Source organism: Alosa alosa, chromosome 10, assembly GCF_017589495.1.
Source record: "Alosa alosa isolate M-15738 ecotype Scorff River chromosome 10, AALO_Geno_1.1, whole genome shotgun sequence".
NCBI lineage: Eukaryota > Metazoa > Chordata > Actinopteri > Clupeiformes > Clupeidae > Alosa > Alosa alosa.
In genome coordinates this window covers 14,449,197-14,556,626 of record NC_063198.1, presented here as the reverse complement: position 1 = coordinate 14,556,626, position 107,430 = coordinate 14,449,197, and the positions used below count along the sequence as shown (strand labels likewise).

Sequence of the window (107,430 nt, the reverse complement as noted above, 5' to 3'; positions counted from 1 at the left end):
GATCAAGAGTTATTGCTTGGAGATGACTCTAATGGGCCACGCAGTCACATTGTGTGCGGCGTGTTCCTGTTTGGGTAAAGGAGGGGGGAACAGTCAATGCTTTTCAAGAATGAATGATGTGGGGGTTAAGTCTAACAGTACACGTGTACAGCAATTAGTCTACAACTGACAGTAATTCTAAATAAGTATCTTGTAGATGTATTTTACAGGACACAGATGGATAAATGCATTGATGGAGTATTTTTGGAAGCTTTCAACACCAACTGTCGCAGCAGGTACAATTTATTATGTGCCAGAAACAGAGTATAATATACTGTATTATGTATTCCTATTGGAAGAACATCTTCTGTGCACCCTCTGGTTACACCTTCAGCTCCCCATATAAATATTCTTCAGCCTTTTATATTAGTTGAATGCTGTCCAAAAATGCAACGCCTTTTTGGACCAGTTAATCAAATCATGCAGTCATCCCAGGTTTTGGTGTGCCACTTTATGCAGTACATTTTTGCCTTGGCCCGAACACCTCTTAAGAAAGTTCTGAGTCTCTTTGTGTGAGCTCCATCTCTATTAGCTGGGTCTTGTAATTAAAAGGCAGAGGAGAAAATATTCCATTAAGAAGGCATGCGCGTTGCGCCTCTGCATTCCCGCTTCACAGATCTAAAAGGGTCAATTACAAGATGCACACAGCGAGCGATAGCCGACTCGCCATTAGCAGACTGGCACCATCTGCCTTATTGCAGGGTGCACACATGGGTCGTCATAAATTCTCTCTTTTTTTAGAGGAGTTACAATGCTGAGCTTGCTCTCGGTGCCATAAAACGTTGTTGTGAAAAATGGTGAGTACACAGGAAACGAAACGTGCTGGCCGAAAATTGGCAGCACACCTAGCATATTGACTTGACAAATAGGAGAATGTTAAAAGGCAAAGGTTTTTTGTTCCGCATTTGTTCAAGGTGTAAGTGCAGTATTGTTACACACATGCAGCTTCAAAATAAAGGGCCACAGCAATATTTGTTTTTCTAAATTTAGTGAACTGTACTGTATATCCAAAGTAATAATGGCTGGCAGAGGCACATGGCATTTTAGTACTCCGAAAGACAGAAAATTGCAAACCACCAAATGACAGAAAAGAGTATGCAATATCTCCTTTTCAGTATCAATGCTGTTATTTGAGATGTCTGCTTCTCTTAAAAAACAGCCTAATCCATTGTTCCAAATGCAAGTCGCAACTCAGGGAACTAGGGGAGTTTGAACAGAAAATAACACAAGCGTGCACACCGCCGACTTTCCCCACTGAGCTAGAACATCAGGCACAGCAAGGTCGATCCACTGTTTGTTCATCAATGTGGGAGATCCTGGGAAGGGCTAGGCGTGAATACTGAGGAGCATGGCGCTCTGATCTAAGGCAATATTCAGGTCTCAATCGCGCTCTCCCTCGGGATCCACACAGCAATGCTCCAGCCCAACTTAATTCATCCGATGCCGCCCACCTCGCTAAAGAGTTTAAAATAGGGAGAATTAGGGGATCGATACTGCGATTAGCAAAAGCCTTGTAGCCATTGTGTGTTGTTGGCAATCTATTGTATCAGTGCCAAAGCTCTTGGATATCACAAGTACATGGCTAAATGAGAGGGAGCAGGACTTGGAGGATCTTAACAATCCCTGCCATTAAAGACTCCACATTGGTGTATTTCCAAGTCAGGTTAACTGTAATTGAAGTGTTTCTGAGACGCATGTTGCATAGCTAACACAGGAGGGGGGAGCGCGACCAACTCAGCTTTTCCAGACCTGTTGTGGAGGTTGTGTGGCTTACGGGTGGAGAGGAGAGAGGCCAGGTGTAAAGTGGGACTGCTTTATCTCTGGGATTAATATACCACTGGTCATCACCACCACCATCATCATCATCATCATCATCGTTGTCGTCGTCATCATCGCCGTCATCTAGTTTTTGGAGGTCATCCAAACAAAATGCCATGCTGCCCTCATCTTCATTTCCTGTGTGGCAAAAAAATGCTGTTAATCCTACAGCCTTTTTTTAAGAGCTTTAAAACAAAAGTCTCATGTAAATTGTTTTCCACTTTTCTAGAAGCTTTTTCTCTCATAATTATGGATGTTTTGACAAAATGGCACAAGCTAAAAATTCACTTGTCAGCCGTGACGTTGCCATCATCATATTCAAAGTGGCTGAGAATGTGTTTGGAACTCTCTTACCCTGTTATTAATGTAACTGTTGCTGCCAGTCTTTCCTTTTAAAGGTCAGTGACACATGTGCTAGTTTGACAACATAATAGCCACAGTGGGAGTGCCATAGTGTCAGCTTTAAAACCCCAAAAATACATACCATGCTGATTTTGGATAATGCATAGATTTAAGTATAATCCAGAAGACCCATTCTGAGTATTAAAGACCCCTTCCCTCTCAAATAAAGTTAGGAAGTGGAGCACAAAAAAGGAAAAAGAGGAAAAACAAACCAACAAACATTTAAGAGAGGTTAATCCCCTTTTAAGTCATATACCCCAGCTTTCAACATCCAACTCTCTCTCCCTCTCTTTCTCTCCCCTCCCTCTCCCTCTTTTTCTCTTTATCTCTCTCTCTTTCTCTCTCTTTCTCCCTCCACCCTCTCTTCTTCTCTCTCTTTGTCTCTCTCTCTCTGTCTCTCTCTCTCTTGCCTCACCTTCTCTCTCTCACACACACTTCTAACTCACTTAGACACTGCTCGCCATGACTGGCTGCTGAAATTCATTACGGCGTTCCATTACACGGCCGTGCAGCCGAGCTGGACGGGGATGAGAGGCCAATCAATACAGTCAGTATCTGCCGCTTCTAATCTCTGTCGCCTGTGTCAGGGCAGCTATCTGTAATAGATCTCTGGGATTATAGAAATTCTTAAGACACTGCGCTGCGCTCGAGGGCCAGTCAGGCTAGGGGCATTGAGCACACGGAGCACCCATCCGGCGTGAGGGGAATGCTAGCGGGAGTTAGTGGGGAGCCGAGGGAGGGGAGGCTAGGAGAGAGGGGATAAGCGCCAGGGCAGGAGAGCGCAAGCCCATGTAATTTCTCTAATCCTCGTGGCATTTATACTTTCACCGACAGATAATGAAAATGAAAAATAAAATGAAAAACTTCCCAGCTGCAGGTTTTAATCTGTTGCATGCTTAACTTTTTTTCTCTCCCTCTCCTCTCCTTGGTCTTCCTCTCTCTCTCTCTCTCTCTCTCTCTCTCTCTCTCTCTCTCTCTCGCTTCACACCCAGGCAATTTTGCGCTGACTCAGCGAAGGTGTGGTGGGTCGTCTCCTTTTGAACAACAGTCACAGAAGGGCATCAGCAAACATCATATCACTGCCACTCGCAAGCTTACAGAATGCTTCCTATTTTTTGTAACTGATGAAAAAGCTGTTGGGGCTTTTTGTTTGTTTTTGCTTTGGTGATGTGTGATGGTCTTAGATCATGTCTGACCGGCAACGACCAGCTCTGCACGACACTGCAAACATCATCCCCTGCCACGAACAAACAAATAAAGGATAAGCTGGAAATAGCTAAACAAACAGACAGACAGCACTTCATGATCCACTCAGTATGCGTCAGACACAATCAAAAACTTTCCATGAAGCGTGAGGAAAGTGAGGGTGATTTTCAACAACACTGTCTGCCTCCGTGAAGAAGAGGGGCGTGGGGGGGGGCAGCTCTTTTTCAATTGGAATTCTGAGAAAACTGATTTGTCAACATAAGGGGAAAAGAGGGGTGAGGAAGAGTTTGTTGAGTTGAGTTCACATTAGAGATTAGAGAGTGCAAATCTGGATTTTGGGCACAACATCACACTGGTGTCAGATTAGATGAGAGGCCGGCTCAGCAATGCCTGTGAAAATCAACACACAGACCACACACACACACACACTGAGGAGTGGACCCACTGGCCTCAGACTAAACACCGAAATCACACCGATAATGTGAATCCTCTCACACACACACACACACACACACACACACACACACACACACACAAACACACACACGCACACATACACACACACACACACACACACACACACACACACACACACACACACACACACACACACACACACACACACACACACACACTCAGCCTCAACTGAGCAACTATGTAGCTTGCTTAGCCAACTAACAAGTAACAGAAGCACACGGTCAAATAGCCAAAAACCAACTGTGAGTGATATGCAGCTGAAAACAGGCACAGTGTTGAAAGAGGCACAGAGTGAAACCCACCGCAATGGCCCACTCCATCTTGCTCTGTTGACACGAGGACTCGGACTATCTGGAACAAAAGTGGCAGAGTGGCAGTGGACGGGTATACTGCAGTTTACAATGGCAAGCCCCTCAAAAGCTCACACCAGGCCTCTCAAGGGTGTTCAAGAAAAAAAGCTCTTTTGAATCCTAATCATAATGTGCAGCTGAGACAGCACAGTGCTCCTCGAGATCCACCAGCCACTCATGTCACATAATGGGCCCTTGGGGTGGGAGGAAACTTGAAAGTGCGGCACAACCAAGTGTACCCGTGCCACAGAGCTATCATCAACATGAAAGCAGGTAAACAAGAGTGAATGGGGTGAGCAATATGTAAAATGGATTCAAATTCATCAAAGCTTAGTCATGGTCCTATAGCCAATGTGCTCATCAAAATAACACTCTCCTGGTCAGCATAATGTATCTATAACCATTAGGAGTCCATGTTCTAGTGTATAAAAGAGGTAATGTCCTCAATTCTCTGATAAGACTTTTACAAACAGGCACCAAGGCACTACACAGAAGAAAGCCCTTGTCCCACATACCCATCGGCACGGTCTAATGTTGCTCTCACAGGCAAAAAAGCCAATTCAGGACCACGGACAGCGCAGACGCGTCAAACTTCAGCTGTGGGCATCAAAAGGAGTTTGGGTGGATTTACCCAATCAAGCATGGCAGGCCTCTCCTAAGCAGCTTCTGAGCTGCTGTACCTCTAGGCCCTGAAGGACACCCCTGGGCTCTCCTTTTCTATCCCTGTCGTCCAGCCCTGCACGCCTGCCCTCAGCCGAGAACAAAGGCAGAGGTAGACGACATATGCAAACAAAAATCTCTGTGCTTCACACTGCATCTATACACTGTCTGTCATTGTGGAGTGTTATCTGGCGCAGTATATGAACTACTTGTCATACTGGTTTCACACAAAGTCAACAATGCAATGCTCCACTCATTTAGTTAGTGAAGAGGAAAATGGTGTTCATTCATTCATTCATTCATTCATTCATTCATTTATTTATTAATTCATGATATATTTGAATTGCTAAATCAATGTACATAAAAACAAACACACAAGGTAAATAGAAGCTCAATAAAATACCTAAATGGAATGGAGTGTCAGCTATACCAGTGTGATAAAGCACATTGTGTTGCATTCATCTTCATATGAACACAGGATAAAGCACAGACAGAACTACTTGGTACTCCTGACAGCGACATTGAGATGACAGAATCTCCGCCCACTCTATGCCACTACCCCCCACCCCCAGTGCAAAGTGTGCACCACAAGAAGCATGTCCAATCAGAAATAATTTACTTGGGAGAGAGGCTTAGCTTACACATGTTTGCCGAGGCAAACCAAATGACAAGTTTAAACCAATTAGTGCAGAAATAAGTTTGAGCATGCCTGTGCCTTCGTTAATTACGAAATGAAGATGGGCCAAATTAGCATCCCCTTTAATTGGACAGTGTCACTCAGAGAGAGAGAGAGAGACTGAAATTCTGAATATTCATCGGGTGGTCTGTTTCACGAAGCACAGTAGCAGGAACAAAGAGAGAAATCCACCACTGTGACCTGAAGACACAACCAATGTAACCAACAATTCATCCAAACAAGTGACGAGTGGTACACGTGGAATATGCCTCAGTAGAAGCAAATAAATAAATAAATAAATGAAAAAATAATATATTAATAAATGAAACAAAATTAGAGGCAATTAAAATGTGGCGGACTTCGCACAAGTGCAGATTACGAGGGGTCCATCTCTTTGAGAGGGAGATTAGTCAGAAGCCGAATTGCAGTGGGCTGCATGCAACACAAAGCCCTTCACTTCTTTCCCGTCTCTGACACCAGGCAAACCTGTCCCTTTTTCCTAAAGCACATTCCAATTAACCTCAGCCCGCGTCGAGGTCATACGGCAGGCGGAGAATGCAACAGTCCAAAAAGTCATTTCCCTCATTCGGCTCCACGCAGGAGTACGTCTCTGACAACCACCACTCCCTTTAATGTTCATGTGGTGAAAGAGGTTTGTGGTCTCCCTCTTGCTGAGGGGAGATTTATGCACATATATATCCCCAAGCCACTAAAAGAATTATAGATTGAGAGAGGGGGAAATACTTTAAACAAGCAGGCAAATTGCTTCTTGTGTGTTTGCAGTTATAAGCCTCATAATAGGCAAAGTTTTTTTTCACAATTATTATTGTAGAATAACCTTCCTACCCTCCATCATACACATGCAGTCTTTGATCAAAAAGAGTTTGGTGGGGGGAAAAAAGTTGGGGCGTTTTTTGTATATAGAGGTGATTTAATTTCTGTCATTCAAATTAATCCCAGTGGCGGTGCCCTTTCCACCTGTAAATCAGAACTGCTTATGTCTAAAACGAAGCCTGGAGCCACTGAAATTGAAGCGGTTGGCAAACAGCCCAAGGTCAACCCTCAAATGTCTCATTGGCCCCTGAATAACATCAAAGCAAGGGAGGGATGAGGATGTATTCACAGATCCATCACTTTTTATGACAAGCACAAGGACTCTACACACAGCACCTTTTGCTTACAAAAACAGCCCGGTGCTACCGTTGTTCATATTTGGGATTTGCTCCTGTTTTAGATGCCATTTTCAGAGACAGTATTTGATGAAATACTGCCGAGAAGGCACACTGCCATCCCGCATTTGCCTTCTGTGAGGACATGTCATAATCCTGCACCTCACTCATGCTTTTATCTCTGACACAGTCAGTGAGGAGTACCGGCCAAGCTCAGCTTTCCCAGACACAAGGGCTCAACTCACCAACCAAATCAGCAAAGTGGCAGCATGGTTCTCCGTGTATCCGTATCACACGGAACCGTCTATGATGCAGCTGGGGTTTTTGTTTGTTTGTTTGTTTGTTTGTTTGTTTGTTTGGGGTTGTTTAAATAATCGCCACACATCCGACTCGTTGGCACGTGCGTCAGATGGAGGCAGGGAGGACTCCCCGGCTTGGAGGCTGCGCCCTTCAGCTAAACCAACCTCGGCGACTGGCTAATTGTTCACCGATCGTTAGCAGATGTTGTTGACACGCCGATGCCCCCATGACAGGGCCCTGACAGGGCACCAGTCCAGGGCAGACAGACGAGAACAATGCGGAGGAGAAAAGGGTCTGACAGAGGACTCCCCCCTGCCCGCCCCGCGCCACCCACCCCTCGCTTCAGCCCCTGTCCTCACCCTACCCCCTCTGCCCTCCTGCATCCAGTTGCCCGTGGCTCTTTTGCTGTCGTGGCACAATGTGACTATCTGTGCCTGTGCAGCTGTCGAAATTCATTTTCTACGGCTGCCGGGTGCCCAGGGTGCAGAACAGAGTTCTTTCAGTTTATTTTTGGTGGGTTGGTGGGGGGGGGGTTCTCTCCTCCAGAGGATCTGCGATCCACGAGCAGTGGGCTGTGACAAAATTAGGGGGTCTTGTGTGTGTCGTCTCTTGTTACGTCCTACACACCGTTGTGGTACGCCAGTCGGACAGCTCTTGGCCCAAGTAACACATTGTTTCGATGAGTCAACCGCATGAAAACGAAATGTTTCTTTTTTTACATGGAGGTTGTGGAGAGGGACAGAAGAATGGCAGAACTCCTTTAACCTTTCCCAAATGCTTTCCACAGCTCTCACCAGCCAAGGGTTCCTTTCCTTAGTATTCACCATTGACACTTTGTGTTTGACTTTCATTTCCTTCTTTGTGTTAGAGGTGGTGAAAGTTATGATGACAACTTTGTTTTTTATTTTCTTCCATATCCAATGTACACATGGATATGTATACATGACTGAATATAAATGTATAGGAATGCAGGGGCAAGTCATTATTATAATGTAAGACTGTATAAATATTGCAGTTGGTAGGCCTATAGCATTTTCATTCAGCGTTCTTGGAAAGATGGAGACTCCAGAGAGAGATGCCACACTTGTTGTTTATACAGTTATTACAATTAAATGACACGGAGCCGTGTGTGCCGAAGACAAATTGACCAAGGTGAAGCGTTCTTTTTCCCCCCCTAACTTTTCAATCCTGTCTTACTCTCTCCTTTTGCTGGCGTTCAATGAAATAATCACCTAATGACATCCTGTCAGCCATAGACCACATTAATCTTGGCATAAACAGTGGTATCGACAGAGCCATTTTTAATGAAAGGCAGCAAAAAGGAAGTGAGGTGGCAGTAATTGTTCTAATTTGGAGGGGGATCGATGGGTTTGGCGGTGCACAAATCACATAGCCACCAAGGCATACAGAAAGCAGGGTGTCAGGGTCGCAGAGAGTCATGGTGTAAACAGTCAACATGCATGATACTTCTAGGTGTCAACTTCCTTCTTGTCTCAGACTTTTATAATAATTCCGTGGAAATGCATGGATTCCAGTTGCTGCTACTGGAAGAAACTAGAATCCATGCATTTCCACAGAATTATTTTTGGAATTTGATCCCTTATCATACCTGTTCATTCGTACTCGTCGCTCGACTTATCGTGACTAAATTCAAGATGGCGGCGAACGGTAAACTTCCTGAAGGTACTGTCTGTATAAATTGTCTTTTTCAAAGTTCTCAATGTCTCGTTTTAAATGTCAGGGCCCTCGTAAGTCTACCAATGAAGTGTGGAGCTACTTTGAGCCTCGTAAATGGTGTAAAACAATTATTTATTTGTATGGCTAGGCCGATGCCTGAGACACCCCATTTGAAAACCCGTTGGTAGCATCGGCTAACTAGCGCCAGATTTCGGAGTGCAGGGGACAAGCCGAGATGAGCTATGAGACATACGTTCACATAGAATGTCTTAGTGTGGTTCAGTTTTGAGAAAACTGAACCACACTAAGACATTCTGTAATATGTTACAATTGTGATGCTGAAGAAAGTAAAGAATTATCATGTTTATGGAAATGGCAGGTAGGCTATTTGAAGTATGGCCCAATTTTCTGTTAAACATAAGTTCAGAAATACAGTGCTGCTTGGAAGTTTGTGAACCCTCAGACATGGTCAGTTGTTTTTACAAAAAAAAAAATAACCTCATTTAATGCACATCCAAACCACAATTTGTAAAGCTGACCTTCCAAATAATAGACAGACACAAAATAATGTTATATTTTCATTATATATTCAACAAAAGTGGTTTAGTTCACACAAACTCAAAACATTTGCAAGTACTAGATGTTGGGTTTCGAACTGTGCATTAAAACAAGTTGGATAGGTTGGATAGCCCCTCTCCTCTTTAGCTCAGATGAGTCCATGATGTTACCTCAGTCCATTTTAAACAAGCTCAGGCCCAGATAAGACGGTGGTATTTCTGTATGCAATTTTGGCTGTTGCATGGTAACACTAGCATTTCTGAATTGAGTATCAAACTGTGCTCATAGACAATGGTTATCAGAGGTTTTCCTGAGTCCATACAATGATTTTCTTACAGGTTTGGTTTTAATTCAGTGCCATCTGAGGTCCAAAAGACCACGGCCATCTGATATTGTTTTTCAGCTCTATCCCTTGTTTGCAAAGATTTCTCTGGATTCTCTGAATATTTTCATGATATTATGTGCTGTACATGATGAACTCTCCAAATACTTCACAATTTCAGAAGCATTAAAATTGTTTCATCATTGGTTCACACAGGTTTACACAGTGTTATGAATACCTCTACATCTTTACTTCTAAGAGACTCTGCCTCTCTGGGATGTTCTTTTTCATACCCAATCGTGTTGCCAGTTACCCTAATTAGTTGTGAAACATTCCTCTTTTTGTTTTCTTTATCGTTACACAACCAGCATTCTGTTGCCCCCCATCCAAACTTTTTTTAAAACGTGTTGCTGGTATCAAATTCAAAATGAATATACATTTTCCATGAAAAATTCAAATTTGTTATTTTCATCATTTGATATGTTGTCTCTGTCCTTTTTGCAACTAACTTATCAAGCAATTACATTCAATTATTACATTCTGTTTTTATTTGCATTTTACACAATGTCACAACTTTTTCTGATTTTGGGTTGTATAACGATTTGGATTGTGACCAGATAATTCTATGTTGGCCTCTGAAAGTTGAATTGGGCAGTTTTGTTCTTTTTTGAGAGCAGAGGCTACATGTAGACACATGTAGATGTATTCCAGATGCTGCCAACAAGGTCTGTAACTCTCTAGTCTAGAGGTGATGTGTGGATTGGCTTTTACTCAATTTAGGCCTTTTCATACAGAGATCACGCTAAATTTGCGGGAAGAGGGGACGTCTTTTTGCCGTCTTTTTGTGTCTGAAAGCGAGTTGAAAATTTGCCGGCCTGCTGATCTGTTCACATGATGCGGCATTTTGAGGAGCCAGGAGGCAGGATCAGCTATAGTAAATTAAATTGTGACGTGCAACAGGGGGCGTGTAGAGTGATAGTCGTAGCAGGCCTTATGTGCGTGGGCCTTTAGATACAGCAGGTGTGTGATTTCAAAAACCATGGCGGGAGAACCGACTGCACTTTGGTCAGCTTGCATTTGCTTTGCTGATGCTGTTAGAATGTTAAATTCTTGCAATAGATGTCTTCAGACAATAAAACGTAATTTGGAAGGGAAATTGAAGATAAGAGTTGCCCCTTGCGTTGGCCGTACAATGTACTGTGCGTACAATTTATTCATGAAATAATTCAATATTACAACAATTATTAATAGCTTGTGTACTGTCTTAATTGAAACATGCTTCGCGCACAAATTATAGCCTAGGGCAAAGAGAATGGACATCTCAACATAAGGATACATTAGAAGATGATGATTAGTGTAAACTTTGTCACACAACGTAATAAGCAGTTCTTTAAAAACGCAACGTTCCATTCAGTCAAATCATTCAAGCGTAGGCCAGGCCTAGTGCTCTTCATGAAAAGAAAACAGAAGCTTAATATGTTCCAGGTGTTTAACAGTAGGCCTAGGCGCACTGTTAGCAGTTATGCCGAAGGCAGTGAGATTATTAGGCATTGCATCCTGTCACTGAACATCGCAGTTCGGGTTGATAAGATTCAGTTAATGCGAGTATGGATCGTCTCAAAGTTTGGGACAACCAAACAGCAGTGTAGGCAAAGCAAATCCTAATTGTTAGGTTACCATAGCTGTCTTTTCTCTAGGCCTGGGCCTATCGGAAATCGCGACATAAGCACATTGGTTTCTGTTTTATTTTCTTTCTTGTTCGCGTGTTGGGTAGTAAAGCGATAATGCATTTAAAGCAGTAGGCTACATCATGTGAGACAGAGCCGATATGGCCAGAACTGCTGCTCTGTAAAGGTATTTCTGTCCCACCCAAATTTGCTGAACTACTTGCGAAGTAGCCTATTCATCACAGACATCACATGTATCACACAAAAGAGCTTTTTCTCAGCCTTTAAACGATGTTAGTGGTTAGTTGTTGTGGTAAACGGTTCGCGAGAAAAGTAACTTTAATTTAATCATATTTTTTGCGCCCGTCTCCCTACCCATTTATCTTGGTGGAATACTTCGCGAACTTTCCCTCAACACATGACAAACCATATATCAGAATAAACAGCAGACCTTACCGAACATAAAGGTGTAGCCTAAAGCATTCCCCTGCACAGTTAGCCATTCCAGAGTAAGCCGGTTTTAAATTTGCAGCAATGTCTTTATGCATATCTCCAACTTTGCAGTTCCTAATGTGTTTAAATTGTTCAATAAGTCTACATGATTTTATAACAGGCCAAATACAAAATAAATGTTACAAATATCGCCTAGATATCTGTAAGCATTACAATCAGAGGATATACATATAGGGCAGACAGACGCTCATGAGTTCATGCAATTGTTTTATCGCTGGATTTTAGGATAGCCTATTATGGATTGCATTCCAAGCTACAGTCAACTCTAGCAGGCATTGAATGACTGGAGACTTTGTGAATTTATAGATTGACATAATGTGCTGTCTCTGCTATTGCTGCTTTTGAACAGTTAGATTTATTTGCAATCTCCTGTGGTGGGCTGGACATAGCATTGAAATGCCCGCCCAGATTCCCCTTTCCGCCTTGACCCATTCACACTGGTGGCGGAACGAAAAAACTCGGCAAAATGTCTAGGGGGCTTGGTAGTAAATTTGGCGAGACACTTTGTCCCGCCGTTCCGCCTCGGTCTATGTGAAAGGGACAGTCGTTCCGCGATTCTGGTACATAAAATCGCGGCAATTTTGCCAGTGTGAAAGGGCCTTTTATTATCTTTTTGGTGCATCTTTGTCATACTTTTGATGGGCATCATCTTCTAGGAAATGTTGCTGTGATGTTGAATACCCTCCATTTGCAAACAATTTGTCCTACAGTGGATAAATGGAGCTGGAATCTTTTAGAGAGGGTAGCTTTCCCCAGACCGATGGGCTGTCATTACTCTCTTCCTCATGTCCTCAGATATCTATTTTCCTCTTGGCATTGTTGATCCCTGTGGGTATACCTTGGCACTACAGTGGTTTGGTGAAATTCCTCTCTCTTTTAATCATGGCTGCTCAAACCCTTTCCGAAGATTAGTATGCGTAATTGATTATTTCAGCACCCAAATATGTTTTACATTATTTTACATGCATTAATTCCATGGTTCATAATTTTTTGGCTTCTCATGCAATCCCCTCTAAACAAGTCCATGCATTTGAAAAATATACACACCTGACAGTTCATATTTAAAAACTGGTGATGATCAAATAAGAAAATCATGAAAACGCCAAACTGTTCAAAGGGTTCACATACTTTCACATACTGACCTGGTTGAGCATATTTAGCAGAAGAAATACTTTGGATATGCATCCAACCATGTAACAGCCTACCAACAAATCATAATAACTGATGTAGTTGTAAAACCTAACTACTAAAGTTTTCCGTCAACCAGATTTTGTCCACTCCAACACATTTTCCATAGATCTGCTATAAAAGTGCTTAACCAGTCTTGCTTAAATGATGTTAACCCAAATAATAAACACTACAAATATTGTATGCAAATATTTAACCTTATTCTGATGAAGAAACAACATATTTTTCAGGTCCACACGTCCACTCTAACCCACATTTAACATTGGAAGTATACATTTCTAGGAAGTGTCAATGACCAGGTGCCTTAATTTTTGAATGTAGATTAAACGGATGTAGAACAACAACAAAAAAACAACAACATGAACAACAACAAAAAAACATACATGTCAAGAAAGTTAAATTGTCAGGCCTTGTGAAAAAAAGTGCTTACCCTAATTGTGAAACTACCTATGTTGAACAGGCAGGAAGTTTGGTTGATGGCTTTGGATGGCATTGAGTCATAGTCTAGAAAAGCTTGGATAGATCTTGGATAGGTTGATGCATTGAAGAAATCATAATCATAATGTCAACATAATGGGGTGGGGGGGGGGGGCATTGTCTGTTCTATATCTGTTTTGTGGGGTGGCTTGTGGACTCCTTGTTTCATGTGGTTCTTTACATATTTAAGTTTTAATCCCTTGGCAAACACATTGCAAATTCTGCAAAGCACATATGGTGTTTCATGAAAAAATATTTTAATAAATACAAAGTTACAAAGCACTTCAAGCCCCATTGCAGCAAAACAATTTGATGTCACTTGGTAATCCACACACAGGTGCTCACAAAAGCCCAATTAGACTAAAGTGAGTCTTATAGATTTATTCAAGTTAGTTTAAAATCAAACCAGAGTAAATATGCTTACCAGGACCACTAGAATGCCATGAGATATATTGAAAGTTGATATATAAATTCATTCACATTTAATATGCTCTAGAAATGCAATGAGAAGCTAAACTTGCTTTGGGCCTGTGTTTCAGTCTGCCTTAATCATGGTTTTTATCCGATGTGACATCGCACTCTGAAAGGTGTGAGGTATATATCTCAAGGGACCTGGAAAGCAATCAGTAGCTAATATGCTGACCTAGCTTTAATTAGCCAGCTATCAAACATGAAGTCAGTGTTGCGCTAGTATCTCTCCTTCCTGAATCAATTACTACACATCTTTGGGGCTGCGGCCCCAAAAGACTCAGGGTTGGAATGATGCATTTGGCTTACCCGTATGGCGATTTAAAACATGGATGCTCAGTTCCTGTGAGCTCTGTAACTAGATACCCTCGCCACATGGGGCCAAGCCTGGGGGGGGGGGGGGGGGGGGTTGTCACATCCAGAGAGATAAACATAAACTCGGAGCTATCAAGGGGCACTTGACGGTGTGATGAGAGAGAATTAGTTGGTTTAAGAGTGCCCGTGGTACACAAGTTAACACCTCGGCAGCACATCTGTCAGCCATCTGTAGTGGGATGAGCTGATTGGATGAGTTTGTCTGTCATCACTGCAGAGTTTAATGAGGTGTTTTTGAAGCCACGGTCAACTAAACTGACTGTGCCCTCCCTAACATGCTGACATCCCAAGCCATCGTTAGTAATGTGCAGGTGCAGTGACAATAATTGTATGTGTGTTAGAGGAGGTATGTATTGAATCTGTTCAAAGGTGCATTGGTGTGAGTGGTGTGAGTGCAGGACAAAATAGGAGTCAATTGTTTAAACAGAAGGGAAAAACAACAATTCTCTCTGTTGTGTGTTTGGTAAGGAATACTGGAGAATGTGTTCACCTCGAATCTCAAAGTTTTTTGCCTTTAATTGATAGATTTTAATTTGTATCACTGTTATTTATTTGTAACCCGCCTCACTGTGTGCTGAGTGTGTTTTACTAATTCACGGATTGGGATAAATGCAGAGACCAAATTTCTCTCACGGGATCAAAAGAGTATATATCCTATACTATTTGTCCAGCAAAAACAGTGAGTATGTTATTGGATGCTCTTTGCTTTCAATCAAGGCTCGTTGTTGACTCGATTGTTGAGGTTGATCTGCGCTGACCGGCTAATGGTCGAAATAACAAGAAAACAAACAGCTACAAGACAAGCGGGCAGAGGACATGGCAATGCTCAATTAAACCTGACACACACAGACACAAACACACACACAAACAACAACAAAAACAACAAAAATGGACTCGCTCAGTAGAGGCACTGGAGCGAGGGTCAGACTTTGAATGTGAGGGGAGTATTGGAGCGCTGTCCTGATGCAAAGGTAAGCCCAGGAGGTAGGGGAATGATGGTTGATTAAGGCCCTGACAGCGGTCCACTCCTTCTCCACTCAGAAGTCCTGCGAGTAACTCCCCTGGAAGCAAAGCTGCATACCAAGCAGAGAGTCAAAGTCACAGGGGGAAGGAGAGGCTTGGCCACCCAACAGCTTGCGAAAGAGAGGGAGAAGAAAGAAAGAAAGAAAGAAAGAAAGAAAGAAAGAAAGAAAGAAAAAGGTGGATTCCCACTGTTTGCAAGCACACACAGATTAGTGCCTTGGTGGTATTAAAAGTGAGCAGTTCTCTTTACCAGAGCCAAGTGGTACTTATCAGTTTTGGAGTGTGAACATGGGAATAATTACAGTAAAATGTGTTTTTAAAATGCGTTTTTTTACTGTTTGTAGGTAAGACTGTCAGGAACATTAAAGAATATCTTTCCAGCAACACCATCACAAAGTGTTGGAGGTGTGATATGTGTTTTGAAACCTACTGCATCCATGAGTTACCACAGTTCATCTTTTCACTCATAAACAAAGCTTTTTTAAAAGAATAATTTCCATATTAACACAGTCTCACCCATGTCTGCAAACACTGCCTGGGTCAACATTTGGTTGCCATGTCACTGGCCTTATTAGTATCTCTCCCAGCTCTGAAAACACTTGAGAGCACAGAGGCGGTAGATCGGCTCGAGGCTAATAGAACAAGGAACCACTGAAAATACACAATACAAGATTTCATTAACCCCTGTCTGCCCTACAATTAAACTCCTAAATTGTGCAGTTGCACCCCCACTCGTATGACGGCGGTGCATGGTCAATGTCACTGACAATGACTAACGCGTGGATTAGGACGATTTGGGGTTCGTTTTCAACTCCTTTTTTTCACTGAGGAGACGGTGTTAATTGAGGCAGTCTTTTTAATTGTAATCCTTTCTGCTTTATGGACGTCTTTTAGACAAAAAGCATTGCTTCCTCACTTACGGCTTACACACAGTTTAACTGTGAGGTGCTCCAGGAGAGCCCCATACTGTCTATATTCACTCTGTTTTACTTAAAGGGGCTCATTAGCCAAAAGCAAGGGAATGAGAAGTCACGCTGAAATAGTCCATTATTGATGACTAATCCCGACACAGTGCTATGGATTACACCTCCATTCTACAGTGTCTCAGGGTCTTTTTGAACATAACACTATGATACTTCAAAGTGACTGTAATCCATCATTAACTCCAACTGCCCTTTTAGGTAACAGCAAGACGATAGCAGATGGGGGGGGGTGCACATATGAGAAGGGACTATGCAGAGCGTCCAGAGAACGTCGGGGTTAAAACCAGAAACTATCGTCAAACGGCCATACCTTAAAACCTCTGATGTACCTGCGTATATGTACTACATGCACATATGCCATGGCAACAAAAAGAAGCAACAACCACTAAGCTGTATAAAATATTCAAACAGTTCCCATCCCTCCATCAATAGTCGAGCAAGCTGCCATGATAAATGTGGCTTGTAGGAGCCCTGCACTATACTGCGCTTCACAGGTCATGCACACATAAAAGCCATACATTATAGCCATACATCAGAATACATTTGAAAGGGTTTCAAAGCCATACTGTAGCATCATCAGTCTCATCATGACATCAATATATGTGCGCATACTATGTATAAATGTGTGTTCCATACAGGTTCCCCCGACACTATTAATAAATAAGCCAGGTAGCCAGTATCTCCCCATTTATCTACTATCGTAAGTCAATATAAATAAATATAAATATTGGCGTACATATTAGTCATAGGACCCAAGATGCACAAAAATGGGTATATGAAATACTTCTGACAGAGCTAGATTATGATCTTAGATCCTACTGTGTCATTTGAAGTTCAGTTCCATAGCCCTTTTGAACCCACTGCATACCAAAACCCCAAAGGTTTCATTAAAGCAGCAAACCTCAGGAGGCTATATAATCTCATGGCAATCATGGGATATTTATTCAACTCTCTGTGCCATACAGCCAACAGATAACATGTGATGGCAAGACATAGGTCAACCATCCACTGCTCTAATCTTTGCCCCTAACTACATCATGATGGACTGCCATCATAATTGTAGGATAAGGGATGTCACTGAGTATTTTGTACGCTTTTGAAAAAGTATTAAAATGTGATTATGCCAGTATTTGACCATTCTCGGGTGAAAAACAATGAGTTATCCAGTTTCAAAAGAGAAATGTAGGATTATCACCAGTGCATTGTTGAGGCCAAGAAAAAAATGCACCCAACTGCACATTTTAGTGTTTGTGTTTCGTGATGTAAACAACAAATTATTCCACTCAAGTCTTTTAATTGGACAAGAAGCTCTCGCTGTGACTGTTATCACATCCTCAAACAACCTCTAGATTGGAAGCGCGTGTTGTTGTTATTCTCACACTTGTCTGCATGATGGGTTTGTGAGAATGTCCATGTGGGCTCAGCCATCTGGGAGAGTGTGTGGAATTTCTCTGTTTACTCTCTCTCTCTCTCTCTTTCTCTCATGCCCTGCTATTTCCCATACTCTTCATGCCACAGACTTACGTTAGCCCAAGCACAGCTTCACTGTCTTTCTTTGTCCACGCGAGTTACTCTGCTATTTGTTGCTCCGGTCTTCTCATCCAGCCGTTACTCACCCTTAATTTTGTCAACACTCCTTGGTGCTGCAAAGCATTAGTGTGTATGTGTGTGTGTGTGTGTGTGTGTGTGTGCGTGTGTACCCGTCCATCTCCAAGTCCTGCGCTCAATCTGTGGCACTTAAGTGATCTTCTTCTCCCCATTAAGCACAATGACAGTGATTCATCGTTATGAAAATTACCCGTTCTCGCTCCTCAAACTCGGGCTACGCCTCAGTGTCCCCATAATCTACTGTCCTTGGGTTAAGAAATGAAACGGTGGGGGAGCAATTGGAACCGGCAAAAGTTGCATGCAAAATCATTCCAGGCACAGAAGCGGGCAGAAAGGCCCTATCTCTGCCCTTCTTGCCCCCCAAACTCACTGGAGTGATTGAGGAATACCTTTAAGAGGGAGCTGACGTGATCGATGATGCAGTGCACCCTAGAGGATATTACAATTTTTCTTTACTCCTGACCGCTCCCGAAAAACGCACACCATGAACACAACAGAGTGGCATCCGTCTAGGTTTGCTTGTTTTTACGCATCCTGACACCACAGTTTTCTGTTCCACTTTTTTCCCCCAGCTGAGAACCCGAGAGTTCGCATTCGGGTTTAGACGCTGACAAGGCTACATTCATCATGTAATAAACTAATGCAAGCTGCTGCAAAACAGTACTAAATGGAAGCCGTCACTGCATCCCCCAGATTGGAAAAGAGCTGCTGTTGTGTGAACCTACGCATGACTGCCAGCAATTTGGATTGCAAATCCTGGTAATGTTTTACTATTAGGCAGTTATCTGTTCAGCAGAGGGATTGTGTGTGTGTGTGTGTGTGTGTGTGTGTGTGTAACATTTCAGAGTGCGGTTTAAAACAAACTAACACTGAAAGCATCTAAGTATTATACACAAATGCACTTTCAGCAGTCGGGGGGGAAGTAGATCTATTTCATTTATGCTTTTTCTCTATATGGAGGCATACATGGAAGAGGACCCGTGTCTGATAGAGCCAAATCAGATAGAAGGTGAAAAAATGAGAACACATCCTATCTGACAAAAGATCATGAGCAAACACACAAGGTTATCACTGGGTTTTTTCCATCTTCAACTTGGTGTTTTTTAATCTCTAAAAGCTTTGATCATCGCTCCCATTGAAAGGAGGATACACTCCTGCCACCTATTGATCTGAATGAAAAACACACCAAAACAAATGCTCCTCATCTGTTTAAAATATAATATTTTTTTTATTAACCAAGTCATGAAAAATCTACATTGTTTGGTTCACATGGAGTTCCAGTGTATTTGGACAGGAGTACAGTTCGTAATTCATAATATATCATTATAATCATTTTCAGGTAGTTTTCCAGCATGAAATAAAATATATTTAAAATCTTTATTTAAAGGTAAAATCACTGTGCATTCATTTTACAGATATCAAATCATTCTACATTCATAGCCCTGCATAATAAGTATTAATGCATGTCACAATTCATACTGAGATCACACTAATATGGAAAAATGTTGAAATTGAAAACAATAAAAGCAGTTTTTAAAAAACACACATGAATTAATGATATTTCACAAGCTGACAAAGTGATGAAATCACTCACAGGTCATCAAGGCGGAAGTTTAACAAGTTTGCAGCGTCAGACCACGCAGCATGTCGAGCGCCATCCATCTCAGATGCTACCTCGTTACCAGCTGTAAGGTTATGGTTGGCACCCCCGATCACGGCATTGCAATCTGGGCACCTCCGACTTTCCATGGCTCCCCCGCAGTCTCCAATAGCATAGACATGACCGTTAGGACACTTATACCAGTGGCCTTGGGGCAGACCCATAGCTTTGACGATCATCACCCTCTCCTGATCGTCGATGCCCAGCCCGCTACGGGGCAGCTTGGCGTCCAGGTCAGCCAGCGCCTGCTTGACCCGATGCTCATCCACCTCCGTGAACGGGCGTGTGTCTTCCAGCACCTGCCTGAGGGCGTCCACCTCCTCGTTCACCCGGACACCCAGCATCATCAGACTGGTCTTCCCACAGCGGCTATTGAGCTCGGCCAGGTAGGAGAGCCTCTGCAGCTCGCGCTCCAGATCCCAGACCTGCTGCTCGGAGAAGCGCTGACCGTGGCCCTCCAGGAACCGCAGGCACTGGCCCAGACGCACGGAGAAGACTTCGGCCGGCACGCCGGACATGCGCTCTTTCTGGGTCTTCAGCAGCTTCCCCAGGCGCTCCAGGAACATGATGAGGTTCTCCTGGTGGCACAGTTCCCGCAGGGAGAGGATGGACTTGTCCAGCTTGTCTCGGACCTGCCCATACTCCGCCTGGAGGAAGTCTCTCAGGTTGTCCTGCTCTCTCAGGAGGGTTTTGAGGGCGTTCTGCTTCTTCTTAATGTCATTTGGATTCCCGTTGATCTTCTCCTTGACCTGCTCGATTTGGGCCAGGCTGCGGTTGATGTGAGCCCCGTAGCGCAGGTTCCTGCGAATGGGCGCGCGGCACTTGGGGCACTCCTTCAGCTTGATGACCAGCTGGTCCAAGCCGGCCTTCTGGTCCTCGTCCTGGGCCATGTAGGTGTCCATGGAGGACACCTCGAACAGGTGCTTGCAGTGCTCCAGCTGGACGGGCGAAGCCGGGCTCGGGTCCGCATCGTGCGAAGATCTCGACACCCGTCAGCGGTGGCACACGCGGCACTTGCTGGGGCACGGGTCGCCGCAAAGGCCGATGCAAGGGTGGCCGCAGGGCAGGCGCTTATCGCAGGGCTCGTCGCAGGGCTCTCGGTCACAAGGCTCGTGGCAGAGCTTGCCACAGCGGCGGTGCGGGCAACTCCACGTACAGGGCTCAGCACAAGGGGCGCAAGGCTGCCCGCATGACCTGCGGCAGGCGCTGTGAATGCAGCGGTTCTGGCAGGGCCGGCTGCAGGGCGGGCAGTCGCGCGTGCACGGCTCGTGGCACTGGTGCGAGCACACCAGCACGTGCTGGCACTTCTTGTTGCACGGACGGTGGAGGCGCCCGCGCTTGCACCCATGGCAGGTGCCCGGGCACGGGTGGCCGCATTTGAGCGTGGTGCCGCACTTGGTCTGGCAGGGCGGCTCCTCTGGCTCTCTCACCTGATAACAGTGCACTTTCTGGGTGTGACCGCACTTGAGCGTCATGGTGACCTTCACCATACAGCGGTCCGTGCACGGCTCCCCGCATTTGGCGTCACACACGTGACCACACTTAAGGGCTTTCTCGCAGGGCACCTGGCAGACGAAGTGGCAGGCGTCTTCATGGCAGGGCACCATCTGCTCGTGCTGGCAGCGCGGGATCACCTTCTTGACGGGCAGGCTGCACTTGCCGCACTTCTGGTGGCAGAGGCGTGGGCAGCGGTGGCCGAGCTCGCACAGCACCCGCGGGCATTCCTTGACGCAGAGGAACTCCTTGTGCTCGGCGTCGTACGGGTGGCAGGCGCGCGTGCACACGTGGCCGCACGCCAGCCGGAACTCGCACGGCTGGCTACAGCCGCCCTCGGGCACGCTGGCGAAGTCGGCCGCCGACGCCACCGCCGTGCTGCGCTCCGGGTGGTTCTGGCAGCTCAGCGCCAGCGCCCGCCCCACCTGCCCGTGCTCGCGCAGCGTGTGCAGGATGGCGCTCCACAGCTTGACCCGGCTCAACATGCCCATGTCGCCCAGGCAGTACAGGCCCCGCTTGGCACGCGACAGCGCCACGCACACGCGGTTGGGGATCTGCAGGAAACCCACGCGCCCCTCACGGTTGCTCCGCACCAACGACAGGATGACAATGTCGTTCTCCTCGCCCTGGTACTTGTCCACCACATGCACTTTGACCCCGGCGAACTCCTTGGAGGGCATGAGTTTGCGCAGGCAGTAGAGCTGGCCTGTGTACGTGGTGAGGATGGTGATCTGCGAGGGCTGGTATCCCTGGTGGAGCAGGTAGCGGCACAGCGCCACCACAAAAGTGGCCTCGTGCATGTTCTGGTGGCTGCGGCCATCCTTGATCTCCTCTTCTGGCGCCTGATGCTCCACGAAGAACAGGTTGGTAAGCACCCCCTGCCAAAGTAATGAAGAGAGATGAAGAGCAATAAAGAAAGGATATATCCAGCAAAGACGTTACGTTCACAGTCCATTTCTGCATTGCAGACAGCTGTGTGATACTGAAAATGTCATTCATAAATCATGTGGTATTTAAGACGTCATATACAATCCCACTTCAACATCAGCAGACAGTTTACGGCACAAACCTTAACATTCTCATAATCCAGCACAGAGGGGTGGTTCTCAAGCTCCGAGTATATATGGGGAGTGAGCAGACGGGCGATTTCAGGACGCATTCGGTGCTGGATGAGACACAAATACAAACACAGACGGGTTACCAAATCCGTTAATCCGCATAAAAATATGAAACCTGGAGATATTGTGAAGTGTTTTTTTTTTATTTGCAGGAGAGGAAATTCCATTTCAGTGGCAGCAAACTCAAATGAAAACTGGCCCCCGAAGCTTTTGGGTCCAATCTCTCTTGCAGTAGTGTGCATATATATAACATATAGCGTGTGAAAAGTCTAGAAGGGTGAAAATGTGTGTGAGTGACCCTTCAACCTCACAGACCTGGTAGTTGAGGCGGACGTAAGGGAAGTCTACGGTCACAAGGCGCTCGAACATGGACACCTCCAGGTTGAAGTTTCTGGCCAGTTCATAAACCGTGGCACTGGGTCTAAGCTGTTAAGACAACAAGGCACGCACGCACGCACACACACACACACACACACACACACACACACATCCCAGAAAGTAATTTCAGATGTCAAATACTGATGACCAAGCAGTTATCTTTCCTCCTGGAAATCCAATGCGTTTCCATTTCAGTGTTAAGCGGATGTGTGTGATGAGATTTGATGACAATCAAGCCATGTCGGGTTTAGTTAAATAACATCCTTAACAATTAAAATGGTCTTCTGCCTCAAGAGAAAAAGCAGAGGTGTGTTCATGTAATGTGTGTGTGTGTGTGTGTGTGTGTGTGTGTGTGTGTGTGTGTGTGTGTGAGAACATTTGCCAGCCTCAGTGTGTGTCTATGTCTATATCTGTATCTGTGTGTGTGTGTGTGTGTGTGTGTGTGTGTGTGTGTGTGTGTGTGAGAACATTTGCCAGCCTCAGTGTGTGTCTATGTCTATATCTGTATCTGTGTGTGTGTGTGTGTGTGCGTGTGTGGAGCTGCAGGTGCTGTACCTGCTGGTGGTCCCCAATGAGGATGAGGTGCTGACAGGCCCTGCTGAGCGTGGTGATGGTGTGGGCCTCCAGCACCTCGGCCGCCTCCTCCACGATCACCAGGCGGGGGCGCACTTCCTGCAGGGCCTGCCTGTACTTGGCTGCCCCGGTCGTGGTCATGCCGATGACCTTGGCGTCGCGCAGCACGCACAGGTCCTCCCGCATGCGGATCTCGGCCAGCCGCTCGGCCGCGTCCTGGTACACTTGCTCGGTCTGCAGGACCCGCGTGCGCTGCTCCGTCTGGAACCGGTAGATCCACAGGCTGACGGAGAGAAGAGGATCTGATTCAGCTTGATTTGATTAATTTAATTAGATAATACAGTAGTGTAATTGATATTGTATCAAGGTGATTTCCAGAGTCCAGAAGTCCAGAAGCCGGAACCACCCCCAGAGTAAGCACCCAAGCAATGGTGGCAATGAAACACTCCGGAACAAAGAACACGGAAACCCTGATCAAGACCCAGCTTAAAAGGGTGCCACTATTGCCCCATTGAATGGGTCAAAAAGACATGACACAACCTGACATTAATTTTTAATTTCACTTTGAATTCTTTCCAGATGGAATCTTGATTTTGAATCCTTTGATCTTAAAGCCTTTGTTCATTTGCATTGCCTCCCCATGCATTGAATACAGTCGGGCCAGCATGAGTATCCTGTCCAACACTGCCATCTAACAGGTGGTGTGGCCACTGCAAGCGCTTGACGAGAGTCAGGGGGCTTACCGGTACAGCTTCCACTTCTCTTTTGGCGGAAGAGTCCAGATGTTGGTCACTCTCGCCTCCTCGGCTTCGGTCATGGCCGAGCTCTTCTTCAGCTCGGCGCGCATCGTCTGCTTCAACTTCCTCTTCTGCTGCTTTTGCATCTGGACCCCAGCGCACGCACACACACACACACACACACACACACACACACACACACACACACACACACAAAACAGACTCATTTCCAACACTAAAGCACTCCATTAGTTAATTAATGCAGCCTCAGTGAGCAGAGGAGTGATGGGTAATTATCACCCCCACCCACCCCCTCCGCTGCTACTCCGTTGCCTAATTACCTCCCACTCTTCCCCGGCTTGGCTCTGGCCTGGAGGCTGCTGCTCCTCCTCTGCCCGGGCCCTGCCCACGTTCATGGCCAGCATCAGATGAGCCAGCTCCTCCACGTTCTCCTCGTCCTTCCTCTTCTTGCGCTCTCGCTCCTGGTCGCGGTCCTGGTCTCGATGGATGGCGTCGTCCAGGACACGCTCTGCCTGGATCAGATCGGCCTCCTCGTCCACCTCGATCAGGTCAACGTCCATCGGCTCCACGCCATCCTCCTCCTCGTCTGGACGGACGGATGGAGGGAGAGAAGCAGAGAGAGGGGAGATGGGGAGTGAAGGGGACAATGGTGATTTATAGCTAGCTCTGTGGGGGTCTGGGATGTCTGATCCCATTTACAGCTAATGATGATGGTGACGATGGTGGTTATTATGGCGGCGATTGTCACAGTGGTGTAAATCACAGATGAAAAATGAGTAAGTATTTCAAAACGGGCTGCTCACGGCGCTCACCGTGGTTCCCGTTGGGCCGGTACTGGAAATGGGTGGATCCGAAGCCCAACCACTCCAGGATCATGGATTGCCGTTCGCCGACACTCTGGAACCCATCTGCAAGCTGAAGGTAAACATCTCATGAAATCCACAGCGCCGCTAATCAGAAGCGGTTTCGGGGAGGACTATCTGAATGCATCTTGGCTTATCATCAGGCAATTTCACACCAATCAATCTCACGACGCCCACTACCCATCACCCTGTGACCTCCACCCCACCGCCAGCCCCATACACATGGCTCTCGAGGAAACTTTGAAATCCGTTTGGTACTTCCTGAGATCGACTCTCATACAACATGCAATGCTGCATGGGGCCTGTCAGCTGTGTGTTTTTCTGCACTACCTCAAGGTGAGAAATTCACAGGGCTGCTTAAATTTTAATCAAGCCACAGTTAAGGAAAATAAATAATAAAATAATTGAAACACATACAAATACAGACACACAGACACACACACACACACACACACAAATAAATAAAGCCCACAAGAAGAACAGGAAGGACAAAAATAAATCTGTTGTGAATTAAACAGGTGGAGAGTCTTGTGAGAGTCCTTGCCAGTTTTTTTTTGTTCAATAAATTTGCCAATTAGCACCTGTTTGGATAAAGAAGCAATGAGTAGAATCCGAAAGTTCATTACAGTGCGTTTCAGCAAAAAAAAATGCACACAGGCCTTTTTGTTTTTCTGAATCTAAAATGTTCCAACTCTGTCTAATCACTTCAAAACCACACCAACGCACAAAAACTATAAGAAGAAGAAGACAAAAAAAAAAACTGTTGAGGCGACAGCATGACTCACCGGCTGCACACACAGGCTGTCCCAGTGCACTTCGGAGATGTACCTTTCCAGGAACTGCTCGTGGATGACTCCACGCAGACTGCACTCCAGCTGGGCGGCCTGCCTTTTAATCAGCTGCTCGGCTTCCGCCAGCTCCTTATGGATCTGAGGGAGAGCCCCATGCCGACAGATTAATAAGAGATAAGAAAGACTGGCATGAAAAAAGAGAGAGAGGAAGAGGGAGAGGGAGATGGAGAGAGCTTTTTTGATTCACTGACTGAAGCTCGGAGAGACAGGGGGCCCTAGTGTCTCAGAGGCATCAGAGCTCTGGGATCTTCATAAACGGCAAAGAGAGAGTGATCAAATTTAAGCTCCCTCATCTCATCATCATTTAGCGATGATCATGGTCCGACTTTCAGAAAAAAAAAAGGCATCAGAGTCCAGCAAGGACAGACAGAGGCTTCAGAGGACACAGCACTAAAAGGGTGCAAGCATTAATGAGCCAAAAAATATATGAACTCAATTTAGTGGACTCGGTTTGAGTCTCTCAAGATCTCTCTCAAGATATGTGATCAGCAGGATGGACATCTGTGTGGGGGTGTCCACTGTGTTGACGTGTGAGGTTGGGGGTGGATGGGGGTCTCCTGGTGCTCACCTCAAAGTAGGCACGGCGGAGATGCTGGGGAAGTTCACGGCGAAATTGCGGTGAGCGAGTCAGCTCCCTGAGGGCGAAGCGCTTAAGCACCTCGCTGTTGCTTCGCCCTCCGACCCGCACAATGCCCTTTTCCAAAAACTTGTGAATTCCTGAAGTGCAGAGAGAGAGAGAGAGAGAGAGAGAGAGAGAGAGAGAGAGAGAGAGAGAGAGAGAGGGAGAGAGAGAGAGAGAGGCAATGGTCACTGGAAGAGAAAGGCTAATGATAAATGTGAAGGTCAACAACCAAGGCTTGTCCACCGAGCCCAAACAGATCCCACTTCAACACTGCTGCCATTCATTTCAATGCCTCCATGTTTTTTCAACCAACACATCTTGCAGAAAATAATTCAACTTTTAAAGCAGCACGAGGCATTGTGCACAGTAGCTGTTCTACAGCAGCCCCAGATAACCAGAGAACAGTGGCATTCGTTATCATAAATTAATCTTTCACTGCCACAGATCAAAGAGGGTCACCTACCTTCCAGGAACTGGTCCAGTGCATGATTAGTGTAGCACACTACCAGCATGGGAGAGCCATAGCCCCAGGCTCCATGATTATCCAGAAGGGCGTGGGCAATTTTCAGTCCAACATGAGTCTTTCCTGGAGGAGCAGGGGAGAAAACATTCCTCCTCAGCAAGAACACTGATTCAGCAACATTGAGGCCAAGCATATTTTCTACAATGTAGTCAAATCTAACGATTATGCAGCAGCACCAATCTGGATCACAGGTCAACTCGGGTCTCAATATTTATACTATTACACTAAAATTGTACATCATTTTTATTCATATTTGTTTGCATTTTCTTGCTTATTTTTGTTCATTTCTGTGGTAGCTTGTTTATCTGTGTCACCTGTGCCTGGTGGTCCCTGTATGATGGCCAGCTCCTTGGTGAGGGCCAGTTTGAGGGCTCTGATCTGGCTTTCGTCCAGCCCCAACTGCTCCTCACTGGGCCACGCGTCAGCGGTCAGGGGGTTGAAAGGTTGCACACTGTCCTTAAAGCCCTCAGCTGCGATGCTGGACAGATTGTACTGCCTTGGCTCCGTACGAAGATAGGCAGGGGGATGTATATCTGGGTTGCATTCTACAATATACCTGCAATGATGTTTACATAAGTAACTATTTGTATTCCATACTGTGCAGAGTTCAGGATATCTATATAGAATAACATACAGATATGCAGATTGATAAGACACATATAAATCAATTTGTATTCTTTTCTATGTTTTAGAGACAAACCTCTGGAAGGGAAGGTCTTCCACCAGTTGCTCTTGAAGGCCCTCTAAGACATAACGATAGGCCTCAAAGTATGCTGTGGTCTCCACCATCAGGAAAGAGTCGGAGGGCCGCACTCGGGCCAGTGCTGGGCGGCTGTCCCGAGAGAAGCTGAGAAGGACCTGCCCCTGCTGGAGGTCCTCCACCTTCCGGTCAGTCACCGTGGCAAATAGGAAGGTATCAAAGTTGTCCATAGACAGGCAGACGAGAGAGCCGTAGATCAGCCGCTTGGAATTCTGCCAGCGGACAAACTACAAAGAGCCAGCAGACCAGCAGGAAGTATATATTAATAAAAATGCATTAGCTCAAAGCAAAACTCCAGACACCTGAGAAACCACACAATTCACAAGACTCACTGGGGAATTTTTACTTCAGTCAGGCAAAAAAAAAATACTGAAATAATGAAGTGATTTTCATCTTTTGAAGTAGCTTTCAAAACAGTTTTGTGAACTGATGTAACAGCTTGCTGTCCTTAAATGTCCATCTCGTGTACTCACTTGAAGAGGACGCGGGTCAAACTGCACTTTGTAGGCAACGCCTGTGGAAGTGCACAGTGGGACGACCAGCCGGGTGTCAAAGTAGATCCGGATGTCATCAAAACGCCTCTTTTTCATGGGCGTGCCATCCAGGGACTGGTCAGCCTGCGTCTGGAGCAGCTGCCGGATGCCCTCGCGCAGGGGCCGCACAAAGTCCTCCCGCAGCAGACGGAAGTGTGTGTCCAGGTAGACGTGACCACTAGGGTAGCGCTGCGACGTGATGTTGGGCCTCAGAAAGGGCTTCTCATCCTGGTGGAACTCCTCGGGCGTGGGGTAGATGGTCATGGTGCGGAAGTCCTCCTCCCCCGGAGGTGCGTCCTCGTCGGCCGCCAGGAAGGAGTAGTTGTCCGAGCGCAGCGTGCCTTCGCGGGCCTTCTGCTGCTGGTGACCCACCAGCTCTTGGACCTTGTCCAGGCTCTCCTCGGTCTCATCCAGAATGTCCAGACCCGAGGCTCGCAGCTGGTTGATGGCCGGCTTCAGGAGCAGCACCAGGGTGGACACCACGCCGACCGAACTGGCGGGGTAGATGCTGAACACGTTGTTTAGCAGACTTATGATGGTGTCCAAATTCTGCGGGTATCTTTCTCGCCGAGCTGGGAGGTGGTCTGACATCATTCCAGTCACATAATGTGGCAGTATCGTGCGCATAAACCCGGAATCTTTTATCACTCTGGCCAAGTGCTGGACAGTCTTGCGGTCATGTTTAGACTGGAAGGCTTTGCATAAAATCTCGCAAAGCAGCTGGACCAGATCATGACCCATTGTTCTCTCCTCCAGCAGAACCTGTAGACCACTGTTGGTGGACAGTGTAATGGCAACCTCAGAAGCCTCCTTTTCCATAAGTTCCTCCAAATATTTTAAACCTATTTTTCGCACCGGAGGTGTGCCGTCTCTCCCAGTGCCCCTGCCCGCCCCTGCCCCTCGGCCTCTGACGCCATTTCTCCCTCCTCTTCCTCTCTGGGCCTCATCACCCCCACCTCCTCTCTGAGCCTGACCCTCGGCCCTCCTGTTCTCCTGATGGTCGTCTCTGTTGAATATGGCATCTCTCATGGGCCCTCCTCCACGCCCTCTTGCTGCTCCCCTTCCTGCCCCACCTCTTCCTCTGCCACGTCCTCCACCTCTTCCAGCTCCACCACCTCGTCTTTCCCAATTTGGTGCACCATTGGCCTGTCTATTTCCAAGCTCTGCAACCGACAAAGACAAAAAATTAATAGAGAATCCCCCCCGCAGATTTATTATATTAAATGAGTTATGCAAAACGAAGAGCATATGAGGTCGAAATGTTTGGGATGGTTGATATTACCTCCTCTTTGCCCAGCGTTTGGTCTTGGTCTTGCCCTTTCCCCTCTGTTTCGGTTCTCCATTTTCTATCCGTACGTCCTCTAAGGATGTGCTTTTTGTAGCCTAGAGTTTCAACTATGGACAGATGATGGAGTACAATCTTGTAGGGTTACTTCCCAAAAATATGTTTGCTAATACATTTAAAAAGGTTAGGATCCTACCTTCTTCATAGTCCAGTCAGATATCTCATGTATTATTTAACTAATTATCACAAGCAAACAGCTCATGGTCATCATGTTTATGTAGATTTGTTTCAACTAGTATTAGAAAATTGTTATGCAATCCTAGTCAGACTCCTTACAGTTGCAAAACACATCTGTACTCTTTACAGTTTTTCTCAATCGCTTTGGTGCTTTTCTCACATCACTATTAACATTTACACAGCAGTCAGTGCATTTCTCAAAACAATTAGTGCAAACTGCAAATCCGAGTGGATAACCTGCAAAAGCACGTCACTTGCTCACAATGGATAGTCCATTCCTCAAAAGCAAGTATTTATGTCAATGAAACTGCCTGTGTCATCAAAATGAGAAGTCTTGACACCATCGCTTAAGAACAAGATAGTCAAATGGCTTTGTCATGTTTTCATTACGACAATTAGCTCTCAGTGTTTTCCCATGCAAAAAAAGTCAGAACTCGGTGACACTACCTGAAAATGCTCAAGACAGCATTATACAGTACTTGTATAGCCATTTGAAAACTACAGTAAAGTTAAAAATTGCTGTAGTTAGGGGAGTGAGTAAGACACTGAATATGTACGTTTCAAAGTTTTACTGTATATGCTATTTGCAATTCTACAGCATTGTGACAGAATTTGATAACTAGTTCACCAATTTTGTATGTAATGACTCAAGCAATGAAATGAAGACTATTAGTTTTATTGGGAACGACTATTCAGCATCCCTAGTTCATTTTGACTGACATGACAAAGCAACTGATACATGTTCAAAAGCAGTTGCAGTTTGTTCAGAGGAAGGAGAAATTGCTACTATGATGTGCACAAATGACTAAATGTTGTGGAGGTTGAACTAATAGTTATGAGAATTTTCATTCTGATCTGAGAAAAGCACCAAAGCAACTGAGGAAAAACTGTAAATTGTTACTCCGAAAACTACAATGTTACTTTTTAGATAGATAAAATCCGCCACCTGGTGGACGCTCTGAAATAATAATAAAAAAAACTCGGCCTAGTTTCATTTCCAAGCAACTGATGATTCATCACGAAACCACAACAAGGTTAATCATCTCTTAATGATTATTCAACACTAATCTGATGTATATTATAATGTATGTTGTAAGTAATGCCATTTTCGAAATTCGAATAATCCACAACTGAACGAGTCATGAAAGGACTAATAACTAGCCATTGGGGTTTGTTGTTGTAGCACTGCTAGGCTAAACTATACAATTGTTCAAAATGTGACAGCCCTAACATCTAATATTTGGTCTCACACCCTAGCGATGATACAGGACATTTTGCCGGTGTATGTAAGTACTTAAAAATAAATGGTTGCCATTATACTACTTCCTGATCCATGCTCTTTCAACGATGTTAATATCCCATAGTACGTAACTGCATGATCTACTAGAAACACAATGAATTTCATGTTACGCTACTACTTCAGTCTTACCTTTTTGTTTGGTTGCTTGTTGGCTTGCTTCTCATGACCGAACCGGCTGTGTCAAGTCGGGACGTCCTCTGACTTAAACACTGACTCTAGATGCGTTTGTTTGACATCCTTATTGCTTGGTTTCGTTTTTGATTCAGTGTTTCAGTGTGGTGTCATCAGAAAGGAAACCATGTATCATATAACAATCATGTAGATGAAGATTGTTTAATTATAGAGGAAGTACACCCAAGTGTTTTATTTTTTTAAGTGAGCACAAAAAAACGTTCACTTACATAATCTGTTACTGTTCTTGTTTATTTACATGCCTTTTTGACTAATAGTACACTCTGGTCTGTCAAAAAATACACTGAACAATTGCATTACAGGCAAAGAGCGACGGGTAACTGGGTTGTCAACCATATAAATACGGTTTTATGCATCATACAAGTCATAATAATGGTGGTATCATCATCATTGTATATTCACAAAGTGAGGAAAAATGTTTTTGTTATTGCAATAAAAAAAAAAAAAAAAAAAAAAAAAAAAAACTGTTAACCACAAATGTGTCAAGTCTTGTCCACTTTCAGTTTCCATTTTGTTCTCTTCCACTTTGACTAGAAGAATAGCTCTACTTTCTCTTGTATCTACAGGCAAGAAAAAAAGAAAGACAACCATATGAGATGTGTTTTTCTGATACAAATGTACATCAAGAACAAGTAAGTAGAAGTACAAGGATTCAAGGACGTTTATTGTCACATGCATATAGTTACTGGAAGTAAGAAACGCAGTGAAATTATGTCTGGTGTCAGCCTATTTGTGCATTTATTGGGGGTAAAAGTGCAGTAGAAGAGGGGTTTAGTACATTAAGTAGCAAGGGCTGCATAAGAAAGGTGGGGGAGGATTGGGATTGGGGGGGGGGGCACCAACAAGGAGCACCCAAGAGCAACAGGGGCAAGGAAAAACTCCCTTAGCAAGGAAGAAGCCTTGGGCAGATTCACGGCTCAAGGGGCTAACCCAACTGCCAGGGGTCTTGGTGTGTGTGTTGGGGGGGACACAAGTAGTCCTTTTATAAGCAGAACAATTATAATCACCTGGTTTTGGATTTGAAACTTCCCCCTTTCTTTGTGGAGAGTCCCAGTCTCTTTTTGTCTTCAAACGATGGCCTGGTTGAAAAATAAATAAATAAATTTAAAAAAGAACAGGAACACAATCTGTCCACACATGAGCTAATCCTGTCTAAGATGACAGGACCATTCAATTCATAATGTCTTTCTACTTTACAGGGAGGCTACGCTGTGTGCGTAATTGAAGCACTCCGTTCATGGAGCGTCTGTTGCAACAATTCCCTTCCACTATAGTCAGTGGAACCGACTACACCAGGCGTGATGGTGGCACATACGTTCGAAAAAATTAGCCCAGTCTCTTTTTATGGTACGCAAACGGAGTGCTTCAGTTGCAGACCCGGCGTAGCCCTGGCCTTAAAGATGATACACTGGGGCAACTTTTTGACCAATGTTGCTGGGAAACCACATAACCATAATCCATTGAATACTGCATTATTCTGATTGAATGATCATGACTATTTCTCTATTGATGATTAAAGTTCTCCAGAAAATAAATTGTTGCCCAATATCCACTGGAACATGCTAGAACCACAATAATGTGGAACACTGCCCAGCAACATTGCTCAAAAGGTTTCCTCATGTATCATCAGCTTTAGACATTTGATTTACACAGAAAATAAATTACATGGTAACATCACATCAATGTAGTGCAGAAACCTGTAGAAACTTACCCAGCTCTGTACTGCTTCAGTGCCTTTTTGCTTGTGTTGGTTAGCTCCTTATCAAACACTGACTTCATTCCAGGTTTTCCACCACCCTTCTTTTTTGCTGGAGTTAACATAGAAGAAATATAACCTCACTAACAGCAATCGTCAATCTCTCAGATCACTCAGAGTGCAATTAAATAGTAGAGTGGTTTCAACATTCCACAAGTAAACAGGGACTGATCCTATTTTTTACAGAAGAAAAATATCTGTTGTGCATGCCTACATAATGTTAGCAGTTTCATACTTTGGCATCAGGTAAGATACTGCTGAGGGAAGATCCCCTTGCATTTACGTCCAACAATCTCATTCACCGGACTACTGGCCCATGAGGCAAGTAAAACCGTAGCTGACTACTTTGAGCAGTGTCATCAGAACTGGCCAGTACTGGAAATTCTGCTTTGTCACACACACAAACACACACACGCTCATCAGGTGTACCTTTCTGGACAGGTTCGTCTTCTGGACAGGCACGGGCTCGCTTGGGTCTGCGGTCCCGTTTGGCAGCCCTCTCTGCGTACATCTGGGACTTCAGCATCTCAAACTGAGCCCGGTCCTCTGCCTGGGAGAGGCCAACATAGGACGAAAGTGACATCAAATATGACTTGAATTCAATATTTCAAGGCTATTTCCTTAATATAACACCAACTTCACTGTTTTTGCTAAAGTTTCAATGATAACACTGCCTAGTGCCATCCAGTGCTGGCAGCCACAGTGTTGAAAACAAACTCAAAGGCCACGTTGACATTCTTTACCGTCATTTCTTTCTTCTTGCCATCTTTCAGGAACTGCACCCGTTTCTTCTTCCCCCTCAGGGCCAAGTCGAACTCCTGCAGAGCTTTCGTCACTGAGCAAGAAAAGAGATGAGCGAGTTCAGGCTGTGCTGTGCCACACGGGAAATAAAATGGGTCACCCTGACTGTTCCGAGACACTAGGCCGAGCATAAAAGTAGAGCTACTGCGCAGGCATGAAGAGGAAATGCCAGCTCCACCGCTGTATGAGCTCATTAGCAATAGCCTTGCTCATCACTCATTCATGTTGGGTCGCACTACATGACAGCACAAAGGCTACACTTTTTCCCTTTACATCAAACAGCTTTTTGAGGCTATACTTCCACTTTTGAGGGGAAAAAAGAGCAGGGTTCTAAGTTTAACAACATCCGCGGGCTTACATTTCTGCCCCCTCTCTGTGCCTGAATACTCACTGCGATCCTGCTTCCTCTCCTGGTTGGTCTGGAACCAACTTCTGGGCATATCCTTCTCATCAGCACTCTGCGTCAGCTTCTTCTGGGCCGAGCTGATCTAGGGACACACAAAACCACCAAAGCTCAGAAACCAAAACCCAAAGGCAACAGATACCGTACATCATGGTGGTATTGTTTTTGTTGGTCAGCCGTCTGACCAGGCAGGTCGGGGCGTTACCTGTGCCTCTGAGTGGGACATCTCTCGTTCCTCCTTCTCCAGACGCATAACGGCGTACACATCCTTCTCCAGCTTGTCAATCAGATCCCTGAACTTCAGGATCACCTCTGGGAGCAGGCAGGACATTTTATTAATGCATCCCGATAACTCGTGTTCATAGCCAGCAAAGAGATAGTGACCCATTTTGGGCCTGCTCTTGTAACGTTTTAAGTCTTGATGTTGACAGGTAAAAATCTTAAGAGTTCATGTAAAACATGAACATACTGCAGCAACTTTTCTTGCCAAGAAACAGTGCATTACCATGTCATCACAGCAGACCATTCAGCTTGAAAACTGCTAGAAATGCTAAGACGTGGTGATGACTCATAAAAAAAAAAAAAAAGTGCTACAGAATGCGTGGTTTACCTTGAGGAAGTACGCGGGCCTTGACGGCCGTTTTGGCCTTCTTGACGATGTCCTTCAGCATCTTCCTCTCGGTTTCGCCCACCAGGGACACGGAGCGGCCCACTTTGCCCGCTCGCGCCGTCCGGCCCACTCTGTGCACGTAGTGCTTGACCGTGTTGGGCATTGTGAAATTTATGACCTATGGAGAGAAGGACAAGACTGGTTGGATGAAGCATGTGTCAAAGGCTTAGAGAGATTACGACATGGATGTCCAAGAAATGTTTAGATCATTTCTAGAGGGGGGGAAATTGATGGGAACACGGTCAAATTGGTTCATTAGCTTCCTGAAATCACACATTTTAAAATGACCTTGGAGAAAAACGTTCAAGCACTTTTCCCCAGTTCCCGGTAAAATAGTATGTTCTATACGTAAGAACATGGCTCGCCAACACTCTTTTCCTTCCCATTTTGTGAAGAAAATTAGAATATCTCATGTTAAGAATGATTTCTTTGTTTGGGGCAGAGAAAATTACTGTAACATGTAAAGAGAGCCTCGCTGTTTTATTTAAAGGAAATTTTTACAAGAATTCCTAATGTTATCTGCTTACAAATGGCCTCTTTTAGGTAATCCTTTATAAGCATAAAATGCTCTCATTTACTCATCTATCTGACAGAACACCATGGCTCTATTACATAACGCATAAGGTTAAGTGGACATTTCCAAATAACTTACTGTTTTGACACCATCAATGTCCAGACCTCTGGCGGCTACATCTGTGGCCACAAGGATATCAATCTGCTCATCTTTAAACCGTCTGCAGACAACAATAATACTACCGTTATTACGTCCCTTAGGTGTGAATACAACCACGCATGTTACACTGAGATCCAAGCTACTTCATGAGACGGTACCTGAGACTCTCCAATCTCTGGGCCTGAGAGAGGTTGCCGTGGAGCTCGCCCACCTTAAGGCCCATCAGGCCCAGCAGGATGTGCATGCGGTGGGCCTGCTTCTTGGTCTGCGTGAAGAGCATCACATGGTCTTGGAAGGTCCTGGTCAGCAGGGCTACACATGCCGTTGGAATGACAAAGTAGCAGTTAGCATCTCTGATGGCCATCATTCATGTGTACAAGTCTTGAGAAATTAGTCCCTTTAGAAATTACCACTTCACATGTAACAGGCAACAACATACAAAAATCCTATAGCTGCACAGTTTAAAGGAAAATCATTGAATATTGGATAGAGTTGGATTAAATGAACCGTACCAGAAATCAAGTTATACTTTAATAGCATCCAATTCATGGGCATTGTTGTAGTCAGAACATTAAACCATGCTGAATCAAATATGCTATTGTAAGGCTCTCAAGCTCTATGTGAATGTGGGGACACTACTGTTCACGGATACGGGTAAGTGCCTAAGTACAAATTAAACAAACAGCTAAATTCATGTGCTCTGACAGAACCAAATGTGGTTTCAAGTCTATGGCAATTAGAAGCTTTACAGGCCTGTTTTCTTCCCAGAGAGATGCAGTTAAATGTTACAGGTGTCCCATAAAGGTTAATCTGATCTTAATAAAGCTTTATTACAATAGTGAAGAGAACTAGATGAACAGAAAAACTGAGACAAAGAAATCTGCACAGGGGCCAAAGATGAGAGGATCACTGAAATGCCTAAAATGTGCATTGGGAATAGTAACTCTTATTGAAATTTTACCCAACAGACTAATCACATGCCATTACGTACTTTTGGTGAATAATTTTGCTAAATGTTTTTCATTCTGTAATTGCTGGACGACACAGCAGCATTTCTATGAACTATTCAATTGCAAAGCAATGTTTCTATAGTTGTTTCTATAATGCTATTATGTTTTGCAAAGACAAAGCTATACAGAAACATTATTTAGAGATAAAATTAGACAACAGTAAGTTGAGTCATGCAACCTGCTGTTAGTATAAGCCAGTACAGCGGTTTTGAAGGATATATATATATTGAAGGATAGATGTATATCTGGAAAAAATTAAGAGACCACTACACAATTTTCTGATGTCATCCTACGGTTGCTGAGTGACATTCAAATGAGTTGACGGTCATCAAAATGAAGAGACCACTGCAAATTTGAATGTGACCATCAACTCATTCGAATGTCACTCAGCAACCGCAGGATGACATCAAAAAATGTGCAGTGGTCTTTCATTTTTTTCCGGAGCTGTGTGTGTGTGTGTGTGTGTGTGTGTGTGTGTCTCTGTTGACAATATCTACATTATTTGAGTTGTTTGACTGTATTTCGGCATGAGGGATTTTACTAAGGTGGGCAGTTGAAACTTAGGTAATTCCATACATTTGCATAACAACCTACGGTAAAACACACTGCTACTATAACTGTCAGCTGGTTCTAGGTATGTCTCTGGTTGCATTTGTTCCCGCACAGATGTAGATGGGAGTATGCATACGCATTAGAGCGTCCTGCTGCCAGGTATATATCCAGAGACTTCTGCAGAACCAGCAGCATCAGTAATCGTTACGGACAGAAACACCATAAGGACAGTCATTTTAGCGATAGAACATCTCTGAGGATGATGGGGGGCTGGGCACTTAATGGAAGAGTGAGGGGTAAAGAACTTCGGGTTCCAGCAGTATAATTCCTTAATTTAGGATTAGCACAACTGCTCCTTGTGGCGTTGGTTTGAATAATACCTCAGTGGGAGACTGGTGAAATAGTGTCCCGATGGGCGTGCATCAGTCTCACCTGCCACAATGGCCTCCCTGTCACCTTCTCTGACGGGCCGAATCCTCACAAACTCCTGCCTGAGTAGGGTCGCCACGTCCGTGTTACTGTTCACAAAGATCCTCACCGGCTGCTTCAGGGAGACTGTGGCCAGGTCTTTCACCTAGAGAGACACAGTTGAGTGTTAGCAAGTATTCAGCCACAGATGGCTGAAGAATACATGGTGCCAGAATGCCAACAGTCACTCTTCTGAGTCTGAGACAACGAATTCAAATGGGGCATCTGCCGACAGAAGCATTGCTGGCACTTCAATGGTATTTAAATGAGAGCATGTACTCCATGTCATCATGTGAACAACTGCTCGCTGACTGACAGGCCAAATGCAACAGACTGACAGGCTTTCCAAAGACACTCATTTGAAGGCATTAATCCCAGTGATAAGTAAGACATGGATACAAGTCTTCATTACTGTACGTACACACCGCCGCCGAATTGAGCTTCCAAAGAAGCTCTGGTTGCCCTGTCAAGGACGCTTGTCAAAAAAGTATAGGGAAGCTTTGGACGCTTTGGCCGCTCTGACGTGACAGCATTTTACGTTCGATCATGTTCTATCTTAATACTTTATTCTATTCGATTGGTTGCTGGTCGTTGGTCGCTGAACCGCGTCATAGCTCATTACCATAAAGTTGACTGACTTTTAACTTTCTGCTTGACGCTCAAAACACGACGCTGACGGATTTGCCGCTTCTGGCAGCTGAGAGAAGCCGGCTTCCATTGAAAATGCATGACTTCCTGAATCTTCGGCGGCGGTGTGTACGTACAGTTATTGCTTTGTCCAGGCTAGAGGAATGGTGTTTAACACAGAAAGCTAGGAGCAGTGAAAGTTTCACACGAGGGGCAGGGGAGGCAAGGGCATCTTAATACCGAGGTCCCTGGGCTAAAGAGGTTTTTGAGCCCCCACTCCCCAAACCGCAAATATTAATTATGACAAAACGATACCCGACCTGCTTATTTACAAAAATGTGCACTTTTGGTTAATGTAGCTGAACATGCACTGTAGCTTATTGAGCCTATGTAAAACCTGTACATAAACAGGAACAGAAAGCCCTCCTTCATCATGTCAGCCTACCCATGACATCGCTTATCAAATACCACACAAACAACTTTAACAACTTTTGGTGAAAGGAGATGCAAATCACTAATTAATTTCTTTGCGCAACAGCCCATGTTCTGCATTCACTTCAGCGAGATGAGTGAAATAAATGTGTTTAAAGCCGTTTCAATGCCTTAGGCTATTTGCTATGATATTTACCTACTATGGCTTGTTTTCATGGACAGTTACAGGAATCCACGTGGTTCAGTTTGTCAGTCAGTCTCAGCCTCTCCTCTAGACCCGTTTGGATTTATTAGGATTTTGCTACATTATGTTAGCCTGACGGGACATCCTATATCATTGAAATGTATAGTCTGGAATCGACCCATTCACCTCGCTTAATCCAAGGGGCGGGCAGAGAATTGTCTTTCAAACTGCCTAGGCATGCAATAGGCCAGCGCTACGACCATATCCGTATCCGGTCGGCAAAACGGCAAATACATCCTTCTTCGAAAGGAATGACTTAAGTGCATTGTGTTGCTCAACTTTCAAAGAAAAGCACAAGTCCAACTCCTCCAAAGTTGACGCCAACGCCGATTCAAACAACCGCTCTTCGTTCGCCATAGCCACCTTCCTTGGCTTAAGACTCTAACGAAATAGAGCGCTGTGATTGGATGACGTCCACGGCGTCAGCCAATAGAAACTCCTATGGTTTGATACTAGACGTACAGGCTGAGCAAATTAATTTGCCGCCGCTAGGGTGCGTCTAGATTTCTAGGCTAACATTTTGTTACACTTCAGAAAAGAATACGGGGGCTCCACCTGCATTAAGGCGCCGGTGAGTGGCGGACAAATAACTGTTCAATTCAACCAATAAGGGCACGGTAACCGTTTCTGCCTTGTTTCTTTTTTCACCTCCAGGTTTCAAATACACTTTTAATGTAAAAATGACAATGTGCCTACATATGAGCGATATATATAGCTCTGGAAAAAATGAAGAGACCACTGCAAATTTTTCTGATGTCATCCTACGGTTGCTGAGTGACATTGGAATGAGTTGACGGTGATTCAAAATTAAGAGACCACTGCAAATTTGAATATGACCGTCAACTCATTCCAATGTCACTCAGCAACCGTATGACATCAGAAAAATGTGTAGTGGTCTCTTAATTTCTTCCAGAGCTGTATAACAACAATGTGCCTATATATAAATATCTGATATTAATAAACAAATGAGATGTCCCACAAACATGCGTAAAAAGTGTGTACATTTAGCTAACTTGGGCCAATAAGCAATGAGCCCTACAAACCTCTTCATTCATGGTGGCTGAGAAGAGCATGGTCTGTCTCTGGTAAGAGCACATTCTGATGATCTCCTTCATCTGCTCCTCAAAGTACTCATCCAGCATCCTGAAGGGCAATCACAACAAAACACAGAGAGAGAGACACATGAGCCCCTTTGATCTGGATGACATGTCCTGGCCGTCCTATTCTCAGTGCCCGGGGCCTAAATTATTCATCCGGCCGGTGCAAGACGCAGCCTCAGTTGGTGACTCAGCAGCTGGGTGAGAAGTAACAAAAGCCCCACAGATTAAGAGCTCAGCAAAGACGCAGAAAAGAGTTCTCAGGTGCCGTTTTCCAATACGTAGGCTCGCACGCCACTATCTGTCTGACCTGTCAGCTTCGTCCAGGATGAGGATCTCGATCTGGCTGAGCTCAAACGAGGGCGTGTTGTGCAAGTGGTCGATCAAGCGGCCCGGCGTGGCGATGAGGACATCGGGTCCGGCTCGCAGCGCGGCCTCCTGGGACTTCAGATCCAGGCCACCTAGAGCAGAGAGAGTGGGGAACAATAAGCCAAGTCCACTGCTCAAACTTCTAGTGCCTAGACGCAGTGTTTTACACAAGTACAATCAATGAGTGTATTGGAAAGGCAAAATCAAACATCAAAGTCAAAGTTTGTGTACCTTTTCAGACAATTCATTGCCACCTTTAACACTTACGAGAGGCAACTTCTACATCTAGATTTTTAGGAGAAAGTGTGTTCAATAGAACAACCAAAACATCTCTATGGTGAGCAGTATCCAAAGAGGATTATGACGAGAAAAAAAAAGATTGCTGCCAATTAAAATTAAAAAATTCATTGAGATCTCTTGACAGATTATTCAAGATCTTAAAAAGACCTCAACAATATTTCACTGCATTAAGTGAGCCTCGTGTAAGCCTGTAAAATGGCGTCTATAATGATTAGAAGCTGTTAGAAGCTAGCCCAGTCATTTTGGCCATACTCCATAGTCCCTAGACTGGCTGGATGGAGAGTTGCTTACCCACAGCAAGGCAGGTGGAGACATTGGTGAACTGTGCCAACTGGCGTGCCACAGTGTGGACCTGGATGCCCAGCTCTCTGGTTGGCACAAGGACTAGGACACGAGTCACCTGGGTCTGCTTGGGCTTGTACAGGAGTCGCTCCAGAACGGGCAGCATGAATGCTGCGGTCTTACCTGATTTGGGGGGGGGGGGGTTAAATTAGTGTAAATAAACATCACAAGTGTAAATGAATACTGACCACAGAGGAATGATGTCCAAGCATTCAAACCTTCCGTCAAGACTACGGAAGGGGAAAATGGCTACGTGGCTCATTACCTCAGAGTGCAGAATCAGTCTGCTGTCCCAAAGCCTCACAAATTCCATTACAAACATCAAACAATATGCCGACTCCAAAACCCTTCAGATGCTCACTGGATACAAACACTGTACTGACCGCATGTTCAACACCAGCTTGGCAGCTAAGCCCCGGAATGAATTTCTAAATGGAAAGAGACAGAGTTGCTCTTACCAGTGCCAGTGGCAGCACAGGCACAGATGTCCTTCCCCATCAGCCCAATGGGGACACAGGCCTTCTGGATGGGAGTGGGCTGCTTGAAGCCCATAGTTGTGATGGCCTACAGACAAAGAGAGAGAAATTAGAAACACAACTCGCACATCAAAACAGATACCGTTAATAATTGAATGAGTGTGACATCACAAGCGTGTTGCTCATCTTCAGATTGCTCTCACTTAGACAAAGAGAGTCAGATCTTTAACTGATGAATACTGACTAATGTTTGTTTACATTTGTGAGGGCTGAAAATATGTGAACAAAAGTAACAGAAGGCCTAAGCTGGGCAAATGTAAAGTATGTAATATGCTAATTGTTTTGTCCTGCCCTCAGATCTAAAGCATAGTGGCAAGTACATAGTTGCATCTTAAGAGTCAATACATTTCATTTCAAATGATATGAGCTACCTGTGTGGGTTGAATTGGGTCAATTTGTGGCAGAGCAGATACTGTGATCGAGTAAGAAAGCCTACCTTCAGTATTGGTCTGGAGAGGTTCATGTCCTGGAAGGTAAGACTGTCATCATAGTTGGAAGCATCCTCAAAAAATGCTTCGGGGGGCTGTCATCATCAAGGAAATGAGACAATTAGATCACATTGCTTAATAACCTTAACTACATTAGACAACTATTGCAGACCAAAACAACCATACAGTATAACAGTGTCCTATAATACTGAATTACTTCATTAATATCAAATTAGTGGTTGTGGTAAAACCAACGTTTGATACAGCCAAAGACATGAGTGACCAACCTCAGCTCCTGCCTTCTTCTTGCCTTTCTTCTCCCTTAGAGTATCTACATTGAATAAAATCAACATCAATGTTACCACATAATATGGTTATATCAAAAACAATTCTTCTGTATGGAGAAACAGCACTGACAAATATTATAACAGTGCAGATTCAGTGTGTATAAACATCACTGGTCAGGGGGCACAGGTTAATAAGTGTCAAATACACATTATGTTCTGAAAAGCTTATGTAGTTGTGTGCTGAATTCATTGTGGATCTAGACTAGATAGAGAGAGAATATTTCTCACTGTAATATTTTTTTCTAGGGCACAAGAGCATTCGGATAACATCTGAATACTGTGAAAGTAATCACCTGCTTTTTTGAGAACCTCTTCATCTGCTGAGGAGAACTCTTCTTCGTCATCATCTTCTTCATCCCCTGATGCTTCATCATCATCACCACCACCTTCCTTATCCTCATCATCATCATCATCATCATCCTCCTCGCCGCCATCATCATCCTCGCCTGCATCTTCATCATCCTCATCCTCCTCTTCTTTAATATCACCATCTCCATCCTCTGATAGTTTGGTTTTGTCAGAGCTCTGTAATGTTTTTCCCTCCTTCAAAGCTTTTTCCTGAGAAAAGCATGTCAGTTAGTATTTCTCAGTCAAGACGGCATTATTCAGAAGAAAAACAATGAAAGGCTACCCAGAAATAGTGAAAAGATTCACCTCAGTTTTCCTTTTTTTGCGCACTTTTTCAATTTTCTCATCAAGGGTGGTAGGTGCTTTCTGAAAGACGACAGACATGAGCGATCAGGGCAAATGAGTTTAGTGGTCTTAAAACTTAAAACTGAGGAACCAGTCAGTATTACTTCCACCGACATCTTTCTGCTGATGGATCTGCCAGGCAGAAATCTGACACATGTGCCTGCCTGACACAATCATCTATAGCAGTTAAAATGACACAAGAACAAGAAGTAAACTAACCCTCTTTTTTATCTGAGCCATAACGTCTGCCATAGCCCAGTCTTCACTGTACAATCCATCTCGTTCTCCAAACTCGAAGTCGGCACTGAAGACATTGCTACGTCCTTTCAAAGCTTTCTTCTCGCGTCCTAAAACAATAGGCTGTTCCTGGGAAAATACGTAGGATGTTTGCACAGGTTATCAATCACATTGAGCTTAAAAACAATGGCATTTCATGGCGACTTCGTCCTGTTAACCACCTGAAGGGGCCATTTAACATTTTCAAAAACGCCACATTTCATCACATAAACTTTAACGTTACTCACAGTTTCCCCGTCAGATTCCGAATCTGGATCTTCTGGAATCTCATCGTCGTCGTGTATAGTACCAATAAACCCAAAGTCCGATAACATTTTGTGTTTAGGGAACCAACGATAACGTTGGATGTACCAGGTATGGAACTAACGATAGGTTAAATAGCTAACGTTAGCTGTTCCAAGTCTGCTTGGGAATTAACAAATGACGCAGCGTATCTTCAGTGAAATATGCCTTGCCGTTTTAAAATTGTTTGTTACTTTTTTAAAAAAAGCAGCGTAAACCATTTGTAAATCCCGAATAAAAAGGTACCTTCACAACATTTCTGCTGGCACACGTGTGCTACACACTTCGCCGTGTCTTCTGAGACTCTGTATTTTGTCTACTGCCCTCTATCGCTTCGGAGGATTCTGCGAATGCGAGATGCGCCTTTTTGCACTCCCTACTACGAGAAACATTGAATTTGATCAAGTTTCAGAAATATGTTTCAAATGTATTTGAACATAAGCTCAAAATAAGTGGTGCAACAACATAAAAAAACACGCATCTATGTCAAGTAAAATCAATGACGAGACATGATGCTCACTAAAATGTTTACCACGTTGGTTTCACTTAGGAAACGCAGTTGATCGTAGGCTACACTGTTCACCGTTTTGAATAGGCCTAGCTATAACCAGCGGTGTAGCGCTAAAATCAGAGGTGGGTAAACTATGAATTCTGTGATCACGGTAAGGTGGACTGCGTAAAGCGGTATCGGATTTTTTTAAAAAGGTATTCAGAATATGGTTCATGATAGTGGAGGTTATCGTCCAATGTTTATGACCATACCAGTGGTATTAAATGGTATATAGTGTACATATTGTGGATGTGGATAATGTGTGATTTTATGTAAAAAGTTGCAATCTTGATAAACTCTTGATAGTTGGACAGTGATTTTTTTTTTTTTTTTTGATAGGTGGATAAACTGTTTACCTTCCACTACAGCCTTGGCTAGAACACGGCTCCTTTCAGAAACCACTAGCCTGGTTTCACCACTAGATGCTCAAATGTTTAACGGTGTACATGTTTCTGTTGAAAATATTTCAAACATTAATATTCTTCAAGTTTGGTCTTAAGTATGCACACCTGCGCCTGGTGCCATCTGAAGGAAAAGTGTATTACAAATAAGAAGATTCTCATGCAAAAGAGAGCTGAAATAAACCAATTAGAGAATCTGCCGTTTTTACCAAGACCCTATGATAAAAGTTTTTAAATAACTATACAAGGGTTAGAAAAAGAAAAAAAGGTTTTAATCTGGTCAAAAACAGGTCAGACATGTAAACATTAACTCAAAACTAAAATCATGTTGGAAGGCAAAGTACTCGAATCAAAATACTAAGTCATTCTACAGTCCTTTCGTTGCCATTAAAGTCACTGTATAAATCAATTCAGTAGTGTTGCAAAACAAACCTGGAACATTCACAAACCAATTTGTCCTTCAGACACTTTTATTTAAAAAACACAAATTACAAAAAAAAACAAAAAAAAAAACAAATCAAACTATACAACAGTCTTATTCAAGATTCCCATTCTCGGCCAAGTAAAATGGATCATGATGACTTCCCGGTTGAGTTTGCTCAGGGTCTGGGAGGACGCATTCCTGGTGGGGGAGGTCCTAAAGTGAGAAGAGAAAAGGGGGAACTTGAGTTTCAGAAGTCTTGAAAGGTTTTATTTTATTTATTTAAACACCTAAACCATTGCATCACTACACACATCACATTTACACAAACACAGGGGAAATACTCTTATTTTAGAGTTCATCCAAAATTGGCCTTACCCCTCATGCCAGGGGGAGGGGGCCTCATGCCAGGAGGGGGCATGCCCATGGGAGCACCACGGCCTGGAGGCATTCCCATCGGAGGGCCCATGGGTGGGCGCATGCCAGGGGGAGGACCCATCATACCTGTGGACAAAGGACCGTTATCTTTTTACTTCAAGAGTGCCAATTCACTGTCCAGTTCACTAAACAATGAACAGGATATGGAAGACCAAAGCCACATGACAACCTTGCATTTAGGTGAAACGATGGTTAAATAAGACAGTGACGACTAATAGCTCTCCAGCAAACAGCAAAATGCCTACCAGGGGGAGGTGCTCCTCTTCCCATGGGTGGCGGAGGTCCTCCTCGGCCAGGTGGATATTGTGTGGGGGCACCTGCAATGCTGGCACCAGCCGCAGCTGCTGCAACCGTGCCACGACCTTGAGGAGTCATCACCTGAGGTGAAAAATGACATCTTAGGCTGGAAGACAATACAGCTGAAATGGCAAAAGTAAAAGGCTGTATATACATTTTGAAACTGGAGCTCAGTCCTGAGGTTGCATCAAGCAGCTTGCCCTGTTGTGCAGCTACAATGATAACAGGAAGGAGAATGACTTATGCAGCACATAAACCCATGCTTACTTGTTGTGATGGGCCACCAACACCTCGAACTGGACCAGCCAAGCCAGCAGGAGCCTGAGGCATTGGAGCTCCAGCGGGTACTCCACGGCCTGCGGCCCTACCAACACCGGGACCTCCGGCCACACCAGCCAGAGGGACACGAGCAATGCCGGTCTGAAAGAGAACCAGACAAGTTTAACACACAGTAAACAGCATTTAATTAAATCAAGGCTCAACCATTCAAATACTACCAAACACCTACATCTTTGGGAGGGGGTCCTTCCACAGTCATGGAGACCAAATTCTCTCCTCTGAGCAGCACAAGACCCAGTACCCTCTTCTCTTCGCGTTCAGGCTGTTTGGAGTTCTTGGGCCTGAAAACAGAAAAGCAGCGGTTAAGGACTGATGGATGTAAAAATCTTATCACATAGGTGTGGTCCATTTTGTCCCTACTTACTTTATCTTCCTGAATTCGTCGCAGTCGCACAAGATTAGGTTCATGTGTTTGTCGAAAGCCTTGAATGTCCCGATGAATATCCGTCCGTCTTGCAATATACACCGCATTCTATAGTCGATGTGTTGCAACATTTTACTGCTTTTGCCAACCGTCTGAAAACAGAATGCATGAATGTACATAAACATACATAGAATTAAATGATAACGTTAATTTAACGAGGATTTAGGCCTTTTTCAATACCAGCAAAACAAACTCAAAACACATACCTACAAGTAACTAACACCCAACGTAAACGTAACGTTGTAAGGAGGAAGCTTAGCAATTTTGCAGCTGGAAACACCTTTTAGAGAGCTGACTTTACATATCGTTCATGATTACATAGGACCAATATACTCCAACACATTTATTCAGAATCGCTCTTATTCATTCGGAATAGCAAATGTTATGGGGTCTTTGATAGTTTGCATGGTTAGCTTATGTTAGCCAAGCACTCCAACTGCAAAGCACAACTTCTAAGAGAATAAATGAAGCACCGCTAAAGGGTGACGACCAAGTACACCACTCCTGTCCATTTGTAACAATGGTCAAATTCTCAAATTCCATGTAGAGTTAATGCACTTCCTGAGCTAAACTAAAGTTGTAAATGCTTCAGCTAACTACGTTACAGACCCGCGACGTTAGTGTGTCGTAGCTAGCTGTTAGCAATCTAGCTAATTCAAATTCAGAACATAAATCCATTTTCTCCCATAAGTACCATGAAAATACGTTAACTATTTCGCCTAAACATAATCAAATAAGTATAAACATAGATTCTCACCATGGTTGCGATTCTGATGGTCCCGATTTAGATCGGATTACACCAGAGAAATCTAAAAATTGACCCGCGAAGAATATTCCGCCGGGTCCCCCTTTATCGTTGAACAAACGGAAGTGATGGTCCGACAAATTAAGCTCGTCCGGAATATCACAGTAGATACTTTGTTCCATCCTGTTTTCCCGAGACGAGAGATCCTCTACCACCAGTAGGCTAGGCTTTGTAGAACTATTACTGAAAGTATGCTTTGCCTAGGCCTAGTTCTATATGAAAATGCTAAAAAAGTTAAAGCCACTTTGTAAGATTAAATGGGATGAGATGAGATCTGTGTATCCCTGTGAGATGAGTTAGAAGGTCTAAAGCCTGCACAAGAAATGTCTTCATTTTAAATAGAAGCAAATCTTGATTAAACTCCTGCAAATAAGCTGGTCAAGAAATTAATAATAAGCAAAAGATTGCTTTCCATTAACTTAAGGTCTAAATGACAGACACAGGTTTTTGATTTCTGACGTAAATTTCTTCATGTTTCTGCCATTTTTTGTTAGGCCTGTCTATTGGGCAGACATAGGCTACATTTTAGGCTACATGAGCAAGTCTTCAATTAGACAAAGCACCAGAAGTAATGACAAGTTATGTTGGAACAGAAAAACACTAGTGCCAGAGTGATGAAATGGTGTGTATGTATGTGTGAGAGAGAGAGAGAGAGAGTGTGTGTGTGTGTGTGTGTGTTCGCTCCTGATGTGCGCATGTTCATGCGTGTGTTTTTGTTCAGTTTATGAATGTGTGTGTGTGTGTTCAGTTATCCCAAAACTGAAACGAAATTAAAGCTTGCATCTAGTAATGTGTAACATTTGTATAAGATTTTGGTAACGCCATCAATTGAATTAGTTATTATACTAAGGAGAGTATTGAATATCTGTTACATATTCTAGTCTTTTCCAAGTGAGCCCTGGCTAAGAAAGGCAGCACCTATTTTAACGCAAAGTACAATCAATCTGAAAAAACAAACTAACAGTTGCGATGGGTGTCAGAGATGTGGAAAGAAGGTAATTGTAAGATCAATAGTTCCTTGAAAATAAGAACAAATACCCCTGCTCTAGTAATATTTGGTATCTCACTCTATTACCAAGAAACCACAAATATGGTTCAAGTTTATTGCTATTGCATTGTGTGAAGAGTGGAACACAGTGGGCTAGAAACTAGCTGGCATGTATGCTAGTCAGTACCAGACAGTGGGTGAATGGGTTGTACAAATATCATCTATGCTATTACTCCAGGAATAAAATGTCTTGATCAGCATTTGGAACTTGCCTCAGTTTACGTTATATGAATAAAATCTAAAACTGACCATATTGGCTTTGACTCTACAGCCACTGTTACCAGATCTGTGTTTTGAGAGTGTATCAATGGCCAGTATAACATTTACAGCATTACTTTCACATTGAATTATCATAGTCACAGATTCATAAAATATGCATGAGGACCCTAGCACCAACAGCACAGTTCTGAAGATGTCCTGCATTATGCCAGTTTGACAGGTCATACCTTATACATGAAGGATGACGATGCTCAGAATTGGTGGGTGGATGCTCTAGAGCAGTGAAGTTTTTACCTGGGACTACAGCCTGCTGCATGGTGCGGTGTGCCACAAAATGATTCAACAACTGCAGAATAACCGTAGCAGTTTAACCTCCGGTGAGCAATATTTCATTTAAAAATCTGTATAAAAAACACAGGTGTTTGAATTATATATTGTCAAGCTATTGTAAATGTTAAATTAGCCAAATACTGACTGACAGACCTTTTCATACATCTCTGAGCCTTGTACATCCTCAGGCCAGGGTGCTTAGTTGTCAAGTGCTTGTAGTTTTTAAGTTTGAAGAGCAATAATTTGGAGGCTTTCACTACTTTGCTTCAGAGGCAGAGCACTTTATTTGCCCAAGAGAGGTCACAATGCAGCACAACAAAAGGGGGTTAAGGCTTTACTTTGCAATCAGCTGGTGTATAGGCATGAGGCAAAAGTAGACATTTGAAAAACTTAAATGAACTCAAGATCAGCCCTGTAACTGAGCATTGCACAGTGTGCATTGAACTAAAAACATGCAACTTTCACTCCAAAATCAGGGACAACCATTGGCTCTATACAAACAAAAAGGAAAAACAGACATACACTTCCACAAAGCAAAGCTTTCAAGAATTCAAGTGAGTGAAAAAATCAGAACAGCATTTCAACAGCCAGACTTTCCTGACTGTTCGTTTGATGGCAGTGACAGTTAGTGGATTATGCAAGGGAAGTTCATATTGGACATTTGCCTATGGCACATTTCATACATGCAGCAGCAGGCATTCAAGAAAGAAAATGTGTGATTTATTTATGTACATTTGTGAGTAATGGAGGGAGGTAGGACATGGGAGGCCCCAGAGTTGCATGTTTAGCTATGGCCATTGTACCAAGGCTAACGTCAGTTATCCACTTGTGATCTACTGTAAACATCAAAGATGTAAACAGGGCCAATGATTTTCCTAAAAAAATGCATCCATTGTTCAGTAGTGGCTATGCTCTCATTTGGTGGTCTAATCAAGGTGTCTCAAGCAATCTTTAGCCTGTATAATTTTACAGCAAAAACATTGCAGCATTTTATCTCTATTCTCATTTTGCCATCTCCCAAACTTTAAGAAGTGTTTTGATTAGTTTATGTGGTCAAAGAATACACTGACTGTCAGTCAAGTCTTCTAGGGGGCTGCATGCACTAGGTCCTGTTGCCACAGCAACCAGAGGAGAAATCAGTGCAGGTTGTGATGCTCCAGCACTACCGCATTGAGGGGGATGGAGGGATAGCAGTTCCATTCGGGCAGATGGGACCTCAAGACCGCCAGTGACTCACCGACAGCAAGCGACAGAACGGGATAAAAATAATGGAGCGATAAGGTGCAGTTACTTCGGACCTTGACAAAAGACACAAGCATAAGGAAGAGTGTCGACCTACATACGAGAACTAAGGGTGAGTGCACAAAACTGCGGCGAATATTGGCTCGTGCATCGAATATTGGGTCCAGTATATGCTGCAGCCAAAGGGTAATGTGAATTCAGAATTAATTACATTAAATAATCATTAAGTCATGGTCATCATTCTGGCAATTTCGCATTGTTAAAACGCCATCGACTGGTTCCTTAACGGTATAGCTTAGGCTACTGTAAAAAAAAAAAAAAAAAAGCAAAGTGTAGTCTACACTATAGGCTATGTGAACGTTTTAACAAAATTTCATTTTATTCTACTATGATGTCCCTGAGTTTTTCTTTACAACAAATTAGCTGACTGATTTTATTTATTTGGCAATGTGTGTTGCCTCCTAACGCAGCGTCTGATAAAATATTTGTTTGTTTCAGAGCGACCAAATAACGGGCTTAGATATGTTACTGATGCATGAAAGGTGCGACCAACAGGCTTCCCAACATGTAGGATAGGCTACCCGGGGAGTCCATTTTTGATGGCATTCACGCAACCCCCCAGAGACTAGATAAAATCTTTGTCAACAACAACTGCAGTGTAGGGCTAATTGTAGCAGTAACCTGTGGCTGCGTTAAAATGTTCCTTGACTAATGTAGCTTATACGCTCAATCTAACATTTGGGGAAATAGGGTATATGGGAGTACTGAACTTTAGGCTTATTTATTTCTAAATGTTTGTTTTTTTCAACAGCTCTAACCAACAAGAAATCCTTTAGGCCAAATATATGGGACTTAAAACTATAGCCATGGAATTTGAAACCAGCCTCAAAGTCCAGTCTAAACTGAATTCATATGCCTAATGGAAATCCCATGTGTTGGGCTGAAACCTTTGTGCAGTAATGAAGGATTATATCTTCATTTGATAGTAAGATTGATATGATATAGCCTACACTTGACATTTAACCTTGACACAAATTGTGCAACTAAAGAATGCAACCAAAAAAGACTCTATGTCTGGCAATGTTGAGGCTGAGGTTATTTGACAGTTTCAAGATCTGAATTACATGTCAGACTCAGTGTGTTCATTATAGCAATTATATCAATAACTATATCAAATTAATTGTATGGTTGAAAGTCAGAATAGAAATACATGAAAGAAGTAGAAATATGGATAGAATCAGTCATGTATTTTTTTCTTTTACAATTAAATAATTACAGAAAAGTTTAGCTTATGATTCTCCAAGCCACAGCATCAGCCATCTATTACAACATTGCACACATTTGCTAAAAGAAATGCATAAAGTTTGTCCAAGTCCTTTATTTTGTCTAGATCTTTAGTGATGACCTTGTGTGTTTCAAAAGAAGAGGAGTATAAATGCCTCTTTGTATACTCTGAGATAGAATTAGTGTCAACCTGTCCTATAAAGCTTATAGAAATAAGTGACTTCCTCCCAGTGTAGATCGATTGACATAATCCATTATAATGAGTGAAGATGCTCTTTGTACACTTGAATATGACAATGACACTTAATCTTTTAAAACCCTCCATGTAGGAAAATATCAGAATGAATGAAGGGCATATAAGACAGAGTAAGCCTGATTTTTTTCTAAGGATTTTATATTGATTCACACAGGCAAAGCCAGTGTGCAATTACATTAAAGCTCTCAACAAAATCCTTTAAAGCATGCAGTGTAGTCATTCATTAGTCCTTTTGTTATTAGTGATTATTTTGTAATGTGGGGCAACAAGCTTCTTAAACAGCAGGCTTCAATCGGTCCCTATCCCAATGTCAAAAGCAAAAGAAATTAATGGCCCAGAATTCTGTCTGTCATAATATTTTTGCTCTTTCTTTGGTGAACTCGTTTCATATTCTGAGTCTTTGGATATTTCATGTGTGCCTTACATGATAGATCACCTAACACAGCTTCAGTAATTGCTCTCAATGGCCTTCCAGCCCTAGTCCAAAATGGATTGGCCAGTCTTTCGATCAAGACATTATCGTAATTGTGTCAAGAGAGGTTATTGTTTCGGTAAGTCATCTTGAACCATGTATTTCTGCCTGAAATGAATGCTGTGGTGAAATTAATTCCCAGCACTGTGGTGGTAATTGTCTTGTCTGTAGGCTTTATATTTTAAGCCATTAGGAAAATGTGTGGTGACATGAAGTTATACTGGCAATGCTGCAAATCAAATGCTTGCCTGCTTGTAAATAATGAATTAGGTAGCCCGCATGCTACAATCAAGAATCTGTAATCACTTTTTTAATCTACTTGTCTATTCGAGTGAACAAAAAGATTGTATCAGCTCTTGAATCCTAAAATAAAAATCCTCTTGATTCATGAATTGAACTTTAATTTTGAAACTCTATGAATAACAAAATCCAAACATTTTGTCATTTTTGTAGTCAGATGCTCAGATGAATGAAAAGGAAATGAACAAGCTGGCTTGCATTCTGCAAGTAAGGCAGATCATTTTTATCATAATCAGACTGCATATGTGTTGCCCTGCCTCTTTAAAAGAATCACACCTCAGAATAGTCCTTCGCACGAGGAGGTGGCTGATGTCATTTTTGCTTACCACAGGACAGGGACACAGATGGTGTTTGCTTGTTTTTCTGCCATCCAGCTGGCATAACTGTACCTCCACCTCAGTGGCTGAGGCGCCATGCTAGACTGGGTGCTACAGGTGCTCTCTCCGCACACTACATGAAAAGGCCTCAGTAAAACCCCATAATAATAGCCTTTTAGTGCAGAGCATTAATTTACATTCCCCTATGTGTTAGAAAGTACAGATGAATGGTTTGGTTGTTGTTTGGCTGTGGGGATTGAAAAACATCTCTTTTGGCTAGTGGGTCAGTTGGCATGATGGTGCTTCCTGCCAACCTGATGCACATGAGTGGATATCAGCATGGGATTGGGAAGCAAATAAGCTCAAGTGGATGGATGCATTGTTGGGGAATAAAATTGCCATGTTTTCCTTCAAATTACTTCTTAAGTCTTGCTGACCTCATCTAGATAATGTACAGTGGACATTTAAAAAGCAGTTTCATAAATATTTCCATGGCTAGTCAGTTGTCATGCCATGCAGAAATCATGTCATGCGTGTAGGTTTAAGCTATGCTCTTGAAACGACACAAAGCAATGCATTTTTAATAGATAATGTCAGACACCAAACAGGACGAGGACCACAAAAGCGTCACGTTAGAAAGTTTATTTAAGGGTTGGGGGTTACAGGGGTTTCAGGGGTTCCGGGAGTTCCAAGAGTCTGCGTGTGTGTTCCCCAATAGCCGAGCAGCAATGGCAGGAGCTGGATGATCCGGGAAGTCCTGGGGAAACACACACACAACAGCAATTGAAACGGGCAGCAGTACAGTCAAGGGCTAGGCTGTATTCAGAGAAGAGAGACGGAAGGCAGGTCAAGATTACCGGGCTGGAGATCAAAGAAGTAGTCGAGCAGGTCTGGGTTCACAGGCAAAGAGTCAGAGTCGTTTTCCAAGACAGGCAGGTAACTGGTGCGGGTTTGCAGACGATCTGACAAGTGTGGACTGAAAAGCAAGGCTTTAAATACAGGGCATGATGAGTGGTGAATGCAGTGCAGCTGGTAGGTAAACGAGGGTGAGGCAGAGCAGAGCAGGAACAGGTGGAGGTCATCAGACTTCAATCAGCGCGTGTTACCAGGCAGAGAGAGAGCTCATGACAGATAATGAATTAGACACTGGCCTTTCTCACACGCTTTGTCCAGTCCTTCTTCCTACATCAAAAAATGACCCACTGGTGTACCCTCAACCAAATTGTCTCGTCCTATTTATATATCTCCATCCTTCTCATTGAAGGCCCTTGGAGACAGGCTCCAATGTGAGGTGACAGTCACAGTCATCGGGTCTGTGGTGTTCCTCTCCTATCTGAAAATGCTACAATTGTGGATATGCGTGTTGTGTGAGGGCTTGTATGTCTAATCATTGTCTTGAGATTGTCTAAACACATCTTGTGGGAAGGAGTTTGACTTTCTCTCTCTCTCTCTCTCTCTCTCTCTCTCTCTCTCTCTCTCTCTCTCTCTCTCTCTCTCTCTCTCTCTCTCTCTCTCTCTCTCTCTCTCTCTCTCTCTCTCTCTCTCTCTCTCTCTGTGTGTGTAAGAGAGAGGATGTGTTATATAAAGCTTGCTGTGTATCCAGCCCCACAAGCCTGCTATTTATAGACTCAGTTCAAATTCTAACAACCTGCGCTCAGTGAGACAGAGGAAGAAAGACGGAGGAGGAGAGGAGAAGAAAGTGTTGCATAATACTTAAACAGAAAGGCAAAGAATCAGAACTCTTTATTTGTAGTGAATTCCGTGTCACCCCTCACCCGTCATCTGTCTTTTGTTTTGTTTTTCTGTCTGCCGCTATGTGACATTGTGCTTTGATTAATTCCTCTCAATGGAGCATGACTAATTCAGAGTGATAGTGATACACACATCCATTGAGATTGAATGGTATCACCACAGCCGAGCAATATTACATACCGAACCATGTCATCTTGTTGTGTCCAGTGTCTCCAGCTTTATTATCAGCATGGGTGCACACTGCTTGTCTTGTCTTCTGTCAAGAACAAATAATTAGATGGAGGATTTGTTGATGTGTGTGCGCTTTTTACAACCATAAATTCCACAACTCTTTTCTTACATGGAGGACCACAGTTTCCTTGTATGACATTACAGGCAGCTTGTCCCTGAAGGGGCTTTTAAGTGATGGATGGAGAGGACAGAGGTCCAAGGAGAACAGGAAAGGTATTCCAGATTTATGTGGAATTGTGAGATACGCACGCAAAGGGCTCAGACAGATCAAGTGTGCGATGTCCGTTCTTATCATTTTACGAGCAATGCGACTGAAATGAATAACTGAGAAATAGAATATTCTCCTAAAGGTCATTTCAGTGGAAGGAGGATAGATTTCAATGTTTTCTAGGTTTTCAATGAATTTCTAATAATAATTCCATTGCTGCATGTTTCTGTGGTCATCCTAAATGATGTTTTTTTCCCACTGTATTTTCTTTTTCTTTTAGAGAGGATTAATCCCACTCATCCTGAAGGTCTTGGGGTCACAACTCAACCGGACATCTGAATATGAGCTGGACTTTTTTAAGATTGAACACAGGTTTCATTTTAACATGAGATGTAAGCAAACTTATCAACTTAATGTAAAACTTACCAAGTTCATGTCAAGTAAATGCAGCCGTCAATGAAGACTAAATCTGGATACAGCCTTATCAGTGGCTCAGCTACTGATTTCAAAACAATGAGAATTAGAAGTAACAGGTTACCAGCCAATGTGTTATTAAGAAGGCAACCTACCATAGACTGACAGTAATGTTACCTGTGATAGAGTTTCAGATGTTTCTGAATGCTGATTAGGTATTCACTGTCTTCCTGATAAATGTAAATTTAATCGGAACACAGACGCATGCTTCACTGTGCATATTCCTGAATATCAGTATATCAATCAGAATATCAATGTTCATTTCAGGGTATTGTTGACCACTGGCAACATATCAGGGCCTCGTTAGAAAAGTCTTTGAGTGCCATAATTTGTCAAGACTGTCTCCTCCTCTTAAACTGTTGATGTAAATTGTTCAGGCTGTGTTTGTTTTTAAAAGATCATGTCAAGACTTGAAATCTCTCCAAACTAATTGTGCATCAGGGAATAACTTCCAGGGAAACCGTGTGTGAGTTTTTTTTTGGTATTGCCATATTTGTTTGTGGCCTGGTGGCTACATTCCATTAGCTCACCATTAATCCCCCCAATCCTCCCAGCCACCACCCACTGTCTCAGGATGAGCCAAAAGCTGGATCTCGAGGTGGAGAGCCCACAGCCTCTCATCTACACCTTGGAGGAGCTTGAATGCAAGATCTGCTACAACCGCTACGACACCCGCACTCGCAAGCCCAAGGTGCTGAGTTGCACGCACCGCGTCTGTGCCAAATGCCTAAAAAAAATTGTAGAGACTGGCGAGTCCTCCCCAAGCATCATCAGCTGCCCGTTCTGCCGCCACGAGACCCACGTCCCGGACGAGGAGATCTGGCTCCTGAAGGACGACAGCAACATTCTGGCCATCCTCGCCTACCAGGACCAGGCCAGGAAAAGCGGCTCGGTCACTCCCGGCGAGGTGCTCCTCACCCCCAACAGCCTGAGTGGGGGCGGCTGCGGTGGCGGCGGAGGCGGGGGGGACCAGTCGCACAGCTCGTCCGACTGCCTGGTCATCACCATCATGGAGGTGCCGGGCGAGTCACAGTCTTCGGACACCATGAGTATGCTCAACATGGTGCGCCTATACCGCCCGCCCAGCCTGGACTCGTTGCCTTGCCACCTGCCCATCCAGAAGTGCCGTATGTGGACGTCACGCACCATCCCCCGCTTCCTCATCGGTTTCCTCTGCCTGATCTACTTCAGCTCGCTGCCGCTGGGCATCTACCTGCTGATGATCCAGCAGCTCACGCTCGGGGTGATCCTGGTCAGCCTCGTGCCCTCCACGCTGGTCCTGTGTGTCTTCTACGGCTTCTGCCAGTGCCTGTGCCATGAAATCATGGAGGCTATTGCTACATAATGTGAAGAGTCACTCGTCGGGGAGTCGGTGTCTGTCGTAGTGACTCATAGCGAGACCTGTAAAGACTAAGCCAAATCACTGATGCATATCTGCCCCCTTATCCCATCCCCAATGCCCCTCTCCTGTTAATCCAGAGTATACCAGCACTGAACAGAAAATTCTTCATAATCCACTTTGTATGCAGGGCTATTCACAGTGGACTGTGACAGTTGGGATAACCTGTGAAAGGACGACCATGACTAATGGTTTTATATAGAGCTCAACCTGTATCAGACAGCTGTCATTTTTGTGTTTGTAACAGCTCACCACTATGGGCTATAACTGTGAGTGCTCAGCTGTTGTTGAAGAGAACATGGTCTTATCACATACTGGCAGTTAAATGTAGTATATTAAATATTTCCTTGGTAGAATTACTGTCTACTTTTGGTCAAATTACTTTATGGAAATACATATTATAAGGATGTGCTAAAGCATAATCACCTTGTATGCATTTGACGTTTCTAGTTGCCTTTGTAAGGCATGTCTATGCCCAAGTACTTGTACTTTTAATGTTGTGTTAAAAATGTGTACGTCATTGCAAATGGAATGGACAAATAATACCTTCAAACCGCCTAAACTGTTACTAGATATTCAATAAAGAATCAAAACAGTGTGTTAAATTTGCTGATATCACTTTGGTGAACTTAGGCACGTAACGCCATTTCAGTGTTAGACAGATCTCACTAGACACTGAGAGCACAGTGTTCTCAGTGGTATCTGTTCTTATGGAAAATCTCATGTGATTCATTATAAAATCAAAACAAGTGCCATGTTAGGTAACGAGATCAGGGAGTAGGGAAGCGTCGAGGTTGTTCCACAGATATTGTAAGTCAGTGAACGGTCCTTGTGAAGCTGCACACAGCTTCAAGAAATTGAAGCAAAACAATGTGAACCTCCTAAAATATATCTGTCACTCAGTACTTTTCACAGTAACTGCAATACTAACTTTTCCAAACTGGCCTGCGTTGCTCCTGTCTCTTTAGATGTTGCTTCTACAGTCTCTTTTGCTGCCCTCAGATGTCTATCTATGCCCAGCGTGGACCTTGGCTGAGATGCTTAGTCGGTTGACTATCGGCTTTTAGCCTTTTCACTGAGAGGACGCTTTCTGGTGTCGCAGGTGTGAGACTGTACCTTTAGTGCGTGACGGGGAGTGTTGCTGATTAGCCTTTGTGGGCCATTCACACTACACTCCCCTCAAACTCCTGAAGTTCTCCTCCACCAATGCTCCTCCCAGTGATTAGGTTGTCCATCTCTGCTGGGCAGCGGGGATATTACGCCAGAGAGGGTATGTCTACAGGGGGTCCGGCTGCAGTGTTGACATCCTTTGGTCTGCTATCCATGGTGTCTGTCCATCACAACAGCTGACAGCACAGTTAGGCTACCAGTCTGCTTCGGCCTCACCTTCGATATCCACCTGGCTACAGACAACCGCACATCCACACCATGGTCTTCTATGCATGATGCCTGTCCATCACAATGCAGTGTGGCTTCCAGTCTGCTTTCGACTCTCCACTGTCCTGCAGAGAAGTGAATCCCATCCACCAAAAGACTACTATGCTGGAAAGTTCAACATCAACAAGAGGTGACAGAACAGGCCTGGATTTAATCAAAGTGGCCATGATAAATGCTAGATCTCTAGCAAATAACATATTTATTCTGAATGATTTGTTCACCTCACCTAAACTTGATATGTTGTTTATTATGGCGACTTGGCTGAATGTTGTTGAGTCTTGTTCTCTTAGCTCTTGCCACCACATTGCACTTAGGCTACTTCAACTCCCCAAGGACAACTGGGTGAGGAGGGGGAGGAGTGCAAACTATTTTCAAGAAAAGTTTTAATTGTATGCAATTGTCATCGATGTTCAATTCCAGTTTTAAACTGAATGTTTGTGTTTGATCGAGCTCACCCATTGTTGTTTGCTGTGATCTGCCAACCACCAAAATATAACATACTTCATTATTGACTTTTCTGATTTTTTAGCTGGAATTATGCCAAAATATGACAGGGTTTTAATTGTAGGAGAGTTTAACATGCTTGCTGTCCTTCTAAGCTGATGGTTTTAAGATGTTTGACACTAATAGGAGAGTTTAAAGTGTATTGACTTTTTTAATGTTGTACAATCTGTAGCGGGTGAAGGTCTTACACATAAGCATGGACAAACATTAGATTTTCTATTATCATGTGGTCCTGATATACTTAAGGATTGATGTGTGCAATGCAGTTTTCTCTTATCACATGTCTGTTTTATTTGAGATTGCCCTCCCTTGTTGTGTGAAACCATGTGCTTTAACTTGTCATTGACACACATTTAAGCAGTCCTCTGCTACCCAATTCTCAGATGCTTTCCAACATGCTATTGAGACTCATTGCCCGCCCCTGACTGTACTGAGGAATTAACCTCACTTCTTTATTCAACTTCCAAAAACATCTTGGATGCTGAAAACCATGAGAACTAATTCTAATTCTGAACTGTGATTAAATGACATTACTTGGAGTTGTGTGGCTAGGCGAGAAGGCTGAACACAAGTGGAAAAAAGACAAACTGCAAGTGTCTTATGACACAGCTGGTGTCTATATATAAAGATCATTTAAAAAAAACTGTTATAAACCTCATGTACTTTTTAGTTTTATTAGGCCTAACTCTTTTAACCCCTTAAGACTGAAATCCTAATATTAGGAATAATGCTGCTTAGATAGATAGCTTTTTGAGTCCATATGTCATGAACACATCTCCCCATTAACCTCACATCACTGGCTTCCTGTACATTATAGGATTAACTTCAAGATATTTCTGTTAATTTATAAATGTTTGGAAGGTCAAGACACCACCTATCTCTTAGACCTGTTAAGGTATACCCCAGCAAGACCAATCAGATTCTCTAATCAATTTATTTTGACTGTCCCCAAAACCAAAATATTGACATTGTGCTTTTTCAGCTTCTCCAAACTTTGGAATAATCTGCCCCTTCAGATTGGCCCACTTTGACCAATCTTAAAGGAATTATCCGGAGTAAAATGCACTTTAGATCAATTTACGGATGATTGGGAGTACATCCGTTGAGTTGACATCAAAATAATGTCATTCGGATGTGTTTTGAGAAAGTTCGATTTTACCGTTTTTAGTCAAAACTCGTTAGCCTGGAAGCGACCAGGACATGTCATTTCGCCGCCACAAAACGCTATTTTTATACCTCTTCTACAGTTCCAAACAACATTACACTTACGTGGTAGTGAGTAGAGGGTCCCTAAAGCCAAACCGAAGTATCCCGAGGTCTGTAGCGTTTTGTAGCGTTTTGAAATGACATGCCCTGGTCACTTCCAGGCTAACGAGTTTTGACTAAAAACGGTAAAATCAAACTTTCTCAAAACACATCCGAATGAAATGATTTTGATGTCAACTCAACGTACAGTATGTACTCTCAATCTTCCGTAAATTGATCTAAAGTGCATTTTACTCCGGATAATTCCTTTAAGTCCCACAAAAAATCATTTTTATTCTTAAGCTTTGAATCTATTTTAAGAGTTGGCCCTGTTATCTTCTTGTTGGCCTCTTTTTATTTTTTTTTATCTCATTATTATTAGTAGAAGTATTATTTACTTGACTTACTTATTATGTTATTTTGTATTATTATGTAATTATATTTATATTATATAATAGGCCTACATATATTATGTATTATTATGTATTTTCTGATTATGTGTTGTGTCTTTATGATAATAGTTATGATTTTATTTTTTTTTAATTTACAGCACTTTGGTCAACTGCTGTTGTTTTTAAAAGTGCTGTGTAAACAAACTGACATTGACATTGAGAATAATAATTTAAAAAAATCTATATAATTTTTTTTATTTTAGATTAACACAATATAGGGTCATCTTTATCTCAAGATAGTGAAAAAAACAATAAAAATGAAATAAACAATTTCAGCTTCCGAGAAACTTAACCATCTGTTCTATGGTGTACTGTTGTAGAACATTCAAAAATCTTCAGTGACACATAGAAAAAAAAAGTTAACACACCATGTTTTGGGAGACAGGACTTGAAAGATGTTTCGAAATGTCTCAGAGCAAATGCAGTGTTTAATGTGAAAAGGTATGCTCCAAAAATCACGGTTTCATTTATGTATCCTTATAAATTGCGTCCAAGATAATGTTACTGATCAGTTAGAGAATCATGAAATCTGGCTGTAGGTGCACGTTCTAAAATGAATATATCCAAAGAATGCCAGGCAAAAGACAAATGAATATTTGGTCCAAACCGACCTTTCAAAATGATCTTTTTTGAGGCAGTCAATGTCGCCATTAACATTCTTTTAAATTAGGCATAATGTCAGTAATTCGCTAATAAAAATAAACCTGGACATAAAGGGATATCAACCATCAAAAATGTTGAAAGTGTTGTAGCCATATACTTCCAAAACCTTAAAATGAGCGGGCATTCCCAAAACATATCCATATATATTCCCTATAGAGTCTTATCACAGAATTTGTCATTTGACAATTTCATTGAACAAGTTATGTAGGCCCTATGGACAAGCTTAAAGTATATTTACTGATAAGCCAGGCATTGATTTTACTTTTTTACAAGTTTGTAATGTGACAAACTATTCTCCACCTCTCACAACTTTTCAAGGCATATTTAAGCATTATAAATGTGCCATAAGATAAATGTAATCACACTTAAAATTGAATAGCAATATGATCCCAGGGACTTGGGTCGTACATCCAGAGCCAGCGTGAGAGCTGATGTTTGCTGTGTTAATATGCTAATATTAGAGTGGTTGCGCTGGAGACACTACACACGGGAGCACACCTGTTGCATCATGGATAGAAGTGACATGTGGCTTTCAAACAAGCACAAGGGTTCAACGAAGGATCTGTCCACTGTGCTCCCAGGGGACCATATCTCCCTCATAAACGGCTGAACACCACACACACACACAGTTAAATCAGAATATTCCAAGGGAGCACTATAGTGATTCAATCTTCTGCACTTCTGAGAAAAGCCATGGATATTTCAGCCCCCTATTAGTGTCATGCTCAGAGGCTCAGAGGCATCAGCTGTCTTGACTGGCCTAATTGAAACCCAGCTCCCAGAGGAGTGACTCCTACCCATACATCAGAAGGGAATATTGGAGGGTGTGTGGAAAGCAGCGACAAAGTGTTCAGAGTGGGGAGCTTCAGAGTTGTCCATGCGAGGGATTGTCAGTTTCACAGACGCCACAAGATATTAGATACACCAGCATAAACCGAGGTATGTGATTATATTTATTCAAAACAATTTTGGATATTTCAGTGCATGCATGTGTCCATTTATACTGGGAATATAATAGAAATATTTTATAGAGATGAAAACAGGCTGGCAACACCGAATGTGACACATGAAGGACAAATCACTTGTAATCACTTTTTTCTCCCCAGAATAATAGGGTTTGCACAGATGTGAATCAATTCACATATATTGTGATCAATATCCATGTAAAGTTAGGCCTACCTCAACAAATACGATCCAAAATCTTTTTTATATACTCTGCATTTGAGAACGTCTACTGTAGGCCTACTTTGTGATGGAAAGATCCTTAAGGTTGATGAGATAAATTACAAATGTGTAAGGGTGACAGTTTGAATAGGTTTCAAAAAAACTATGAATTGATATCCAGGCTCTGAGCCATTTCTGATGCATTTTGTCACGTCATTTGAATGTTAGTGTACCCTGATATCAAATGAACACACACAAATACATGTTAATTGAAACCCAGGCTCTGGGCCATTTCTGATGCATTTTAACAGGTAATTTGAATGTTGAAAGTATACCCCGATATCAAATGAATCACTGGCGACGATCAGTAGGAGAGCTGCAAGCCAGGCGGCGGCAGGTGACCGAGTGTGAGCAGGCACTGGCAGCCCTGAGCAAAGTGACTGCCTGCTTCCAGCAAATGGCCTCCTCCCTGGGGAGTAATACGGACGGCAGTGGCCTCAGGGAAGAACTGGCAGAAATCAGAGCGATGGCTCACCGGATCTACACGGGTAACCTGTATCAGGCATCTCAAAACATACTCTGAGTCTATATGCTAGAGGACAGTCAGTGTAATATTCTGCATCAGAGGCAGTCTGGTGTTTTAGACAAAACAATCTAGATTCAAAAGGAATCTTTCAAAATGATAAACGTTTACTAATGGCAAGAAAATAGCCATTGCTTTCCTATACTAAAGTGTCAAATGTATGATGTGTAGTGTCATGTTTAAGCGTATGACCAACTAAGCCAGGAGAAAACTGATATTGCCTACTTCCCCCTCATGTTGTTCATAGGCTATATCATATGCTTCTTCACCCATTTACCACAGGGTTGCATAGAAGACTCATAGCACTGCTGACAGAAACGGAGCAGGCCCAGGAGGACAGAGAGCAGGTGGAGCGCCTTTGGGTACTGTTCCTGTCTGGCCTAGAGACCTTTCAGAAGGACCTCCGCAAAACAAGCTCCTTGCAAGAGCTGTTCCCACTTACTCAGCGTCGCGACCGTAGCGCCCTGGTAAAGACAGGCTACTCTGGGGAATCTGAGGTTGCGGCTCGCGCCGCTACGGTCCAGACACCCTGGGTGTGTGTAGAGGATGAACCATGCCCCGACCTGCAGACACAAATCTCAAGGATGGACTCTCTGCTGCAGGAGATGCTGCAGAGGGTCAATGTGCCCGTGTGGACAGTGGAGGCCACACAGAAGGCCTGGGTGGAGGTTGAGAAGGAAGAGCAAGAGGAGGATGAAACGCTAGAGGACTTGATGCAGGTAGAGGTGGTATCACAAGACAGCGTTACAGGCTGCTGCCACCATTTAAACTGCAGGTTAAGCTGCCTACTCTGTTTACTTAGTTAACCTAGCCTTGAAATAGACAAGTGTGTGTGTGTGTATAAATATGCTTGATGGTGTTTTAAGCCCTCAATGTCATCTTCCAGGCAGCACGGCCACCGTTGACTTAAAGGCAATGTCATCTTCCAGGCAGCGCTGCCTTGAAGACAACGTTGGGGGCTTAAAACACCAAGAAACTATAAGCATACAGTACTGTGCAAAAGTCTGACACCTTACATGTTTTGTTCCAGCAATGCTACAAGGACCATATTGTTTATTTCTCACTCCTTTAATTAAAATATGACCAGAGAACACAAGAAATATGTAGAGTAGGCCATTGAAATACACATAAAATGTCATTTTCGTTCTGTATCTGTCCAATTTCAGTCTCAAGCTACCATTAGATTTTTTGTTTTAGCAGTGTTATAATGACCAATCAACCAAGGGCAAAATTCTTGATGCAGCCGTCGTTCCCCACACAGGCCATTGATGGGCATGTCTGGCCTGCCAGAAGCTGCTGGTAGATACTATGATGGGGATCTCAAGATCAGCTGCTGACTTGACCATGACTCCCCCTAATACTGACGCTGCAGTGTCAGGTGCATTTTGGCAGGATGCAAAGTGGAGGAGCCACCTGAAAAGTACTGTACATCTCCCGTGACCCTCCTCATTGTATTCCCAGGTGTCAGCTTGCCTCATCAAGGTTCTTTGAATAGAATCCTTTTACACTTTAGATAAGCAATGAACTCTTCCAACTTTTCAATAAGGTCTTTGAGCTGTCAAAGTGTCAGCATCTCCTTCCCACCGCTGATACCAATGTCTCAGAGCCAGAACCAGTACCAACTGGCTTCAGCTTCCCCCTTGTGAGATTGGTCATTATAACACTGCAAAAACAAGCAATCAAATAGATGCAAAAGACTAGAACCTTGTTTTTCATATTCCATTCTTTTTCTGGTTGAATTCTAAAAAAAAGACAATGAGAAATAAACATACAGTATATGGTCATCATAACATTGCTAAACAAATCTAATGGGTGCCACTTCTGCACAATACTGTATATATTCAGTATATCAGCAGCTTAGTGCTTGTTCCAGACATTTTAGTAAAGAAAATGAATATACAATACAGAAAACAGAATGAAATAATGGCAGATGTTTGGACAAAAGATTAATGCATATTTATACTTGTAAATTTTTTTAAGTTTTAAAAATACAAGGTTTTAAACATTCTTAAGTAATTTATAAGAGGGGGCTGACCAACACTACTTATCACTCCACATAAGTTGACAAAAGCAACCAAATGTAACCAATAATTTTATTCACAGTTTAACATAAAAGTATAGTACAGACAAAACACCCGACAATTCCTTTACATAATTAGAAGACAAGACAGGAAAGAAAGAAAGACAGAAGTATAATACAGGAAACAAATGAGGAAACCAGATTGTCGTTAATTCTTGTAGGTCGAATGTAAATGGGTCTTGAATGCTAAAGAGAGTATGAGAGAGGGGGACATTCTGTAAATATAGACAAAATTCTTTTCATTCAACAGTATAAACTCCAATACAGCAAACTACCCCTAAACTCACCTTCCTGATCAGCCCAAAGCCCAGCTGCTACAGCATTCATTGGACTATCATTGTTTGGTTCTAGAGATGTAGGGAGGAAAAGGACACATTTTAGGAGATGTAGGGAAGACAATGTAGCACACAGATTTATTTGACTCACATGCGTGCGCACACACACAAACTAACCTCCGAGCAAACTCTGAATCGATAGCAGTATGGATCGAACATCATACAAGGCCGACCATTTCTCCTTCAGGATGTCCAAACAGATATAACCATTTTCATCAACGTTTGGGTGGAAACACGGCGTGACGAATTTTACAGTGGGTGCTTTGTACGGGTAACCACTGGGGAACTCTAGTGATAACTTGTATCTCAGACCTTCATAAACCTGTTTGTTGGATACAATAATGAAAACTGGTTATAAAATGTTTCAGCAGCACATACAATATTTCAGGAAAAAACTATGACCACTCGGAACCAAAACCTGAATGTTATGTAATAAACTATAAACAAAACTGAGAAAATAACGTTTAAACTCACCGTTCCTTGCGCGCCATCTATTGTACCAATCCATTTAAAAAGGTTGTCACTCTCTGGAAAAGCAGAGATCCCCTTATCTCCAGACATCTACAGACAAAAGGATTAAAAGTAAAAAAAATAAAAATAAAAAAAATAGTACATGAAATGAGACATTATAGGACTAATAACTTCCAAAAGTCACACAGCTGATGGTGTCTCTCTTTAGACTCACCATTAATGTCATCAACTCCTGCTGAAGCCTACAGGTGGGGGTGGAAACAAGAATCTATTTATCTCATCGGCCTTTACATTGATAAACATAAGTGCCACGGACTAAAATCCACCTACATTTAGTGCTAGCCAAAAACTACTCATAGAACAAGGATTAAACCTCGACATTACCTTTTAGAAACAGAGCCCTTTAGTGCATTTACGCTTGTTTCGTTGCCTTTCAATGCTGCTGCGGATGAGGCTGCGGCTGGATCCCTGTTCTGAGAAGCCATTGCTTGATCTATTGTGATATAGTTGTAACGTTATTGTCATTGCATTATCGTTACATTGCACCACATACAGAAAGTCATTAAGTCACTTAAGAGTCTAGAGACTGACATAATCTGACTAAAACGTTACTAACAGAAATGACAGGACAAAGGAGAGAAATCATTGGGTGCTTTACAACCACGTATGCTAACGTTATAGAGAGCATCTCTCTGCTGCCGGCACCAAAGGACAGACAGTTAGGGTAAGTTAGCATATAATTTATCGATAACTTAAATGAGAAATATATCAGTGCGTTTCAGCCACTCTGACAGCTATCTAGAAATGCTATGCCATCAGACATAACTCAGCTAACGTTAACGTTACGCCACTCTACCTTCAGCTAAAGAATTGCTAGCAGTTGCATAAACCAATGTTAACGTTAAAACCCATTTATGGTTAAGTCTTGATGTCTATTATAGATCTAATTAACTTAATCTACAATGACATCGGTGTTAAAACAGAGGACTAAGTAACGTTTGACTGTAGATTTTTAGCGTTAGTGCTACGCAGAAACGGTCTGAGTGTTTGCAAATGTGGGCTTGGTGTAGAAGCTAGCATTCTATCGATAAGTTGTAAGTTAGCAATAGCTACGTTAAAGACACATCAACATAGCAATGATAACAAGGGTAAGCAGTTCAATTATATGTTTCAGTAATAACTGAAAAACAAACGATAGATTCACACGAGCCTTACCTGCTGTTGCTGCCTTTTGGCTTTAAATGTTGAAATGAGTTCATGCGGTGAAATTTTCAAATTATATCCCGCCCCCTCTGTTTAAATTCTTTTCCTTTACACAGCTTCCCAGCCTTAGCTACTCTGGCAGCCAATCATGGATCATGATTGGAAAACACTGAGAACTCTTGACAACCATTGAAAGATGCGCATCCAATGAAACTTTGATTTAATTGGATGACTTGCTTAAGTTGGGCGTGTCTTTAACCGTTAGTTTATACGTCACCAGAAAACGTCACTTTCAAATTCAGGAAGTTGAACGAGCACTTTTAAATTCAGGAAGTTAAACCAGCACAAGAAAAATAAATTAAAATACATTTTCATCCAAGATAATAAAAATAGAACGACTGCCAGCAATATAAAACAAAATATTTAATAGTATTGCAAAATCGTTCACATTTCTTTGTTTTTTTTTTTTCTTTTTACAATTTGCATTTGTAAAGATATTCATAAAACTATGAAGCAGTTCTCACATTATATTTCAAAACACAAAACAGACTACACTACTGAAACATTGTGTGAGGGAAAAAAAACTGTTATCAGTCATTTTATAACATCAGTTACTGACATTTAGACATTAGCTAGGGACAGTTGCAAGTATAAAATTCCCTTTTCATTCATGAGTGACACATACACAAATAAAATAACTTACAGAGTGAATTGACATACACACCTGTGTGAGCAAAATATAGTTCTAAAAAATATTTTCCTTAACATATTCAATATTAAACTAAACACAGTAAGGTGTTACACCCGGTGGCACCAGATGTTTGTAAAAACTAATGATGTACACAGGCTGTATAAAGCACTGGCAAGCAAAATAACACACAAGCACCCTAACACTCTCCATTTACAGGACTTGTGTAAGGCATCTTTGCAAGTTCACAAGTGGCTGCCTGATTCGATTCCAATCAATCATTTTTTATAAAAGATAAACTATAATTTGACATGGTACCTGAGGAACTATGATCTAATGTTGATTATAAAAAAGGTGCCTTTTTGTGTATTTCCTAATAAAGCACATATGAAAATGTGTCAATATTATGTGTCAAAATCTGTGTCTGAAACTACATCATAGCAATTATTACAGCAACGAGACCAATGGAAAACAAACACCGCACACATTTATTGTTTTTAAAAAGTCTCGAGGCATCAGTCAGTACGCAGGCTGACTGAAAAGGAGAGCCTTGGACATTAAGGCTGTGAAATGTTTCCCCTGCTTTGGGAAAATTTACTGCTATGATTGGAATACATGTGAAAACTAGTTGTCAAGCTTTTTCTTTTGACTTTGTGACCTTTGGCCCAGTCCTCGATATTAGTCCTTCTCTGACCTCTGGGAGTCCATTGCTTTCTGCATCTTTTCAATCATCCATATTGGCACCACAAATGGCTTCAACTCATCCATCTTTAGGTCAGGACAATCTCTAAGGAGTGACAGAAAACATTAATAAGCACTACTGAGATAGTTGAATAGCTCTTGGTAAATTCCCCCAAAAACATTTATAAAACAATTATCAGAAGTGTTAAACTTTGCATACTTATAGTCATCACTGATGGCAAGATCTTGAACATCCTCTTCAATAAGGAGGTAGGCCTTCAAAAATAAAACAAGAATGAAATGAATGAGAGGTTTACAATTTACAAATCTAAACACACAGACACACACACACAATAACCTCATAAGACTGTCTCACCATTTTTCCACCAGTTGCCTTCATATGCTGTTTCTCTGCAAGCCAGTGCTTATCTTGGGCATCTGCAGCATACTGCAAGGAAATGCGCGTGTTCAGTCATAAGTTGGCATTGATTTGGACTGAAGCATTGGCTTCGTCTTAGCTGAATGGCTGACTATATTTTGTGATGTTTGATGACATTGCATTTGTACCTTAAAGAGGTCTGCATGTTTGATGTAAATCCTTCCTCTTGTGCCTCCCATTCCTAAAGCCCTGGAGAAAAACATAGTTAAATGTGCAGTCAGCGATCACACACGATTTCAAGCCTATACATTTTTTTTTCTGTCACATTCAGTGAACATCTCTTGATCCGCTAGCTACCGCATCCTGTGAGTACAATGTAAAAAACCTAGTCTCTGTAGGCAGCCCAGGATTGAAAACTGGAAACAAAGTGGGGGCCGCCTGTCCCCCAAACAAAAACAAAACACTGTGTGGAGTTTCTCTGGGAATACTGATGGGAGGGGTGAGCTATCTCTCTGGTGTGTTTTGTTTGATCCTTGGCTAACATACAATGTACATGTTGTATTGGACAAAAGTGTCTGCAAAGATATTTAAATATCAACATGAACATAGACAAACGTAAAGTCATGCGCAATCGCTGACAGCACCTTTAAGCAGTCTCGATCACACAAAAATGAAACTATAAAATTGAGGAGGTGGTGTAAATTTGTCAATTTGAACCTACTTGTTTGCCCTTGACCCTAATACAAATGTGCTCTTCTCGTTAAGTCTGGAAGGATCCCACTGTAAATGTTAGGAATGAAGATGTTATAATCAGACAGCAAGAAATATAGTTATTACGACATAGATCATTTATAAAAAGTGACTGAAAAGTGACCTTTGGTCCTTCCCGCTTGACAGCCTCAGAAGCCTTAGGTTTTGCCCTAAAACAAAACAGATGTCATGTCCCATTAGTTTGCTGTTAAAATAGCCAGTGATTTTTCAGGGCAACAGGCATAATGGTCACACTCACGGGGTGCTGAATTGGACTGGTCTGTCATAGGGGATGGCAGGTCCTGGGGGTCGCCCTTTCCGCTGCAAACAAAAATGTCAACATGATAGATAAAGACACCAATACAAGCACCAGTATAGTATGGAAATCTGGATAGTGAGATAATTTTACCTTTTTTGGCACAGGGCTTCCCCTCTGACTAGAATCATCCTCCATCTGTCTAGCTCTCTATATAGAATTGGAAATTGATATAGTATATGTTTAGTAAACCCAGAGCAGTGTTTGCAAAGAGTTTCCCTTTGATTTAGGATCTTAATCTCAAATAACTATAAACAGTTAATTAATAGTAATAGCTAATTACCAGGAATTGCAAAACACAATTATACAACAATTGTATGCCTGTAAAAAGTCAAAGCAGACTGCTCTAAAAAAAAATCTGAAGTTTTTCAAGTCATCATCCTCAAAGATCACCTTGACAGGGGGCTCGACACCTGGTCTATTGGTCGTTTTCTCTCCTTCAGGAAAGAGACGCTTTGCCTATATAGAGAGTCAGAGCATAAGTAACGACTTCTGTTCACATGACATTCAAATTCAAATGCATCATTCACTTTTCAAAGAGTTATACAAGTGCAACTCTTACGTGTTCGAGACAATTTCTGCAAGCCTCCTTGATCAGCTGATCAGTCTGGACCTCTTCACCAATGTTTTCTTTTACATTAACAGCACCCTTTTCAAAGAACTAATGAGACACACAAGAGTTCTTTTGTTAGCCAAAAACACCAATGCATAGTGACCAGACAAAACAATATTTATCATCATCCTCTGTATTTGACACATACCATAGTTTGCCAAATTGGGAATAGCAAATAACCTGTGTCGCTATGGTGCACTTGCTTTTTAATCTCATGTGAAACTTTTACCATATTTCTCGGTTCAGAGAAAAGCAAAGAGCTACAGAACCACTTGAATCCAGGTGAACCTTTATGTGTCTCAAAGTCTCAAACTGCCCACTAAATTCAATAGATGACACTTATTTTGGGAATGTATAATACATATCAATACATCAGAACATCATAATGTTATGTTTTGTAAGTTTAAATTTTCTAAAACACTAATCATTTTTAGTTACATGCAAAAATTTGTGGCAGACAGTGGCTGACTTTGTGTTGCTGAAACCCTCAACCTGTAGACAGCAGTGCTTTACCAGCAGTTATCTATCTGTTATCATTCCTTCTCTCCAAATACAGATCCCATTCATGCCCTGACTGCACAAAAACAGGTTGCACTGAAAAAAACTGTTCTTACTATTTCTTAGTGTTATGCATATGGTAGTGAGTTCTTCATGATAGTTTTCCTAATACAGTACACTGCCTTGCTCATACTATTGCAATACTCTGAATTGTAATCATGTAGATATGTGGACCATTGCCAGATTCTTGCCAACACAAAGGCCTACATATACAGTATTTTTAGGATGGTCACACCAGAACATTGTATTATCCATGTCTATTTATGGTTCCTATGGCTGAAAACCAACTTAAAAAAAAGAATAAGAAAAGTGAACATCAGACGAATACTGTACAAGCATTACAGAAAGATGTGACACAGCAAAGAACTAGAAACTGGATGTCGAAATGCAATTGACTCTTCCAGAAGTCCCGCCCTCCTTAGTCACTATTGCTATGCTTTCGCACCCTGCACGTCTATTACATAGGGGGAGAACCGGGACTTGTGAAATGTCAAGACATCGTGCCACACTGAAAGCTAATATTTTGTCACTAGCAACTAGTGTTGTCACGATACCAAAATTATGACTTCGATACGATACCTGCCATAAATATCACGATGCTCGATACTGAAACGATACTACGGCGAAATCCTAAGATATCTGGAAAAAAAAGGACTCATACCTCCTCCAAGTGTATTGAGTCATTTGTGTTGAATTCGGTGCACTTTTGTAGTTTGCAGGTCAATTCTGGGTTCTAAACTTCTAAACTTTCTACATAATTGTTATTTTTTATAGTCAGTAAAATAGTAGGCCTACTTTGTATGACTAAGTCCTTTATTGTTTGTTATAGTTCATTTACATTGTGTTGTGTTTTGGCAATAAAGTAGCTTTAAAGAAGCCCTATGCAGGTCTGGTTATTCCTTCGCTGTTTCTGGGTTTTCGCCTGATTTGGGCTCGCATTTTTCACGACATAGCTCCCCCTGCAGCTTTGGTAGCTCACAATAAAACGGTCGAGCAAACACATTGTTCAAGAGACTATCAAATCACATTACAAAAACGAAGTTCACCCAAGGGTAGGCTACTTTCAATTTCAACAGCAAAAAAGCCAAGTCGGAGTCCGTTTTGCAGTCTTCTTAGAAACTACAATCTGACTACATTTTCGAGTATTTCCGCCGAGTTACATCCGGATGTGTTCGGACCGCGACCAGAAAGTTGTTTCTTTGATAACATGATTTGCTCACGTAAAAATAACCCGCTATTATTATTAGGACTCAACACGCAACAAATTGCAGTCTACATGCCATGACAAATATTACTAATAGTACTGACCGAACATGAAATAGATTGTTTACAAGTTATGGTAATGTTATTCTGGCGTGAACATTGCGCTTTCATCACGTTAGCATAATTACAGCTCGTTATGTCTCGTCAAAATGATTACAGCTCTTTTTGTCACGTCAAAATTCATTGATGAAGGATGGTTCAATTTATCCCAGAGAACCATACTCGTTTCACTTAGGCTAGACTAAAACAGAAGAGAAGAACTTGGCACTAACCATATAGTCGTGTTTTCTATATTCGTTAACCTGTCGTTCTTTGAACTCTTTAAAATTTTTGGGATATGTCTGCGAGGTGTTTAGCCAAGTTCCATGCGTAGCCTACTGCTTTTAAATGACTTTGAAACATATTTTACAAACAGGCCTCTGTGTACCTGATGGCTTGAATTCACTATTCGGGATGTATCCGACATAGTTCCAGATTTCACCTTTTGTTCTATCCACAAGGCCGAGGACTGTCGGGAAAGACTATGTTGACGTTGCCTGCGCACTCACTCACTCAGAGCTGCCTGCTTGACACGCCCACTTGCCTAGATGCGTGCAAGGAGCAGTGAGAGCAGCAGTTCACAGACACAGAACGTTATTATTTTAACAAAGTATCGATTCTAAAAACGTCGGAAATCGTATCGTTTTTTGCGTGAAGGCATCGTGATACCTTTTTAGTATCGATACACCGTGCAACACTACTAGCAACCTACATCTGTCAAATACAGTTGCATTTTCAGCTCTGAACAAAACCGTTATTTAAGCAGAAGATGAATGTGCATGTTGTTTTCGTCTCTCCTGACCAGTATGAATGAAACGTAATAGGGGACGAAAGGAACATACAGTTTAAGCTATGTACTTCCCACAACTTCAATATTTGACAACATATCATGATTGGTACTTGAAATAGGTGTTATATTAGATAGATTACTGACAGGCTATACGTCTTGGTGAATGTCTGTTAACAACTTTTTGCCGTCATCGTGAAGCGTGTATCTGGCGGTTATGGAAATATCATACAATATGCCATTTTTAATAGTTAGAACAATACCTGTTCCAAATTATATCATGTTTCTATAGTGCAACATGCTATTTCACTGTGTTTTTACATGGTTTAGGGCACCACACATCCAAATAAGTGCCCTTAATGACCCACAGGCAGTCAGTTTTGATAGGTTAACATGGCAAAACTCGCTTGCCAGGCCTCCCATGCCTAGTTACGGATTGCTAAGCCCCGATTGGCCTGTGGCGGTTTTGGGGCGTGGCTTTGGAAGGGTCAATTCTAAGTTGACACAGTGAATTGCTGTAACTACTATGAGATCAGAGATGGTTAATAAGTTTGCAGTAGTATGCAGAACTGGTAGCAGAACCATGGAAAGAAGGCAGGCAAGCACACACACGACCAGTGGAGATAGGTGTCAGGTGTTAGTTTTTAGTTTCTGAGGACGATTACTAAAAAGAGCTGTAAAGGACTTGTCTAAGACTGTTGAAAATGCAAGCCAGTGGTTATAGCTGAGGAGCACAGAGTACTTGAGGTCATTGTTATGACCCATTTTGACTCAGATATATGTGAAATCCTGTTGCTGTGTTTCTAAGGTGGTTCTGGTTGATGTCTCTGTTTGGCATCCTAGACCCCTCCAAACTCATGATGGGTTGGGCCATGTAACATACACCACCGTTAAAATTTTTCGAGTCATGCTGTGTAATGTGAAATAGGCTTGATTGGCCACTGTGGGAAATCCCCTTCTTACAGCACAATAAATTAAACACCATACCTGTCTGAAATTCAGGTTACTTAAACATCCACTGACCTTCATATATTTCCTGAAGACCGCCAAAATGTCCTCATTGAAGCTGGGCTGCAGAACAGTTCTCAGGAGATCCATGGATATAACTGGATCAGTGTAACTACAGGAGTGGAACAGCACAACAATTATTTTCATTGTATTATAAGTGCATTGTTTTCCTACAGCATAGAACAGAGGTTCTAACTGGTTAAAGGTGCCGTCCTCTACTGTAAACCGATATTTCAACGATGGACAACCAAAGGAACCTTTAGCTTAACTGTGTATGAATGCTATTTGAAAAGTCTAAATTCTATCCCTGGCTGTAGGCACACAGTAACCATTCTGCTACTGACATTTACACAAGGTGCCCTGAGATTTGCAGCTATGTCAAGTCTGGGTCCATGAGGACACTTAATGTAACAATAGCCACAAGTAGCGTACCTTGCAGCTGTAGCATTACATTAAGTAATTTTTTGCTTGATCATTTATTTTGATTTATAAACCGCTATCAAAGTCCTTTTAGGCAAGTCCCTCCACTCGGCGGCCATATTGCAACGCTTTTTGGCCACTTATCGGGCATCTATTTTGGGTACAACTGTGCATGTGCAATGCTCCACAAATCACGACACACCAACCTCGCTCCAGCTGCGAGATCAAAACACATGATTGGCACGATGTATTCACAACATACCACAAGATTGGCACAATGTATTCACGTCAACTTTTGGCGGCAGAAGGGGAGGAAAATGTGTAGAGGACTGCCATGTTTGCATTACGAACTAACCCCATACACTTCTATGGGAGATTCTTTGAGTGTTGTGTCTCCTCATTAGAAAGCCTCTGCCACTATGTCTTATTTTAAATGAACAGGAAGAAAGGGGAGGGAACTGTTCACCTTGGGATATACAAAACCTCACGCATTCTGCTACCTTTGCCCACAGGCTCCAAACAAACATGCACAGATACCCGACCCATCTCTCAAAAGATGCTCACATGTTCACATAGGACACTCCTGTGCTTCATTGGTCCTGCCTCCTCGTTTCTAGTCTCTTATGCCAGCAATTGACGATCACAAGCCCCGCCCATCGAACACAGATGAGCCAATGGCGGTTCAGTAGCTCCGTGCAGGCAGACACACTCCGACAGCTTCAACTTACGGCTCCATAGAAATGCATTGGGAGCAGCTGATTTTTGTCAGGTTTTATGGGATTTTATATTTATATTTATTGATGCGAGTTGAAAAGGACGGCTAAATGACGTGTATGGGATTAGGGCAACACCAATACACAGAATAATGGCTTTCAATCTTGATTATGCTTTCTGTAATTATATTAAATTAGAATTAAATTCTATCCTCCCAGCTCTCCCCATTTTAAGCAAAGGGTTAACTTACTCCTTAGCAAACTGTAGATTAGGCTACACAGCTAACTCAATGTAAGTAAGATAAACAAGAATGTTTATTGTTCTCAGCATTGCCAGCATTATGTATAATATGGTTGTCACTTTGAGGAGACTTGTAGATAAGTAACGTTAGCATACTTAGCTAATCACTGCTAATGTGCTAACATCATCACGTCAGAAAAGCATAGGGCTGTTCACGGTAGTGTAACATTTATTCACCATGAATTAATAAAGTGGAAGTAGCTCTGCAATGTAGGCTATGTTTCTGTTTATTTGCAGTACCATGTTCCTTACACGACATGACCCAGTGCCCTTGTAGTATGCTTGCAAGTCTATCTAGCACAGCTAATATTAATATCAGTGAATCACACTCGCTTCCTGTCAAAATCTGTCACCCAACAAAGCCAGATTTGATTTTTTATGCATGTTTTTCCATGTCATACTGGAGTCTTTCGACGGATTCTAAATGAAATCAGGTTTGTGGCGCTCCTAAAGAGCCTCTTGGGATGTCATTTTTACAGACACACTACAGCTAGAATCTACCTAACTCTGGTCCGGTTTTCGAACTAGCAACAGTAACTTCGCGAAGGGTCAATTAGAAAAATGGGACATCCTGGTACATGATGACGTCACATCTTTTTAGGGTTGGGCACCGAAACACGGTTCTAATATGGCACCGGTGCCGACGCAAACGGTAGTAACTGCATCAAATAACAACGTGGATTTCGATGCCTCATTTCGGTGCTTAAATAGCGTTTAAAAAAAAATTATATATATATATATATATATATATATATATATATATATATATATATATATATATATATATATATATATATATATATATATATATATATATATATGAGGCATCACTGCATGTCATGCGCCATCTCTAACGTCTTGCTCTGATAGCAACACATCCAGATACAGTTAGCTAACATATGATAAACACTGGATGTATAAACCAGAGGGGTGCACCACATAGGCGGGACAGTGTTTGACAGCTTGCGTGAGCCCAAGTAGCTTACTTTAAAGCGATATCATGAGCTCCTGTCAAAATCTAGCAGTGGGCCTAACTACACACAAGCAAAAGGCTATGAAACAACATCAACAGTAGGCTAGCCTACACGTTACACAATATCTTTGCTAATGCGCTAACTTAGCCTGGCGGGCCATCCTATATCATTGAAATGTATAGTCTGGAATCGAACCATTTACCTCGCTTAATCCAAGGGGCGGGCAGAGAATTGTCTTTCAAACTGCCTAGGCATGCAATAGGCCAGCGCTCCTGACCATATCCGTATCCGGGTCGGCAAAACGGCAAATACATCCTTCTTCGAAAGGAATTACTTAAGTGCATTGTGTTGCTCAACTTTCAAAGAAAAGCACAAGTCCAACTCCTCCAAAGTTGACACCAATGCCGATTCAAACAACCGCTCTTCGTTAGCCATAGCCACCTTCCTTGTTGTTCACCGTCACAGGACTGTGGTTATCCTGTTAAGCCCGCCTTAAGACTCTCTAACAAAATAGAGCGCTGTGATTGGATGAAGTCCACGGCGTCAGCCAATAGAAATCCCTATGGTTTGATACTAGACGTACAGGCTGAGCAAATTAATTTGCCGCCGCTAGGGTGCGTCTAGATTTCTAGGCTAGCACTAACTGACATTTATTTGAAATGTTATCAGCTAAGTTGTAAGGTGAAAACTTTATTTCACGGTGTGTTAAACAACATAATGGCATGATATTAATCTTTCATGTGCATGAGGCCCATATAGCATCACAAGGAATATGAAGATCATGTTAAAAGTTAGCTGGCAAAAACATAAATATGTAGGTTACATTACCTGATGTCACTGAGCTGTCAAAAAGGCTACGAAACCATCTCCGTACGTTATCGCTAATTAAACTCAGCTGACTGGTGTTAGCGTATAGCCATAGTTGCTGTTAAAATGCCTACTAGGCTAGCGCTGGGAATCTAAACACTTCAACACCGACATGTAGCCCAACATGTTCAAAACCACTGCGTGGGTTAAGACATGCATTTGGGAACACACTGAATTAACTGGAAAGTAGAGTCCCTGTTAGATTAGCTTGCTTGCAAATGCCGTTGTCCATGACCTGGCAGTTTTATGGCAAGCGGTTTTAACATACCTTATGACAAATCGCCTACACTGGGTAAACTTGAAAGCAGAGCTTACCATTGTGTGTGCATGCATGGCAAGCTGTTTTAACATTTAAATGTATTATTCGTAGGAGCAATGAGATATTGATAGTAAATTGAATATAACAGTTCAATTTCATGTTCAAATTTGTCTTATCAATAATAAAAAAAGCAATTCATGCTTTAGACCATTTTAATTTAAAACATTTTAAAAACAAAGTACCGGTTCAGGCACCGTTTTAAAAGTATCGATTTAGCACCAGTATCGGAAAAAACCCAAACGATACCCAACCCTACATCTCTTACAATTTCTGAACACGAGAGGTGCATTCTCTTGCAAGGGTCCTCTCTCCAGTTTGTGGCCTGGAAATCGTTCAAGGAGGATGTCTCGTTTGTCTAATTGCTGCCAAAGGAGATAAGGAACTAGGAGTGAAGAGAGAGGACTGATAGGTGAGAAAGCAGAGAAGGATCCTGTACAAAAGTGTTTTCTGTAATGCACTACGTAGTGGTCCAAGGTGAAAATCCCCCTCTCCTTACTTCACATCTGTCAACAGCCAGCTCAATCAGACCAGGAAAAGATCTTCATATGTTTGAAAAATCAAACACTACGCGTCTGACTGTAACTTTCAAAGTTGATGTGATATGTTCCTTGATTCCTCCAATGTTGTTGTATTCCTTCTTATTCTCCTTCACATTTTATTTAGCGAGAGTGACTAGGATGTACAATGGACAGAAGGGTCAACTAATTAAATAATTAAGATGAATGTTCACAAGGTGGTGAACCGAAGCGAGGACATACAAAGCATGTGAATAGTGGGATGTGATACACCATGTATGACATCTTCGAAGATTCACTGGGCTGGGCTTATAAGGCCTTTATTGCTACAATGGGTTGGCTTGTTTTTTTTTTTTTTATGTGCAAAGTCTGAAACCCTATTCAGGAATCAACCCTTAAACCATAGGGCCAAATGCTAGGAAAGGTTCCTTTATCCTTCAATGGTGCACAGCCACCCTACCATTGTTCTACTAATGTTCTAGGGCAGAAACGATTACTTGAGTAACCGTTTCAGTAACTCGAACAATTCGATTACAAAAAACGATTGAGGAAAATTCTCTGCCTCGAAGCTTTGTTTAATTCCTATTAGCTATTAGCTCAGGAATTATTGTTTCACACAGATTGTTATTACTAAGTTGGCGCGATGATAGAGAGCCAAGAAATCGTCCGTAAAAGGCAGGGAATGATTTTGGGATCATTCCAAACTTAGAAAAGAAGACAAGGTGCAATGTGTCCACTGCAAAGCAGAACTGGCATACAACAACAGCACGTCAACGATGATTCAACATCTGAGCCAGTTCATCAGCCCACCAAGTGTAGCCGACACAAGGCAACGTAAACATTGATGTTAGTTTATTTAATGTTTTAGCTAGTTAGAACGTACAGTATTTGTAGCGGCTGTAGCCTAATGTCATGAGTAGATATGATAAGTTGTGGAAACTTTAAGTAGTAAACTAACTCATGTAAAATTACAAGTGAGCAATACACCAAAAAAAAACACACACACTCATCCAGTCTCTCTCTCAAATAAAATAACTGCAGTACTTCAGTGTCAAAACTGCCGTTTTGGAGGATATATTTGCAGTATTTTGGACATACCCAGATAGCAAAGAGCTGGCGGACCACCTGTCTGCCCACTGGGGGCAGATTTGGCAGTCCGCTGGCGGGTTGCAGACAAATTGCCCAATATTTTGCCACTGTTGGTCTAAAAATCTTTTAATTTGTACAGTTATAGTCCATATACCATTTTATTAACTTTTCTTAATATTCATGACAACTTAAATTTAAAGAGATGGTGGTCCAACGGCAAACCACAAGTGGCATGCCACTGGCAGCATACCACCAGCGGTCCACTATCTGCCAATCTGATTTTGCTATCTGGGTGATTGCCTACTGTACTGAGGAATGCAGTATTTTGGTCATGAAAATGCTACTGTACTGCACTGTACTGTAGTATACTTCGAAAAACTGCATTTTTTTTTGTAAGCGAGGTTATTTGGTAGTAATGGTAAATGCTGCAGATGCACAAATATACATAAAACAGAAATTAATTTACTTTGAAGTGACTAGGACTAGTTTACAGCATGACATTTGTTGTGCATATTAATACATTGCAAAATTATGTTTTATCCGATTACTCGAAGGAATCGATAGCTGCAGTCCTATGTAGTTAAAATAATTTTGTAAACTTACCTTACAGTCATCTGTGATCGTCGACCTCTGCGGTGAACCTGTCTGTGTTTTATCATTATGTTCCATGGATTCTAAAACACACAAAAAAGTCACAAAGACAGACAAATCAATCATAAGCTACATGTATCTGTTGACACGCATTTGTCAGTTGACTTCACTAGTTCCTACGGCACACACAAACGGGTAGAACTAGCTCCAGTCAGTGGCACTACATCATCTGTAGCCTAACGTTACCCACGGGTACCATCTTATTCAGAAAACATTACAGGTAGAGATTATACTTTATCATTTTATATATATACACCATATAGGAAGTAGGAAAACGACATTTTCCAAGGCAACAAAAACCTAGCACAAATTATCGGATAAGAAAGCGCTAACGTTACCTCCCAGGCGATACGAATAGGAATAGGAAGACCACCTCAGGACTTTAACTGGGTTGCAAGCTAAGAGTTAACTGCCATTGCCCAAAGCCTATCTACAACCTTTTTCTGTAGGTTTCAGCTTTCTTTGATAGCAAGCAGTTGTCATCGAGCAAAAGCTTTTTGACAATGGACACATACCATTGATTGTACCTGATGCTCCGTGGCATCTTGTTGAAGCCAGTCTCTGCTGCGACCTTCACTTCGATGAGCACCCATCTCAAAATCGAAATTTACTTGATAACCACACAAATGGACAAAGTTACAGATACCTTTTTTCTGTATTCACAGGACTAACGTTATAGTTGGTTTAGGTCTAAAAACTCGATCGATTTGACGCCTCACGTTAGCTATCCGAGGTTGGCTAACGTTAACGTATGTGACGTTATCTAGCCTAGCACTACAGCTAAACAGGTAAGATTGCTTGAACTTATGCAGTCGTTGAACCCAAATGATTTCAAAATTTCAGCACGTTTTCTGTAAAATATCAACTTCCTCTATGTCTGTCGTACAAACGATGCTACTTCTTTCCCGACCCAAAAATTCAACACAAAAAGTAATCCACCTCCGCATCACACTGTCAACTTGTTGGGGGTGGAGAATTTCACATTTAGCCGTCTAGATTGCCCGATGTTGCAGATTGTTAACATTATTCAATAATATTTACAACGCCACCTTGTGTTACGGAGTATGAACATGGGTTACCACATCGAAATCGTAGAAGTTGGGCGTGTCGAGATGACGTGTTTATGCAGACAGGCCAAGCGGCCATCTTTGTAGTGTCTTGCTCATCAATTCAAAATTTGGAAGGAATTTTATTTGTGGGGTTTTTATTGTTGTACTTATTAAATTTGGTAATTTTTCACCATAATAATATGATTTTTAAATATACACAGAAAATGTTTTGCATAGCTTTGCATGACAGGCTTGAGAACTCAATTATTGCAGATGAGTTTATTTAAGCAGAGGGTAAGCCTACATGGTACGCACATTTAACTAGGTGAATGTGGAGGTATGTGTCTTGATTTCAGATCAGAAGAATCATTGAAACATTGTTCGTCTACGAAACAAATGCAATAAAATGAAACTTTGTTTTTCTTTTAAGAACAATTGGAACACCAATATGCATAATCTACATTCACCTTATATTTGCCCATAGGAAGTACATTAATAAAAACATTCTTAGTATACAGATCTACACACTGAACGAACTTAAGGGTAAACAAATCAGGTAAATTCAAAGATTGAACATCGGAAAATGTATGAAAATAAAATTCTTAATAAAAATGACTAAGTAGAACAAAGTCAATGAGCTAATTTAATACATACATTTAATATTTTTAGATTGTGAAAATATCAGTTCATGCACAATAAATTCCGAACATAAATTTTGATAGAACACAAAAGAAATACAAAAATAAACTCAAGGGGTAATTTTGCTGGTTACACCTTGTGCATTACTGATGCAAATCATACATAATTCTACGTGTACTTACAAGATAAATTCTTCTTAATAACACTTTGGTTTAGATTAAAATGTCCTCTGTTTCATAAACTGTATAATTTACAAACAGATTTTTGTTTTAAAAAAAGAAACAAATGAAAAAATTAAAGCAAATAAAAAAGCATGGAGACGAGACAAAAATACATTTAAATTTTCAAAAGAGCTCAATACAACTGTGTGGCATAGAGAAATATAACACATACTTCATACCAATTTCCTGTACAATATCTACAGTCTCTTTTTGCTGGTGACAGAAGCACGCAGGGACCTTCATCCAACAGGTGCTCAACGCTCAAACAAAGAATCTTGATGACTGAAGTTTCTGTCCTCAAGAGTCAGAGGTTACAATTACAATTTCTGTTCAAAAGTCAAACAATAGCACAATGTCAACTGCATGGACAAGTTGGCCTATGCCAAAGCCTTTGGCTTATTGAGACCATGACATTTATCTGTGGAGGAAAACTAAGAGAAGGAGACCTTTACTGTGATTATATACAAAGGGTGTGGATGGGACATTGTGAGGCTACAGATCTAAGCTCATTCTATGGGTGTTTCGGCAACCATGAGACAGTTATTGTAGTGTCAACACTAATTACAATAACAAAGCCAAACTGAACATCAAGAAGAAAATCTACAAGAACACTTTATATTGCGCCTAACAGAATAAGTGTGTCTGTGTATATTTTTATATACTGTATATTTTTTCAAATCCTTTATACAGTACGACTTCTGCTTTTCTTTTTTTCTTTTTTAAATTTTACATTCATTACGCTGCCTAGTGATGCAATCTAATCTCAAACAGGTGTAAACATTTCAAATAAAAAAATAAAATAAAAAAAAAGACAAAATTATCAGGTTATAAATAATTTTAAGCATAAATGTACGCCACTGTGAAAAAATGAAGATAAATCATCTTCAAAATAGGACAAAACTATAGGCCTAATGATCAGACAGCCATTAATGTGTAACTCTAATATGCAATATATTTTTAAACAACGTCTAACAGGATATCCTGTCCCGTTTCGACCACTAAGATTCACCAAGAGGTAGACTCAATGGATCACACAAACATATTAGTTTGCCAACTGCAGCCTATTTTTAGGGATGAATCTGCAAATGTTTTATAAACAACTTTGTAATGCAACAGCAGGCAAGAATTACACTTGAGAGCAAGTCCATTCAGCAAGTGGTTCGCGGTAACAGGCAAATTTGTATTTTTATAGGGTTTTTAGGCATGTATTTTTATAGGGTTTTCACTAGTTATGCCACTAGTTATAAGTTTAAAATAATAAAAAACAAAAAACACCTTTAACACCATCCTATAGGACTCTTGTCTGTATGTACTCATCTATATTCAATATTACAGACAAACGTACATATTATGACTTTAAATTTTTTTTAAAAAAGAAGGGTTTTGGTAAAGGGCAAGGTAATAAGGAAAACTGTATTCCCATACCAAATGGGAAAGGGCTGGGGGGTGGCAGGGGTACATGCCTCTCAGTTACCATTACATACTATATTGAACAGTAACGTTTTCTTATCACTTTCTTGTCCATAAGGTGGCGATATTTACTTCTCAGAAATTGCAGTAGGGATAATTTAGAAATGATCAAATAAACCTGATTTGGTGATTTGATCTTCATTCCAATATGTTTACAGGCACATCTTTATCATAGTCTGATATTGACAAGAAGGCTATATGAATGACAATTAATATCTGCACCTTGCTTTAGCCAGTGACTGCTAAATCAGACAAAAGGTTATGAGCAGAGACGATAGATTTGGTTATTCAAACCAAAACAAACGGACTCTTTAGTTTGTCTGTGTATCCTGTCTTTATGATATATGTCTTAATAATTATGCATGATTGTTCTCTCACATGGATCCAGGCATTTGATATATTTCAACGGGGCTTACAATGTCCCAAAAGGAGCTTGGGGGGAAGGGGGCATGGTGGATATACTGGCAAAGGGAACAAGAGGGTCTGCATCAGAAAGAAACACAAGCATTCCGTCGACAGATCATCTCTGTCTGAGAAAGCTCCTTCTCCACCAGGGGAACATAAGAAAAACAGGAAGCTGATACGACAAGGCAGGTAGGGGTGGAGGTGGGCAGGGGGGAAAAAACACAACACTTTGACGCTCATGTATGCCACTGAGCTCTGTGAATCTGGACCTCATGCAACGGTGGCGGCCCTCCTGAAACCACCAAGAGATGCACTGAAAAGGACTTCTTGTCTCAAGCGGCTTGTCCACAAAAAGAAAATAAACTCTTCAAACAAGATCAAGTCCAGTTCTTCATTGAAGACAGGGACAGAGAGGACGACCTTGCATGTAGACAGGCTAAGTGACGTATAATGTCTGTTGCACGTAGACAGGCCAAGTAATGCACAATGTAAGAATCTATTATACTATGGGGATGTGGTATGTACAAGGCTTTACTGATGATGTTTCTCCTCCACACTTTGGAGAGGGGGGGTTTACAAAAACATAGCTGCCAAAAATCGAGGGATTGTACGTCTCCCTTCTGTTGCACACTCACAGAAAAAAAAAAGGGGAAAAAAAACACTTCCTTCTACAGAAGGATTTTCTTCACCTAATTTTAGACAGTGAAACTTGCACTGTCAGCAAGCAAGAACAATGACTTGAATGACAGATCAAAGTCTAGAACAACTGCAATGCCAATCGACACCCTCGACAACTATGTAATTAAAAAAAGACAACAATGATAAAAAAAAAATTGTAATGACAACTCAAACCAACTAATATTAAATAGTAGAGGCGAGAAAGTAAACATGTATCATAGACCTCCCCCATAGTGCTAATTAACTGAGACTCTATCCCAATAACGAACTCCTTCAGCAGCACTTCAGAGTTGCGTCTTGCATGCATACACACATACATACACGCACACACACACACACATCCCAACACACATTTCCTCACTACCTCCTCTGTTTAAACACTTGCTGCATCTGGTGTGGTCTTCTCTCCTGGACTATTTAAGTCTTGGCTGCCTGCCGTGTCTAGGCTTGCAGAACGCTCAGGCCCTGCCTTGGAGTCTTTGTCTCCAGCGCCACCTCCGGTTGAGGAGGAAGAAGAGGAGGAGGACGACGAGGTTCCTGGGGAGGCCAGGGAGCGGCCGAAGACTTTGTAGGCCGTCAGGAGTTCCTGAATGCGCTCTGCGTTGGGCTCCCACTTGGCAAAGCCGGCCGCATTCTGGAGAAAAAGCACCGCTGTTCCGTGGATGGCCTTGTAGTACATCTCTTCCCTGCAATACAATTAGATGCACAAACACATTAATAACATTGAACCAAAACAGTGACAAGAACAGATGTATGCAAATCTAAAAATTTTATCGAATCACAAAACAACAGATTTTACTATGTATACCCCAATATGAAAACACTGATGTCAATAACTGAAACCACTCAGTACAATGGGACAACCCAAGATTATCCTGTTTATGCATATCATTATCTCTTGTTTATGCATGCAACACCCTCTGTTGATGACGCATCAACCGTTCAAACTGGAACTGGAAATGCAGGCTGGTTCACTAGATAGTACCAAGGTTCAAAAAATTTGAGCTTCCTCTGTTGGTTGAAAAACACCCAATGGTTGAAGACCTTACCCAATCACACCCTGGTGTCCCAAAGCTGGTTTTGTTTGTATATTGTCAGGATTGATCACTTTCAACAGTGAGTACACTTACTTCTTGCAGATGTGTTGGGAGCCACTCCGGTACTCGTGCTCGAAAGCAGAAACAATCAGCTGGTGCCGGCGAAACCGGCTGGCTTCCATGCGTGTTAGAGCAGGGGTCGGCGGGTCTCGCCACTCCGGCACAAAGATGATGAAAGACAAAGGCTCACTGGAGCGCTCCAGCAGATCCTTTAGACAGCAGAAGTGAGCCAGAGAATGATAAACTTTTTGAACAAAGCAAGTGTTGGATAGATTTTCCATCAACAAGCTAAAAAGAAGTGCAAGAAAAGATGGTCCATCTTGCCTCAAAGTGAGTAACCATTGCGTCCATCAACTCCTCACAGAAAGGGGGGTTTGCCTCAAATGATCCACTGGCTGGAGAGAAGCTTAGGAAAGGTCTGAAAGGCATATACAGCTTTAGTTACATCATCTGCCAGTTATAGCTTTAGTCTGCAAACAAATGTAACTAATACACCTACCCCCTGGATCCAAAGAAACCATCGGTGTCAGGGAAAGCAGAGCAGAACTGTTTGAAGTAACAGTTGAGCGGCGATGCAAAACACTCGAAAGTGACTCCAAACTGCTTGTGGAGAGCCTCAAACACAGGAACGGGGAGAGCCCCCTGTAGACCAGTGCCCTCATTCACACCAGAGCCAAACATCACCTGCAACAGGGAGGTTCATGTGTAAGGGAGATCCATTCAGGTCATGTTTTTTTCTAATTGCAATTAGCAGGTTAAAAATTGACAATGGAGCTAAAACAGTGTAAACTTTTGCAACTAGTCACACTCCACATTATTATAAAGGACGTGGGGTGGGTGCTGCTTACCTGGTATCTCTTTATAAGGCACCACACACGCGAAAGGAACTTCTCAAACCTCGGGTCATCGATGCAGCTATACCGGTAAAGAAGCTCCTAAAAGCAGAACCACAAAATGACCACAAAACAATGTCAAATTTAAAACTAATTACGAATACAAGCACTAGGTAGATCATTTTATGACATGGAGCCAAGCCAAACATGTCTACATCTTTCTATGCCCATTTCAGATGACATCCTCACCAGTTTGCTGAAGTAGCTGCGGCTGACTTTCACCATTTCACCCTTGAAGCGAAGGCAGGCGACATCATTCTCAAAGTGCAGCTCTACACGGGGCTGGGGAGGCGAGGCAATGTTCAATCTGATGGGGTAGCAGTAGACCAGCCTGTCCTGCACGTCTGGAGTCTCTGCACTGTCCACTGGAGGGAAAGCAAAGCAGTGGGTGAGTCCCAAACCTGGCTTATTCCATCTGGCTCCCTAATCATCCCACAGTGTAATTCTCTCACTCTCCACATCACCCACTGGGTGCTACACATTGGTGGTAGTTATTGAGGTTCCCCTTCACTGTAAAGCACTTTGGGTGCCTCAATAAAGTGCTATATAAATGCAAGTTGTTATTGTTGTTGTAGTTGAATCACAGTATGACAGAAGCAATAGTGGCAGCAGTGGTCCAACTGAAACAAGCCCCAAAAATCAACTGGTCTCAGGCACCAAATTCATGGTTGTATTTCCCAGGCAGCATCACCAGCTGTAGTTGTAAATGTATTAGGTTACATAAAGCATACATAAATGTGATGCTGACAAGGAAATACAAATGCATGTTGTGTTTCTGTATATTCTGTCGCCTACTCCACCCTGTCTTAATGATCTGTAGAAATCCAACTGTGTTTTATGACATGATATTTGATATTTATGATATTTGATCACAGTCAGTCAGACTCACAACAATTGTCACACTGATATGCTGTTGTACTTCAGGCAAAGTCCTTTTAGGCAAGTCCCTCCACTCGGCGGCCATATAGCAACGCTTTTTGGCCACTCATCGGGCACCCTCTTCGGCAGAAATGCGCGTGCGCAAGGTTTCACGACACCAATCTTGCTCCAGCGGCGAGTTCACAACACATGTTTGGCACGATGTCTTCACAACACACCATATGATTGGCTCAATGTATTCACATCACACCACATGGTTGGCTCAATGTATTCACATGTCGACGTTTTGCCGAGGAAGGGGTGTGATATGTGTAGACAACGGTTACAAACTAGCCCCATGCATTGCTATGGAGGATTTTTTGAGTGCTGTGTCTCCTCATTAGAAAGTCTCTGCTTCAGGTAACAACAACTTTTAATCTTTGAGGCTACAGAAATAAATGATGTAGAAAATTCACCAAATGGTTTCTACCAACCTGTGATGTTGCAGTCTTTGAGGAGGTTGAGGTGAATCTGGCGGATGCGGCGCACATACTCGGCTGAGATGTGGTAGATCTTGGTGCAGATCCCCTCCACAGAGTCCTTGGCAACTGCTGTCACATGGGGCCCACACTGTTTCCTTAAGTGCTCGAGGCGGTCCTGAAATGTTTTAAAAATTAATTTTTAATTGCGGAGGAAATAAATAAACTTCTGCAGTATGGTTCACACATACGGACTAGTATGTAATAACTAGTGTAGCGTAAAAAGGCCATGCTTGAGGTACCATGTAGTCTTCTTTGCTTGCAGACATGTCTTTCCTCAGCCAGTTCATGGTGTCCTCCACATTCCATTTCACCACTTTCCTGCTGTCTGGTGTGGCATTCCTGAAGGAACAATAAGGTAAGAGGAACAGAAGTCAAACATGTATGGAGTATGTATGAAAAAAGAAAGTGACAACACAAATTTGTACAGCAGCACAGTGCATTTTTAAATTAATTAATTTAGCAAAGTGACACCTTTAAGTCAATGTCTTTCTTTATATAGCACATTTAAAAAACAACAACAATTTACCAAAGTGCTGTAAAATAATAATAATAATAATGGTAATAGCAAAACAAAGTAGATCCTAAATTAAAACTAGATGTACCGCAAAGCTGTACAAAATATGACCGGTGCTCAGTCCTGCACATTCTCTACGTAAAAATAAATCACGCTTGTCTCCATCTCTTACTCCAGCCCGTACTTGCGCAACTTTTGTGTATTTATGAGTTTTGTTTTTGTGTATATGTGTGCTTCTGAGTGTGTTCGCTTGTGAGTGTGTATGTGGGGGTAATGGGGTGTGCGTGCTTGTGCATGTGTGTTAAAACGAAAGATTAAAACGAAAAACAATGGTTCCGTGTCATCCTTGTGGGGCTGCCTGCTACACGAGGCAACTATTTCAGCAATGTTGCGGGGCATTTTTCCTGAGTGCTGTTGTTCTGGGACGTTTGGATCTTTTTGTGGGGCATGCCCAACAAGTTTTGTGCAGCCTGGTCTTTCAGTGTCCCGTTCACACAAAATTACTTAAGAAAAAACTTGAGCATTGAGAACATTGTCCGTGTACACATAGTTTACTAAAAAGAAAGGTTTTGGACAACTCACTTCTTGACTGGCAAGATGGCGGCAAGCAGAAAAAGTGAGTAGTTCAAAACCTTTCCTTTAGTAAACTCTGTGTACACAAACAATGTTCTCAATGCTCAAGTTCATGTGTAGAAACTGATGACTCTTCGATCAAAGTTTCATGTTGTGTCGAGCCTTCTTAGTTTTTTAAAAATAGCGATTTTGACGCGATCATGTATCAAAATAGTAGTGCCCTTACGATTCCTATTCAAAAGGCCATTTGACCTGAAAACAACAACAAGGACAAGCTTAAAAGTGGTGCTTCGGACGTAATTATGCTTTTAAATGAAAGTTTGACTCGGGTACATTCACAAAAACACCCTAGGATGCATTTTGCAGAAAGTTACGCTCTAACTGAAAGAAACTAGCTTTGACTACGGACTTAATCTGTTTGTCAAAGGTAAGTTCTCTGTCCATGATCACACCCAGGTTCTTTACAGAGGGCTTTACATAGGGCTTCAGGGCATACCCTGGGTGTGTACACAGGACACAGCCCGAGAGTATACTTCAGACTAAAAGACTGATCAGACAGCGTCTACTGCATCTACAAGCATTTAAGCATCAAGTGAAAATCAGAGCTGTGCTGCTGTGCTGAAAATTAACTAAGCTGTGGGGTTTAACTGACTTTCCAGAATGTATTTAAATTTCTTTTTTTATTATTTTGTCAAAAACGATAACATCTTCCCATTCATTTCTACAGACTTAGGGCCCGTCCACACGGAGACGCTTTTTAGGTTAAACGCAGAGGTTTTGCTTCGTCTTGGCCGAGCGTCCAAACGAATCCTGTAAACGCACTGCCCGAAACCGCACTTTTCTGAAACCTGGTCCCAGAGTGGAGAAATCTGAAACCGTGAGCCCGTTTGAATTAGTTTAGACAGCTTAAACCGCACATACTGCTTAGCGTATCGATGCTGTCATCGCCACACCTCAGCTGCCCTGGACTTGCACTTATATAGTATTGCCTAACAATACTAGTTTTCATACATGACATTACCAACGATTACACTCCGTAAGATAAATATCACAACTGAAAGCGAGCACCGATAGCTTATGACTTGGTGGACTGAACACTGTTTTTCCCGGTATTTTTAATGCATTCTAGCTACTGTCAGTGACGCCGAGAGAACTTAAGTTATTAGGAAAGTGCGGTGTAAGTTTAGGCTACATTAATTTGTGCGTAGTGCCAGTGTCATTCATTTATTTTACATGTCTTATACATATATACATGCATTCACAGTCGAGTGAAATCAGATATAAGCATACAAAGACGCTTAGAACTCATGTTAAGCCGATGGTAGCACACTGAATGCAAATGCGCGATTTGATTTGATGCAGGCAAACGTATTGACTGTTACTAACGAAGGTTTTATAGCAATATTATAAATGTGGCGACAAAATAGCCTAGAACTTGGGTAAGCCTTGCGTTAGTAGCCTAATTGCAGTGATAGCCAAAACTAATGTGAATCACGGACTATCCTACAACCAAAGAAAGTAAAGGTGATTAGTAGGCCTACCTGCGTTAGCCAAATAAAGGACGGGACTGCATCCTTCACAAACCGTAAAATAAAGTTTATTAGTTTTACAGTTGACTACAGTTGACAGTTCACCATCAGTCCACACAAACAATTCTGGTTTCCTTGCACTAGCCATTTTGTCATAGCCTATTCTGTCTGTTTGTAAAGCACAAACTTTGGTCAATTTCTGTAAAGAAACAGTGCCACCTATAGGCCTGGGGTATGAAGTAACGTGTTGAGTCGTGTTGAGATGGATCCGTTTGGACGCAAATATTCTTGATGCGGTTTCAGGGAAGACGGAGGAAAAAAAGATCGGTTTCGTACGTGTGGACTAGCCCTTAGTAATTTAAAGGTGCGGGGGCACTGTTAACATACCTTGAGTCTATCATTTTCTTCGCAGCTTCTGCATACTTGAACAAGAGCTTCCGTGCCTCTTCTTTGTATTTGATGCGCGATAGCCTGTTGACCACACAGTGAGACAGATAGTTCAGAGAGTTGTATTTGATTACTGTTATGCTACAACACACAGATCCACCTCAACACGTTTCTGTCATATTATACTGCAAATACAGCAAAAACATAGCATGAAGCACACAAAACATGGATGAAAAACAGTCATACACCAATAATGATCTCCAAGGACCTAACATCTGCTAAATATGTACCTTGAAGCAATGAAGCATATTGTTAATTTTGAAATTAACAAATTTGTTCTTGATAACCATTGGACAAAATATCGTCTAGTAATTCTCAGCGCATTAACAATCCAACACACCGATTTGTCTGTAGACTACTGTGAAGAGCATTCACTGGTGACTGAGGAATTCAGCAGGATTGTTGGCCTTATCATTCCAGAAGTTTGTTCAGACAGATTAATCTGCCCTGTGTAGAGACGGCAAGCTCTCACCTAATGGGGATGTCATTCATGATTTCCCGGAACATGGACGGCGAGATGACCGGATCACACTCACTCGGCAGCAGGGGATCGACACCTTTGTCCCCCACCTTCCGTTCTAAAAGCCACCGGTTGAAAGACTCACGGGGAGGCTCAATACCTGTGCCAAACACAAGACCTCATCAGAACTCTGGAGTTTGTTTTGTTTTATTACTTTATTACTCTATGGATAGAAGCTGGGAATATGCAGTTGAGCGGCCATCCCCTGAGCGGCTAACGATACACGAGGCAACTATTTCAGCAATGTTGCGGGGCATTTTTCCTGAGTGCTGTTGTTCTGGGACGTTTGGATCTTTTTTTCTACAGAACTTTGGATCATCATGGCAATTTGTGCACTAATGATAAATCAGCACCATTTAACCCTTGTGAGGTGTTCAGGTCTGTGGGACCCATTTTCAATGTTTGCTAAAAGAAGAATTATGCTATTTATCATTTCTTCAAACTCAAACTCACTGGCCTTGGCTCATTTTCTGTGAAAATAACTTGCGTTCAATTATGCACATGTACATATTACATAAGTGGTGATTGGGTGTAATAATGTTTGTCATATTTCAAGCACTTGCACCTGTTCTGATTAAGTTCTAAGAAATAGGCATCAATAATGATGATTCTATTTGTTTTTTCCACCCATACACCTTGTTTGTAATTGAATTTCCTCATTTTCTCACAAAACCAAAACCATTCATATCATATCATATTAACCATATATGATGTCTATATCATTGGTAATTGAGCTAAGTAAACATCTGATAAGTATTTTTACATAAATGGTTATGGCTGTATTGATTTAAAAGCCTAATAATGTGGTGGATCCACCAGACCTGGGAACATTCGTCAAGTAACAAAAATATGTTACGTCTTACAAGGGTTAAACGGCAGTAACAACTGAGAAACGGAGCATATGACAACCTTGAATCTAAATGCCATTGCCTGTTTAAATTAATCATTGTAGGTTTCTGCATTACATAAACTTGTCTGACAGGTATTCCATTACAGTGACAACTTGTATCTTTGGAAAAATGTTATGCAAAATAAGTGATCAGATAACACAGTAATCTTTGCACAAGCTTGTTGACTTTACAGAAGGAGAACTGTGACAATACCTTCCCGCTGAGAGCAGAGCTCATGATAGTGCTGCCGGAGCTTTGTAGTGAGCTGGGCACGCTGCATCTCAATCTCCGGATGGGGTGGCAGGTGGTCAGCCGGTTGCCGTTCTCGGATTACTGCGTTGGTCTGGATGTCCAGGTCCCAATACACTCTGCACATAGGTATCATACCGATTAAATTGCTTGCTGAAGAGCAATGTTTGTACTCCTGACAGTAATTAGACAAACCTACTGAGCAGCAGCTCAACACATCTAACAAAGGAGGACCTTGAAAGATGTTTCATAGATGAAAATGAGTAAGGTAGGTTTTGATGAACAGGTGTGGCATTCAAATGTATTAGGAGTGGTGCTACTGCAAAGTGGGTGTGGCTGAGGTGGTGGAGGTACTTACACAGAAGGACGGTATGGAGCGGGAGCGGGAGCAGGTGTGGGGGCAGGCGCAGATGCAGACGCCGGGGTGGGAGTAGGTGTAGTAGGCTGTGCCTGCTTGTCCTCTGAAGAGGAATTCCATGGTTTGGCACCTGGGGTGCTGGGTGATATGGGAATTGTAGGCGTGGTGGGAGTTACAGGTATATCCACCTGAAAATTGTAAAAAAAGCAAGTTCCATTCAGACTATTGGCCTTTAAGAGAGTTGGGTGAATCAATGAATGGAAATAAAACAGCACCACCAACAACAACAACAAAAACAACCATAATACTGAGCCTCACCTTGGGCCTCTTAAAGCTGTTGGGACCCCCAAAAGCAGCCTCCTCTGAAGGGCGTCTCTTGCGCTGGCCATTACCCATGTTTGCATCGCCAGCCCCTCCAGCAGCACCCGGAGCCTCCCCACCAACCGGGGCCGCATTCAAACCCAGAGGGTCAGACTACATAGACATACATTAAACAATTAAATTATTTTGTCTATTCTAATTAATATAAATCACAAAAAATAGGTCAGGCCAGAAAATTAGCTCAAGAGGATTCACTAGAGAAAACAACATGTTGGGGGAGATGGGCAAAAAGCTCCTTCACTCACAATAACATCATGCTGCCCAAGAACAGGCACCTCCCACAATGACTGGTTGGTGAAACGATTGAAGTAATATGGCCGGTTTTCTCTCTTGCTCCAACATTTTGTCCAGCCAGCCTGAATCAGTTCATCTAAGAAGATAATCATGTTTTAATGTCATTTACACTAACTTTAGAAAAGTAAACACTAATACTAAACAGTAATACTATTCCTATGCTTTCTTCACTACAAAAATCACATTAGACATTGTTAAGTAATGACTTCTGATTCGCAGAACACACACAATTATTGTCTGAACAAGTAGGTGAGGAGAGCTACAACCACAGTAAAGTTTATTTTATTGAAACTACATTAGAGATTTAACAGACAATAACCAACAAAAACAACCATAGCATCTCAAATAAGACATGGAGTTTTATTTAAAAACTTGTGCTTCATCGTGATTCTGCACCAACATACCAGGTAGCTCTTGGGTTGGTTTGCTGGTTGAGGGCAGAAGTGGTGGCCCCTGGGATGAGGACCCGGTAGGAGACATCACTGCTGACTCCCCCTTCACTGTGCCGTGATTTTCACTTGTCATTTCTCCTCATCTGTCCTGCCCTGAAATTACATACCTTATCTTAAAGACGCGCTTTGACATGGGCAATATTAGAAAAGTGTATGTTCCAACATTATAGGGGGTAAACAACATAAAATGTATTGCGCACATGTTTGCTGCATTATGTATTCGCACAAAGTGGTAATCTAGAGGCCCATTGCCGATAGCCTTCGCCTTCTTTAACGCCAGGCAGGTAGTGTTGCTTCATTCAGGAAACTAACTTAATTCCTTATGGCGTCATGTGCTCGTATGTGGAATAAGTCAAAAAGTGCAAGGTGCGATATCATCAGAGTTCCATCTATCAGCTGAACGTGTTAATAACACGCTCATAATAACGTGATTTATACCAGGAAAACCAACACTAAAATGACAGTGGAACCTAACGTTGCTGTTTGAATTAAGCAGCTGTCCTTCAAAACGGTTGGCTAGCTAATGTTTAACATCAGACAGGGGATTACACAGCAAGCTAGCAAAACAAACGTTAATGTAGCTCGCTAGTTAGCTTGCTAACAAGCAGGCAACATAAAATTATTGTGGGCGATTTAAACTGCTCCGTCATATCATGTAATATGAACAGTAAGGTGTGGGAAATTATATTGCTATTTCTGGATACACGAAGAGCATTATGATCGAAATCGACATCTGCTGTGAATGTTTTCTATCTTTGTCGTCGTTAACATCTCAAATGAGCGCAGGACACGCATGCGCCTGCTATACCGCCCACCCCAGATCGAGCCGCCCGAAAACAAACACGAAGGAGGAGGGGAAAACGTCGGGTAGCTGCGCTACACAACAAAGCAACCAGCAGCAACGTCGAACCCGGGCAGGGGATATGCAGAATATCAGGTAAATTACGAAAAGTTACTGGTTAAGTCTTGGATAATTTTACATAGAAATGATCGAAAACAACAGGAGAACATTAATGTCCGGTCAAATTTTGAAATCGTATTTCAGGAAGTACAATTGGAGCCCTCTTTCCGAGCTAACGCATACACAATTTTAGGCGCGCACTTTGGTTTGGAAACACTAGACAAGATGGCGCACGCTCTCCAGTGAAAGCTGCTGCGCCCCCTGCACAGAATATTGTTTATTTTTGTTATGCATTGGACCGAAGTGCAACGTTTGACAGATTATTATGATGCCCTGTATATTCCGCCATATGTACATACCCTTATTTGACCAATCACATAGTTAATTCCCTTACCTTATTGAGGTTCGTCGGGAATCCTGTATAGGCTTTGCTCTATTCAATCCGGACCCGCCTCCGCCTCTCCCTCCCCACCGTCTCCGCCATCTTGTATCGGGGACTCGGGCCTGGGTAATGCGCAGGCGCTAATTTTAGCGCTGTTTAGTAAAGTATTTGTCAATGAGCGGTAGCCATATGTAGAGAGGCAGTAGTCGAGCAGTCTTGTTTTCATGCTGTAGCTGCCGTATTGATGTACTTATTTTTTTTAGCGTGCCCTAAGGTACACATTTTATGATGGAATTTCCGTAAAAGTAGCAAAATAATTCCTACCCATTCATTTTTGCAAGAGTTTGATTTGTAGCCGAGTAGTTTCATTACATAGCTGTAATAGCCTAAGCGAGCGACTATACGTATGGTTATGTCTGTCTGTAGGTTTAATGTTTTGGAAGGAATCCAGACCAAGTTAGGTTGGATTGTTGGAAATGGATTTGGTAAATTAATAAGGCATATGGTGTCCTAATTTTAACATCAGTTTTCCCTTTACAGCTATTTCCATGTATGACCCTTCTGATTCCGTTTTTAAAAATGTTGCTTAAATATTTATTTAACTAACTGTTGATTAGCCTATACTCATTTAATTCCAGCATTGCAATCAAAATGTTCTCTATTGTTTTGTCATCTGATGTTGTGTCAAAAGATGCAGGCTCCTCAGACTGTGGATAGTGCACATATTGATCATGATGGGATGAATAGACTACTGGAAGAAATAATTTGGCCTTGCTAGTGATGAGGATGTGAATGACATGCAGTTCAGAAGCGTTTCTCACATTTCTCTCAGATTCTTGTCTGGTGATGGACTGAAATTGTGCTCACTTATCAAGTAACTTGATGGGAGTGGGACACATTTGTCATTTAGAAATACAAGGTTTAGAATTTTCACTTTAAAAAAAAAAAAAAAAAATTTACTACACTTTACACTTTTATGTATTATATATTTGTCATCTTTATTTGCATATGTGATTGGTCCTTTTGCTGGCAGAGATTTTCAATGTAAAAGAAAATGAATAAATAATTAAACTACAATTCGGTTCATGTTTTCCTTTGATAATTTCTTTCCAGTGGTCGCATCTAAGTCCGATTTTGAAAAAGAAAGTTTCTTATGACTCCTCCCTTACAATAAGCTTAAATAGAGAGTATGACTGTTGAAATCAACCCAATTTCTGCATTTGTGCAGAATCCTCCTTTCAATTTACAAGTTCTTTTTTTTTTTGGTCAGTCTTCTCACTCTGACATGCACTGCACATCAAAGCAACATTGATCAGAGATGGTGGTCTGAGACATCACCCCGGTGCTTTGCGGTCTTGGAACTGCCCTAAACAGTGTCAGCGCCAGCTTAGCACCAAGACCCGCCCTGTGGCTAGCCATCTGCTGGGATCTACATTCTAGTGTTCTTCACTGGCCTAACCCCTCAGAACATGTGATTCAGCAGAAAAGTGCAGGGCAGGCCGTGATGAATAAAAGACCCTGCCTTAGATGGCCCCAGGTCTCTGAATCCAGAAAAAGAACATACACATCATAATTAGTGGTTGCCTTATTGGAAAGCTTAGCTCACTGCTAGCATGCAATTTTCTGCTTATTGGCTCACTTTTTTTCCAGGAGACTGTTTTGTTTTTTTAGTGCTTGCCTGAAACATCGCTTTTTAGCAGCCAAGTATAGCAGTTTGTGTGTGTGACCTTTATCCAGTTCCAGAGAGACATTTTTTCTGGGTGGCCAAAGTTGGTATAGCCAGTTGACTTTTTTCATGGATTGTCAGCTTTAGCCCATCGCAATTTACATTTCTAGCATGGCCTTTAATACATCCCATTAACACAAGGCACCTTTTCTTAACTTACAAGATGTTGGGGCACATCAACAAGCTCTTTAGGATAAGCTGTTGTTCATAAAGGGAAATACAGTATTTGTTGCCCTTACACCCAGATACACCATTCGGTTTTTAAAATGGCAATACAAATATTTCCTCACATATACTAAACTGAGCACATTGGGGGTGTTGAGGACGCTCAAAAACTGCAGCACCTTCAAATAGCATGTCTTTGTTATTATCTGGATCAACTCTCCTTTAAGATGGTAAGCATTCATCTGTGGGCACGGCTGACAGTGCTGTTAAGCATATGTTTATGAAATAAAACCGTTATTAAATCAACCACAAAGTCATGCGACTGGGGTGAGCTGGGTCACTCCCCTTTCCCCTCAACCTGCCTGCATAAATACGGGAAGGCATGCTGGGAGAACAGATGCACAGAGCGTCAGACTGAGAAGGGGCTTATGCACAGCAGAACACTTTGCCTGTTTATTTTTTCTGACAAAAAAAATAGTACTGGGACATAGCTGAAGTGGCAAGCTCTCTCAGTCATTCATGGACCCAAGGCGCTGTTGTAAGTATTCCACTTTTATTGTGCAATCCCTGGGGGAGTGATGTTAAGACATAAATGCTATGATGCTGTGCAAAGTTTAAGAGTTTGGTTTAATTCTGGTACTAAGAGGAAGGTCGAAAACTGCCTGAAAAATGGTACAAGAAGAGGTAAGAGATAACTTGGGTTGGGTTTTTATAATAGCAAACAAGTTGAAACTGTTTTGAACTACAGTATATGACAAAGTGAAGAGGAGCCTACAATTATCCCAGTGAGTCAGTGCTTTAGTGTTATTTATTTTACAGACCGTCAGTGTAGGTATACACTTATTCATTTTCAAGCGTCATTTGTCTTATTATTCCCATGTTCTATAGCCAATATATTGGGTTTGATTTGACACTGTTTGACTTGTTGGGAAAAGTCTACATTTTTAGGTTTAAAAAAGACAATTCTCCACATGTTATCTTTCTAACAGATTTAGTACATTTTCTGGCTTGTCAACAGAACTCTGCTCATAATGTGAAGAATACACTGCATATCTCTGCAATTATATGGACCCTTTCAAGAGAGTTCCATTATCAGCATCATAGTTGGCCCCACAAGGCTTCCTTTTTAACATTCCATATGTTATCTTAATGCAGAGGAAGTAGATTGGGAACCAAATAGAATGTTCAAGCATTGTTTTTGTTTTTATTTTTGAAAGGGTCTATACATACTCTAGTGGGATCAAGTTTTGAAGGGTTCTTCCAAAAGATTATAAAATTAAGAGTTGGTGTCACATGTCGGCAGAAAGCATGTTGTGCTGCCTGTCCTTTTGACATCACAAATGAGATGGTCCTCTCCAGCAAAACACTGACTCAAGCTTGAGCCCTCCCCCCATTAAGTGCAAACTGGCCAGAAGGTTTTCACAGGGCATTGACCTGGAAAGTAGAAAACTTGTGTGCTTTGAACAGCAATGACCACCCACTCCTCATTGCAAAACAGCGCTTAAGGAGGTCCAGAATGGCTCCAGATATGAACACAATGGTATGGATGCTATACAACTATACGAGTCTGTTATTTCGTCACATTCAAAAGATTAAACATTAACAGTATTTGCAGAATAATAATAAACAACTTTTAGCCAAACACATGTGTAGGCCTGTATAACTAATGAATGTAAGCATTTTACTCCCTCCCCTACTATAATATCACTGAATTGTTCAGGCTTTCCAGTGACATTTGCCATATTTTAGGCAATACCATCCAGGGAGACCTATTATTGCATGGTGAATGTTATGCATAGCCTAAATCCACTGGTTAAAATCCATTATGAAGATTAGCCAACAGTATAGGTGAAATGTATTCGAAATTCAGAAAATTGTCAATATGCTTCCATTTAATGAAGAAGAGCAGATGGTCAGGAGACACTGTGATTGTTTATCACCAGTTTCTGGTAAAGAATATTTATCAGAACTGAAAGGTTTTGACCTCTGCAGTTACTTCCCAGAAAAGAGTGGGACATCTTGTCCATTTACTCTTTTCTCCTGAACGAGTCTCCCCATGGACAAAGGTGGAACAATTAGCCTGGTGTGGGTCACTGACCAGCAGTAACCCTATTCATAGCCCACGTTGTTTTGATTGTATGGTCCTTAAAGTTGTGTCTGGCTGACTGGAGACAGCTGTCCCCGCCTCAGCCCTCGTTCTCAGTCGCGCTGGCCCTGTGCCTTCCCTCTGACAATCTTCCTCTGCTTTGCCCCAGGCAAAGACCTGCGTCATGCAAAATGTTTATTGTTTTGTATAAGCATGAAAGATGAGGTAAAATGTGACTTCTGTCAATTAATTTTAGTCGTATGTTGTGCAAGATCATCCACGAAATGTTCAATAGGCCTAGTAGTAAATCTTGTTTCATTTTGGGCAGGACAGTTAGGACGACAAGCCAGCACATAAATCTCTCCCTCTCCTTTCGGACAGCTCAGTCTAAATGGTTTCTATAGTGATCAGTGCTGCCCCCCAATGTTCGTGCAGACAAAAAGCTGAACATTGCATGTCGCGCCTATCAAACGCACACACTCGCGCTCATATTCACATTCACTTGCACACTCAACCACTCACACAGCAGGCAAACACAAGCGGTGAGAGACAAACTCGGACTACAACCTTCGCACTGGATAGACTACTTCAGATACCCAGGCAAAAGGCAAGGTATTCTCATTGTGTCGTGTTTTTTAAGCTTCATGCTCTGCTTTAGCACAGATGTTATTGCTTTTAGGCTGATGGGGATTTTGGTGCAGGATTTGGAAGTGCGTTTCACATCAAACAGGCTGTGATGAGAGATACACAGGCCAGAATGATATGATGGGAGGCTGTACTGTTTTATTTTATGCTCTAAGTAAAATGCTTGACCATGATTATTTCCTCTGCTAAAAAGCATCATATGAGCTTGGTTTATTTATTAAGGGAATGATGTTTGGGCTGGAGTTTTAATGCTCCGTCTGGGAGTGCACTTTGTTTGGACGTTTTATTGGGAACCCCTGAGGGAAGTTGGAATAAACTTTTTTTTCTGAATGATTCATATTTGGCAAAAATGACATCATACTTGTGGAGGATTGTTGTGGGTCAGTCACTCAAAAGGTGCAAAGGTTAGAGATAGATATAGATAGATTGATAGATAGATAGATACTTTATTGATCCCCAAGGGGAAATTCAAGCTAGATTAGGATAGTGTAATAGCTAAGACCCTTCAGCAGAGAAAGGTCTGTAATTATACTGTATTTATACTCATAATAGATAAATAAAAAAGAAAATGTCATATACTCAGTCATACTGACAATGTCTTTCATTGACAACTTCAAAATGTACAGTGGCAGCATCCCTATGCTTTAAACAAATTAAATTTGTGGATTTACCATTTGTCATCCATTAGATAAATATTCAATAAGGGTCCATATTTTTATATTCAGTCATATCTATCGGATTATGTCATACTGTACACTTGAATGCTGCTGTATCTGTTAAATCCAGCTCCCTCAGGCACCATGACAGCCTTCGTCCTGTCTGTCCTCTTCCTGTTACCCCTCGCCATGGCGGACATAACTCCTGGCTGCAAGATCCGTTTCACATCCAGGGGCCTTGAGATGTGTAAGTGTGTATATAATTTCCTGTAGATCTTAGTCCAGCAAGATCTGTTCTGTCAGAGACTGGCTGTTCTCTTTATCATGGTACAGAGGTACTGCACAGGTACTGGTCAGAACTTATACTGTACTTTAAGTAGGCCTACTGTACTGTAGCATAACAGAATATTTCCTGGCATGCTTTTGATGCAGCCACTAAGTGGGCCTGCAGCACAGGGGTCACTTTTTTGAAGGCAACAGTTGCTCATGATTATTTAAGAAATAGCAAAATGTACTGAAACGCTGCAGTTGTCTTACTATGAAATGTACTGCCCAATTAAATTAAGCATAACCCATTAAAACTTGTCAACTAGGTAGTAGGTAGCATCATATTGGCAACACACTTTTTCTTACCTATTTGTTAATTGATTTGTCATAATGCTTTATTGAGAATACAGTACAGTTTGTAACTTGAAGCATTACTTTTTAGTGAAATATGAAACTCAGAGGTTTGTGGAGGAAGAACTCAGCAACATCACCATGCCAGAGATGAAAGGAAAAGATGGGCGATTTCAGTACACTATTAACAAGTAAGACAATCCAAACTGTCTATTTATCCTGTTGTTAATGCACTATCTATATGTTTATCAGAATACTGTAACAGTACCAACTGGTATGCATACTTTGCTTGATGTATGACTTCAAGGCAGATCTGTTGATGAAACTCAATAATGATCGCCCTTTCGAGTCACTAGTCAGAGCCTGTAGGTCTCCATTGTAAAAATATACCTGCAGTCTGTATATTCTATTCCCACTTCACTCAGTTTTGAGCTCTTGACTCTGCGCCTCTCTCAGTGTGAAGATCACCCAAATGAATCTGACACATGTTGACCTGCGCTTCCAGCCAGACCTGGGCCTTTTCTTTGAAGTGGAGAACTCCTCCATCACCCTAAACTTTCATAGACGGATTCTCTACTGGTTCTTGTAAGTTTTAATGGTCTCTTGTCAGGTTCGTATGGCCTAACAGAGATTTTAAACGTTTACGTCCACAAAATAGCATTCCTTTATTGACCTGTGTTGCATGGTTCAATCATACAAGTGTCCATTCCCTATGAACATGTGGATAATCCATTTTGAAATGCCCTGCACACAAATTATGAACATATTCCTTCAATTAATTACCAACCTTACTATCATTCTCATAAGAATGAGAGAAGATTTATTTGAAAACGGCTATTATTAATGCCATTATAATATCTTACACATCCATTGTGTGACGTTAAGGTTTTGTTTCCCAGTTATGATGTGGGCACTATTAACGCCTCTGCAGAGGGTGTTAATATCCACACAGCTCTGAACCTGATCAGAGATGAAGTGGGACGCCTCAAGATCTCAAATATAACCTGTGATGCCTACATTACCAAGATGAAGGCCAAATTCAGTGGCACTCTTGGGTAAGTACCTGGCTGAGTCAGTGAATGGATGTATGAACATGTGATTCAAACTGTGACTGTATGTGTGAATGAATGAATGAATGAATGAATGAATAAAAACAAACAAATTAATGAGCGAATTACAAATGACATATTTTTGCATCTCTTCTGTATGCTGGTTGTAAGTAAACCTGAAACGTTCCTTCCTCACAGGAGAGTGTATGACTTTGTTGCGACATTCTTGACCACTGGAATGCGCTTCCTCCTAAATCAACAGGTAATGTTGGTACTTTCTAGGAGTCCAGAGGGAACAGAAAATAACATTATTTTTTCTGTAAATATAAACTCTGTATCATGGAAGAGGGAAATGCTATGCCAATTTGATAATTTTAGGAGTAACTCGCTATTGCTGTCTTTTCATGTCAATAACATGTACAGTACACTAAATTGTCCTTATGTGGGACACTGCCTAATGTGGGACACCTAAGCTCTTCTCCAGACTAAAGCCAAAGCTGCAGGGTCCTGTGCTCAAAACTGGATGTGGATTTAATGTGTTGCCCTCACATTATAGCAGTAAAACCTACTACTGAAGTCCGAAAAGCAAAAATGTCCCTCATTAGGGCAAGCCACCCTATGTAGACCTATGATGACTGAATAAAAAATATGTTGAATCATATACTTTTCAGATATGTCCTTCCCTGGATCATGCAGGTCTGGTTTCGATTAATGCTTTACTGGAGACTATTCCAGGTAGGTTACTGATTTTTCCAAATACACCAGTCAGTGTAGAGTGATTACAATATAGGCCCTATTTGTTTTTTAAATGTTTGTTTTGATGTTACTCTTGCCCTCAGTGCGCTCAGAGGTGGACAGTTACATTGGTATTGATTATTCCCTGCTGAAGGATCCGGTGGTGACAGACAGCAGTCTAGACATGGATTTCAGGGTGACCAGCATACTTTTGTCACTAACATCAAACAATAGTTCACCAAGGTAGAGCTATCTTATGTTCTTATCCTTGTTGTCTTCTATCTCTGCAGGGTATGTTCTATGAACTTCAGAACGAGAATGACACCTTGCCGAACGATGGCGCAACTCCAATTATGACAGAGTATGATAAGATGGTTTACCTGGCGTTGTCAGAATACTTCTTTGACAGCGGTTTGGATGCTTACTTTAAAGCCGGAATGTTTAAAACAGAGATTTCAAATGGGCGGGTAAGTATAGCCAATGTTGAATGTAATAAACATATCTAAACTTCTGCATGTAACAACAGTTGTTTCAAATAACGTTCAACCAACACAGATAACTGATAACTTGACTGACAACTGATAACCTGTGCATCTCCAGATGTCAAAGGATTTGGAGATGCTTCTGAGAACAACCTACTTTGGGACCCTCATGATGCTTGTGAGTGTTTTCCCATAAACATGCCCCCTTTTTTATAAGCATGAACTGTTTTTTTTTCTCCATTCTTAAAATGGCTTTTATGGAGTTTCCACTGAGGACCTCCTCACTCTGTCCCATCAGAACCCTGCCCTAATGGAGGCCCCGCTGGCTCTGGAGCTGGAGGTCACTGCTTCCCCCCGTTGTACCATCAAATCCACTGGAGCCAGCGTGGTGGTCAATGCCATCGTCAACGTCCTGGTGCTGCCCCCGGGCCAGCCTCCTGTCCAGCTAAGCAGCATGACCATGGTTAGGGCCCCACAGTTGGACCAGCATGTTTATGCCATGGAAGGGCTTGTTAATGGACTGTTCTACACAAACCCTTTTTATACGTGTCAGCTTTCATGTCGGTTTCTTGGTTGTAATTGCAGGAGAACAAATTTAATGCCAAGGTGTCGATGAAAGGGAAGAGACTCACCGTAAATATGGACTTGAGAAGGTAATAGCACCTAAATCAGTCCTCTCGGGACTATGCCACCTGTTCCATTTACCTCATGTACTCAAACCTCAAACTTTTTTTTTTCTTCCAGGTTTAAAATCTTCTCAAACAAATCTGCTCTGGAATCACTGGCGGTGAGCTACTGACGTGTTGTTTTTGAGATGTTTGTCCTGCTGTACAAGTACAGTGTCCCAGGCAGATAAGATAAACATTTGACAAGTATATTCACACTCTTTCTGTACAGCTGATCCCCCTGCAAGGGCCACTGAAAACCATGCTTCAGATCTCTGTGGTGCCTCTTATTAACAGTAAGTGACCTTGCTTTACTCATACTTTAAGCTCAGGGCAGGGTTGTGCACAATTTGAATTGCAATTCTGCTTCCTGTTTGCTACCTCAATTGAAATGCAAGTAAAATTCAAGAATTTCATTGGAATTTAAGAGCCAGTTTCAATTCAATTCTGGAATTTTGCACAAGCCTGGCTCAGGGGTCTTGCCATGTTTACTGTGTTGGTTTCAGTGTAACAGTTATTATAGTGAGATGATTTGGCATTATTTAGCTAATGATTAAGTATGTATTATTTTTTTCCACTTATCCTATAGATTATACCAAGAGAGGTGTGCAGATCCCATTGGCAGATGGAATGGACTTCATTGAAGAAGTGGTGAACTATTACAATGTAAGCTTTATATAATCTTTTCTGATATCTGTCCAAAAGAGTAAGAGTAACTCTCCCTTCAGTTTGGAAAATAGGCCTACTACAGATAAATTGTCACATATGCTCCAGTTTGTTCTCACACATTTTGTTAAATATTTATTTTCTTATCTGTCACCTTTCACCTTTCAGGGTTACATTGTAATAGGAGCGAACCTGCACTTTACCAAGGGTCTACGAGAAATCATTGAGAGCAAAGTGGCAGAGCGCGACAACTCAGTCTAGATGTCCATTCCTGGTGACTGTGGAGTAGGTGCTAAACCCTAGAGAGACATATGTTCTCTTCCTAGAGTTCAACCGTCCAATTTGTGTAGACTTGCAACCTTAGTGTTACACACATTCTCCTGAAGGGGTTGGACAAGGTAAAGGGGACAGTACCCAGCTAGTGGGTAGATCTGTGGAGATCCATCTCACTCCAGCTTTCTCAGCCCTCTAATGTTTACTGTTGTGTTCATGTGTACAATATTAGAAACTTATGCTATTTAAGTTAAAAGCATAGAGCACTGTGTGGATCCTCCTCAGATCCCCTGCATGTTAGGGTATAAGTAAACCATACGCCAGCATCTGATGCCAGGATGCTGGTTTGCATTGGCAAGTATTCCAAGTACAATTAAATGGAGTTATTCAGATAACTGCACCAAGTAAAACATTTAAGGATGCAATATTTGTTCCAGTGGTAAAAGGTTTCCGGGTTGGTCCAGAAAAAAATACTGGCTCACCCTAAAATGGGATACCTCACTTTGTACACCAAACACACTACAGTAATAGAGACTGAGTGGGAAAAAAACCCTTCACATTACATTGTAAGCTAAACCAGTATTTAGAACCTGTCAAAATTGTATGCAGTACATTTGTACGATTCCTTATGTAGACAATGTGGTAAATGTTTAGATGATTATTCAGTTATAAATCAATTGAGTTATGTGCTACTGAGTGAGTATTATTACAGTTGTATTAGACAGCATTTTTCTTGTGGGTGTTTGATATTGCAAGTCATGTACTGATGTTATGATTAAAAGGCTAATGAACACACTCACACTCTGTCTGATGCAAGATTTCCAAATTTAGCTGTGTATTTAGTTGTGCATTTAGCTGGGGGGAAGGGGGGACGCTACACCAGGCACGCAACTGAAGTGTTCCATTCGCGGCGCATAAAAACAAGACTGGTGTATTTTTTAACGTACGCACCGCTATCACATTCCATTGATCATAGTGGAAGCTAATTGTTGCAGCAGACCAAATGCGAACTGAACGCTTCAGTTACACACCCGATGTAGCCCCCCTTTTTCCCCAGAACACCATAAAACATGTAAACATTTCACAGACAATGAGAAAAAAAATCCCTTCGAGGTGTGTATAAAAGACAAATTCCCACAAACTGTTGATAAAAGGGTACCGTTTAATGCTGAACATACTAGAGCTGATGCACAGCCTGGGTAGGGAATGTACAGGCAGTCATCAGCCTCATCATTAGATCTTTCCTTAAAACATTCATATACAGTAGGTCAAGTGCTGATTGTATTTCAGAGTTATAATCATAGCCTATGCAAAGAAAGGCTGTGCAAGTAATGCAAGTGTGGGAGTGGTGACGAGTGAGCAGGACCCCTCTCAGTAAGGCTGTTTGGTTATGAACCGGTAGAACATTGTGTAAGCGGCAATGGGTTTGTTAGCAGGAACACTGTGACGCCGCTCCCTGGGAACATAAGAAGGGAAATGGTGGTAAGATACCTACACAATAGTAGTTGAAAATGGGTAGGTTACACAAAGAAGGGAAATCTGTGTGTGGTGCCAACTTTGAACACTGACAGTTAACTAAAACAAAAGCCATCAACATGCCATTGTGAGGCTTCTACCATCTTTGTCCTACCTTGACTGTGAGGAAGGCCAGGTTGGAGAACTCCTTGATGAAGCCACAATCTGTTGGCTGTCACCATTGAAGTAGCTCCAGGTCTGTCGCTGCACCTGCACCTAGGTTATATAATATTTCAACAATAAATGAGTTACCATAGTCATGGTGGCCAGGACATAAACAAACTGCTTAAGGGGAGATAAGCTTGCCTGTTGTTGGAGGGATTCGACAAACCACTCATCACCAAGGAAGCTGCAGACCATGTCAACATCACCATTTTACAGCAGAATGCGGTATTTCTGTACAGATGCACATGGTGGCAGAAGCACAATTAAGATTTGTTCAACCATTTGGTATACCATATGCACTCATGTGGCAGTTGCAGCTGTGTGTCCCCCATAGGTCATAGCTTACTTTGTCTGGTTCTTGTCCCAAAAAACAGAAGCCTTAACTCACGTTTTCCTCAGAAGCTTGAGGTACTCTGTTTCTTCACATCTATGTACAAGAACTTGTAGTAGTGCACTTCAGCACTGCAAAAACAAACAAAGTATAAATAAAATGTGAACAAGCATAATAGAAGTCAAAACATTCTTGCTGCAATGACTGCTTTTTTGAATTGGTAAATGTAATGTAAGAATGTAATTCTTCGGCAAAGACAGAAAATACATGGTCTTAAACTTTGTATGTTCCTCATAGATTCTATTACTGTACAAAACTAACAGCATCCCAGGTCACTACAGTGCCAGTTGAAGCACAGGTTGAACCTTTACTTGGAAACTTCTATATTCACCTGCATATCTGCCAGTTGAGGGCTTTGGGAGAGATGCAGAGCAGCCTTGACATAGGGATTGTTCAAGTAGACCACAGACGGTGTAGAGTTTGTGCTGGGAGGGTCAAGCCTCACAAGGCCTTTTCACACTGCCAAAATCGCCGCAATTTTATGTACCAGAATCGCGGAACGACTGTCCCTTTCACATAGACCGAGGCGGAACGGCGGGACAAAGT

General features: G+C 42.1%; 9 protein-coding genes and 2 long non-coding RNA genes across 19 annotated transcripts; 4 read left to right on the top strand and 7 right to left on the bottom strand.

Moving 5' to 3' along the window:
* Positions 1 to 20,597: 20,597 nt before the first annotated feature.
* znfx1 (zinc finger, NFX1-type containing 1) lies at positions 20,598 to 31,241 on the bottom strand. Its single transcript, XM_048254654.1, has 15 exons — positions 31,041 to 31,241; positions 29,372 to 29,484; positions 28,030 to 29,252; positions 27,497 to 27,783; positions 27,111 to 27,352; positions 26,737 to 26,859; positions 26,220 to 26,368; positions 25,586 to 25,729; positions 24,750 to 24,852; positions 24,258 to 24,523; positions 23,923 to 24,062; positions 23,162 to 23,462; positions 22,544 to 22,654; positions 22,180 to 22,275; positions 20,598 to 21,988 (listed from the first exon to the last, which is right to left on the bottom strand). Exons 2-15 carry the CDS (start codon positions 29,430 to 29,432, stop codon positions 20,609 to 20,611), a joined length of 4,626 nt encoding a protein of 1,541 aa, XP_048110611.1. The 5' UTR covers positions 29,433 to 29,484; positions 31,041 to 31,241; the 3' UTR covers positions 20,598 to 20,608.
* LOC125301849 lies at positions 30,600 to 35,703 on the top strand. 2 transcript variants are annotated; one of them, XR_007194807.1, is made up of 4 exons: positions 30,600 to 30,645; positions 30,869 to 30,897; positions 31,670 to 31,735; positions 35,508 to 35,703. It is a non-coding gene; the product is annotated as an uncharacterized LOC125301849 (long non-coding RNA). The 2 variants fall into 2 exon arrangements; XR_007194806.1 differs by lacking the exon at positions 30,600 to 30,645 and having other exon boundaries at positions 30,696 to 30,897.
* ddx27 (DEAD (Asp-Glu-Ala-Asp) box polypeptide 27) lies at positions 31,538 to 43,727 on the bottom strand. The gene is made up of 21 exons (XM_048254655.1): positions 43,376 to 43,727; positions 43,071 to 43,217; positions 42,813 to 42,872; positions 42,452 to 42,716; positions 42,099 to 42,142; positions 41,820 to 41,906; positions 41,306 to 41,411; positions 40,797 to 40,970; positions 40,147 to 40,297; positions 39,783 to 39,882; positions 37,401 to 37,542; positions 35,565 to 35,718; positions 35,386 to 35,467; positions 34,674 to 34,851; positions 34,269 to 34,375; positions 34,052 to 34,148; positions 33,603 to 33,694; positions 33,289 to 33,409; positions 32,815 to 32,911; positions 32,111 to 32,182; positions 31,538 to 31,663 (listed from the first exon to the last, which is right to left on the bottom strand). The coding sequence occupies exons 1-21, from the start codon at positions 43,460 to 43,462 to the stop codon at positions 31,648 to 31,650; spliced, it is 2,379 nt and encodes a 792-aa protein (XP_048110612.1). The 5' UTR covers positions 43,463 to 43,727; the 3' UTR covers positions 31,538 to 31,647.
* Positions 43,728 to 44,631: 904 nt separating this feature from the next.
* Positions 44,632 to 47,190, bottom strand: snrpb (small nuclear ribonucleoprotein polypeptides B and B1). Its single transcript, XM_048255010.1, has 7 exons — positions 47,058 to 47,190; positions 46,241 to 46,392; positions 46,046 to 46,157; positions 45,805 to 45,957; positions 45,486 to 45,618; positions 45,181 to 45,306; positions 44,632 to 45,018 (listed from the first exon to the last, which is right to left on the bottom strand). The coding sequence occupies exons 1-7, from the start codon at positions 47,058 to 47,060 to the stop codon at positions 44,981 to 44,983; spliced, it is 717 nt and encodes a 238-aa protein (XP_048110967.1). The 5' UTR covers positions 47,061 to 47,190; the 3' UTR covers positions 44,632 to 44,980.
* Positions 47,191 to 49,839: 2,649 nt separating this feature from the next.
* LOC125302644 (E3 ubiquitin-protein ligase RNF182) lies at positions 49,840 to 59,664 on the top strand. Of its 3 annotated transcripts, XM_048255945.1 has the most exons (4): positions 49,840 to 50,056; positions 55,045 to 55,156; positions 55,636 to 55,704; positions 55,793 to 57,599. In XM_048255945.1, exon 4 carries the CDS (start codon positions 55,813 to 55,815, stop codon positions 56,581 to 56,583), a length of 771 nt encoding a protein of 256 aa, XP_048111902.1. In that variant the 5' UTR covers positions 49,840 to 50,056; positions 55,045 to 55,156; positions 55,636 to 55,704; positions 55,793 to 55,812; the 3' UTR covers positions 56,584 to 57,599. The 3 variants fall into 3 exon arrangements, 2 of the variants coding, with proteins under 2 accessions (XP_048111902.1, XP_048111901.1); XR_007194945.1 differs by lacking the exons at positions 55,636 to 55,704; positions 55,793 to 57,599 and adding an exon at positions 57,606 to 59,664; XM_048255944.1 differs by lacking the exon at positions 55,636 to 55,704.
* A 2,136-nt stretch (positions 59,665 to 61,800) lies between these two features.
* zgc:109913 (regulator of G-protein signaling 9-binding protein) lies at positions 61,801 to 63,491 on the top strand. The gene is made up of 3 exons (XM_048255790.1): positions 61,801 to 61,877; positions 62,414 to 62,650; positions 62,968 to 63,491. Exons 2-3 carry the CDS (start codon positions 62,449 to 62,451, stop codon positions 63,489 to 63,491), a joined length of 726 nt encoding a protein of 241 aa, XP_048111747.1. The 5' UTR covers positions 61,801 to 61,877; positions 62,414 to 62,448.
* A 1,273-nt stretch (positions 63,492 to 64,764) lies between these two features.
* Positions 64,765 to 66,911, bottom strand: ube2c (ubiquitin-conjugating enzyme E2C). Its single transcript, XM_048255857.1, has 7 exons — positions 66,787 to 66,911; positions 65,956 to 66,064; positions 65,786 to 65,813; positions 65,575 to 65,661; positions 65,218 to 65,422; positions 65,053 to 65,112; positions 64,765 to 64,951 (listed from the first exon to the last, which is right to left on the bottom strand). Exons 2-7 carry the CDS (start codon positions 66,054 to 66,056, stop codon positions 64,914 to 64,916), a joined length of 519 nt encoding a protein of 172 aa, XP_048111814.1. The 5' UTR covers positions 66,057 to 66,064; positions 66,787 to 66,911; the 3' UTR covers positions 64,765 to 64,913.
* A 268-nt stretch (positions 66,912 to 67,179) lies between these two features.
* Positions 67,180 to 80,724, bottom strand: LOC125302585 (deoxynucleotidyltransferase terminal-interacting protein 1). Of its 2 annotated transcripts, none has more exons than XM_048255855.1 (13): positions 80,221 to 80,724; positions 79,658 to 79,728; positions 73,872 to 73,968; positions 70,151 to 70,249; positions 69,982 to 70,047; positions 69,682 to 69,738; positions 69,532 to 69,593; positions 69,397 to 69,442; positions 69,244 to 69,302; positions 68,711 to 68,771; positions 68,520 to 68,591; positions 68,364 to 68,419; positions 67,180 to 68,249 (listed from the first exon to the last, which is right to left on the bottom strand). In XM_048255855.1, exons 1-13 carry the CDS (start codon positions 80,296 to 80,298, stop codon positions 68,141 to 68,143), a joined length of 933 nt encoding a protein of 310 aa, XP_048111812.1. In that variant the 5' UTR covers positions 80,299 to 80,724; the 3' UTR covers positions 67,180 to 68,140. The 2 variants fall into 2 exon arrangements, with proteins under 2 accessions (XP_048111812.1, XP_048111813.1); XM_048255856.1 differs by having other exon boundaries at positions 80,233 to 80,724.
* Positions 80,725 to 81,018: 294 nt separating this feature from the next.
* Positions 81,019 to 95,145, bottom strand: pcif1 (phosphorylated CTD interacting factor 1). The gene is made up of 16 exons (XM_048255849.1): positions 95,060 to 95,145; positions 93,717 to 93,857; positions 93,264 to 93,388; positions 92,956 to 93,111; positions 92,638 to 92,825; positions 92,244 to 92,398; positions 91,093 to 91,240; positions 90,561 to 90,644; positions 87,797 to 87,896; positions 87,510 to 87,672; positions 86,347 to 86,522; positions 86,113 to 86,199; positions 85,764 to 85,948; positions 85,589 to 85,682; positions 85,298 to 85,473; positions 81,019 to 84,853 (listed from the first exon to the last, which is right to left on the bottom strand). The coding sequence occupies exons 2-16, from the start codon at positions 93,835 to 93,837 to the stop codon at positions 84,541 to 84,543; spliced, it is 2,271 nt and encodes a 756-aa protein (XP_048111806.1). The 5' UTR covers positions 93,838 to 93,857; positions 95,060 to 95,145; the 3' UTR covers positions 81,019 to 84,540.
* Positions 94,617 to 105,608, top strand: LOC125302584 (phospholipid transfer protein). 5 transcript variants are annotated; one of them, XM_048255854.1, is made up of 16 exons: positions 94,617 to 94,701; positions 100,456 to 100,572; positions 101,035 to 101,134; positions 101,400 to 101,528; positions 101,843 to 101,998; positions 102,191 to 102,254; positions 102,664 to 102,727; positions 102,832 to 102,923; positions 103,018 to 103,194; positions 103,328 to 103,387; positions 103,508 to 103,672; positions 103,795 to 103,862; positions 103,954 to 103,996; positions 104,107 to 104,170; positions 104,464 to 104,540; positions 104,709 to 105,608. In XM_048255854.1, exons 2-16 carry the CDS (start codon positions 100,470 to 100,472, stop codon positions 104,799 to 104,801), a joined length of 1,455 nt encoding a protein of 484 aa, XP_048111811.1. In that variant the 5' UTR covers positions 94,617 to 94,701; positions 100,456 to 100,469; the 3' UTR covers positions 104,802 to 105,608. The 5 variants fall into 5 exon arrangements, with proteins under 5 accessions (XP_048111811.1, XP_048111808.1, XP_048111807.1 ...); XM_048255851.1 differs by lacking the exon at positions 94,617 to 94,701 and adding an exon at positions 97,210 to 97,476; XM_048255850.1 differs by lacking the exon at positions 94,617 to 94,701 and adding an exon at positions 97,490 to 97,622.
* A 349-nt stretch (positions 105,609 to 105,957) lies between these two features.
* On the bottom strand, positions 105,958 to 106,533 carry LOC125301723. Its single transcript, XR_007194788.1, has 2 exons — positions 106,444 to 106,533; positions 105,958 to 106,269 (listed from the first exon to the last, which is right to left on the bottom strand). It is a non-coding gene; the product is annotated as an uncharacterized LOC125301723 (long non-coding RNA).
* Positions 106,534 to 107,430: the final 897 nt, after the last annotated feature.

Excerpts from the sequence above, each read along its gene's own strand:
- LOC125302585 (XM_048255855.1), bottom strand. The coding sequence starts at position 80,298 with ATGGGTGCTCATCGAAGTGAAGGTCGCAGCAGAGACTGGCTTCAACAA. Across the intron at positions 79,729-80,220 it reads AGCATCAGGTACAATCAATG|AATCCATGGAACATAATGAT; the intron begins GTATGTGTCCAT and ends TGTGTGTTTTAG. Across the intron at positions 68,420-68,519 it reads AGGCAACTGGTGGAAAAATG|GCCTACCTCCTTATTGAAGA; the intron begins GTGAGACAGTCT and ends TTATTTTTGAAG.
- pcif1 (XM_048255849.1), bottom strand. The coding sequence starts at position 93,837 with ATGACAAGTGAAAATCACGGCACAGTGAAGGGGGAGTCAGCAGTGATG. Across the intron at positions 87,897-90,560 it reads AAGAAAATGATAGACTCAAG|GAATGCCACACCAGACAGCA; the intron begins GTATGTTAACAG and ends TTGTTCCTTCAG. Across the intron at positions 85,683-85,763 it reads GGTTTCTTTGGATCCAGGGG|ACCTTTCCTAAGCTTCTCTC; the intron begins GTAGGTGTATTA and ends TATGCCTTTCAG.
- ddx27 (XM_048254655.1), bottom strand. The coding sequence starts at position 43,462 with ATGTTATCGGACTTTGGGTTTATTGGTACTATACACGACGACGATGAG. Across the intron at positions 41,907-42,098 it reads AGAAGAAGGCAGGAGCTGAG|CCCCCCGAAGCATTTTTTGA; the intron begins GTTGGTCACTCA and ends TGATGATGACAG. Across the intron at positions 41,412-41,819 it reads TCTCCAGACCAATACTGAAG|GCCATCACAACTATGGGCTT; the intron begins GTAGGCTTTCTT and ends CTTTGTCTGTAG.
- znfx1 (XM_048254654.1), bottom strand. The coding sequence starts at position 29,432 with ATGGAGAACCGAAACAGAGGGGAAAGGGCAAGACCAAGACCAAACGCT. Across the intron at positions 27,784-28,029 it reads TTGACCCGCGTCCTCTTCAA|TTTGTCCGCTGGCAGAATTC; the intron begins GTGAGTACACGA and ends GGCTCTTTGTAG. Across the intron at positions 27,353-27,496 it reads GAAGACCTTCCCTTCCAGAG|GTATATTGTAGAATGCAACC; the intron begins GTTTGTCTCTAA and ends ACATCATTGCAG.
- LOC125302584 (XM_048255850.1), top strand. The coding sequence starts at position 97,517 with ATGTTAAGACATAAATGCTATGATGCTGTGCAAAGTTTAAGAGTTTGG. Across the intron at positions 101,135-101,399 it reads TTTCAGTACACTATTAACAA|TGTGAAGATCACCCAAATGA; the intron begins GTAAGACAATCC and ends CGCCTCTCTCAG. Across the intron at positions 101,999-102,190 it reads AAATTCAGTGGCACTCTTGG|GAGAGTGTATGACTTTGTTG; the intron begins GTAAGTACCTGG and ends CCTTCCTCACAG.
- zgc:109913 (XM_048255790.1), top strand. The coding sequence starts at position 62,449 with ATGAATCACTGGCGACGATCAGTAGGAGAGCTGCAAGCCAGGCGGCGG. Across the intron at positions 62,651-62,967 it reads GGCTCACCGGATCTACACGG|GGTTGCATAGAAGACTCATA; the intron begins GTAACCTGTATC and ends CATTTACCACAG.
- ube2c (XM_048255857.1), bottom strand. The coding sequence starts at position 66,056 with ATGGCTTCTCAGAACAGGGATCCAGCCGCAGCCTCATCCGCAGCAGCA. Across the intron at positions 65,814-65,955 it reads AAGGGCTCTGTTTCTAAAAG|GCTTCAGCAGGAGTTGATGA; the intron begins GTAATGTCGAGG and ends CCCCACCTGTAG. Across the intron at positions 64,952-65,052 it reads GCTTTGGGCTGATCAGGAAG|CATTCAAGACCCATTTACAT; the intron begins GTGAGTTTAGGG and ends TACTCTCTTTAG.
- snrpb (XM_048255010.1), bottom strand. Across the intron at positions 45,958-46,045 it reads AAGGACCCCCTCCCAAAGAT|ACCGGCATTGCTCGTGTCCC; the intron begins GTAGGTGTTTGG and ends GTTCTCTTTCAG. Across the intron at positions 45,307-45,485 it reads AAGAGGAGCACCTCCCCCTG|GTATGATGGGTCCTCCCCCT; the intron begins GTAGGCATTTTG and ends CTTTGTCCACAG.